The sequence below is a fragment of the Manis javanica genome, chromosome 1 (genome assembly GCF_040802235.1).
Source record: "Manis javanica isolate MJ-LG chromosome 1, MJ_LKY, whole genome shotgun sequence".
Classification (NCBI taxonomy): domain Eukaryota; kingdom Metazoa; phylum Chordata; class Mammalia; order Pholidota; family Manidae; genus Manis; species Manis javanica.
The window spans coordinates 1,039,488-1,183,666 of NC_133156.1; the positions used below are offsets into that span (position 1 = coordinate 1,039,488).

Sequence of the window (144,179 nt, forward strand, 5' to 3'; positions counted from 1 at the left end):
GTCTATGGGATGAGAGTGGGGAGGAGAGGAGTGGTAATGTTTGACACGAGAGTTATGGAGACAGTATGGAAAGTTGGCTAACTTTACTGCTGTGGGGGTTGTGAGTATGGCTTGGTAGGAGCCCTGCCATTTGGGGGTTGGGGGTTATGTTTTTTATGAGGAGAGGTGATAAAAACTCTGTCGCCTATGTGATAGGTGTTCATGGAATGCTGCACTGGGGCAGGAGTGAGAAAGTTGGCATGAGAGCAAAGGAGGTTTCTTATAAGTTGGAGAAGAGGTGTCATGTAGGCGGGGGGCAGTTGAGGGGGGCTGGAAGGATTCCTGGAGGAAGACTGGCCTTATGTATAGGAGCTGGAAGGGAGATAGGAGGGTGGGTTTTTTTGGTAAGCTACATAATCTCAAGAGTGCGAGAGGAAGGAGGTGAATCCAGTCTAGGTGAAGTTCGAGGGATAGTTTGGTGAGTATACTCTTTAGAGTCCTGTTCTTTCTTTCTACTTTTCCTGAGGATTGGGGGTGATATGGGATGTGGAAATGCCAGGGAATGCCAAGTGATTGGACTAGGGGTTGGGTAATTTCAGAAACGAATTCTGGGCTATTATCTGATTCTATGAATGTGGGAATGCCGCAACGACGGATGATGTCACTGAGGAGGAGTTTGGAGGCAGTAGAGGCTTTCTTGCTGGTAGTGGGGAAGGCTTCAACCCAGCCGGTAAATGTGTCTACTAGGACTAGGAGGTATTTGTGTTTTCTATCGAGGGCATGTGAGTAAAATCAATTTGCCAATCGGGGCCTGGCAGATGCCCTCAGGCTTGTTGGGAGGGAAAAGTGGGTTTGTGAGATGAGGTACTAGGACTGGTTTTTAGCAAACTTCACATGATGAGGCGAGATGCTGTAGGAATTTGATATTGTTCGGTGAGAGGGGGATGAAAGGTTTCACGTACTGCTGAAGCATGTGTGCGTCTGCATGAAATAGTTTATGTAAGTAGGTAAAAAGGGATTGAGGCATAGGGATTGAAGAGGGGTATTTTGGGGAGTGGTGAAGAGGAGTTTTGCTGCTGTTAGGGTTGCCTTTTTTGTTGCTTCATCAGCTTGGTTATTACCCAGAGATGGTGGATTGGTCTGTTTGGTGTGCTTTGCAATGGACTAGGCCTATAGCCTTTGGGAGCTGTGATGCTTTGAGAAGTGTGGTGATGTGAGGGTGGTTTGTGATTGAGGTCCCTTTTGTGGTAAGGAGGCCCCTCTCTTTCCAGATGGCTGCATGGGAGAGAAAAATGTGGAAGTCATACTTGGAGTCAGTGTAGATTGTAAGAGAAGAATTACTGGCAGGAGTAAAGGCTCTAGTTATAGCAATACGTTTGGCTTACTGGTTAGTGGTGTTGGAAGGAAGGGTTTGGGCCTCAGTAACTTCAGTGAGAGATACTACTGCATATCCTGCAATGCGGGTATGGTTATGGATAAAAGAGCTCCCGTCCGTGAACCAGGTATAATGGGCTTGAGGGAGGGCTCCCTCCTGCAGATGTGCGGGGTGAGGGACTCACTTGCTTAGGTGTTACATACAAGAATGGGGAGTGTAAGGGGATGGGTGTTGTGCAGATAGAAGGTTGGCTAGATTGTGAGGGGGGAAGGTTGCAAAGGTAAGAGAGGGATCTTCAATGAGGGATGTTTGAAGGGTTAGGATTCGGCAGGGGGGTAGCGTTTGAAATCCTCTGTAAGTGAGAAGTTCTATGAGGTGGTGTGGGGAACACATATGCGTGAAATCATTTGGTACTTGTCTTTCTCTGCCAGGCTTATTTCACTGAGCATAATGCCCTCTACCTCCATGCATGTTGTTGCAAATGGTACAATTTGTTTTATTCTTATGGCTGAATAATATTACATTGTGTATATGTACCACATCTTCTTTATCCATTCATCTACTGATGGACACTTAGGTTGCTTCCATTTCTTGGCTATTGTAAATAGTGCTGCGATAAACATAGGGGTGCATGTGTGTTTTTCAATCTGGGCTGCTGTTATTCTTAGGGTAAATTCCTAGAAGTGCAATTCCTGGGTCTAATGCTATTTCTATTTTGAGCTTTTTGAGGAACCTCCATTGTGCTTTCCACAATGGTTGAACTAATTTACATTCCCACCAACAGTGTAGGAGGGTTCCCCTTTCTTCACAACCTCGCCAACATGTGTTGTTGTTTGTCTTTTGGATGGTAGCGATCCTTACTTGTGTGAGGTGATATCTCTTTGTGCTTTAAATTTGCATTTCTCTGATGACTAGCAATGTGGAGCATCTTTTCATGTGTCTGTTAGCCATCTGAATTTCTTCTTTGGAGAACTGTCTGTTCAGCTCCTGTGCCCATTTTTTAATTGGATTATTTACTTTTTTGTTGAGGTGCATGAGCTCTTTATATATTTTGGATGTCAACCCTTTATCGGATCTGTCATTTATGAATATATTCTCCCATACTGTAGGCTGCCTATTTGTTCTGTTGATGGTGTCCTTTGCTGTACAGAAGCTTTTCAGTTTGATGTAGTCCCACTTGTTCATTTTTGCTTTTGTTTCCCTTGCCCAGGGAGATAAGTTCATGAAGAAGTCACTCATGTTTATGTCCAAGAGATTTTTGCCTATGATTTTTCCTAAGAGTTTTATGGTTTCATGACTTACATTCAGGTCTGATCCATTTCGAATTTACTTTTGTGTATGGGGTTAGACAATGGTCCGGTTTCATTCTCTTACATGTAGCTGTCCAGTTTTGCCAGCACCATCTGTTGAAGAGGCTGTCATTTCCCCATTGTATGTCCATGACGAACAGGAGCATTCTTATTCAAGTATCTTGGTGTACACATTGTGTGTTTTGTTGGGTATATATTGAGGTGTACAATTACTGGGTTCTAGATTGTGATTAACTTCAGCTCTGGTGGATACTGTCAAACTATTTGAAAATATACTCCCCTCAGCAGTGTATGACAGACAGTTTACTTTGCTTCACATCCTGGCTACCATTTAATATTGTCGGACTTGAAATTTTTGGTCAATATGATAAGTATGTAATGGTATTTTATTGGGGCTTATATTTTCATGGGCATCTTATTATATGTTATTGGTCATTTAGATTTCTGGTTTCTTGTAAAAGGCCAATTTATATCTTTTCCCACTTTTTTATTGGATTGTTTTGCATTTCTTACATTGATCTGTAGTTTTTATGTAGTCTGTATTTGTGCCCTTTGTTGGTTACATTGTGTGTGGAAAATATGTTGTTATTCTTTGGCTAGCATTTCTGCTTTTATAATAGTGACTTTGGAAGAACAAAAGTTACTCGTTTTAATGTGGCCCAGTTTATCAGTCTTTTGCAGTATGATTAGTACTCTTTTGTGTTTAGCAGTCTTTCCCCATTCCAACGTTAGTGAATTTAATCCTCTTATGATTTTCTGGAAACACATTATTTTGCTTTTCATTTTTAGGTTTTACCTGACTAGAATTGATTTCACATCTGCTGGGAAGTAGGAGCGGCAATATATTGTCATTGATGTATATGTAGAAAATGCAGCCTCACACTGATAGTTGATGGCAGAAGGAATTTTAATACCCTTTTGAGATAATTGTAGATACCCTTATTTGATACCATGTTAAAATTTGTCTAGTGGTAGGTTCTTAATGGTTTGTTGTAATGCCAGATCCAAAACCACATCTGTGAACTTTGTGTACTTTGTTAAATTTAAATGCATTTGTCTCTCCTCTACTGGGTGTCTTCTACCCATGCATTATTTTGCAACATCATTTATCAGTCCTTTGGAAAATACCGGTTCACTGAATGATGCAGCTCTTTCAAATACTGAAACAGTGCATTGTATTACATTAAAAAAACACATTGAACTAATCAGGAAAGTTGTTACCATCTGCGAACAAATCCATGGCTGCAGAGACAAGTTTTCCAAAATTCTAATTTTTGTTTGAAACTTTACCTTCTATCATTAGCAACAAATACTCTCATTTGCTTTCCTTGAAGTTCTTTTTTGAGAAAATGTCTGTGAAAGACCCAAGTCTGAATAACCATAGTTTATCAGTTCTTTCTAGTAAAAATGGTATTCTGTGAAAGCAGCTAGTTCAGTTCACAATTCAAATATTGCATAAGTGATTTTCCTGGAGACAATAACAGTATTTTGGTGTGCAGCAGAAATGCTTTATGTCCTTTCCATTTCATTACATAGAAATTAAAAATGTACTAAAAAAGACATTTTTAGGGCTGAAGATTTAACAAAATTAATAATTTTTACTGCATTAAAGACATTTTCTTTTTTATTAAGGTATCATTTCTATACACTCTTATGAAGGTTTCACATGAAAAACAATGTGGTTGCTACACTCACCCATTTTATCGAGTCCCCCCACACCCCATTGAAGTCGCTGTCCATCAGTGTAGTAAGATGCCACAGAGTCACTACTTGTCTTCTCTGTGCTACACTGAAAGACATTTTCTTTATTGTAGATAAAAACCCATAACAGATCAATTCTTAACAATTTTTTAAGTGAACAGTGTGGTGTTGTATTACAGACCTATAGATCTTTTTCATCTTGCATGACTGAAGTTTTATGCCCATTGAGCAACTCTCCCATTTCCCTTTGCCCTTAACCACCTAGCAGCAACTGAAATTCTGCTTTTTGCTACTATGATCTTGACTACTTTAGATACCTCATATAAGTAGGATCATACAGTATTTATTGTTCTGTGACTGATTTCACTCAGTCTCAGGGCTCATCCATGTTTTGGTATATGACTGGGTTTCTTTCTTAATGACTGAATAATATTCCATCATATGTATAATCCACATTTTCATTATACATTTGTCTGTTGATGGACATTTGGGTGGTTTTTACCTCTTGGCTACTATAAATAATGCTGCAGTGAACTTGGGAGTGCAAATACCTCTTTGAGATACTGATTTCATCTCTTATGAATGAATACCCAGAAGTGGGATTGCTGGATTGTATGGTAGTTCTATTTTTAATTTTTTGAGTAGCTTCCACTCTATTTTCTGTAGTGGCTGCACCATCCATTTCACATTCCCACCAACAGTTCACAAGGATTCCAATGTCTGCACATCTTTCCCAATGCCTTTTTTTTAAGAATTGAATTTTTACAGCAGTTTTGGGTTCACAGAAAAATTGAGAGGAAGGTACAGAAATTTCTCATTTACTCCTTGCCCCCAACACATGTATAGCTTGCTCCATTATCAACATTCAGTACATTAGAATTGTGAACCTACATTGACACATTATAATCATCCAAAGTTCATAGTTTACCTTTTACTTCACTGTTGATGTACATTCTGTGGGTTTGGACACATGCCTAATGATGTGCATCCATCATTATAGTATAGGAGTATTTTCACTGCCCTAAAAACCCTCTGTGTTCCACCTATTTATCCGTTCTCCTACCTCCACCTCCTGGCAACCACTCATCTTTTTACTGTCTCCATAGTTTTGCCTCAGCCACAATGCCATGTAGTTGGAAATATAAAATATGTAGCCTTTTCAGGTTGGCTTTTTTCACTTAGTAATGTGCGTTTGAGATTTCTCCGTGTCTTTTCATGACTTGATAGCTCATGTCTGTTTGGTGCTGAATAATATTGCATTGTGTGGATGTACCAGTTTGTTTATCTAATCACCTACTGAAGGACTTGTTGGTTATTTTCAAATTTTGGAAGTTATGTATGAAGCCTCTTTAAAGATCGGTGTGCAGGTTTTTCTGTAGACAGAAGTTTTCACCTCCTTTGGGTAAATACCAAGAAGTGGGATTGCCACATCCTAAAGTAGAGTATGTTTAGTTTAAGAAACCACCAAAATGTTTTCCAATGTGGCTATACCACTTTCATTCCCTCTAGCAATAATTGAGAGTTCCTGTTGCACCACATCCTCACCAGCATTTGGTGTTCACAGTGTTCCAGTTTTGGCCATTCTACTAAGTGTATAGTGGTATCTCCTTGTTTTAATTTACATTTCCCTAATGACATGTGGAGCATCTTTTCATATGCTTATTTTCCATGTGTGTATTGATGAGGTGTCGAGGGCTTTGTCCATTTTTAAATTGGTTTGGCTTATTGTTGAGTTTTAAGGTTTCCTTTTATATTTTGAGGAACAGTCCTTTACTATGTGTCATTACTGCTTTTATAAAAAAATTTTATAATGGCCATCCTTGAAATGTAAAGTGATAAGTTATTGTGGTTTTGATTTGCATTTCTTTGATGTGGTGATGAACATCTTTTCTTATACCTATTGGCCATTAGTATGTCTTTGGATAAATGTTTAGTCAAATCCTTTGCCAAATTTTTAATGTTTTTTTCTTGCTATTGAGTTGTAGATGTTCCTCATAAAATTGGATATCAACACCTGATCAGATGTATAGTTTGCAAATATTTTCTTCCATTCCATAGGTTGCCTTTTCATTCTGTTGCTGTGCACACAATTTTTAGTTTGATGTCCCACTTGTCTGTTTTTGCTTTTGTTGCATCTGCTTTTGGTGTCATAACCAAGAAGTCAGTGACTAGACAAGCGTCGTGAACCTTTCTCCTTGTGCTTTTTTCCTAGGCATACAGTTTCAGGTCTTATGTTGATGTATTTAATCCATTTTGAGTTGATTTTTGTGTATGACTTAAGTGTCCAATTTCATTCTTTTGCATGTGGCTGTCCATAATGCTCTTGAACCTCTCTAGTGATTTTTTCAGTTCAGTTATTAACATTCTTTAGCTCCAAAATATGTCTCATTCTTTTGTGTGTGTGTGTGTGTGTGTGTGTGTGTGTGTGTGTGTGTGTGTGTGTGGATAGTCCTTTTGTTGAAATTCTCATTTTGTTCATGTATCATTTTTCTTAACTTGTTGAGCATCTTTATGATGATTAATTAAAATTCTTTATCGGATCATTCATATACCTCTATCTTTAGACTCAGTTTCTTCAGACTTATTTCGTTCCTTTTATTGGACTGTTTCCCCTGTTTCTATTATGTTCCTTGTAATTTTTTGTTGGTATCATTGCATTTGAAAAAACACTCCTCTCTTCAGTCTTTACGTACTGGCTGAGTACAGAGAAAGGCCTTTACTAGTCAGCCTGGCTGTAGATTGTGGGGGCTTCCCCAACCTTTTCTCTGGGTCTGTCTTCTCTGTACCTGTATATGTAGATTCCAAATCAGAGGAATTTTCCAGTTTTTTCTTCCTGCCCTAGAGGCTTCTACTCTCTTGCATCTTCTGTACCATGGGTCCTGTGAAGTAGCACACTACCCAGCTCTTTTTTGTTACTAGATGGCCCCCAGATAGCTAGAGTATGCCAGGTACTAGTAGCGCCCTATGTCAGGGTAGATAAGAAACCAGCCCCACAGGCAGTCCCACAGAAAACTGAAATGTTGGACACCGCCACCAGTCTTCCCTTTCTCCCAGGAGGGAGAAGTTGCTGAGCTGTATTGGTCTGTTTGTTGTCCCGTGGGTTCTCTGGATCTGTAGTTAACCACCCAGCTCCTTTTTTAGTTCTCAGTAGGCCCCAGGCACCTAGCGTGTGCCAGTTCTTGTCTGTGCTCTGAGAAGTGGAGAAAGAAGCTAGTCCCTCAGGCAGGCCCCGCACTCACCTCCCCTCCCTGCCAAGTTAGAATGTTAGATGTAAAGTACATTCTTGTTTTCCTCCCCAGGAGAATTTCAGAGGCCAGTTTTCTTCCAGTTGTGTGGTGCTGTGCTGGGAGGAGGGACTATGGTGAAAGGGTGTCATGAACTTTCCTACTATCTTTGATGCAGCTGGTTTAGTAGCACCTGGGGTGCAGGAGCCTCTTAACTGATTTCTGAGTTCTCATAAAGGGAATTGGGATGGGTATTGTTGAACAGGTGTTTCTGAGGAAGGAAGGAAGACCTGGGGCTTCCTGTTCTGCCATCTTGCTGATGTCACTTCCATCAAGGACATTCTTAAGTGAAGTTGGCTTTTTTTGTGAATGGTCATGAAAAATAAAATGAAACAGTTTGCATCATACCTGAGACTGGCTTTATTCTCTGATTTCTTTATCACAATGAATCAATGAAACAGTTTGGTGCTACTGCCCTGATACATTCTAAGGTGCCTGGAGTCCTGACTTCCTTTGTTTTTGAACAATTAGTGTAAATGTAAATACAGGAAAAAAGGAAAATGAAGTCTTGGTATTATGGATACAGTTTTGACCTCACAGAACTCCGGGAACTGTCTCTGGATCAGGAAGTTTGTGAAGCACACTGAACTACAGTTTTTCTAAGTTCCTTAAAAAGAATAGTGAATGAATATTGAATTTTATCAAGTGTGTTTATGCATCTATGAAACTGTCATGTAATTTTAAAAACTCTGTTTAATGTGATGAATTAATTAGAACAAATATTTGGGATAAACCTGCATTAGTGTTGATGTATTTTTCCATTTATATATTATTATTTTTCCATTTATATATTCTCTCTCTATACTTAATACTACATGTTTAAATACCACAAAACACTATTATTATTATTGAAGTTAATATTCACTTAGAATTATCCATGTACTTGCCAGTTTTTTCCTCATCATTTCTTGCTGCAACTGTAAGGTTCTATCTGGGATCATTTTTATGCTGTCTAAAGAATCTCCATAAGCATTTATTCTATTGTGAAGTTCAGTCTTTACCTTCCCTTAGAATTGTGTTTTTTGGGTACAGAATTTTAGGTTGGCAAATATTTCATTTTAGCACCTTGAATGCATCTTTAATAATCTCTGGCATTGTGTTCTTTTTGAGAAGTCATGTTGATAATATTGTCTTTTTTTTCCTTAGGTGCTTAAATGATTTTGTCTTTTTCTTACCTTAGATAAGACAAGTTTTACAGTGACATGTCCAGATATGGATCTCACTTCAGTTCTGGAAAACTGAATTCTAATTATTGGCTTCTAATTTCTTCAGATACTGCTTTTGCCCTGTTTTCTCTCTTCTTTCTAGAATTCCATTTAAGTATACCTCTTCACTGTATCCTGTATATCTTTCTTTACTTTACTTACTCTAATGAGGAAGTATTAAAAAATACAAGTATTTTTTTTCAGATTTTCAGTTTTTGTTTTTAATCTTTATTATTGAAAAGAATTTCCAAACATATGAGCAAGTAGGATGGTATATCCCCCATGAAACCATCAACCAGCTTTAATAGTTATCAACTGCTTGTTTCATCTGTAACCCCATCACCCATTTTCCCATTCTACTGAGGTAAATATTTCATCTGAATGTATTTTAGCATCTGTCTTTTAAAGATAAAGAGTCTATAAAACATTCTAATTGACTCATAAATGTAAATTTTAAAAATACTTGCTTGAAACAGGATCCAAGTATGGATCCATACATTGTGATTGATACATCCCTTAAGCCTTTTTTACCCTAAAGATTCCCCACTATCTTCTATTTTTCCTTGCAATGTATTTGTTGAAGAGATTGGGTTATTGTCCCGTAGAGTTTCCCATAGTCTGAATTTGGGTTCATGCCTTTTTTAAAAAAAGACAACTTCACAGGTGGGTGGTGTGTTCATTCATTAGGATCAGGAGGCACTAATGTCAGATTGTCTCTTATGATGTGAACAGCCATTGCTAGATGCCTGTGTGGATTCTTCAATTTTTAGGGATTTAAAATGATGATGTTCTAGTTCTAGCATTTTTTATTAGCTCAAATACTTCAATACAGAGACATTTCTTATCAACTGTTGGTTCATATATGAAAGGCAGAGTAAGTACTTGCTTTTTATTTACCAGTTTTCAAAATAATCAATTGATTCACTAGTGTCCTTCAGTTCTGACCAGTTAGGATTTGTTTTATTATGGATTTAACATATATATTTCCAGATATTTTTAGTTGATATGACTTGCTCCTTAAAGAAATCTGTGGTAGTATTGAAATTAATAAATATTATTTCTGGTTTATTCTAGTTTGCATTTATGCCGTGTCCTGAGTGAAAATAAAAGCCATGATTGTTCATCCTATAGAGGTAAGTCTTTCAAAAGTATCAAAGCTGTTACGTTTGGCTTGGCCAAAATTAATAAATATTGTTTTCCATTAAATTGTTGTAAACTAAAACAAAGCTATAAGATAGTTCACACTATATAAAGCTTTTATATGAATATATTACAGTTAGGATTAAAACTGTAGGACTATAAATCTCTATATGGATGTCAAATAGTCATAATGATATTGCTTGACTTTATAATTATGACATGGAATATTTAGCTACATTTCAACAGTTGTTAGCTGTAGTAAAAATTATATAAACTAGCTATCAGTCATAAACAGAAGAGAAAAGCTAGCATGGAAAGAAAAATTGTTTTGATATTGTTTGCGCTAGGAAATTTCCAGAAACTAAGGTTCAGTGTTTTTACTAAAGCTGGTTATGTTTAGGTGGTATCTGGGGATCTTGTTAAAGGCAGTTGTCATGGAAAACGTTAAAAGCAAAGGAATTATATACGCACATCACAAATACGGTTTATTAAGTAAAATGTTATGTAATTAACTAGGATGTGAAGTTTAATTTTAAAGGACTTTACTATTTAACACTCATTAATTTAAAATTAGGCCTTTAAGAAATTTAGATTTAGAAAAGGAGGGGCAAAAACAAAACAATTATGTCCATTATGTTTAAAGAATTTTCCTGTGTAGCTTTCATTTTGGGTGGGAACCATGACATTTTTTCAATCTGGAAAAAATGATTTGTAACAAATATTCTATTTTAAAGAAAAATTATTGGATAAAATTAATTTTATTTAAATTATGCTTTTGTGAATAGATGATTAAGAATAGAAAATATTTCTATAAAAATGTTCACTTTAATCAAAATATTACCTTGATGAAATATATGAGAGTATATACTTTTTAAAGAATATTTGAATTTTTTAATGGAAAGCATTCGAATGGGAAGAATTCAAACAAATGAATGAGCCATTTTTTCCCTGTCATTTGAGTAAGATCTGTTGTAAGATTTAACATTTGTAAGCGCACATTCCCAAAGTTATTTTCCAGTTCCTCCTGCTTATAAAATTGTAAGATCGTTCATAATGTTTCTGAGGTTGATAAAATGCCATCTTTTTGAATAAATCAGTTCACTGCCAGAAGTATAAGAACGTAAAAAAAGACTCTTTTGTAAAAGCACTAGGATACTTAATTTTTTTCATTCCTGTATTTGATACAAGTGTGTGACTTCTTGGTTAACTTTGATCTTGTTTACAATTGAAATCTTAAGTGGATAAAATAAGAACTCTCAGAAGAACTATGCATAATATAACCTAGAGGATTACTCTTTTAGTTTTAAATGGGACTGGGTGGATCTCCTATCAGATCTAACTATCATATTATTGTTACTTTTTGCATGTTTGTTACGATTCACATATGAAATGAAAAGTAGTTGAGTGCGGCCTCATTGGCTGGATTGCCAGTGCTCTCTTGCTGGCCCTTGTCGGCCTTCAACACGTTACAGCTCTGGCTGATTGCTCCACCAATCAAGCTTTGGTCTGAGGGCCCCAGTTGGTAGTCCATGCTGGAAATTGTATGTCATTTCTTCTGAATTTCTTTTGTTCTATCTCGGGGATTGAGTTTGGATAGGGTTCTCTCTACCCTTTCCCTTTCTGCTCCTCTCAATTGATTTCATTTCATTTCAGGCAGGCAGTTTACCTTGCACACACTACTTCCCTTGTTCATTTATACATCCCTCTTCCCCAGTAAAATAACATTGTAATGATGGCTGATAAACCAGGGTAATCCTAGTGATATTCAACATAACAAAGAACTGTTATCTTCAATATTCAAATCCCACAAAGCACTTGTAAGAATGTCTAAAAGTTTTTTTTACTTGTGGCTATTCTTAAAACTGCTTTTCCTGAAATGTGACCATTAAGATAAAATCTTCTGTTCATTTTTTTGTGTATAAGGGCTTTAAATTTTCCACTCCATTGTAAATGCAAAGTTTTTCAACTTTAGTGTAGATTTTTTCAGGATTTTGTGGAGCTAGCCATCGTACTCTCCAGGTACCATTTACTATTTCTATGGACAAAATACAGTAGGAGAGGGAGAGGATTAAAGATGGCGGCGTGAGAGGAGAGACAGAGGCTTCCTCCTAAAACTGGATATAACAAGAAAATATAGTTGGCGCAACTAATCCTGAGAGAGCAACAAGAAAGAGGCCGACGCCAGACTGCATACACCTGGAGAAAAGAACAGACCTCACCGAACGGGGAAACATACTAGAGTTGTGGCTTGGCAGGACCCGAGCCCCTCCCTCATCCCAGCTCACCGGCAGGAGGAAGAGAAACGGAGCAGGGAGGGAGTGAAAGGCTTGTGACTGCTGAATACATAGCTCCAGAGATCTGCTCTGGGAGCACAAACCTACATTTCATGGTGTTTTCATCATACTCTTCTGATTATGGGGTTGTAAAGCTGGGACAGGTGGAGTACCTGGGGAGACAGGGATTCCGGCTGCCTGTGGAAAGTAGGGATCCATATTCGGCTGCTCTGGCACAAAAGCATATCTCTGTGCTTGGCCCACTGGTTCAGGCAGCGGAGACAGGCACAGCAGCCGGGAAGCCGGGAACAGCTCTTTCCTCCACCCAGGCAGCAATACCACTCCCCTGCGACCCCTGACATTGCTTCAGTGCTGAGCAGATCCAGAATAGAGCTTCTGGATGCTAGAGGGCGCCATCTACAAATATGCAATGCCAAAGAAACCTCTTCCATAGTAAAATTACTAATACAACTCCTGAGAAAGATTTAAATGATATGGACCTCGTGACTCTTCCTGAAAGGGAGTTCAAAATAAAAATCATCAACATGCTAATGGAGGTAAAGAAAGATATCCAAGAACTCAGAAATGAATTCAGGTCAGAGATCCAATCGTTGAAGACAACGATGGAGGCTATTAAAAGCAGGGTGGATACAGTGGCGGAGACGATAAATGAAATAGAAACTAGACAAGAGGAATACAAAGAAGCTGAGGCACAGAAAGGAAAAAGGATCTCTAAAAATGAAAGAATATTGTGAGAAATATATGACAAAACTAAATGGAACAATATTCGCATTATAGGGATGCCAGAAGAAGAAGAGAGGGAGTAAGAGTTTAAATGTGTCTTCGAGGAGGTAGTTGCTGAAAACTTCCCCAGTCGGGGGAAGGAGATAGTCTCTCAGGCCATGGAGATCCACAGATCTCCCAACACAAGGGACCCAAGGAAGACAACAACAAGACACATAGTAATTAAAATGGGAAAGGTCAAGGATAAGGACAGACTGTTAAAAGCAGCCAGAGATAGAAATAAGATCTCATACAAAGGAAGCCCATCAGGCTAACATCAGACTTCTCACAGAAACCTTACTGGCCAGAAGGGAGTGGCATGATGTACTTAATGACATGAAGCATCAGGGCCTGGAACCAAAATTATTTTTTCCAGCAAGAATATCATTTAAATTTGAAGAAGAGATTAAACAATTTCAAGATAAGCAAAAGCTGAGAGAATTTACCTCCCACAATCCATCTCTACAGTCTATTTTGGAGGGACTGCTACAGATGGAAGTGTTCCTAAGGTTGAACAGCTGTCACCAGAGGTAATAAAACCACAGTAAAGAAAGTAGAACAGCTAATTATGAAGCAAAAGCACAATTAAATTAACTATCCCGAAAGTCAATCAAGGGATAGACAAAGAATTCAGAATATGATACCTAATATAGAAAGAATGGAGGAGGAAGAAAAAGGAGGAGAAACAGAAAAGAACCTTTAGATTGTGTTTGTAACAGCATACTTAGTGAGTTAAGTTAGACTCTTAGATAGTAAGGAAATTAAGACTGAACTTTGGTAACCACGATCCAAAGCCTGCAATGGCGATAAGTACATATCTATTGATAATCACCCTAAATGTAAATGGACTGAATGCACCAATCAAAAGACATACAGTCACTGAATGGATAAAAAAAAAACAAGACCCATCTACATGCTGCTTACAAGAGACTCACCTCAAACCCAAAGACATGCACAGACTAAAAGTAAAGGGATGGAAAAAGATATTTCATGCAAACAACAGGGATAAAAAAGCAGCTGTTGCAGTACTAGTATCAGACAAAGTAGATTTCAAAACAAAGAAAGTAACGAGATAAAGAAGGACAGTGCATAATGATAAAGGGGTCAGTCCTACAGGAGGATATATAACCATTATAAATATATATGCACAAATACAGAGGAGCACCAGCATATGTGAAACAAATACTAACAGAACTAAATGAGGAAATAGAATGCATTTGTTTTAGGAGACTTCAACACACCATTCACTCCAAAGGACAGATCTACCAGACAAAATAAGTAAGGACACAGAGGCACTGAACAACACACTAGAACAGATGGACCTAATAGACACTTATAGAACTCTACATCCAAAAGCAACAGGATGCACATTCTTCTGAAGAACACATGGAACGTTCTCCAGAATAGACCACATACTACGCCACAAAAAGAGCCTCAGTAAATTCAAAAAGATTGAAATTCTACCAAGCAACATTTCAGACCACAAAAGTATAAAACGAGAACTAAATTGCACAAAGAAAGAAAAAAGGCCCACAAACACATGGAGGTTTAAAAACATGCTCCTAAATAATCAATGGATCAACGACCAAATTAAAATAGAGATCAAGCAATATATGGAAACAAATGACAACAACACAAAGCCCCAACTTCTGCAGGACGCAGTGAAAGCAGTCTTAAGAGGAAAGTATATAACACTCCAGGCATATTTAAAGAAGGAAGAACAAACCCAAATGAATAGTCTAATCTCACAATTATCAAAATAGGAAAGAAAGAACAAATAAGGGCTAAATTCAGCAGAAAGAGGGACATAATAAAAATCAGAAAAGAAATAAATAAAATTGAGAAGAATAAAACAATAGAAAAAAATCAATGAAACTCAGAGCTGTTACCTTGAGAAAATAAACAAAACAAATAAGCCTGTAGCCATACTTCTTAAGAGAAAAAGAGAATCAACAAACATCAACAGAATTGGAAATGAGAAAGGAAACATCACGATGGACCTAACAGAAATACAAAGAATTATTAGAGACTACTATGAAAACCTATATGCTAACAAGCTGGAAAACCTAGAAGAAATGGATAACTTCCTATAAAAATACAACCTTTCAAGACTGACGAAGAAAGAAACACAAAATCTAAACAAACTACCAGCAAAGAAATTGAAGTGGTAATCAAAAAACTACCCAAGAACAAAACCCCGGGCCAGAAGGATTTACCTCAGAATTTTATCAGACATACAGAGAAGATATAATATGCATTCTCCTTAAAGTTTTCCAAAAAATAGAACAGGAGAAAATACTCCCTACCTCAATGTATGAAGCCAACATCACCCTAATACCAAAACCAGGCAAAGACCCCACCAAAAAAAGAAAATTACAGACAAATATCCCTGATGAACTTAGATGCAAAAATACTCAATAAAATATTAGCATAGTGAATTCAAAAATACATCCAAAGTATCATACACCATGAAGAAGTGGGATTCATCCCAGGATGCAAGGATGGTACAACATTTAAAAATCCATGAACATCATCCACCACATCAATAAAAGGAAGGACAAAAACCTTATGATCATCTCCATAGATTCTGAGAAAGCACTTGGCAAAATTCAACATCCATTCATGATAAAAACTCTTAACACAATGGGTATAGAGGGCAAGTACTTCAACATAATAAAGGCCATATATGATAAACCAACTGCCAACATCATACTGAACAGTGAGAAGCTGAAAGCTTTTCCTCTGAGATCCGGAACAAGACAGGGATGCCCACTCTCCCCACTGGTATTCAACATAGTACTGGAGGTCCTAGCCACGGGAATTAGACAAAACAAAAGAAATACAAGGAATCCAAATTGGTAAAGAAGAAGCTAAACTGTCACTACTTGCAGATGCCATGATATTGTACATAAAAAAACCCTAAAGACTCCACTCCAAAACTAGTAGAACAGTATTGCTCAGAATACAGCAAAGTTGAAGGAAACAAAATTAACACACAGAAATCTGTGGCTTTCATATACACTAACAATGGACTAATATAGAAAGAGTAATCAGGAAAACAATTCCATTCACAATTGCATCAAAAAGAATAAAATACTTAGGAATAAACCTAACCAAGGAAGTGAAAGACCTATACCCTGAAAACTATAAGACACTCTTAAGAGAAATTATAGAGGACACTAACAAATGGAAACTCATCCCATGCTCTTGGCTAGGAAGAATTAATATCGTCAAAATGGCCATCCTGCCCAAAGCAGTCTACAGATTCAATGCAATCCCTATCAAATTACCAATGGCATTCTTCAACAAACTGGAACAAATAGTTCAAAAATTCATATGGAACCACCAAAGACCCTGAATATCCAAAGCAATCCTGAGAGGGAAGAATAAAGTGGGGGGGATCTCACTCCCCAACTTCAAGCTCTACTGCAAAGCCACAGTAATCAAGACACTTTGGTACTGGCACAAGAACAGAGCCACAGACCAGTGGAACAGATTAGAGACTCCAGACATTAAACCAAACATATATGGTCAATTAATATATGATAAAGGAGCCATGGACATACAATGGGGAAATGACAGTCTCTTCAACAGATGGTGCTGGCAAAACTGGAGAGCTACATGTAAGAGAATGAAACTGAATCATTGTCTAACCCCATATACAAAAGTAAATTCAAAATGGATCAAAGACCTGAATGTAAATGATGAAACCTTAAAACTCTTAGAAAAAAACAGGCAAGAAACTCTGAGACATAAACATGAGACACTTCTTCATGAACACTTCTCCCTGGGCAAGGGAAACGAAAGCAAAAATGAACAAGTGGGACTGTATCAAGCTGAAAAGCTTCTGTCCAGCAAAGTTCACCATCAATAGAACAAAAAGGTACCCTACAGTATGGGAGAATATATTCATAAATGACAGATCCGATAAAGGGTTGACATCCAATATATATAAAGAGCTCACACACCTCAACAAACCAAAAGCAAATAATCCAATTAAAAACAGTCAGAGGAGCTGAGCAGACATTTCTACAAACAATAAATTCAGATGGCCAACAGACACATGAAAAGATCCTCCACATCGCTAGTCATCAGAGAAATGCAAATTAAAACCACAATGAGATATCACCTCACATCAGTAAGGATGGCCACCATCCAAAAGACAAACAACAACACATGGTGGGGAGGTTGTGGCGAAAGGGGAACCCTCCTATACTGTTGTGGGAAATGTAAATTAGTTCAACCATTGTGGAACGGAGTACAGATGTTCCTCATAAAGCTTAAAATATAAATACCATTTGACCCAGGAATTCCACTTCTTGGAATTTACCCTAAAAATACAGCAGCCCAGTTTGAAAAAGACAGATGCACCCCTATGTTTATCGCAGCAGTATTTACAATAGCCAAGAAAAGGAAGCAACCTAAGTGTCCCTAAGTGTCCATCAGTAGAGGAATGGATGAAGAAGACGTGGTACATATACACAATGGAATATTATTCAGCCATAAGAAGAAAACATATCCCGCCATTTGCAACAACATGGATGGAGCTAGAGGGTGTTATGCTCAGTGAAATAAGCCAGGCAGAGAAAAACAAGTACCAAATGATTTCACTCATATGTGGAGTATAAGATTAAAGAAAAACTGAAGGAACAAAAGAGCAGCAGAATCACAGAACCCAAGAATGGACTAACTGTTACCAAAGGGAAAGGGACTGTGGAGGATGGATGGGAAGGGAGGGATAAGGGCTGAGAAAATGAAAGGGGGCCTCACAATTAGTACATATAGTGTGTGGGGGCGTCATAGGGAGGGATGTGCAACACAGAGAAGACTAGTAGTGATTCTGCAGCATCTTACTACGCTGATGGACCCTGACTGTAATGGGGTTTGTGAGGGGGACTAGGTGAAGGGGGGAGTCTAGTAAACATAATGTTCTTCATTTAATTGTAGATTAATGATAACAAAATGAATAAGAAAAATTACTATAGTATATCCACTGATAAAAAATACAGTAGGACTTCCTAACCAGTTAAATGGGCATTTAAAGAATATGTGAGTTGGGGACTGTTTTTGCTTCTTTGTGGATCACGTTGTGATTGTTTTTATGTCCTTTACTGTCAGCAAAATGACCTGGGCTCTTTGTTCTCTGTTTTATAGTCTCCTGTGATTAAGATTAGAATTCCCTCAGCCTCTATCAGCTTATATTCTTATGGAAATTTAGTTTGATATTCAGCTGTTTTGTCCTAAGAGTGATTGCTTTTATTAAAAATCTTAGTTATCTGGGTAACTTTACATGAGTATTATTTGCTGTAAAAGCATTTTATTGATGGAAATTCAAAGCATTAAATTAACCTCATATTCCTACCATGCTAACAAGTTAGTTTTTATATAGTTTATTTTAAGCATAATTAAGGCATATTTGTGAAAAAGGTGGGTTTATTTAATAATGAATTCTTCATAAGGAGTTGGGACAGTTGGGCTATAGTACATTAACAAATAATTTGAGGACAAATTTATTTGATTGTAGAATACTATTTTCATTGTTTAAAGGGGGATTGATATGAGTCTTGATTTCTATTATATTCTCTTTTTGTGACTAGTAAAACCAAGAGAGAAGATTTTAAATATTTAGTTTTTTATTTGCTGTTTTGCCCTGAAAACTTTTTGATTCCTTTTAAAAGGGGATTATAATTTGACTTTATTTTACATAAATGTTTTTTGAGCTGCCTGTTTTCCTACTTAAGAAAGGAAGCAAGTAAAGTTTTTATTGTATGAAACTAAATAAAATGATAGCTGGAAGGAGTTGTTTACCTAACCAATAACAATCCGCCCTGCCCCACACACCCAAAAAAGAGATTCTTCCTCCTAGAAAGGGGACTACTTGCTAATTTTAATAGTGAATGATAGTACTTGTGGTTGACAGTTCTCATAGAGTTGCTGTTTTATGTATGTAATTATTTTAGTTTGAATTCTGATGGAAATAGAGGGCAAAAAAGATTGATATTTGGGGAGAAGTTTCTCTGACCTTAGGATATCTGTAAAAGTTGATTTTATATTTACTGCTATTCCTTGCCTATTGTCAGTGTAGCCCTGAGATTGAATTGACTATAATCTGAATATATTTAGAAAAATCTGTGAAATCTGATGATGAGAGGAATGGCTAATTTAGTTTATATTCACATGGTGGAGTTCTATTCAGTCTTCTTCTTATTCAGCCATAAGAAGAAAACAAATCCTACCATTTGCAACAACATGGATGGAGCTAGAGGGTATTATGCTCAGTGAAATAAGCCAGGCGGAGAAAGACAAGTACCAAATGATTTCACTCATATGAGGAGTATAAGAACAAAGAAAAATTGAAGGAACAAAACAGCAGCAGAATGACAGAACCCAAGAATGGACTAACAGTTACCAAAGGGAAAGGGACTGGGGCAGATGGGTGGGAAGGGAGGGATAAGTGCAGGGAAAAAGAAAGGGGAGACTTTGGTGATTTTGGAGACTTTTGTACCTAGAGAAAATGCTTTTAAAACTGTTAGTGGGGTAATTAGAATACCAAATGATGTGCCTTGTGAATCCAAATATATAAAATATGTTGAAATAAAGGAAAAGATGGGGAGGGAATGCTCAAGCAGTAGTTATGTTATAGTAGTATAGTCAAGGTTCGCTTTTTTTCTCTTTTAGTATTTTGTTTTGTGAAAATAAAAGGAAAAAAATCTAGAGAAAAGTATTAGAAGTATATTTTTCATACCATTGTTTGTGTTTATAATAATTCTTAGAAGTAGAAAATACATAGATCTAACACTCAAGGGTCTACATTTCATGTTCAAGAGTCTGTGTTCTCACATTATTTCTATTATGTTCTACAGATTTCCAGCAAGCTCTTTATGAGTTATCATGCCATGTAGTTAATGGAAATCTCAAGCATGAACATGCATCTAATGTTCTTAACGACATTAGTGTAAGTTGTGTGTGTGTGTTCTTTTTTGATACAAATATCCCTGTAGTGTATAAATTGGCATTTCATTTTATTCAGAATTATAGTGAGGTAGGGCGGGGACATGGGACAAGCATCATAATTAACTTTTCCTACCTATGATGAAAAATTCTGAGATATAAACAGTATAGTAAGAACAGGAGGAACCCCATCTTAAGGCTAAGATTCCATTTTAAAAAGCAGCGAGTTGAAGAAGTAAGATTGCTAACATATTCTCTGGTAATGAGACAGTAGCCCAACAGCCTATCTTAAGGCAGGGCAGGCAGTCTTAACTGATATGTCCCTACTACTTGAGGGTAACCCTATCTTGGAGAAGAACTGGACAAATAAATTCCTTGTGTTGGGTTTATTAAGCAGAATTATCTGGAGGACTGATAAGAAAGGAAAAGAGACATGGTGTCTCTCACCAGAGATAAGCACCTTGAGACCACAAGTCAAGCCTATGCCCAACAACCCCCCTCTGCCGTTTGCCCCATTCTTGAAAGCCTTAAAAGGCAGAATCCCCAAACTTTCAGTGTGCCTTCTCTCTGAGGTCGTCTGCACCTTCTCTAAGTGTGTACTTTCAGATAAAGCTTTCTCACTGCTCAGATTATTGCGGTCTTCATTCTGTCTCCGATTTACTCCTAATAAGTAGGAAGGGGCTGCTAAGAGATCAGATTTGGGCCTGCATGTTTCCATCCCATTGCCTGGGTGACATGGACGGAACTGCCGCTGTGCGATCTGTTCTTAGTAGCCTGCCGGAAAATCTCCTTTCTTTGGGAAGTTCTCAGAACATAATCTTACTCCATTCTGTTCTTGGCTCCCCCAAATCCTGGAGTCATAGGGGCTAGTCCCCGTGCTGTGCAGATCCATGTGGACGCAAGATGCCAGGTGACTCTGGCTTCAGGAGTTGGCAAGGGAATCTGTCCTAGGCCAAGAAATTTCCCTCTTTCCCTTGCACTTTCCTGTTCTCTGGTGCCTGCAAGGCAGCTGCCATTCCCTGCTGCTGTTGCTTTAATGGATTCCTTCCTTACCTACACTGGGCTGACCTGTTGGAGAATTCTCTCTCACCCAGAATTAAGAAGGCTTCCCCCATCCAGGTTGAGGTTTCTCCTAGTTCTTCACCTAGCTGCCCAGCAACAACAGTAGTGAATGTTTTAAGGTAATAGTGATAAGTCATTGTTGCTAGGCAGAAACACATTTTAATCTTTTGTCTGGTTGTGAGTAAAATGGAAAATGTTAGGTAAGCTGGGAGAGCAAAAAAAAAAAAAGCCAGCATTTTACTGAAGTCAAGGTATACTCAATTAAAAGTGCTACTATAAAAAATAATTTGGCTAGAATATGTTTTTCTCCCAATATAGCATCTCCAGGTATTTTCTTTCGTTTGTGGTTATGTTTAGAAGTTAAATGTATTTTTTAAATTGAGGATTCAGTGATTTTGAATTGAGGTTGTATAGAGGACCTTCACTTGATACCAATTTTCATGTTTTTGCCATTTATTTTAGAAAATATTAACTAGATTTTCCCCCCTAACCTTTAAGTGGTTATTCTGTTTCACTCTTTTATTTTTTAGAGTATTTAAGTTAACTTCAGACCAGATACTGGTCATTGTGGTTTGATATTTAAATGGAAAGATGAATTGTCAAATTGTAGTCATGTTTATTGTAAACCAGTAGTTAAGTTTCAGTTTTTACAAGTGGTGTATTACTCTATTAGGCTGTATTTTCAACTGACATAAATAAAATTATCTGCCCAGTTGAGAACAACTTTCATAACTATTACTGAGGTAGGACCTGGCACTTCTTGATGTCAACATGCATTTTACCCTGTGTTGCTTTAAGCTTCTGTGGCATTTTCGTGCTAGCGTAGGTCATCTCCTTTATATTTTTGTGTTTTTCCGAGGATGGTTCTAAGGAACTTCTGTGTTTAGCTGTTGTGATTTTTTCCCCTCACATTGAGATGTATTTGAGCAGTAGAGGTTCAATATGCATTTCTCTTTTATTGCTAAATTTTCTATATGAGAAAGCAACATTAGTTCATGTTGGAGTAGTCTTTCAACTGTGAGTTTTCCATGTTTGAAAACTCGTGTCTTGCTCTATTAATTTCCGGTCTTCAGGTATCCTGAGTACTTGCATTCAAGTAGACATAGCCAAAGTTCATAGCCATTTAAGAAATTTGAGGCTAAAATCTGGTTGACAGTTAAGGTTATATCATTCCATTAATTGGGCATTGGTGTAGGGTTTAGTGTATTTATGGAATTTGATTATAATACTTTTCTCATTTATTGAAAATGAACAGTCCAAATGAACTTAATGTTTATAAAAAGTATTTTATTGAAGTATAGTTGACATATTAGTTCTAGATGTATGACAGTGATTCCACATTTATGTACATTACGAAATGCTCACCATGACAAGTGCAGTTACCATCTGTCACCATAAAATGTGTGTTTTGTTCTTCCTTAGCTCACCCTTCCTTTCAGTCCTTCCTGATACATATTCTTCTGCAGCTGGATTGTCTTTGTCATGGCCTTCTCATAGTACTGAATCGCACGGGCCTGCTTCTTAGCCACAGGAGCATATCCTGTGTGTCTCTTACAGATGCCAGGTTTTGCTTTAGAATTACATTTCTTTCCTTTAGTCTCTGAAAATAGGCTAGTTTTAGGGTTACTACAGTGCCAGCAAACTAACTGCAATAACTGAATTATGTCCTTCCTAATGAAAAATCGCTCTAAAATGGGGCATGGGAGTGGGAAGTTAGGAGACAGATCTAGTAAAAATGTTGAAGTTTTCGTCCAGAAATGAGGGGAGATTTTTGGGTGTGTTTCTCCAAAGGCTTACAACTGTTAGAGCATAAGAAAAATAAAGATAGATTTTTTATAATTGTCTTCGGAGAATCTTGAATTAGGGAACACCAGCTTGTGATTGTTCTTATATTTTTTAGATTTCTGTTCTGATACTACTATGATTTTTGCATAGGTCAGTGATGGGCACAATATTTGAAATTTTGGATGAGAAATAAACCTTTTTAACAGTTTTTCTTTAGGTAGGTGGGAGGTACTGCAAATTCCAGTGGTTTCTAACATGAAAATTCATTGGAAAAATTTCAATCAGTTGTGCTCTTTAATATTTCCTGGTGTTTATTTTATTTAGGTTTCTATTTTTTATCAAGTTATTTAATGATAGAAATTCAAACATTTTTTTCCAGCTGTTGTCTCTTTATTTTCTCTATATTATGAAACATGAAGAATTTTATTCCATGTCAACACAGCGGTGTTGGGGTTTTGTTATTCTGAAACCATAGTACTTGCTGGTGTGCTATTGTAGTGTTTTATTATGAATAATTATATTTTTAAAATTAGGAATTTCATGAGGATATGCCTTCCATTCTTGCTGATGTATTCTGCATATTAGGTAGGTATTAAACCTTTATTTCACCTGTAAAAAGTGTTGTTTATTAAATTAATGTACTATGTTAAAATGTTTTCTTCCAAAGTAAGTATTTTACAATGTACAAATGTTTTTATAAATCTAGAATATATATCTTTTCACTCTATAGAGACTATAGTATTTTAAGTCAAATGTGAGTACGATCATTGTTTATAAACTAGTGCTAGTTTTAGTTTATAATTCAGTTTTCAGAATGTATCTTTATATAAAATGAAGCTAAATTAAGCCATTTCAAATAAGAAGGCTAAGTTTTCTGAAGTTAGCTACATTGGCCAGGATATTGCGAAATGGCACTGTCCAGGAAGGGAAAATGGAGAAGGGCAAAGAAAACATGGGTATATTTCATGATAAATCCCCTTCTCTCAATTCTCACGGATGGCGGTAGAAACTAAACTGAAGCAAAGCGGTGGTAGGATGTCTGGGGAGAGCCCTACAATACTTAGAGGACCACTTTTAATACATCCCTAATATCAGTGCTGCTTTCTATAGCACATTCTAAAGTATGAGTTGACTTTAAAATAATAGTATGTAATTAGCTAAAGTAATAATCCTAAAATCATCTTTGTAATCTTGCTGATTCTAGTTGAAATTTTTGATGCTTGGCATTTGGAGCTAATTGTTTTATTTCTTTCATACTTCAGAAAATTATTCGACAAATAGGTCAGTTTTTTTATTGAAGTATTGTTGATATGCAATCTTTATTGGTTTCAGATATACAACAAGGAGGTCTCAGCTTTTAAAAAAGATTTCAGTAGGAAGAAAATAAAAATCTTGAATATATTTTTGTTTGCTGACTAGAATTATAACTCAAAATAGGATATTAAAAATATATTTTAATACTGTCTTTTCATAGAACTGATGGCCAGGTAGCTTGAATAGTAGTACATGGTACATGGTAACAAGGTGGCCAAGGTCAAGAGTTTTGAACTTCCTGAGTAATAGGATCTTTAATGTCAGAAGAGATCTTTGTTGTCACCCAGTTCAACTTAACACTCAAGAAAGGAATTTCTTCTTTAGTATCTGTGACATGTGGTCATTTAAACTTTGCTTTAATATTTCCATTTTTGAAAACAGTGGGGTTTTTTTTTGAAGCTTTGTTGCTTTTCCAGTGCCATAGCACGCAGCTTCTGTGTAATCTACTTACCATTTTATGGGTTTACCTTTTTATGGGTATGCCATTGGTCACAGGGTCAGTCTCCAGTATAAGGAGAAATTAATTCTAAGCATTCATATGCATATGGAGGACAGCTCATGCTTACCATAGTTTCAGATTTTTTTTCCAAATGAGCATTTCAAAATTAGCTAGTTTTAAAGAAAATTAAGTATCTTAGTTTAGTGTTGGAGAGAGTCTAGCAAAATATGTCAAACTTTCATCTTTTTTTTCCTCCACTGTAGATACTGAGACAAATTGTTTAGAAGAAAAAAGCAAGAGTGACTATTTTACACAATTGGTATTAGCATGTTTGGTAAGTTTTAAAAAACGCTTTCTACATTTTCCATTGAACACTTGTAATTACAGTAAACACGTTAATGGAGGAGGATGTTGACATCTAGTTGACTATTCATTTTAAGGTGAGATTGGGGTTTTGAAATGGAATGATTTGTAAAATTAGACATACTAATTATTTCTATGAGGTAGGCATGCTACCATATCATTTATCTATACGTATAAAACCTTAGGTGGTATTCCTGACCTAATAAATTCCTGAGAGAAAGGTAAACATCTATCAAGTGAGTAGAAATGATGTGGACAGCTTTTAAACTGAGCAATTTTTCCTAAATGATTAGGTAAGGAGAAAAGAAATGAAGGTAGTTTAAAAATAATAAATTCTAGAACTTGTCATAATCATTGTCTAATAAACCATTTTGTGTTTATACATTTACAATCAAGGAGAAATGCCATTACTCAGACCTGGAAGAATGTCCTTGTCTTTGCTGTGCTAGAATTTGACCAAAGTGCTGTATTATCTTAAAATACAGTTGACAGATTCAATTTTAATCAGAATTTCATGGTTTGTTTTTGTTATTTGTAGGCCGTGTACAGCATGAATTTAATTTTTTAGTGAGTGTTTTTTTAAAGAGCTATGTCACATTTTTCAATATTTGCAGTCTTCATTTTTTTTCATTTGAAGTTCTAAGCTTTTTTATTGTTAAAAATTGATACGTTTTTGTGTTATTTTAGTATTTGGGAAAAGCTGTTTTGAATATATTGAAATATACTCAATATAAATAAATATATTATATATTTTAAATATTGTGGTTGTGTAGTTGGAATGCTAAGGAATAAATGGCCTTTAATATTTTTTAATGCAGTATTTAGTTTCAGACACAGTTCTAAAGGAACGCCTGGATCCAGAAACCTTGGAATCATTAGGGCTTACCGAACAATCACAGCAGTTCAATCAAAAGTCAGTTAAAATCAAGACAAAACTCTTGTAAGTACACGTACCTTTCTGTTGCAGACACCTGAGTGTGTTTTGTTAGCTCTCGTTTTGAATACTAGAAGTTTCTAAAGGCAGTTGAAGGTTTTTTATGTTGCTCTTACCATGTGTCTCCTATTTTTTCCTTTTAAAAGTAGCCTGTAATTACTGAGTCAGCATTGAACGTGGCCTGTGTGAAACTAGTATAAATTTTTTCCCATATTAGAAGTTGAAATAGTGTTCAGTGCTTTAAAATAATTTACAACTGGCTATATTCTAGGGTATATCCTGAGTGATGGAAATAGTGGTTTGTTGTTGCTCCTTGGGATTAGCAATATCTATTCTTTGTGTTACTGATTTTCCCTGTGTAATTGTCTCTTTGAACTATTGTTATCATTCTATCCTAAAAGATAAACAAAGGTAAATTTTTCAACAATTCTTAGTATTGTTATCTGAGAGAGATAAGAATATTCAATGAAAAGAGTACAGTACTCTTAATTAAGCTTGCTAATTGAAATTAATTTTATCCCCTGTATGATGTTTATCTAATTTCAGTTGTAAGCAGCAAAAATTCAATTTGTTAAGAGAAGAGAATGAAGGTTATGCGAAGCTGATTGCTGAATTGGGGCAAGATTTATCTGGCAATATTACTAGTGACTTAATCGTAGAAAATATCAAATCTTTAATAGGTAAGACATGCATAGTATGTTAATAAGAAAAGAGTTTTTTAGTTATTGGAGGATATACATAAAGACAAAATGAGTGCATTCCCTATAGTTTTTTTTAAATTAAGAAATGAGAGCATGTGTTTTTAAACTTGTTCTTTTAAGATTTTATCAGTAATAAAAAATTTAAGTTGATGATGACAAATCTTTTTGTCACTGTTACCTGTGTGTTTGTATTAGTTTCTGGTTTCTCTGGTATTTCTCTTCAACTTTTAAGTATTTCTCAATAATTTTATAGAGAGCAGAAAATAAAGTAAGCAGTTGAAACACAAATAAAGTCTTCGCTGAACTCCTGAAATGCAGAGATGTTTAGTTTTTGTGAACTTGCTTTACAAAATATCTTTACCAGGGACATTGAACACACCTTATTTTATGTTTACAGCAGCCTGTTAAAGTAAGTGCAGCAGGTGGTATAAAAGTGTAACAGGAAAGTTATTTTTATATGAGAATTTTTAAAAATGAATCTTTAGCATTATTCTTTTTATTTGCATTGAGTATATAGAGGAAATAGTTGGCTTCTATAAAAAGGAGGAATGAATGGTAGAAAAATAGGTAGTCCTGATTTTTCAAAAAGGAAAGAATTGTCGCTCTTAATGGTTAGGTATTGTGCTAACTTAGGGAAGATTATCTAACACCTAGATGTCTTAGGTTTTGAGACCTTTTGGAGAAGTTGTATTTCCTGCTTCTCTAGTTATATATATATATATATATATATATATATATATATATATATATATATTTTCTCTTTAGATATTTTTTATTCATTTAGTTATTATTCTACAGTTACATGAAGAACATTATGTTTACTAGACTCCCAACTTCACCTAGTCCCCCCCACAAACCACATTACAGTCACTGTCCACCAGCGTAGTAAGATGCTGTAGAATCATTACTTGTCTTCTCTGTGTTTCACATCCCTGCCCATGCCCCCTGGCATTATACATGCTAATCGTAAGGCCCCTTTTCTTTTCCCCTGCCCTTATGCCACCCTTCCCACCCATCCTCCCCAGTCCCTTTCCCTTTGGTAACTGTTAGTCCATTCTTGGGTTCTATCATTCTGCTGCTCTTTTGTTCCTTCAGTTTCTCTTTGTTCTTATACTCCACATATGAGTGAAATCATTTGATACTTGTCTTTCTCCACCTGGCTTATGTCACTGAGAATAATACCCTCTAGCTCCGTCGATGTTGTTGCAAATGGTAGGATTTGTTTTCTTCTTATGGCTGAATAGTGTTCCATTGTGTATATGTACCACATCTTCTTTATCCATTCATCTACTGATGGACACTTAGGTTGCTTCCTTTTCTTGGCTATTGTAAATACTGCTGCAATAAACATAGGGGTGCATCTGTCTTTTTCAAACTGGGCTGCAGTATTCTTAGGGTAAATTCCAAGAAGTGGAATTCCTGGGTCAAATGCTATTTCTATTTTTAGCTTTTTGAGGAACCTCCGTACTGCTTTCCACAATGGTTGAACTAATTTACATCCCCACCAACAGTGTAGGAGGGTTCCCCTTTTGCCACAACCTCGCCAACATGTGTTGTTGTTTGTCTTTTGGATGGTGGTGATCCTTACTGGTGTGAGGTGAAATCTCATTGTGGTTTTAATTTGCATTTCTCTGATGACTAGTGATGTGGAGTATCTTTTCATGTGTCTGCTGGCTATCTGAATTTCTTGTTTAGAGAACTGTCTGTTCAGCTCCTCTGCCCATTTTTTAATTGGATTATTTGCTTTTGGTTTGTTGAGGTGTGTGAGCTCTTTATATATTTTGGATGCCAACCCTTTATCGGATCTGTCATTTATAAATATATTCTCCCATACTGTAGGTTACCTTTTTGTTCTATTGATGGTGTCCTTTGCTGTACAGAAGGTTTTCAGCTTGATACAGTCCCACTTGTTCATTTTTGCTTTTGTTTCCCTTGCCCAGGGAGATATGTTCATGAAGAAGTCACTCGTGTTTATGTCCGAGAGATTTTTGCCTATTATTTTTTCTAAGAGTTTTATGGTTTCATGACTTACATTCAGGTCTTTGATGCATTTCGAATTTACTTTTGTGTATGGGGTTAGACAATGATCCAGTTTCATTCTCTTACATGTACCTGTCCCGTTTTGCCAGCACCATCTGTTGAAGAGATTGTCATTTCCCCATTGTATTTCCATGGCTCCTTTATCTTATATTAATTGACCATATATGTTTGGGTTAATGTCTGGAGTCTCAATTCTGTGCCACTGGTCTGTGGCTCTGTTCTTGTGCCAGTACCAAACTGTCTTGATTACTGTGGCTTTGTAGTAGAGCTTGAAGTTGGGGAGCATGATCCTCCCCACTTTATTCTTCCCTCTCAGGATTGCTTTGGATATTCGGGGTCTTTGGTGCTTCCATATGAATTTTTGTACTATTTGTTCCAGTTCATTGAAGAATGTCGTTGGTAATATGACAGGGATCGCATCAAATCTGTAGATTGCTTTGGGCAGGATGGCCATTTTGACGATATTAATTCTTCCTAGCCAAGAGCATGGGATGAGTTTCCATTTGTTAGTGTCCTCTTTAATTTCTCTTAAGAGTGTCATAGTTTCCAGGGTATAGGTCTTTCACTTCCTTGGTTAGGTTTATTCCTAAGTATTTTATTCTTTTTAATGCAATTGTGAATGGAATTGTTTTCCTGATTCCTCTTTCTATTAGTTCTTTGTTAGTGTATAGGAAAGCCACAGATTTCTGTGTGTTAATTTTGTATCCTTAAGTTTTGCTGTATTCTGATATCAGTTCTAGTAGTTTTGGAGTGTATTCCTTAGGGTTTTTTTATGTACAATATCATGTCATCTGCAAATAGTGACCGTTTGACTTATTCTTTGCCAATTTGGATTCTTTGTATTTCTTTTGTTTAGTCTAATTGCCGTGGCTAGGACCTCCAGTACTATGTTGAATAACAGTGGGGAGAGTGGGCAACCCTGTCTGTTCCCAATCTCAGAGGATAAGCTTTCAGCTTCTCACTGTTCAGTATGATATTGGCTGTGGGTTTATCATATATGGCCTTTATTATGTTGGGATACTTGCCCTCTATACCCATTTTGTTGAGAGTTCTTTTCATGAATGGATGTTGAATTTTGTCAAATGCTTTTTCAGCATGTATGGAGATCCTCATGTGATTTTTGTCCTGTTTCTTCATGTGGTTAATGATGTTGATGGATTTTCAGATGTTGTACCATCCCTGCATCCCTGGGATGAATCCCACTTGGTCATGGTGTATGATCCTTTGGATGAATTTTTGAATTCGGTTTGTTAATATTTTATCGAGTATTTTTGCATGTAAGTTCATCAGGAATATTTGTCTGCAATTTTCTTTTTTTGGTGGGGTCTTTGCCTGGTTTTGGTATTAGGGTGATGTTGGCTTCATAGAATGAGTTTGGGAGTATTTTCTCCTGTTCTATTTTTGGAAAACCTTAAGGAGAATGGGTATTATGTCTTCTCTGTATGTCTGATAAAATTAGGAGGTAAATCCATCTGGCCCGGGGGTTTTGCTCTTGGGTAGTTTTTTTGATTTCCGCTTCAGTTTTGTTGCTGGTAATTGGTTTGTTTAGATTTTGTGTTTCTTTCTTGGTCAGTCTTGGAAGGTTGTATTTTTATAGGAAGTTGTCCATTTCTTCTAGGTTTTCCAGCTTATTAGCATATAGGTTTTCATAGTAGTCTCTAATAATTCTTTGTATTTCTGTGGGGTTCGTTGTGATGTTTGCTTTCTCGTTTCTGATTCTGTTGATGTGTGTTGATTCTCTTTTTCTCTTAATAAGTATGGCTACAGGCTTATCTGTGTTATTTTCTCAAAGAATCAGTTCTTGGTTTCATTGATTTTTTCTATAGTTTTATTCTTCTCAATTTTATTTATTTCTTCTTTGATCTTTATTATGTCCCTCCTTCTGCTGACTTTAGGCCTCATTTGTTCTTTTTTTTCCAAGTTTGATAATTGTGATGTTAGACTATTCATTTGGGTTTGTTCTTCCTTCTTTAAATATGCCTGGAGTGCTATATACTTTCCTCTTAAGACTGCTTTCACTGTGTCCCACAGGAGTTGGGGCTTTGTGTTGTTGTTTTCATTTGTTTCCATATATTGCTTTATCTCTATTTTAATTTGGTCATTGATCCATTGATTGTTTAGGAGCATGTTGTTAAGCCTCCATGTGTTTGTGGGCCTTTGTGCTTTCTTTGTGCAATTTAGTTCTCGTTTTTTACTTTTATGGTGTGAAATGTTGCTTGGTAGAATTTCAATATTTTGGAACTTACTGAGGTTCTTTTTGTGGCCTAGTATGTGGTCTATTCTGAAGAACCGTGTGCACTTGAGAAGAATGTGTATCCTGTTGACTTTGGATGTAGAGTTCTATAGATGTCTGTTAGGTCCATCTGTTCTAGTGTGTTGTACAGTGCCTCTGTGTCCCTACTTATTTTCTGTCTGGCGCATCTGTTCTTTGTAGTAAATTGTATGTCGAAGTCTCCTAAAATGAATGCATTGCATTCTATTTCCTCCGTTAGTTCTGTTAGTATTTGTTTCACATATGCTGGTGCTCTTGTGTTCGGTGCATATATATTTGTAATGGTTATATCCTCTTGTTGGACTGACCCCTTTATCATTATGTAATGTCCTTATTTATCTCTTGTTACTTTCAATGGTTTGAAGTCTATTTTGTCTGGTACTAGTACGGCAACACCTGCTTTTTTCTCCCTGTTGTTTGCATGAAATATCTTTTTCCATTCCTTGACTTTTAGTCTCTGCATGTCTTTGGGTTTGAGGTGAGTCTCTTGTAAGCAGCATATAGATGGGTCTTGTTTTTTTATCCATTCAGTGACTCTATGTCTTTTGAATGGTGCATTCTGTCCATTTACCTTTAGGGTGACTATTGATAGGTATGTACCTATTGCCATTGCAGGCTTTAGATTCATGGTTACTACAGGTTCAAGGTTAATTTCCTTACTATCTAAGAGTGTAAGTTAACTCACTTAGTATGGTTTTACAGTCACAACCTAAATGTTCTTTTCTGTTTCTCCTCCTTTTTCTTCCTCCATTCTTTATATATTAGGTATCATATTCTGTACTTTTTGTCTATCCTTTGATTGACTTTGGAGATAGTTAATTTAATTTTGCATTTGCTTAGTAATTAGCTGTTCTAATTTCTTTACTGTGGTGTTATTACCTCTGGTGACAGCTATTCAACCTTAGGAACACTTCCATCTATAGCAGTCCCTCGAAAATAGACCGCAGAAATGGTTTGTGGGAGGTAAATTCTCTCAGCTTTTGCTTATCTTGAAATTGTTTAATCCCTCCAAATTTAAATGATAATCTTTCCAGATAAAGTAATCTTGGTTCCAGGCCCTTCTGCTTCATGGCATTAAATACATCATTCCACTTCCTTCTGGCCTGTAAGTTTTCTGCTGAGAAGTCTGATGTTAGCCTGGTGGGCTTTCCTTTGTCTATGATCTTATTTCTGTCTCTGGCTGCTTTTAACAATTTTTCCTTATCCTTGATCTTTTCCATTTTAATTACTATGTGACCTGGTGTTGTCTTCCTTGGGTCCCTTATGTTGTGAGATCTGTGGATCTCCATGGTCTGAGAGACTATCTCCTTCCCCCGACTGGGGAAGTTTTCAGCAACTACCTCCTCAAAGTCACTTTCCATCCCTTTCTGTCTCTCTTCTTCTTCTGGTGTCCCTATAATGGGAATATTGTTCCATTTGGATTGGTCTCACAGTTCTCTCTATATCTTTCATTCTAAGAGATCCTTTTTTTCTCTCTCTGTGCCTCAGCTTCTCTGTATTCCTCTTCCCTAGTTTCTATTTCACTTATTGTCTCCTCCACCATATCCAACCTGCTTTTAATACCCTCCATCGTGCTCTTCAACGATTGGATCTCCATCCTGAATTCATTCCTGAGTTCTTGAATATCTTTCTGTATCTCCATTAGCATGTTGATGATTTTTATTTTGAAGTCCCCTTTGGGAAGAGTCACGAGGTCCATATCATTGAAATCTTTCTCGGGAGTTGTATTAGTAATTTTACTCTGGACCTGGTTTCATTGGTGTTTCATATTTGTACATGGCGCCCTCTAGTGTCCAGAAGCTCTGTTCTGGAGCTGCTCATCCCCTGAAGCAATGTTGGTGGTCGCAGTGGAGCGGTATTGGTGACGAGGGGGGAGGGAAGAGCGGTGCCTGCGGGGAGGGAAGGGCTGTACCCCACTTCCCAGCTGCTGTGCCTGTCTCCACTGCCTGAACTAGTGAACCAAGCACACAGGTATAAGCTTTTGTCCCAGAGTAGCCAGATATGGATCCCTGCTTTCCACAAGCAGCCAGAAACCCAGTCTTCCCAGGAACTCCACCTTCCCAGCTTTCCAACCCCCATTCAGTGAGGTCTGCTCTTTTCTCCAGGTGTATGCAGTCTGGCGCCGTCCTCTTTCCTGTTGCTGTCTCAGGATTTGTTGTGCCAACTGTATTTTCTTGTTGTATCCAGTTTTAGGAGGAAGCCTCTGTCTCTCCTCTCATGCCACCATCTTTAGTCCTCTCTGGTTATATTTTAAGAGATGTTTATGCTCAACTTACTTCTTTGTTGGGATCTGGGGCTATGTCCCTTCCCCCACGTCTGAACGCAGCATGGGAAAGCACAAGCTTGAGAGCAACCGGTGCAGTCCTTGGAAGTTATCTGCTCACAAAAACTTATCTTGTCCTTGAAGATGAGCCAAGACTCCTCACTCTGAAAATAGGGAGACCTTGAGGATGTGTGAAAACACCTCCCTGCCAGCGCCACCTAAGGTCCAATTATCTCCTGACCCACCCCTTACTTGCTACTTGTATAAATTGAGCCTGTAAACAATAAACTTCGCCAGCTTGATCAGACATCCTGTCTTGCTGGTCATTCTTTGTGTCTCTTGCTTGTCTCATTTCTGCAGGCGTCTCCGGCACACTCCACATTCGTCCCGCGGGCTGGGACACTTCTTTCCCTGTTTTTTAAATTTATGTATGACTAAGAGTGGGGAGTATCCTGATCCTTACACAGTTCTTCCAATGTTATACTGAGTAGGAACTCAGATAAAACTATGTTTAACTACAGTCATCTTTAGTAAAGATCATGTTTTTAGCTTATGCTTTTGGTATAGAAGGTAAGATGCTTTTAGTTTAAAATTTCTACTTTCTTTGAAGTAAGTTTAGTTTTGGCAGCTGATTTACTCTCTCTGCTACTTCCTCCTGTTTCCACACCAAGACTTGTATTCCCCTAGGCCTGCAGGGCTCTTCCTTACCTGTGTGGCAGTGGCATGTTTAAAAAATCCTCCAGTAGGGTTTCTTTTTCTCTTTCTAGGGTAGGCTGTACCTTTTTCCTGCAGCATTTTGTTCTAGCTTGAGATGCCTGTCAGTACTGCTTTCCTATAGGTTTGTCTTTCCTTATGGCCTGCTATGCACTTTCCTAAGATGGTGTTTCCCACATAAGAATTTTGTGCTGTGTAAGTACCTACCTGGTTTTTTGGTTTTTTTTTTCACTTTGTTTGCCTATATCTTGTCATCTCATCTGGCCTTGTTTCTTCTAGTCTTTGTCCTTGTGAATTTATACCTTTTTATTTTGGTTCCTTGTTATTTTGGCAACATTTGAAAGCGGGGTTTTCCTGAAGGTGTGTTTTTATCTAACTGGGAAAATGGATGCTACTTACTTTTTTTTGAACTTTGCCCTCAGAGAACTGATTATGTTATTGTCTCCGAAGAACAGTGTGGGAATCACAAGTGCAAGCTCACGACATAATGGATATTCCATGAATATGAACAGTTAGATTTTATGGGCTAAACTTCTAGTATCAAGCATACTACGACACACACAAATGTCACCTCCTGGGTGTAGCCTTCCCTGCCATCTCCCCCAGGCCTGCCTCGTGTTCACTATTCTTCTGAGCACTTACCACCATATAACATGCAATGCATTTTATTCTCCAACCCCACTGGAATGTAGGCTCCATGAGGACATGGATTTTTGTTTGTTTGGTTTAGTATCTCTAACCTCAGTGCCTGATATATAGGTGCTGGATAAATACTTGTTGAAAAATGACTGCAATTTTCCCCCTTTCTTGTACAGTTTGTAGTGATTCTTACCTTCCTTCCCCTGACATTGTGGTGGGGGAACAGGATGGTACTTAGTGTGATCAGGAGCATCCTTATTTATTACCCTTTAACTAAAGGGTAGTTACTTGTTCCCTACAAGATTCTAGTTTATCAAAATGTTTATATCCTAAATATAAAACAGTTTCTAGCCTGCCGATAGCCTGGGGTTGTTTACTGCATGAAAAAGCAAGGAAGCAGAACTTTTATGAGCCTGCATGTGGTTGTGTTTTCAAACCCGACACTAAATTTGAAAAACTTGTCAAATAGGAGTGGATAGGATAGTGATCATTAAGTTCTTGAGCTGTCATGATAGATCCCACACAAACCATCCCTGCATCAAGATGGCAGAAAACATCTACAATAAATTAGAGATGAGGATATTAGAGTTGGACTCCTTTGATTGCTGAACTAAACCATAAGCACTTTACTCTTCTGAATGCCCTTCGAAAGAAAGTAGTGGCTAGGTATTCTTCTAAGTTAGTGGTCAGCAAACTTTTTTCTGTTAAGAGTGAGATAGTAAATTTTTTTTTGTTTTGTCGGCCACGTGGTTTTTGTTGGAACTACTCAACATTGCCATTGTAGTATGAAGGAAGCCACAGGCTGTATCTAAATAAATGATTGTTTCTGTGTTCCAGTACAACTTTATTTACAAAATCTGAATGGATTTGAGCCATAGGCTGTATGTAGTGTGCTAATCTCTGCTCTAAATCAAAAGTGCTGAGTAACATTATTTATGGACCTAGCTTACTTGAGTTTAGTTTTAAAGAATGAAAATGCTTCTCTCTGGTTTTGGGTGTAGTGGCTCATGATCTCTTTGGCCTAGGCTCTAGACCTGTCCCACTCACCCTCAATCAGAGACCTCTTCATCAAATTTCAGGACCTTCTCATTTGTTGCCTGGTGTCCAAGGTTGTAGCTTTGGCTGGAGGTAGGGTGAGAGTCTCTGCCTCTTGGGTCTCACAGGTTAAATGTGGTTGCTTGTCAAATGACCACAAAAACATTAAACACAAAATAAAAACCCAAGCCAAATGATTTTATTCTTGGACAGATTATGGGACATTTAACCCCCTTGACTATGTTATCTCGAGTATGCTTAATATTTTGTATTGGGTCCAGTCTGAATATAAGGGCCCTTCAGCCTAGAAACATCTTACTGTGTTAGCTGTCTGCTGTCCTTTTGAAAGGGAAGCCAGTTGACTGCCTCCTCTGCTTAACTTTTTGCTTTATTGAAGTTTCTTTACTGTATACTAGTTATGAAGAAGTTGTTTTTCTCTACTATGAAAAGAAGATAGCAATTGGTGTTCTCATCACTAGTTTTTTTATAATTATACTTTCATTTTGTTTTGTTTTTTTTGCAAGGTTCATTTTTCTGCATCTTGGTTCCTTGGTTCTTGCCTTGATCCTATGTGCAGTTTTTTGCAAATACTATTTCTTAGCAATAGTCTAATATAGGTTTTTATTTGCCTGTTTTAGTCCACTAGAGCTACTGTAACGAAGTACTACAGACTGGGTGGCTTTATAAGCAACAGAAAGGTATGTTTCACAGTTCTTGAGGCAGGAAACCCAAGATTGGGTGCCAACATCTTTGGTTCTTGCCTTGATCCTATGTGCTGTTTTTTGCAAATACTATTTCTTAGAAATAGTCTAATATAGGTCTTTATTTGCCTGTTTTAGTCCATTGGGGCTACTGTAACAAAGTACCACAGACTGGGTGGCTTTATAAACAACAGAAACGTGTGTTTCACAGTTCTTGAGGCAGGAATCCCAAGATTGGGCACCAGCATCTTTGATTCTTGCCTTGATCCTATGTGCAGGGTTTTGCAAATACTATTTCTTAGAAATAGTCTAACACAGGCTTTTATTTGCCTGTTTTAGTCTATTAGGGCTACTGTAACAAAGTACCACAGACTGGGTGGCTTTATAAACAACAAAAAGCTATGTTTCACAGTTCTTGAGGCAAGAAACCCAAGATTGGGCACCAGCATGTTTGGGTTCTGATGAAAGCCCTCTTCTGGGTTGCAGGCTGCTGACTTCTTGCTGTATCCTCATATGGTGGGAGGGGCAAGGGAGCTCTTTTTTTAAAGGGCATTGCCCTCATTTATGAAGGCTCCATTCTCATGACCTAATCATCCCCTCCACCCCACCCCATCCTCGCTATAGGTCCCACCTTCTGATACCATCATATTGGGCATTAGAAATTCTACACAGGAATTTTTTTGGGGGGGAGGTGGAGGACAAACATTCAGACCATAGTATAGCCTATTTCTAAAGTGAATTCTAGATGCCAGATCATGTTGTTTTATTCAAAATAAGTTTTTTTCTGTATTGGAAGGTCTGTTATATCAGACACATGGTTACTGGAGCTATCATATTGTTTGACATTATGGGCTAGGCATCTCAATCATGTTTACAATATTACATTGGGTTTTTTTTTCCTGTTAAGAATCTCAATTTGGCTTTTTCCTAAAACAACCATTGTCAGTTTAATTATATTTTTGCCTCTAGTTAAAATCACTTGCTCTGTACACTGGCTGTCTTGTCCATGTTTGAGGAAACTCCAGTTACGTTTCAGTGTATTTTTTCAAAGATCTATCACCCAAAAGGTGTGAAGTCCTCAAGATTTGAGAAGGCATTTTATTAATCTCTGTATCACAAGCATCTGGTATATAGTAGGTATTTATGTTTATTGAAATGAAGGAATTTCACCATTACAGATTCACTATTTCTATATTTTCCCGCTTGTTCCCTTCTGATATGGTTCCTTTGTCTGTTCCTCAAAAGTCATAAAGATATTATATGTGCTTATAAATATTCCTTAATGTAGCTGGTGAAAGAGGTAGGGAGCTAAGCTTATGTTCTCGCGTAAGGTCACATGACTACTGATGGTTAGGGTGGACAAGAGCCTTCTAAGATGCTTGAGCACAAGAGTGCCGATGTTCTGCCACGGCTGCCATTAGAAAAAAATTACTTTGGACATTCAAGATTACTGATTGTTACTAGAGTCCCATTGTATATGAAATAGCTTAGCTGTTACTTAGCAAATCTGTAAGGTTTTAAAAAGCATTTTAAAAATCTTTGGTTTGGTCTTACGTAGCAAAGGTCACTCCAATTTATTGGTCTAACTGATGGCATTTGAGACATTTAATAGTAAATTCATTAGCCAGTTCTTCTTTTTGAAAGATGCAAGGTTGATACCTGTTATAAATAGAAGTGCATATACTGCCTCTTCTAGATTACTGCCTTAAATTGCACCTAGAAAGAAGTTAGTAGATAGTTGACAGTGCAGGTCATTGATAGAAGTCTCAGTAGAGTAACACTGCTTCATAAAACATGTCAGTGGTTCATATTATAGGAAACTAAAAATGTAAACTTTAATGTGAATGAAACAACATTTCCATGTAACATGTTGCTGTTGTAGTTCTTATATACACGTTTTGTATATGTAGCTTAATGGGTAATTAATTATAAGCCAGCCATTTTTTTCAAAATTATATTCAGTGTATCTTTTGTCCTTTCTGTTAGAGTATTATTCATTTTATATAATGATTGAATCTTTACATTTAGTAAAGGTAGGAGTAGTTATAAGGTTGGAGAATTTGCTAGATCTTCCTTTGATAATGTTTATTGTCAATGTTACTAGCAGTTTGGAGGCATTTTTCCCATCTTTATTCAGGCATAATTGACATATAATAAACTGTCCAAATTAAAGAGCATCTTGAGTTTTAACATATGTATACACCTGTGAAAACCTCACTGCAACTTAGATAATGCTTGTTTCTATTACCTCCTCCCCCACCCCCCAATTTCCTCCTTTTTTATTTCATTCCCCTTCACTGCCTCGCCAGGCAACCACTGACCTGCTTTCTGACTCTATAGACCAGGTTGCATTTTCTAGAATTCTTTTATAAATGGAATCATATAGCGAATGTTCTATTTTGTCTTGCTTATTTCATTCAGCATCATTATTTTGCGATTCATGCATGTTGTATATATTAACAGTTCTTTCCTTGTTATTCCTGAGTGGTGTTCCACTGTATATACTACAAATATACTGTACCACAATTTCTTTACCCATTCATATGTTGATGGACATTTGAGTGTGTCCTATTGTATAGAGCTGCTAGGAATATTTGTGTACAAGTCTTTGTGTGGACATAGATATTTACTTCCCTTGGGAAAATACCTAGGATTGAAGTGGCTGGGTCATATGGGAGGTGTAATTTGACTTTTAAGGAAACTCCTGGTTTTACAAAGTAGTTGTACCATTTCATATTTTATATTTCTTCTAGTAGCATTTAAAAATTCTAATTGCTATTTTGGAGTCACTTTTACATTTATTTTACTTTTTCAGTTGTTATTTGAGAGCCATACTTTTTGGGGTTACAGGGAGGGGCTAAAATATTTAGACATTTTCCTCCCAGAACTTTAAGTAAATATCTTTTTGGAGAATTTGTAAAAATTGGAACTCTTTTCAGTAAGACATCATCAATGTGTTAGTTCATTTTTTCCTTAGTATGTGAAATGGGAAAAAAATGTGTTCTTAACTTCAGATTTCATAAAAAGAGGAAAGAAATACTTATAGTATTTGAAGAATTTGGTTTTCTAAGTAATTGCCAAGATAGTGTGAATCAGACATGAGTTTTATAGCATTTAGTATAGTTGCAGATTTAATAGGAGTAACTCTGGAAATCTTATAAAATAGGTTATGTAAGAATTTTCTTTGAAAAATCCCCAAAGTCATCTGTTAGGTACAGTGTTTGACATAATGCCTCTCCCTAAGTTCAGCGCAGTTCCATTTTCTGCTGCATTAGCCAGTGTTTATTTGCTTGCCACCGTGAAGTGGTTAGCTTGTGTGTACGGGTTGAGTCTAATGAAAAAATATGTAATTTAAAACACTAGAATTCTATTTGGCTTAATGCATAAGACATGTGGGAACTGATATAAATGGCATAGCAGATTAACATCTCATGCTGACTTTGGGTCATAAGTATACATTTTATTGAGAGGAATGGTGGGTAGAATTGCCTGTATCATTTAATTAAATGTTTATTTCTATCATTTTCTTTGCTGTGTGTAAATGGTTGTATTCTCATAAATTAAATGCGTATATGATGTCACTGCACTATAATATAATATGGCAGCAGCTGAATGCAAATAGAGGTAATAATTTACTAAGAGTAGGGTGGCTGATAGGCAGGTTTATTAAATATGTGTCCATTGGCCCTTTTGAGCTTACCTTAAGGGATTAGCATGGATAAGTAGCCGTCTGCACTTATTCAGTGCTTCTTTCCTCCTGCTCTACCTTATTTTTTTCTTTCTCTCTTGCTTATCTTTATAAATGCTGCCCAAAACCATAAGTATAAATCAGTGGTACAATTATTTTCTGTAGCTTTGTTGTGTATGTAAAATAAACTAAAAAATGATTCTAACAGTATGTTCTGCGTTCATGAATCTGAGCTTTTAACTGTTTGTAAACATTCAAAGTACTTCTATATAAAACATTAAAAAATCTCCTTTAGTTGCTTAACTTGTAAAATGCATTGTTTGATTTTCATATTTTGCTAAGAGTTAACAATGTTTATCTCTTTCACTAGCGAGAGTAACTGATGAGACAGTGTGGCAAAGAGGAAAGTTTACTTGACTTAGTGTTGCAGATCCTGAGCTTCAGCTGTATCACTAACCCACTTTGTAATGCTGGGAAAGTCACATTTCTTATATGTAAAATGTGGGGAATGGACTTGATGACCTTGAAAATTATGAAGATATTCTTCTGGGGAAGGGGAAGCAAATTTATAAAGGAAGTTGTTTTTAGAAACATTTTTATCTTGTAATGTAGGTTGTCCCATAAAGTTAATGGCTTCAGTAGAAATGATGTATAATCACTTTTGAATTTGTGTGTATCTCATCTCTTGCAGGATGCTTTAATCTGGATCCCAGTAGAGTTTTGGATGTCATTTTAGAAGTGTTTGAATGCAGGCCAGAACACGATGAATTCTTTATATCTTTATTAGAATCTTATATGAGTATGTGTGAACCGCAAACACTGTGTCATATACTTGGATCCAAGTTCAAGTTTTATCAGGTAATAAAAAAATGTGTATATGTGTATCTCTATATATCAATGGAGAAAGAGGGGGAGGTTAATTTCATCATTTTATATGTACAGTTTAATTTGATTTTGTTTGTAAATGATTGGCTCCAGCTCAGCCATTCAAGCAGAGGAGAGAAGATAAATGGATAGGTAACAAAGCAAGATGATCAGTGCTATATTAGTAGGGTGAATGGTTTGATGTGAAAGCCTAGAGGAAAGCATAATAAATATTTGCCTTTCAAGAGATGGAATCGGGGAGGACCTTAGAGATACGACCTTTTTTTCACCTGGTTCTTGGAGGATGAGTAGAAGTTTTTTGAGAGTTGTCCATGCAGGCGTAACAAGTACTGTGAGAGTGAGGACATGACAGTATGAATGTATGCAACAGATTGAAGAAATGGTACATAATCTGATGTGGCTGGATTGTAAGATGGGAAAAGAAGGGACCAGAAGTGAAGTTGGAAAGTTAGGTGCACTTTAGATTGTCAAGGTCCCTTGATATCTGTGCTGATTTAGAATTTTACTGAATAGATAGTACCCATCACAGTGACCTTTGGAATTTTTTATGGATGTGAATAAATTCTTAAGGCATATCGTAGCATAAATTTTCATTTAAAACACTATAGTAATTATCTAACAAATCTATGCTTTGGATTATTTCTGTTTCAATCCATTTTTCATATTATTACTATTACATTCTAAAATAGATGTAATTGACACACTGCACAAAAACCTCTGCCTGCAGAATGAAATTCAAACTTCCAAACATGGTAGAAAGGCTCCTCACAATCTAGCCCCATTCTTTCCTTCTATCCTCATCTTTAGTGATTTCATTTTCTTAAACCTAATATTCTCATCATAAGAAATTCCTAGCCATTTCCTGCATTTAGGTAAAGACAGTGCTACGTATAAACCTTTGTTTACATGCAGTTCTTTATAACTAGAAAAGTGTTCTTCCCCAACCATCTCACCTGTCTTTTCATCTTGTGAACTCCTATTTATTCTTTAAAATCAAGTGCTTCTTGTTCTGTAATTTCTTCACTGACACTTCACCCATGCAGAATTAGTCACTTTTTAATCTCTGTTCTCATAAAACTTGGCACAGAATTCTGGTACTTATCAGGTTATATTAGAATAAAACATATCTACATCCTTTGCAAGATTGTAAGCCACGTAGGACAAGGTCTGTGTTTTACTAATTTTTCTGAATTAATTTACTACTTAGCCTAGAGTACATGCTCACTAATTGTAAATGAGTGATCTATGTTTTAGGAAGATAACTGTTGATAGCATGGAGGATTTTAACATAATAAGGCCTCCATTGTCCTGTTGGTATAGCTTTCCTAATTTGTTTTCCTGCCTGGGGTACTTAGCTAGTCAAGAAATACTGATTTATTGAGTGTTTGTGATAATGGTGTTGCTTTGCTAGGCACTGAGGATACCCTGGTGAAGAGTGTGTATTCCTGTTCTCTGAAGGTCAAGTTTAGGATAATAATACAGTTTTTTAAGGATTTTCAAATGATAATATCCCCTACTGCCTTTGCTTATCTTTGATTTCCCATTTTTTGGGATGTTGCAGAAGAGAAGTCAGATGAGAACTTGAAAGCGTATACCGTTTTGATACCAAACAAGACTCATGGCAGGGTTTTCAGGCAAGAGCACTTTATCTTTGTTCAAGAATTGATGATAGCAGCTGTCCCCTGTTTCACCAGCAGCCAGGGAGGCCACTGTGCAAGTGTTAGTACAGGCAAAGAGAACTTAAAGTATTTAATCACATTTTAAGAGGCACTGTGGTTGTTTTGGGTTTGAGAACATGAAGCCAACTGCTGACATGACAGGGTAGCTGAAATTCAACTTGAGCATGCATGACTAGAGTATAGGTTAGGGCTTTGGAAATTGTAGGTCTTGGACCATATTGCAGTGAATAATGATAATCCACTGCATAACATCAAGTATTGCGAGTTTTAGAACTGAAATTTTTATATGAAAATATTCCTCATAATGGTAACACTTTTTGGGCTGAATTAAAATATCCCTGGGGGTCTTGACAATGTTGGAATAATCCTTTTTTTCAAAAATAGAATCTCTTTTTCTTATATGAGAAATGCCCAACCAAAAAATATTTGATTTTGAAATAACCTATTATTAGAAAGAATAACCCTCAAATTATAACACCATTCCCTTGTTTCTATTGCCCAAGTGATCTTGTTGTGACAGTCTGCAGTCTTAAGGACCCTTGAGGTTAAGGGAAGAAAAGTGTTTGTGTTAGAAGTTTTATAGTGTGGGAGGTAAAGGAAGGAAAGTCATAAAATCAGGAACTGCTAAGAATTAGGAGAAGTGCAAGTTGCAGCGCTCCAAAATCTTGAGACTACAGACTATCTACTGTTAAAAGAACATATGGGATGTGAACAGTTCCCAGGAATGTGTTGTTTTAAATTGTATGATTTTTCTCAAACTATTTAAATTCAGTTAGACAATGTCCATCATATCACAGATAAGTTTTCACAGATGCTTAGGGTGCCTAACTGGTTTTCTTGGTTTCACTGGAGATGGCTGGTAATTGTAGGTCTGCTTTGGATATGTAACTGTATTCTTATTATGTTAATGTGTGTGTGCAATTTAATTAGTAGTTTAAAACCTATACATGCTCAGGTTACTCTACAAGAAGATATGTCAAAGAAATAACCAATCTTCCCATGTTTTCTTCCGTCTGCTACTTCTATAGCTTTTCTTCTTCCTTCCTAATTACAACCCTTAAATCGAATTCGTGCCTCATATTGAATTTACCGAGTATCATAATTCTTCCAAGTGGTAAAGATACCTCAAGACAAATGCTGGGCATAAAACCCACAGGGCATAAATCTGCAAAGAAGTAAAAAGCTAACCTTTTCAAACAATAATGCTTCTCTCTCACTTACCAACTTTACATTTCCCTATATGGCCCCGGAAGATGACTGGCTAGCCAGAGACGGGTAAGATTCCTCAAGGGAGGAACAACCTAAGACAGGCACAGTCGCAGGGGGACCATCAGGTGAGAAATTGGGGATCAACAGAGGTGAAGCTTAGAACCTCACCCCCCCTGCTTTGAGAGAAATCTTCTGCATCCGTGGATGTTTTGTTGCCCTTGTCTAGCTTGGATTAGATACTTAGGCTATAGGCACACACCTGATCATCTACATTTGCTCTCTTACAGCACTAAACTATGTTTTCTACCTTTATCTTGCATCTACCTACCACTTCAGCATTTTATTAAAAATAAAAATAATAATGATAATAATAATTATAATAAGGGAGAAATGTGGGATTCACATATAAATCAAGTATAAAAATCAAACAAATATTCATATCTGACCTGATTGTTTGTAGTTCATAATGCATGATCAAAACTGAAAGTTTCTGTGGTGACTGCCCATGTACTGTTCACCATGTAAGAACTTATTCACTATGTAAGAATTTGTTCACCATGTAAGAACTTGTTCACTGTGCTTCAGAAGATCGGAGACTGATGAGAATTAGGCTTGGGGTGGATTAATGATTGTGCATTGTGTCCCCTGTACAGAATTTTATTGTTGTTACCTGTTAACAACCATTTTATCAATAAATATGAGAGATGCCCTCTCAAAAAAAAAATCAGGAACTGCTTAGGGGCTACACCCCTGGGAATTGGTTCCTGGACATGTATGGTCACCCTGTTTATCGGTCCCTTAATTTACTCCTCCCTCCCCTCTTCCTATCACTACCTGAAAATGTTCACTCCTCCTGTCTACAGCCCATATTTTCACCAGTTGGGAATTATTTGGATTGGCAGGCTTCTTCCCACTCCCCCCCATTGCTAAAACTTTTTGGCAAAGCTAATTATTTTGCTGTGAAGTCAGTGAGAGTGATTTTATTCTGGTTTCAACCTCCTCATACTGGATGTTTTGACTTGGAAAGATAGTAGGGGATATAAGCAGTTTTAGAGCACACGACCATTTTGGAAAATTGGGCAGGCACATTTGATTGATTTTCCTAACAGGGATTACTACAGTAGAGGGTTTCAGGACAACATGAGGGTCAACACAAAGGACAGGAGGAAGGAAGGAGTACTAGAAGGTGTGAGGGTACCCCAGGACTCTTAGGCTGGAGTTGTCTTGCCATCAGAAAGAAGAGCAAGATGATCACTCTCACCCGTATCACAGCCCCTTCATTCCTGGATTCAAGACAAAATAATAATAATAATAGTGGTGCCATGGTTAGGCAGTATTATAGCTGAAATTCATTCATTTAAGAAATAATGATTGAGCACCTCTTGTGTGCTAGGCAATGTTTCAGGTGCTGGGGTGAACAAATAGAAATCCTTGCCTTCATGATCCTCACATTCAAAGGAAGTTACATTGTATGTCAGAAGATGATCATTGTGATGGGGCAAACATAGAGTAGCATAAGGAAGATTGGGAGTGTTGGGAGTGGTAGGTTGCAATTTTGAGTAGAATGGAGAGAGTGGACCTTGTTAAAAAGGTAAGATTTCAGCAAAGATACAAAAGATGTGAGGGTGTAAATGTGCAGAAAATCTGGGGAAGAACCTTCAGGTTAAGAGAACTGCCAGTGCAAAGGCCTTAAGGTGTGAGCATGCCTGATGTGTTGAAGAATAGCAAGAAGACTAATGTGGGTGTGTCAGGGTGATTGAATGGCAGAGCGGTGGGGATGAGGTCTAACACGAGGGGCCACATTACACAGAGCCTAGTGCACGGTTTTTAACTTTGATGCTGGATGAAGCCAGTGGAGGATTTTGAGTAGGAGAGTGATATGCTCTGACTTTGTGTTTTCATTTTATTTCTCTTTTTCTTTTCCACTTTATTATGAACAGTTTCAAACATATAGGGAAGAGCGAATAGTGAAATAAATACCCATAGCCCATCACTTAGAAGCAAGTTTATAAACATGTTGGTATACTTTTTTGGAAATAATTATTTGTATTGCTGATATCATGAACATTTACTCCTACATATGTTAGTGTGTGCTTTTTAAAAGGTCATTTTTCTGTGTACCATGATACCAATTTCATATCTAACTAGATTGCCATCGTTATAGTGAACTCAGACCACATTCATATTTCCCAAATTATCCCTGAAATTTTATAGCTGGTTCATTCAAGTGATAATCCAAAGACCAAACATTACATTTGATTGTTAGGATTCATCAGTCTCTTTTAGTTTAGAATAGTGCCCACCTTACCATTAATGGCATTGACTTCTTGAAGAGACCATTCCCATAGAAGACTCTGCCTTTTGGATTTATCTAATTACTTTTTCATGATTGGTTTAATTTGTTCTTTGTCCCCTGTCTTTTATATTTGGAGTTAGGTCTAAAGTCTTGACTGTGTTCAGGTGAAATATTTTATCTCAGAAATATTTCATAGGTTGTACTATATATTTCATATAACATAATGTCTAATATCTGTCTGACTTTTAACATTCCAGAATACTGGTGACAGTCTAATATCTCCATTATACAATAATATTTCCGTCCTTGCCGATAGCAAGTAATCTGTAGTTTGTCACTTTGGTACCATGTGAATATCCAGTTTTTCATCAACCTTACATTAAGTGTCTTAGAATAGATGGATGATCCTTTCCTGAATCAGTTATTTCCTTAGCAGTTCCAAATTTTTCATTCACTAATTTTATCATGCCCCCTACATTTATTAGCTGTCATTCTTCTATAAAGAAGAGTTGTCCCTTATAAACTTGGGTTGTTTGGTTACCCTGAAATGAAGTTCCTATGAAAGCCAGGGAAAATGCTTTACTTTTTCCCCCATTAGTTACTAGCTGGCAGAGTGAGGAGCCTCTTTAGTAGCCACCTCTAATGGTGATATGAGTGGTGAGTGTGTGAGAAAGAGACAAAAGAGACAAAAAGACAGAGTGCATTTGCGTGTTGGCTTAGGTTTTCAAAGAATCAATATGGTTATGGTAGCAGTAGAAGTTGACGAGATCCTGAACATAATTTGAAGGTAGAGTCAGTAGTATTTGCTAATGGATTAGATACAGAATGTGAGAAAGTAGAGTTAAGGACTATCTTAACATTTTTTTTGGACTGACCATTTAAAAAGGTGATGTTGTCATCATTGGGATAGGGTAAATTTTAGGTGGAATGGGTTTGGAGTGTTGAGAATAGGAGTTAGGAATTTAGTTTTGGACATGTTAAGTTTGAGGTTGTGTTAGATATCCAAGTGCAGATGTTGAGTAAATAATTGGATATATGGATCTGGTGTCCAAGAGAACAGAATGGGCTAGTGATAGAATATTGATGTCAAAGGCATGTAGATATTTAAAGTGGTGATACTGTATAAACTCAACAAGGGTTCAATATGGAGAGACAAGAGGAGAGAATCAACAGCTGAGCCTTGGGGTACGCCAATGTTAAGGGGCCTGGGAGAAGAGGAGGAACCAGCAAAGCAGGTATAGCAGGAACATATAAAGTAAGAGGAAAACAGAATGTAGCATCTTTTTGTAAGCTATATAGAAGAAGGAATGATGAACTCTGTTAAATGCCTCTGGGCGGTCATTTGAGATGACTAAAAATTGATCATTGGATTTATCAGCAGAGAGGTCTAAAGTAGCCAATTTGGTAGAGTTAGGGTGGCGTTAAGAGAGAATGGGGAGAGTGAAATTAGAGACAGAATAGACAACTATATAAAGGAGTTTCTACCAAGAGGGACAGACAAATGAGGTGGTAGCTGGCAGGAGAATGTGAGCTTGAGGGTTTTTTTGAATATGGGAAAGAGAACATATGTATGCTAATGGGAACGACTGAGTGGAGAGGAGGAAACCTGGAGATGTAGGAGAGAGGAGAGAATTATTGGAATAGTGTTTTGAGTAAGATGGACTGGAGTCTATGGCATAAGTGGATGTGTTGGCTTTAAATACGACCATAGAGAGTTCATCTGTAATAATCGGTAGAAAGGCAGCATATGTAGGTACAATTTTTGGTAGGAGGGTAGATATGGTGGTGAAAGTTTATAGCAGTCCTGTTAATTGCTCCCGTTTTCTTGCTGAAATAGGAAGCAGGGTCAGCCTCTGACAGAGAGGATGAAAGAGGAGATATGGAGGTTAGGAAAGAGGGTAGGAAATAGTTGTGTAGGGCAATGAATGGACAAGAGAAAATAGAATATGATTGGCCAGCAGCATTAAGGACCCACTTGAGGGTGGGTACTTGAAATCAGCATATTGGAGGGGTTGTAGCTATTGGTAATTTTAAAGTTTAGGATATGGAGCTAATGGCTGAAATAGTGTAGAGGAGAAGGTCTTTGGAAGAGAGGAATTCAAGGAACTGAGAAGGCAGCTCGATGGAAGGATCACTTACGTATATATGAAAATCTCCAAAAATTAAGAAATGAATAGAGTTAAGACAGTGACAGTGAAGGCCATTGCTAAATGAAGGATAGTGACCAGGGGTCCACAGATAGCAGCAATAGGACAGCACTGAAAATGGCATAGTAGGGACGTCCAGAGCTCTGTCCCTCCATAAAAGCAACCAGTGAATTGGCAAAAACTCTCAGTCAACTTTTACAGAACTCTGGAATTTAGCAAAAACCTTGAAGCGACCAAGAAAAGGCTTGGTGAAGAAAGAAGATGCTGGTCTGGGGTAAGAGAGCACTGTGGTGTCTTAAATTGCTTGCCTACTATCGCTCACACCCAGATTGGTGGTGTCTGTGAGACGATAGAAGCCCACATTCCTAGTGCAGATTGCTAATGCCAGAGGATACAAAGAATTGTTCTCAAAGAGCTGTGGGTTGTGACCTGTCTGGCTGCTTCCTGAAGGACTGGTGCAAGGGCCTGTCTTTGTTTCACCAGACTGGCGCTATCCCCAGGGCTGGGGTAGTTTTGACAAAAGTATTTAAAAGCACAACTATTGGCTTTAGCAGCCTGGAGCAAGAGACAACAATCAAATAAGCAATAGAGAGACTTGAAAGCCTAGAAAGGAAGGAGTTGGATAAGGAGATACGTGGGAGAATAAGGATTTTTAAAACGCTCTTTCATATACCAGGGAATTGCAGGAAAAATGGCCACGTACATGCTCAGAACTGAATGCGGGCTCAGAAAAGAGCTGAGAAGACCCCTAAGCCTTTTCCTCTGGCTGACCTTCAGGCTCTGCACAAGCGGGAAGTGAAAACTAAGGCAGAGTTGCAAATGACCTGGCCGAGTGTTGAGGAGGCCCTAACAATACAGCCAGTGTGCAAAGACCAGAGGAGTATTTTTTTTTCTCTTTTTTCTTTCTTTTTGTTTTGGCTTCAGGCCTTTAAGAAAATTCAAAGCTAACAACACAGATTTAAGTAGCCACACAAGACAATAATACAGACTTTACAAAGTGAGTTTAGAAAAGTCACTAAAAAAGCAAGCAACAATAACCCATAATAAGCAGCATCAACAAACCCCTCAGAGAGGCGGCAGGATCTGATTTTAAGAGTTGTCACATGATCCTCAAAACGTCTGGTTTTCATGAAGAAATGAGGTATGCAAAGCAAAGCATGGCTCATTCACAAGGAAAAATAAATTAGTAGAAACTGTCCCTGAGGAAGCCCAGGTGATGGACCTACTAGGTCAATTAAACTAACATTTCTAAATACGCTTATGATCTATAGGAAACCATGCGCAAGGAACTAAAGCAAACCAGGAAAGCACTGTCTCACCAGGTAGAGAATATCAATAAAGAAATAGAAATCATAAAAAAGGAACCAAATAAATTCTGCAGTCAAAAAGTATAACTGAAGTGAAAAATTAACTAGAGGGGCACAAGAGCAGAGGGGGGGAGGCTGAGGAAACAATCAGCCAACTTGATGAGTCAATTGAAGTAGATCAGGCTGAGGAGCTGAAATAGAAAAGAATGAAGGAAAATGACAGAGCCTAAGAGACCTATAGGACACCATCAACTGTACCAATATGGGCATTACCGCGTCCCAAAAGCTGAGGACAGGGAAAGGGACAGAAAAAATAATGGTTGAAAACTTCCCGAATTTGAAGAAAGAGATGAATGTGCACATCTAAGACTTTCCATTAATACCAAGCAGGATAAACTCAAAGGATATCTGCACTGAGACCCATTTTAGTCAAATCATCAAAAGACAGAGAATCTGGAAAGCAGCAAAACAGGTGACCCATTGCATAGAAGAGATTGTCATAAGATGAACAGCTGATTTCTCTTCAGAAGGCAGTGGGATGGTGTATATAAAATGCTAAAATAATAAAACTGACAACCAGGAATTCTATACTGAACATGATTGCCCTTCAACAATGAGAGATTATGAGCTGGACTAGTAGACCTGCCCTTCAAGAATGCTAAAGGGAGTCCTTCAGACTGAAATGAAAGGACACTAGGTAGTAACTTGAAGCCATATCAAGAAATAAAAAGAACCCTGGTAAAGGTAACTGCATAGGTAAATATAAAACCAATATTACTGTATCTTTTAGTTGTAGGCCTTCCTTTTTTCCTATATGATTTAAAAGACAAAGGCATTAAACAGTAATTATAAATGTAATTGGCACACATTGTGTAACACTGGAGGGATAGAGATATATACGTGCTTTCTGTATACTATTACATTGAGTTTTTATATAGTATTAAAACTAAGTTGGTATTAATTCAAACTATGTTATTACAAGTTTAAAATGTTAATTGTAATATCCCAGGTAACCAATAAGAAAATAACTAAAAAACACACAGAAAAGGAAAGGAGAAGGGAACTAAATGGTACATTCTAAAAAAAACAAGCACAAAAGAAAGCAATACTAGAGGAAATGAGGGACAAAAAATAATGTAAGACATGGAAAACGAATAGCAAAATGGCAGAAAGCCTTCCTTGTCAGTACAGTTGACCCTTAAACAACATGGGTTTGAACTGTTCAGGTGCACTTACATGGGGAATTTTTCCAATAAATATATTGGGAAATGTTTTTGAGATTTGTGACAATTTGAAAAAAAACATTTTATTGTAATAATACAGTATATAATACATATAACAGAAAATATGTTAATCAGCTGTTCATGTTAATGGTAAGGCTTCTTGTCAGTAGGCTATTAGTAGTTATGTTTTTGGGGAGTCAGAAGTTATGTGTGGATTTTCAACTGTGTGGAGGTCATCACCCCTAACCTAGCCATCCTGCATTGTTCAAGGGTAAACTATAACACTTTAAATGTAAATGGATTAAACTTTGTAATAAAAAAGACACAGTTCGATAGAATGTATAAGAAAGCATGATCCAACTTTATGCTATCTGTAAGACTCACTTTAAATACAAAGATACAAATATGTTGAAAGTGAAAGTGTGGGCATTGGTATCCCATGCAAATAACATCCAGGAGAGACCTGGGTAGCTCTTTGAATATCAGGCAAAATAGACTTCACTCTATAAACCAATTAGAATTGACAGGCATATATAGAACACTCTACCTAACAATAGATGACACATTATTCTTAACTGCACATATAACATTCTCCAGGGAAGACCCTTGGATGGCAAAGTAAGTCTAAGTACATTTGTACAAAACATATTATTTGACTATGATGGAATAAAACTAGTTAACAGCAGTAGTGATTGATAAGAAATCCAAAGCTGGGTGGGTTTTAGTGAGGGTGCAGGGGAAAAAAATAGACTGAAAACAACTATTAAAAGCAAACATGATTCGTACTTCACCTCCAGGCCTAGTAGTGTGGGGCCTGGGGAAAATAGCCACCAGGTTACAGTGGGAGTGGTGTTCCTAGAGAGTGCTAGGCTCTGTTCAGGCATGAAGGTGGAGGGGACATTTAGAGGACAGGTTCAGATATAGGGGGTTTTGCTGAGGACGAGTCATGAAGTCAAGAGGATTCCATGGAAGTTTCTTGAGAATGTGGAAAAGTGGAATGGACAGGACAGAATAAGGATTGTGCAGGGCAGTATCAGGAGCAGAGTATGGAAGCTGACGTATGGCTGGGAGTTGGGGGCTTGTGGTGACTCATTTAAATAAAGATAATGGAAATAATGAGAATAATACCTGGTGGATTCAGGTCAGGTAGTGAGGTTTTGTGGGTTTGCTCTGAAATCCTGACTACCATTTGTTTTTATGGGAACATGTTTTGATACTAAGTAACCATGTACAAAAGTTTAGAATTAAACTCTTAAGTTGATGACATCTCTTATCTGTCTTAAAAATTAGAGTAGAAAAATGCCTTTTTTTATGATAAACCTATTTGCTTTTTTAGGTTCATATGGTATGTGCAAAACACCTATCACAGTTGTGGGGGAAGCCTTACAAAGATCTCATTTTCAGTTTTGAGAAGCAAAACAGTATATTGTTACTGTTTGCTTTTTATTTTCTTTTGGCCATTTAGTAATTGCCAGTTGTCCTCACTTCACTCTTCCATTCATCTGACCACAAGCAGTTTAAAAATTAGGGAAAGGTCTTCCTGACAGCATCAGATATCCTTGTTTCTATGCAGGGTCTGCAGGGCTGGCCTAGAATTGACCATTTTTATTTTAAAATGTTGGTTTATCCATGTGTAATATGTATAGAGACCTGTTTTGAAGGGGTAATCTGCTAATTTACATAGCACAAAACCAAGAAATAAAAGAATAGGGAGAAAAAAATTAAAGCAGACACAGAAAGTGCTGCACTTACCAATTTGTCCGTCTATCTGCATCTCCACTGAGAACACCTAAAAAAGCCAGGTAAGAAAACACAAAAACAGAAACCCAAACTAAATATTATGCAGTATAAAGTGTTACTCTATTCAATTTCCAGATTTTATTAAACTATTAGCATGCATTGTATAGTGTATCCATTTTGAAATCTTTCCTCATGCTCTTTAGAAGATGTTCTAATATGAAAAGGGATGTTGAGATAAGTATCTTTGTCCTGCATTCAGATGTTATGTATGATCAGGAAGAAGAATGAAGCTTATTGTTAACCTAGAGTTATTTAGTCTCTTTGCTCTTAATTATTGGTAGGTAAAGGATATGATTTTAATTGTATTTTGTGCACTAAGGAGAAACTTTTCTTCTGTTCTTCAAGGAACTAAATGGAGAGACCCCTTCATCTTTATACAGAGCTGCAGCAGTACTTCTACAATTTAATATTATTGATTTAGATGATCTTTATGTACATGTAAGTCAATAGGCTGCTAACAATATTTAGTTGTCCATCCCAGGGGTGCGGGGAGGAGTAGACAGCCTTTATAGCACTCCAAGGTTGGTCCTAGGCTTTCACGTCTTAATTTTTGAAGCCTTAATGCTTCATTGCTTTGTGTTTACTTTATAAAGGGAATGAATTTAATGCTTTGTCAAACTGTGGAAATCAGATACTTTAATCATCCTTGCAGGATTCAAAGTTGGATATGACATTCTCAGTTGTCATCAAGGCATATCTCATGGGGGAGAAGCCAAATTCTAAACAGTGTGGATTTAGACTTCTCTATTATACCTAAATAACAGGAAATGTGGGATTACCTAGATACTTGTTCCTTTTCCCCAAAATGTTAATTTTAGGCATTTAGGATGAATTTCCGGATCCAGGATCTAGAAGAGTATGTATGAGATTGTGATTAATGACCTCTAGTTTAGCAACAATTTAGCCTGTCAGTTTAAATAAAACTAAGTTTGTAGTATACCAATTACTGTTTTATTAGGTTGTGTGCTAGGATATCTGTGAACTTAAACTTGTCCAAAGCTGACATAACCTTCACTGCTTTTGCAGTCACTTTCCAACTTTCTTGATTATCATGTACTGTGGTTTACAGAGTTGACTACAACTTGGTCTTTCCCTTGGAGGCAGTCATAGTCTAGCAAGGGAGAAACATTTTGCATTATATAGTAAGTACTCTGCTGGAGGTATTCACAGAGTGCTGTTGGGTCTTAGGATAGATAGTGACTCTCTATGTTGGAAGGCTTTTCCAGACTAGTGATGTTGAACTGGGATCTTGATAGATGTGTAGGTGTTGGCTAAGCTTACAAGGTAGGAAGCTTTGTAAGTAAAATGAACTGGGTATAGAGGTGGAGGTTTGAAACGGCCTTATCATCACCTCAGGGGAACATCAGGAAGCTCAAAGTCATTGGACCCTGGGCTGGTATGTACGGGAAATGAAGATGGAGAAATGGATTGGGGCTGAACTGTGTTCACTTCATAATAAACATGTGTTCACTAGCAAGATGTGGCGTGGCAGTTGTAACTTTATATGCACCCAGTAATACATTCCCAAAATAGACAAAACTAGAAAAAGAAATTTAAGAAGCTTAAAGTTCATCCATTGTAATGAGAAATTTTAGAGAGAAATGGCAGTACTCTATATAAAAGATGGGGACCATATAAAAGATGGGGACCTACAGAAGATATATAGGAAAACAATAAAAATAGAGGGCAAAAAGAATAAGCAGTGGAGAGCATAATGAATGACAAAAGTTTAACTCCTTGTACCAGTCTATAGTGACTTGTCTTCCACCCCCTCTTAGCTACTGAATTATTAGATTATGCATTTCTTGGGGCGGGTACACTTTTATAGCTCACTATAGTGCCTATCAGAAACTACTAAATAATGGATTGTTTTCTGTGTTTTTCTTTGTGTCTGGGTTACTTTATGAAATGTCTACATTAACCATCTTCCATGCATACAAGATGGCTGTCTTTGAGATACTCAGTCCTTTTTCATGTTGGAGGGTCAGCTATACACAATAGTAATAAACTAGAAACTAGTTTGTGACTTAAGTCATATAGTTGTCTAGGAAATGACAACTAAGATGTCAAATTGTTTATAATTTTTCTACTTTAGATTTTTCATTTAGAGGAATCAAATTTATGCTGTTATGTAATTCAGTAGCTCACCTCTCCCAAATTGTATCTCTATGTAGTACTTTATTTAATTTGGAGTTTGTCCTTTAGAGGGGTAATCTGATATTTTTAATGGAACAGGTATACATTTATTGGGTAAACCAAGTTCAGTGGTAAGCATCACTGTTATAGTATTGTGTTAACATGAAACTTTGAACTGCTACAAGATGTTAAAAGGTATACAAAATTTAAGCTCTTAATTAGATTATAAAATTATAATGGAGAGAAACTTATTTAGAAGGGATATCATGGCCATGAATAAGCTTGACTTTGTTATTTTCAGTTTTATTGAGTGTAGTGTTTGCTTTTTATGTGCAAATAGTATTAGCTGTTATATGAAATTTTAATGAACCATTTTTAGCTTCTTCCAGCTGATAATTGCATTATGGCTGAACACAAACGAGAAATTGTGGAAGCTAAGCAAATTGTTAGAAAACTTACAATGGTTGTATTGTCTTCCAAAAAAATGGATGAGCGAGACAAAGAAAAGGAAAAAGAAGAGGAGAAAGTAGAGAAGGTATGTGGTTCATTCTAGTAAAATCAACATTGTCTTCTGGATTTAGAATTATTTAATTAGTTAATCAACAATTTATTAATTTTGATTATGCTGAAGAAAGGTGGTTTGATTTCTTACATACATTTCAAAATGAGTTCTAAGTAAAATCACAAATGTATTTGTGACTTTTATTTGTGCTCTGTCTCTGAAGTCCCAAGGGGTTCTCAAAGGTGAATGAGTTCTAGTTTGCTGTGGCACAGAACATTAAGTACAGTGTAGTATATAATCCTTAGTCTAAAAACTGTCACACTGTGTCTGCTAAATGAAAAAACAGATTCTGTTTTTTTTTCAGTTGGTAAAAAACTTGATTGTAGTTTCTGGAAAATACCATTGCATTTACCATGAATGGCAGCCATAGTTGACATACATTGTTGTATTATTTAGCTCAATTTTTTAAAAATAAAGAAATTAGGATTTATTGGTGTCTGGTCTGTATTCTTACTGTAATTGTTTATTTTTAGCCACCTGACAACCAAAAACTTGGTTTGTTGGAAGCCTTGTTAAAGATTGGTGATTGGCCGCATGCCCAGAACATTATGGATCAGATGCCTCCATACTATGCAGCTTCACATAAGCTAATAGCCCTTGCTATTTGCAGGCTTATTCACATAACTATTGAGCCGCTCTACCGAAGGTATGTTAGTATATGCTTTAGTACTCATTGAGGTAGAATTAGTTTAGGACTATAAAAAAATCTGCATGTTTATCGTGTCTCTTCAAACCAAACATATATTTTAGTATGTTTTATCAGAAGATACAAATTAATCACAGTGTATCAGTTTGATATGTGTTAATTAGTGACTTGTCTCCTAACGTCTATATCAGGTGTTACAGAGTGTGTGCTGCAGTGTAGTCTAAAAAGTATAGGTTAGACTTCTAGGTTGAGTTTGTTCCATTGAGAGTGAAAACTCCATTCTTCTGTTCTTTACTTTTCCTCCTATCTGAGGGGCAGAGAATTCTAAGGTTTTTACTTAGTGTATTTTCCTCTATCCTGCGTTGAGTGGCTCTGAGTGAGGCCTTTGCCTCTCTGCTTGCCTTATCTTTCCTGACATTTAGGCTGCTGTTGGGGAAATTGCTAGTGCAGCCTCCCTCATCATCCCTAGTTACTGTGTCGACCAGTCCTCTAGTCCTCAGCCTACTTGCAGGATACTTAGGAGCAGTATTGGCAGAAGCTCTGGCTTCCGCCCCAGAGAGCAGAGCCTGCCTCAAAAGCCCCAGCCTTGTGACTTGTGGGTAGCGGCTGGCTGCTGCCTTCAGTGCCACCTGGGCTGTGGACCATGAAGGCTTCTTCTCAGAGAGTGACCCCTGTGACTCCACAGCAGGTGAGAACTCTGGGCATGCTGTGCTTTTTAGTGTGACACACTCTTTCCTTATGCTGCTCACCTTCCCTCCCACCACCTACCTCATACTCCGTCTAGCTAGTGGAACACAGATTGAGAAATGTTTATTGACTTAAGTCAGTGTTGTTTTATCCATATTTTTCTGTTTCATCTTCCAGTGTCTCTGACATCCATCCCTTGTTCCCCATGCCCATATTCAAATTCCTGATACTGGCCAAGTTTAACTAAAAACAAATTCATATGATGTGTGTTAAGTGTTACTTGAAATTTGCATTTTTCTAATTTCCTTTTCTTAGGCTCTAAATTTAAAGCATTCTCCTCTGAGTTCTTGATTTTTTTTCAAATGAGTATTGGTTTTGTATTTTCTACTAGTTAAATTATCTGGTAGAATAAAGTTAGGCACAGTTGAAATATAGAAAGCAAATATGAGCAAGAAAGGTTTTACTTACTGATTAATATGACTGTATTAATTTAAAATGGGCAATTCAATAGTATTAATAAGAATTTTACTTCCTTTTATAGAGTTGGCATTCCTAAAGGTGCTAAAGGCTCACCTGTTAATGCTTTGCAAACTAAGAGAGCACCAAAACAAGCAGAGAGCTTTGAAGACTTTGAGGAGAGATGTCTTCAGTATGTTCTGTTACCTTGGTCCTCATCTTTCTCATGATCCCATTTTATTCACGAAAGTGGTGCGCATTGGCAAATCATTTATGAAGGAGGTTAGTAAGAGTCTTTTTTTCCAAGCAGAAAACTAAGTTGTGGAGTGAACATGTTCTGAGCTTATTTCTGTTTTTATTTCTCTTGAAATTAAAAGAACATGAACTTAAGAAAAAAAGGTTGATGGTTAAAGTTTTGGGGAAAGTCCATTGTATCCTCTCTCTCTCTCTCTCTCTCTCTCTCTCTCTCTCTCTCTCTCTCTCTCTCTCTCTCTCTATATATATATATATATATATGTATATATATATATATATATGTATATATATATATGTATGTATGTATGTATGTATAGACATATATAGATACATAAAACTTGAATTTAGCTTGATTATTAGTTGTCACCCACATAGGAAAATATGCTTTGGAACAAGTGATTGCTTTTGAATCACCTTATAATTAGTGGTTGACTCAGTGTTCTTTCCTCTTGCTTTTCTTCTGCTCAGTTATTTTCTTAGCTGCAATTTTTAATCATTGCCATGATTTGTATGAAATCCAAACTGTTGAGGAGGACCCATTCCTTAGTTTTTATAGTAAGCTTTTCATTGAAATAAAGTACACAAGTCATAATTGTACAACTCAGTGGCTTCTTCCAAACAGAATACCCATGTGCCCCCCACCCAGATTAAGAAATACAACAGTACCGGTGCACCAGAGTTTTCCTTGTACTCCTTGTGGTCGCTACTCTATGAGTAACCATTTGTGCTGCTTTATTTTAAATCATCTTTGAGTTATTATTGACATACAGTAAACTTCACTCATCTTAAGTGTATAATTTGATGAGTTTTAACAGATGTGCACACGTTGTGTGTTCACCACCACAATGATGACATTAAATATTTTCATCACCCCAGGAAGTTCCCTCTTGTCAATTCCTTCCCCTTCATTTCTGGTTCCTGGCAACCACTGGTAGGCTTTCTGTCACTATAGTCTTGCTTTTTCTAGAACTTCATGTAAATGGAGTTCTATAGAGCATATTCTTTTCTGTCTAGTTTCTTCCACTTTGATGCTTTTGAGATTCGTCCGAGTTGTTGCACAGGTCAGTAGTTCCTCAATTACTGAGTAATATTTCATTATATAGACATACGAGAGTTTATCCATTGACCAGTTGAGAGGCATTTGGGTTGTTTCTAGTTGGGGGCTATTATAAGTAAAGCTGTTGTGAATATTCTTATACAAGTCTTTGGGGGTTGAAGGCACATTTTTTCCCCAGGAATGGGATTGCTGGGCCATACAGATAAGTGTATATTTAACTTTTTGCCAAACTATTCCAAGATGTGTGTATCATTTTGTATACCTGGAAGCAATGTATATGACTTCCAGTTGCTTCACATACTCATCAACACTTGGTATTTTCAGTCTTTTTAAACTTTAGTCACTCTAATGGGTGTGTAGTGGTATCTGTTGTGCTTTTAATTTATGTTTCCCTGGTGATCCATAATGTTGAACATTTTTCATGTCCTTCTTTGCCATTTGCAATCATCCATATTGAAATGTCCATTTAAATCTGCAACCCATTTTTAGCTGGGTTGTCTTCTATTATTACTTTTCACTTTGATTTGCCTTTTTATTTTATGAACTTTTGAAAAGCAAAAACTTTTAATTTTGATTAATTCCAAGTTAGCAGTACTTTTATGGTTTGCTTTTTGTATTCTAAGAAATCTTCGTGTAATCCAAAGTCTTAAAGCTGAAAAGGATACATAATTTCTTTTCTGTTGTAAAACAAGGCAGCCAAAAGACTGGAAATTGTTACCAGCACAATAGCAGTTTTCTCCAGTGTTTGGTAATTGCATGTCATTTTGATTTATATGTGTGTGTGTGTGTATATATATATATATATATATATATATATATATATTAATTTTGGTATCATTAATATACACTTACATGAGCAACATTGTGGTTACTAGACTCCCCCCATTATCAAGTCCCCACCACATACCCCATTATAGTCACTGTCCATAGCATAGTAAGGTGCTATAGACTCACTAACTCTCTGTGCTATACTGCCTTTGCAATACCCCACCACTACATTATGTGTGCTAATCGTAATGCCCCTTATCCTTCCCTTCCCACCCATCCTCCCCAGTCCCTTTCCCTTTGGTAACTGTTAGTCCATTCTTGGGTTCTGTGAGTCTGCTGCTGTTGTCTTCCTTCAGTTTTTGCTTTGTTCTTATACTCCACAGATGAGTGAAATCATTCAATACTTGTCTTTCTCCACCTGGCTTATTTCACTGAGCATAATACCCTCTAGCTCCGTCCATGTTAATTTTGATTTTTGATAATAGTAACTGCCTAGAAAATTTAACAGCTGTTGTATATCAATCCTTTGGCTACTGAAATATTTGATCTACCATTTAATATTTAGCTGGTCAAATTTTTTAATTTATTTATTTTTTATTTTATTTTGGAATCATTAATCTACAATTACATGAAGAACATTATGTTTACTGGCTCCCCACTTCACCAAGTTCCCCCCTAAACCCCATTACAGTCACCGTCATCAGCATAGTAAGATGCTGTAGAGTCATTAATTGTCTTCCCTGGGCTGCACATCCCTTCCCATGCTTCCCCCCACATTATGCATGCTAATCAGAATGGCCCCTTTCTTTCCCCCCTCTTATCCCTCCCTTGCCACCCATCCTCCCAAGGCCCTTTCCCTTTGGTAACTGTTAGTCCATTATTGGGTTCTGTGATTCTGCTGCTGTTTTGTTCCTTCAGTTTTTTCTTTGTTCTTATACTCATACATGAGTGAAATCATTTGGTACTTGTCTTTTCCACCTGGATTATGTCACTGAGCATAATACCCTCTAGCTCCATCCATGTTGTTGCAAATGGTAGGATTTGTTTTCTTATGGCTGAATACTATTCCATTGTGTATATGTACCACATCTTTATCCATTCATCTACTGATGGACACATGGGGTGCTTCCATTTCTTGGCAATTGTAAACAGTGCTGTGATAAACATAGGGGTGCATCCGTCTTTTTCAAACTGGGCTGCTGCATTCATATGGTAAATTACTAGAAGTGGAATTCCTGGGTCAAATGGTATTTCTATTTTGAGCTTTTTGAGGAACCTCCATTCTGTTTTCCACTCTAATTGAACTAATTTACTTTCCCACCAGCAGTGTAAGAGGGTTCCCCTTTCTCCACAACCTCGCCAACATTTGTTTTTGTTTGTCTTTCGGATGGTGGTGATCCTTACTGGTGTGAGGTGATATCTCATTGTGGTTTTAATTTGCATTTCTCTGATGATTAGCAATGTGGAGCATCTTTTCCTGTGCCTGTTGGCCATCTGGATTTCTTCTTTAGAGAACTGTCTGTTCAGCTCCTCTGCCCATTTTTTAATTGGATTATTTGCTTTTTGTTTGTTGAGGCATGTGAGCTCTTTATATATTTTGGATGTCAATCCCTTATTGGATCTGTCATTTATGAATATGTTCTCCCATACTGTAGGATGCCTTTTTGTTCTATTGATGGTGTCCTTTGCTGTACAGAAGCTTTTTAGCTTGATATAGTCCCACTTGTTCATTTTTGCCTTTGTTTCCCTTGCGCGGGGAGATATGTTCATGAAGAAGTCACTCATGTTTATGTCCCAGAGATTTTTGCCTATTTTTTTTCTAAGAGTTTTATGGTTTCATGACTTATATTCAGGTCTTTGATCCATTTGGAGTTTACTTTTGTGTATGGGGTTAGACAGTGATCCAGTTTCATCCTCTTATATGTAGCTGTCCAGTTCTGCCAGCACCATCTGTTGAAGAGACTGTCATTTCCCCATTGCATGTCCATGGCTCCTTTATTGAATATTAATTGGCCGTATATGCTTGGGTTAATGTCTGGAGTCTCTATTCTCTTCCATTGGTCTGTGGCTCTGTTCTTGTGCCAGTACCAACTTGTCTTGTTTACTGTGGCTTTGTAGTAGAGCTTGAAGTTGGGAGTGAGATCCCCCCCACTTTATTCTTCCTTTGCAGGATTGCATTGGCTATTCGGGGTCCTTGACGGTTCCATATGAATTTTTGAACTATTTGTTCCAGTTCATTGAAGAATGTTGTTGGTAATTTGATAGGGATTGCACCGAATATGTATATTGCTTTGAGCAGGATGGCCATTTTGACGATATTAATTCTTCCTAGCCAGGAGCATGGGATGAGATTCCATTTCTTAGTGACCTCTTTAATTTCTCTAAAGAGTGTCTTATAGTTTTCAGGGTATAGGTCTTTCACTTCCTTGGTTAGGTTTATTCCTAGGTATTTTATTCTTTTTGATGCTATTGTGAATGGTATTGTTTTCCTGATTTCTCTTTCTATTAGTTCACTGTTAGTGTATAGGAAAGCTACAGATTTCTGTGTGTTAATTTTGTATCGTGCAACTTTGCTGAATTTCGATATTAGTTCTTGTAGTTTTGCCGTGGATTCTTTTGGGTTTTTTATGTACAATATCATGTCATCTGCAAATAGTGACAGTTTGACTTCTTCTTTACCAATCTGGTTTCCTTGTATTTCTTTGTTTTGTCTGATTGCCGTGGCTAGGACCTGCAGTACCAGGTTGAATAACAGTGGGGAGAGTGGGCATCCCTGTCTTGTTCCTGATCTCAGAGGAGGTTTTAGCCTCTCGCTGTTCAGTATGATGTTAGCTGTGGGTTTATCATATATGGCCTTTATTATCTTGAGGTACTTGCCCTCTATGCCCATTTTGTTGAGAGTTTTGTCATGAATGGATGTTGAATTTTGTCGAATGCGTTTTCAGCATCTATGGAGATGATCATGTGGTTTTTGTCCTTCTTTTTGTTGATGTGGTGGATGATGTTGATGGATTTTCGAATGTTGTACCATCCTTGCATCCCTGGGATGAATCCCACTTGGTCATGGTGTATGATCCTCTTGATGTATTTTTGAATTCGGTTTGCTAATATTTTGTTGAGTATTTTTGCATCTACGTTCAGCATGGATATTGGTCTGTAGTTTTCTTTTTTGGTGGGGTCTTTGCCTGGTTTTGGTATTAGGGTGATGTTGGGTTCGTAGAATGAGTTGGGGAGTATTCCCTCCTCTTCTTTTTTTTGGAAAACTTAAAGGAGAATGGGTGTTATGTGTTCTCTGTATGTCTGATAAAATTCTGAGGTAAATCCATCTGGAGTGGGGTTTTTTTTCTTGGGTAGTTTTTGATTACCACTTCAATTTCGTTGCTGGTAATTGGTCTGTTTAGTTTTTTTGCTTCTTTCTGGGTCAGTCTTGGAAGGTTGTATTTTTCTAGGAAGTTATCCATTTCCCCTAGGTTTTCCAGCTTGTTAGCATATTGGTTTTCACAGTATTCTCTAATAATTCTTTGTATTTCTGTGGGATCTGTCGTGATTTTTCCTTTCTCGTTTCTGATTCTGTTGATGTTTGTTGACTCTCTTTTTCTCTTAATAAGTCTGGCTAGAGGCTTATCTATTTTGTTTATTTTCTCGAAAAACCAGCTCTTGGTTTCATTGATTTTTGCTATTGTTTTACCCTTCTCAATTTTATTTATTTCTTCTCTGATCTTCATTATGTCCCTCCCTTCTGCTGACCTTCGGCCTCATTTGTTCTTCTTTTTCCAATTTTGATAATTGTGACATTAGACTATTCACTTGGGATTGTTCTTCCTTCTTTAAATATGCCTGGATTGCTATATACTTTCCTCTTAGGTCTGACTGCTTTTGCTGCATCCCACAGAAGATAGGGCTTTGTGTTATTGTTGTCATTTGTTTCCATATATTGCTGGATCTGCATTTTAATTTGGTCCTTGATCCATTGATTATTTAGGAGCATGTTGTTAAGCCTCCATGTGTTTGTGAAACTTTTTGCTTTCTTTGTACAATTTATTTCTAGTTTTATACCTTTGTGGTCTGAGAAGTTGGCTGGTAGGATTTCAATCTTTGGAATTTACTGAGGTTCTTTTTGTGGCCTAGTATGTGGTCTATTCTGGAGAATGTTCCATGTGCACTTGAGAAGAATGTGTATCCTGTTGCTTTTGGATGTAGAGTTCTATAGATGTCTATTAGGTCCATCTGTTCTAGCGTGTTGTTCACTGCCTCTGTGTCCTTACTTATTTTCTGTCTGGTGGATCTGGCTTTTGGAGTGAGTGGTGTGTTAAAGTCTCCCATAATGAATGCATTGCATTCTATTTCCTCCTTTAATTCTGTTAGTATTTGTTTCACATATATTGGTGCTCCTGTATTGGGTGCATATATGTTTATAATGGTTATATCCTCTTGTTGGATTGAGCCATTTATCATTATTTAATGTCCTTCTTTATCTCTTGTTACTTTCTTTATTTTGAAGTCTATTTTGTCTCATACTAGTATTGCAACACCTGCTTTTTTCTCTCTGTTGTTTGCATGAAAAATCTTCCTCCATCCCTTGACTTTTAATCTGTGCATGTCTTTGGGTTTGAGGTGAGTCTCTTGTAAGCAGCATATAGATGGGTCTTGCTTTTTATCCATTCTATTACTCTGTGTCTTTTGATTGGTGCATTCAGTCCATTTACATTAGGGTGATTATTGAAAGATATGTACTTACTGCCATTGCAGGCTTTAGATTCGTGGTTACCAAAGGTTCAAGGTTAGCTTGTTTATTACCTTACTGTCTGACCTCACTCGCTTATTGAGCTGTTATAAACACAGTCTGGTGATTATTTCTTTCCCTTCCTTTTCCTCCTTGCCCATTCTTCATATGTTGGGTGTTTTGTTCTGTGTTATTTTTAGGAGTACTCCCATCTAGAGCAGTCCCTCTAAGATACCCTGTAGAGGTGGTTTGTGGGAGGCAAATTCCCTCAACTTTTGCTTGTCTGGGAATTGTTTAATCCCTCCTTCATATTTAAATGATAATCGTGCTGGATACAGTATCCTTGGTTCAAGGCCCTTCTGTTTCATTGCATTAAATATATCATGCCATTCTCTTCTGGCCTGAAAGGTTTCTGTTGAGAAGTCTGATGATAGCCTGATGGGTTTTCCTTTGTAGGTGACCTTTTTACTCTCTCTGGCTGCCTTTAATACTCTGTCCCTGTCCTTGATCTTTGCCATTTTAATTATTATGTGTCTTGGTGTTGTCATCTTTGGATCCCGTCTTTTGGAAGTTCTGTGTGCCTCCGTAGTCTGAGCAACTATTTCCTCCCCCAGTTTGGGGAAGTTCTCAGCAATTATTTCTTCAAAGACACTTTCTATCCCTTTTTCTCTCTCTTCTTCCTCTGGTACCCCTATAATGCAGATATTGTTCCTTTTGGATTGGTCACACAGTTCTCTTAATATTGTTTCCTTCCTGGAGATCCTTTTTTCTCTCTCTGCATCAGCTTCTATGTGTTCCTGTTCTCTGGTTTCTATTCCATCAATGGCCTCTTGCAACTTATCCATTCTGCTTATAAATCCTTCCAGAGTTTGCATCACTTTGGTAATCTCCCTCTGGACATCTGTAATCTCCCTTCGGACTTCATCCCTTAGCTCTTGCATATTTCTCTGCAGCTCTGTCAGCATGTTTATGATTTTTATTTTGAATTCTTTTTCAGGGAGTCTTGTTAGGTCTGCCTCTGCAGATCCTTTCTCAGGTGTAACTATCTTGGACTGGACCAGAAGTTTTTGCCTTTTCAGTGTGATAGCAATGGCTGTAGGCAGGTTGCGGGTGTGTCAGCTGGGAGAAGAAAGTCCTTTCCTGCTTGCTGGATGCCTTGCCCTTCTCCGCTGCCTGTGACGGTTACCTGCACTCCTGGAACAGCCACCGGGTTAATCCCCTAAGCTGCTGTGGGCAGGGTGTTCGTCAGAGCAGTGTGGGGCCCTGCAGGGAGTGGCAGGCACTCCAGGTGCGCTCCTCCGTGCTAGTGGCGGCCCTGCCAGTCAGCTGTGTGACAGCATCAGCTTTGGGTCTGGCCATGGTGGCTGTGTGCTGGGCTAGGATTCTGGTCAGCTGCTGGGAGCACACCTGCTCCCTCTGGCTCTGCTGCAGGTGCGCGTGGGGCTCTTCCACGCAGGCTTCTACCGGGCTCTGGCTTCACTGCCGCCGGTGTGCGCGAGCCGTGCCCGGGCTGTTCGGTCGTGCCGCTGCGGGCTAGCAAAAGCCTCTCCTGTGGCACACGGATCTGCTCTCGGTTCCTTCCAGCGCTGCTGTCCCTGGTGCATGCTGCCACTCTTCTGCCACTGGGCCTGTGTTTCGGGGTCCACGCCAGTTGGAGGAATGACTGGCAGGCTGCTTATTGCGGTGAGGGGCTTCAGAGCTGCCCTGCCTCCGTTTAGGGCTCCTATGTTTCCCCACTATTCCAAGCTGCCGGAACAAACTCGTCCAGCTATGGGGTCCCTGTCTCTTTAAGACTTGCAGAAAGCACTCGCTTTTCTTTTGTCTCAGAGACGCCGGTTGCGGGGACCTGCCCCCAGGTTTTTCTTTTCCGCTTCTCTAATATCCAGCACACCATGCACCTTGTGTCTGTGTTCCAGGTGCGGATTTCTAGAGCTGGTTGTTTAGCAGTCCTGGGCTTTCACTCCCTCCCTGTTCCGACTCCTTTCTTCCTGCCGGGTTTTGGGATGGGGGAGCGTTTGGGTCCCGCCTGGCGGCGGCTTGTATCTTACCCCCTTTGTGTGATGCGGAGTTCTCGCAGATGTAGATGAATCCTGGCTGTTGTACTGCATCCACTGGTGTCTCTTTTAGGAATAGTTGTATTTATTGTATTTTTATAAATATATATGTTTTGGGGAGGAGGGACTCACGCCGCCATCTTCCCGTGATGTAGGATGCCTTTTTGTTCTGCTGATGGTGTCCTTTGCCATACAGAAGCTTTTTAGTTTGATGTAGTCTCACTTGTTCATTTTTACTTTTGTTTTCCTTGCCCAAGGAAATGTATCCAGAAAAGAATTGCTCATGCTAATGCTCAAGAGACTTTTGCCTATGTTTTCTTCTGAGAGCCTTATGATTTCATATCTTACATTGAGGTCTCCAATCCATTTTGAGTTTACTTTTGTGAATGGAGTTGCACAGTTTCATTCTCTTGCATGTAGCTGTCCAGTTTTCACAACACCAATTACTTGAAGAGACTGTCATTTCCCTAGTGTATATTCATGGTTCCTTATCATATATTAATTGGCCATATATGCAAGGGTTTATTTCTGGGATTTTTATTCTGTTCCACTGATCTGTGGGTCTGTTCTTGTGTCAGTATGATACTGTTTTGATTACTGTAACTTTGTAGTATAGCTTGGTGTCAGAGAGCATAATCCCCCAGCTTTGTTTTTCTCAGGATTGCTTTGGCTATTTGGAGTTCTTTGTGGTTCCATATGAACTTTAGACGGTTTTAGTTTGTTGCTGGTGTTTTTTAGGGATTGCATTGTATGTGTAGATTGCTTTGGGCAGGATGGCCATTTTGACAATATTAATTCTTTCTACCCATGAACATGGGATAGATTTCCATTTATTGGTGTCTTCTTTAATTTCTCTCATAAGTATCTTGTAATTTTCAGAGTATAGATGTCTTTCACCTCCTTGAGTAGTTTTATTTTTAGATATTTTATTCTTTTTCATGCAATTGTAAACGGAGTTGTTTTCCTGACTTCTCTTTCTGCTAGTTCGTTGTTAGTATATAGGAATGTGACAGATTTCTGTGTACTGATTTTGTATCATGTAACACTGCTGAATCCAATTATTCTAATAGTTTTTTGGTGGAGTCTTTAGGGTTTTATATATATTATCATGTCATCTGCAAACAGTGACAGTTTTACTTCTTCCTTACAATTTGGATACCTTTTATCTATCTTGTCTGATTGCTATGTCTCTTATATTGTGAGTACTTATATTGTGAATACTTCCAGTACTATGTTGAATAAAAGTGGTGAGAGTTTTTGTCATCCTTGTCTTGTTCTTGATCTTAAAGGAGCTTTTCTTCATCGAGTTTGATGTTATCTGTGGGTTTGTTGTATATGGACTTTTTTATGTTGAGGTATGTTCCCTCTGTACCCATTTTTTTGAGAGTTTTTGTCATGAATGGATGTTGTTTTGTTAAATGCTTTCTTAGCGTCTATTGAGATGATCATACAGTTTTTATCTTTCCTTTTGTTTATGTGGAGTATCACAATATTTACAAATATTGTGGCATCCCTGCAATAAATCTCAACTTGGTCATGATGCATGATGTTTGATGTATTTTTGAATTTGGTTTGCTAATATTCAGGATATTTGCATCTATGTTCATCAAGGATATTGGTCTAAAATTTTCTTTGTTTGTAGTGTCTTTGGTTTTGGTATTAGAGTCAAGCTGGCCTCATAGAATGACTTGGGAAGTATTCTGTCTTATACCTTTTGCAATGCTTTAAGAAGGATGGGTATGAGCTCTTCTTTAAATGTTTGGTAGAATTCAACTGTGAAGTCATCTGGGCCTGGACTTTTGTTTGGTGGGGATGTTTTGATTACCAGTTTATTTTTTTAATGGTTATTGGTCTGTTTAGATTTTCTGTTTCATCCTGGGTCAGTCTTGGAAGGTTATACTTTTCTAGGACTTTTCCATTTCTTTCAGGTTTTACAATTTATTGTCATATAATTTTTCATAGAGTCCTCTAATAGTTATTTGTATTTCTGTGTTGTCAGTTATAATTTCTTTTTCATTTCTGATATTTTTTTTGTTTTCTCTTTTTATCTTGATAAGTCTGGCTAGGGTGTCTTTCTGCATTGTTTATTTTCTCAATGAATCAACTCTTGGTTTCATTGATTTTTCTTTCTATTGTTTTACTCTACTTATTTCTGCTCTGACCTTTATAATGTCCCTCCTACTACTAACTTTGGGTTTCATTTGTTCTTTTTCTAGTTACTTTTGTTATGAGTTTAGACTGTTTATTTGGAATTTTCTTGTTTTTTGAGGTAGGCTGGTATTGCTAATTACTTCCCTCTTAGAACCGCTTTTGTTCCATCCCACATATTTTGAACTGTTGTGTTTCTGTTTTCATTTGTCTCCATGTATTGTTTGATTTCCTCTTTGATTTGTTCATTGCTCCATTGATGAGTAGAAGTGTGTTGTTTAGCCTCCATGACTTTGTGGGGTTTTATTGGTGTTCTTGTAATTGATTTCTAGTTTCATAGCATTGTGATCTGAAGAGGTGCTTGATACAGTTTCAGTTTTTTTAGTTTATTGAGGCTCTTTTTGTGTCCTAATATGTGGTGCATTCTGGAGAATGTTCCATGAGCACTTGAGAAAAATGTGTATCCTGATGCTTTTAAATGGAACGTTCTGTGTATATCTGTTAAGTCCATCTGATGTGTCATTCAGTGCCTCTGCTTACCTATTCTGTCTGGATGATCTGTCCATTGATTTAAGGGGTGTTAAATCCCCTAATGAGATTGTATTTCTGCCTGTTTCCCCCTTTAGTTCTGTTAGTATTTGTTTTCAATATTTAGGTGCTCCTTTATTAGGTGCATAGATATTTACAATTGTTATATCCTCTTTGTGTACTGATGCCTTTATCTTTATGTTATATTCTTTTTTGTCTGTTGTTATTTCTTTGTTTTGAAGTCTGTCTTGTCTAATATAAGTACTGTTAATCCTGCTTTTTTCTCCCTTTTATTTGTACCTAGTATCTTTTTCCATCCATTCCTTTTCAGTCTGTGTATGTTGTTAGGTCTAAAATGAGTCTCTTGTCAGTATTGAATAGTTGGGTCTTGTTTCTTTATCCATTCTGCCACTGTCTGTCTTTTGATTGGTATGTTGAGTCCATTTACATTTAAGGTAATTATTGATAGGTATGTACTTATTGCCATTTTATTAATTGTTTTCTGGTTGTTTTTGTAGTTCCTCTCTGTTTCTTTCTTCCTCTCTTATACCATTCTCTTTGATTGTTTTCTTCAGTGTTATGCTTGGATTTCTCTTTTTGTTTCTTCATTCTTTTGTGTGTTTGTATTATGGGCTTTAGGTTTGTGGTTACTATAATGTTCATAGTTTCCTAAGTGTATAATAGTCTATAGTAAGTTGATGGTCTAACACATCTAAAAGTACTACTTTTTTATTCTTCTTCCTCCATACTTTATGTATTTGATGACATAATCTACATGTTTTGTGTATCCTGTGACTGATTTTGTATATAGTTGATTTTACTGCTTTTTTTAAAACTTCATACTTGCTTAGTAAGTAATTGGTTTACTGCCTTTACTGTATGTTTATTTTCACTGATGAATATATTTGGGCTTAAGGACATTTGTCTACAGAAGACCCTTTAGCATATACTATGAGGCCATGTTAGGGGTGTGAATTCTTTTACCTTTTGTTTATCTGGGAAACTTTTAATCTCTCCTTCAGTTCTGAATGATAACCTTGCTGGGTAGAGGATTCTTGGTTGTAGGTTCTTCCCTTACAATACATTAAATAGTTTATGCTACTCCCTTCTGGCCTGTAAAGTTTCTGCAGAAAAATCTGCTGATAGCCTGTGGAGTTTCCCTTATAGGTAGCTGTCTGCCTCTCTCTTGCTGCTTTTAAGATTTTCTCTTTATCTTTAATCTTTGTCATATCTTAATGCTTTCCTGGGTTTCCTTTTGTTAGGGGCTCTATGTGCTTCCAGGAACCTGGGTGTCTATTTCCTTTCCTGGATTGGGGATGTTTTCCACTGTTACTTCTTGTAAGAGACTTTCTACTCCTTTGTCTCTCACCTCTCCTGCTGGGACGCCTATTATGTGAATATTGTTTTGTTTTGAGTTGTCACACAGCTATATTAGCATTTCCTCATTTTTAGAGATTGTTTTTTTCTCTCTGGTCCTCAGCTTCATTGTTTTCCTCTTCTCTAATATCCATCTCATTGATCATCTCCTGTACTTCCAGCAGTCTATTATTCATGCCTTCCATTATATTTTTCATTTCAGTTATTGCATTCTTCAGCTCTGAGTAGCTGTTTTTCAAATCTTGTAATTGTTGAAGTCTTCTCTGAGAGTGTCAGTACTTTTCTGTAGATCAAGCATCTTTATGACAATTACTTTGACATCTTCAAGAAGATTGATAATCTCCATTTCATTTAGCCCTCTTTGTGGTGTCTTATCCTGTACTTTTGTTTGGACCATATTCCTCTGCCTCCTCATTTTGTCAGGGTTTCTGTGTTTCTTCCTTTGTATTAGATGGATCTGCTATGCTTCCTGGTCTAGAAAGTAATGGCTTTATGGAGAAGGTGTCCTGTGGTGCCCAGAAGCTCAAGACTCTTTGCTCTCACCCATGCCTTGTTCAACTTTGTGGTGGACCTGCAGTTGCTGTTGGTGGGCTGTGGGCAGGACCACCTTTCTGCCTATCTGCTGGCAGTAGCTGATCTCTGTCAGCAGAGGCTGATAGGTGCCTCTGTGGGCCCTTTGAGTGCTATGAAGCACTTCTGCTTGGATCATTGTGGGAAGGCTTCCCTCTGCTTGCCAGGCAGCAATGGTGGTTGCTGTTGGGTTAGTGGGGTGGTGTGCAGGAGATTGTGACATGGGGCTGAGCTGCCAGCAAGGGAGATGGAGTGTTTGGAGCTGGCTCTGACAGGTGCCTCACCTATTGAGCTGAGAGAGGGCCAGGAAAGCTGGGGAGGCCTCCCTCTGCCTGCCAGGCAGCAAAGTCTAATGGCTGCTAGGCCAAGCTGGCCAAGCAGGCAGGTGGGTGTGCAGGGAAATACATAGGGGCTGAGCTGCCAGTGAAGGAGATGGAGCCTTTAGAGCTGGTTTCCCAGATCATTTGGGCTGAAGGAGGAATGGGGAAGCATCATCCATCCACCTGCCCTTTCTCCTCCAAAGAGAGCTCCCTCCGACCTCTGTCTGTCTGGTACACTTCCCACTGCTGGTTAATCTTTCAGACTGCTGCCTCTGTGTTGGGTCCCAGGAAGACTGAGGGAGCATTCCTGTCCTCCACGAGTGCCTGGAATCTCAGCCTCTCAGAGTGTTCCAATGCTCCCTGGTGCTGAGCCCCACTAATCACCAAAACCCAGTGCAATGTGGACTCGTGTTCTCTGGGGCCAGGTGTGCAGAGCTCCTGAGTGCTTGCTTATCCCCTCTTCCTCCTGTTTGTGGGCTGGGGGAAGGGTTTCGGTCCTGACCAATCCTGGCCCTGCCACTTTACCCTTCTCTGTGTAGTCTTCTCTTCACCAGATGTAGGTGGCCTGATCTGCATGCAGTCTTCAGGTCATTTTCAGGGTTAGTTGTGTTTGCTGGAGGTGCTTCCTTGGTGGGCCTGTGGGAAGTTTCCACTTTGCCTTCCTACTCCCTGTTTTCCATCCAATATCAAATTATGTATGTTTTTAAAAAGTAGCTTATGTATTTAACACCAGATATTATTTAAATGAATAGTCTTCCAGCCTGAAGTTATTTGTAGTCATTTCTCTCTCTGTGTGTGTATTCCTTAAATTGGAGGTGCATAGTTGTAGGGAAGGCCCCCCCACTTTCTCTAGTGTTCTGAGGACAGCTGTCTGCTGCTTCACCCCAAATACATCTGGCCTTGTATGGAGCCAGATATGTCTGACCTTGAGAAACCTGAAAACACAGCATGTTGTACCCGTGAAGGAGCTAGATAAGGGCCCTGAAGGCCAGGCACCTGGCCATGAAGGCCACATGCATACACGTCTTCAGTACTTCTGTAACCATGACTTAGCACTGTAGCATATAAGAGGTACAGCTTTATGCAGAATAAAGTGGTCTCTTTGAGCACCCTCCATGACAACTCCCGCTGCCACCTTTGCTCTTTGCGTTGCTCCAAAACCTCAAATGCAACACCTGGACTCCGACAATAGTATAGGGCTTTCTAATAGTATGCTGATCCTCAAACCTTAGCATGTATCAGAATCGGCTGGAGGTCTTCTTTTTTAAAAAATTGTTATGAATGTATTATTGATGCACACTCTTATGAAGGTTTCACATGAAAAAACAATGTGGTTACTACATTTACCCATATTATCAAGCCCCCCACCCATACCCCAATGTAGTCACTGTCCGTCAGTGTAGTAAGATGCCACAGATTCACTATTTGCCTTCTCTGTGCTACACTGTTTTCCCCATGATCCCCCACACCATGGGTACTAAACATAATGCCCCTCCATCCCCTTCTCCCTCCCTCCCCACCCGCCTTCCCACACCCCTCCCCTTTGGTAACCACTAGTCCCTTATTGGAGCCTCTGAGTCTGCTGCTATTTTGTTCCTTCAGTTTTGCTTCATTGTTATACTCCACAAATGAGGGAAATCACTTGGCACTTGTCTTTCTCTGCCTGGCTTATTTTGCTGAACATAATATACTTGGAGGTCTTCTTAAAACACATTTTTGGGCTATTATTTCTTCAAAGACACCTTCTATCCCTTTTTCTCTCTCTTCTTCTTCTGGTACCCCTATAATGCGGGTATTGTTCCTTTTGGATTGGTCACACAGTTCTCTTAATATTGTTTCATTCCTTGAGATCCTTTTATCTCTCTCTGCATCAGCTTCTATGCGTTCCTGTTCTCTGGTTTCTGTTCCATCAATGGCCTCTTGCATCTTATCCATTCTGCTAATAAATGCTTCCAGAGATTGTTTCATTTATGTAGTCTCCTTCTGGACATCATCCCTTACCTCTTGCATATTTCTCTGCAGCTCCATCAGCATGGTTATGAGCTTTATTTTTAATTATTTTTCAGGGAGATTGGTTAGGTCTATCTGCTTCTCAGGATTTGCCTCTGTGATCTTGGTCTGTATCAAATTCTTCTGCCTTTTCATGGCGATAGAGGTATTTGTGGGGAGCTGGCACGTGTGTTGGCTAACAGAAAGTCCCTTCTTGCTGGTTTGTGGCCTTCCTCTCCTGGGAGAACAGCGACCCCTAGTGGCGTGTGCTGGGGAGCTGCGAGCAGCCGGGGTATCTAATTCTTGCCAAGCTGCTGTGGAGCTCTGCAGTTGCTGTGGTCGTGGCCAGACTCAGGCTGCCTCTCCAATATGGCGGAGCTGCGTCCAAGGGATAACGGGCGGGAGGCTGTTTATCGTTGTTAGGGGCCTCTGAGCTGCGCTGCCGCCCAGGGGGTTAGGGCGCCCAGAATTCCCTGGGATTCCCAGCTTCTGGGCTAAGTTTCCTGGGATGCTTCCGTCCAGCTGTGGGGGCCCTGTCCCTTTAAAACTTTCAAAAAGCACTCGCTTTTCTTTGTCCCAGGTGGGCAGGCTGCAGGGACCCACTCACACGTCTTATTGTCCTGTTTCCCTAGTGTCCAGCACACCACGCACTGTGTGTCTGTGCTCTGGTGCGGATGGCTAGGGCTGTGTGTTTAGCAGTCCTGGGCTCCCTCTCCCTCCCTGCTCCGACTCCTCTCCTCCCACCTGGAGCTGGGGTGAGGGGCGCTTGGGTCCCACTGGGACCTGGCTTGTATCTTAACCCCCTTCGCGAGGCACTCGGTTCTCACAGGTGTGAATGTAGTCTGTCTGTTGTCCTGTGTCTTCGGGTCTCTCTTTTAGGAATAATTGAATTTGTTGTATTTTCAAAAATATATATGATTTTGGGGGAGATTTCCGCTGTTCTACTCACACCACCATCTTGGTTCTCCCCTCTTGATTTATTTTTTCTTCATCATTGTTATAATTAATGTTTGATAAATATGTTTCTTAGCTGCTCTTCTAGATGGTTTTATTGTGCTTTCTTTATTTTTCTTTTAAATTTTCCTACATATGAAATACAGAGAATTGACATACAGACTTTAGAAGCTCATATAAATATCTAGTAGGGAATTAGGACGGCTTAGAACTAAGAAAATGTTTTATTTCTATGGAGAACACTGTGTAGCTTTATTAGGTTTCTTCACATTGTTGTATACTAGGAAAGGAGTAGCTTAACTGCCTTTATATCCAACATAATATACTGTAAACCTAGTTCTTCAAATTATGACCTACCCTTATTTCTGCCTCCCAACATATACTCCCTATGCCGTCAGAATTATCTGCCCTCCCCACCCCCAACCAAACAGAAGAAAGCAACAACCTAGTTTGTTTACTGCCAGGTCACTCCTTCATAACCTGATGCCTTATTTGCTGAGCAGGATATATGTTGATTTAGTAATTGTTGCTGTGAAAGGGCCTATATCTTTTTAACCTGCCAGTTAAAAAAATAAAGTGTCTTTTCCCATCAGGGTAATACAGCAGTCTCTAAATGAGTGTATGTGAAGATCTTGCGCAGAGGTTTGACTTCCCAGTAGTAACACCTGTTAAATTATTCACGCATGAAAACATACATGCACAAAATTCCCTTATTTGCTAAGGAGATAAGCTTGTTAGGTGCATTATCAGCTTTTCCCCCTCCCTGACTTGGTATTTAGCTCAATCCTTCCCTGAAATCAATTGTTCTTGAGTATCAGTGCTTCAGTAGTCTTGTTGGCCTTTGCACAATCCTCTGACCTCCCACCTGCCTATATACACAAGTGTTACTACTTCATTGAGAATGACCAGTCAGCATTGTCAGACGAGGCACTTCTGGCTGTCATGCAAATCACTGGTAATAATAATGACCATGTCTTTTTGGTTCAGTCTATTGAAGTTAGGCAGTGGTTTTGTCTTTTTTTCAGCAGTGTTATTAGTATTTTTGGCTTATTTCTCAGTGATGGCTAAGTATTGGTGAATTAAAACATAGCTTTAAATTTCTTAGGGTTTAATTTTTTTTAATTGTTGCCTTAGTGTTAGGTTTTATTCTGTAGAGGCAAAACTAGAACATCTAGATGGGAAAATGCAGATGCATCCCAACTAAATTATATTGGCTGTGGTTTTAGGATGCTTTCGTTTGTGATAATGAGGTTGAGAAAATAATTGGCTTATAAAATTGACATTTAAAATTCATGTATGTCCCAAATTATTTGGAGGTTAGAAATATAGATGGAGTCTAAAAATGTTCATTGGTAGTGCTGGCTATTTAAAATCTATATGTGTATAAAAAGTAAGAAAATAATTCACAACCATGTGCAAATTATTTTTTTTCAAAATGGAAACTAAATTGTGACAGCATAATCTTAACCTTTTTGCATTTTGTTTATATAGTTTTTTTAATTTTTAGTTTCAGTCTGATGGAGGCAAACAAGAAGATAAAGAGAAAACGGTAAGACTAGAAAAATCCAATGTGTCAATGTTTGTATGGGTGCAACATACTGCAGATTTTCCTGTGAGCCCAGCTTTTGTCCCTTGTGAATAATAATTTTATACATTTCTTACTGAATATAGCTTTTGGCATATAATACGGTTATCTTTAAGAGTGATGGCCTCCTGTTCTTGAGGATTACCATGGTGAGAAAGGAAGAGGGATAAAAATCCCTTGTTCTCTTCCTACCCCTTTCCTTCCCTCACCTCATTTGGTCTGTTAGATGGAGAGACATAACGAACCACTGTGAAAAGGACAGTGATAGTGTGGGAAAGTAGATATGGCAGTTTTTCCAAGGCTGACATAAATTTATTTGGGGAGGGTGGATTAATATGGACCTCTTACTGAAATAATTTTTCCTCCCTTCTTCTTAGGAAGTTATCCTTAGCTGTTTGCTTAGCATTGCTGACCAGGTACTACTTCCATCTCTTTCGTTGATGGACTGCAATGCTTGTATTTCTGAGGAACTGTGGGGATTGTTTAAAACATTTCCATATCAGCATAGGTAAATACATAATATTTTTGTATTTTTAACTACTATTCTAGTGCATTAACCACTAAGTATTTAACTTTTCCTAATTCTTCATCTCATCATTTTTTAAGATATCATCTGTATGGCCAATGGAAGAATGAAACTTATAACGGTCACCCACTTTTAGTAAAAGTTAAAGCTCAAACAATAGACAGAGCCAAATATATCATGAAGTAAGTCTTAATTTATTTTTCTTCATGTTAATCTAAAGTATATCTGAATCTATTTTACTTCCTTTCAGTCAGTTTGTGTTGTGAGCCTCAATTCTGAGGGAGCCCAGGAGTATTTGCTAATGGTATAACTGATTGTATGGATACTGCAGGTAAAATGACTATCAATTTTTGTGGTATTTTGATTACCAAGTTTTTGTAGTTGTCATGTTTGCATAGTTATAAAATCTAATAAAAATCCTCTTTAATGCATCATAGGATGAGTTTTTTTAAAGGACAGCATACTGTGGCCATTGCTCAGTTTACAAAATACATTTAGTGGTTGGTACAAGATAGTCAAGGTTCTACAAATTTTCCTCTGCTAAAGTTATAGTGATTTCCTTTTTTTGGAAGGTCTAATGGAATTATGTAGCACTGTTTCCACAGGGAGTCAACTTTTGAAAGTTTTCTGTTTTTTTCATTTGTGTGCTTTATTTTCATGTCATTAAAAACTTACTAGTGATTTTATTCTACTTCCTGGTAAACTGAGAAGTTTAATTGAAAAATTATATACTTCAGATTATTTTGGTTTAAGATATTAAACACACTGCTGTATTCCCAGTGTTTTCAGCAAGGCTGTTTATTGTCTTTTCTTTCACATTTGTGGTATGGCTATTCTCATTAAAAGTAGCGCTTGCTGTAGTTTAACTAGATTTAACAGTATGCAGTGATACTATCTTTGTTTGCCCAATTGCGTTGTCTTTGGTCACCGTCTGTGGGGGAAACATGTATGCACAGTCATAATCTGGTTTAATAGGTGCTGTTGTACAGTATGTATAGACTTAGAGGAAAGAAAAGAGAGTGAATCATCTGATCCTGTGGAAATGGGGAGAGCATGAAAGGAGATGATATATTAGAACTGATCCTTCTGAAAGAGTTCCAGTCTTAAGAATTTATCAAATAGAGGTTCTATCTTAACAACAGCAGCTAATATTTATGGAGCCACTACTGTATGTGCCAGGCATTAGATTAAGTGCTTTATATGGATTACTTAATAATATATCTAATATTATTAAATCTCTTAAATTTGTCTTTTCCATTCCTTGCCATTGACTTAGTTATTTTATTTGGAGTATTACAGCACCTTGTATTACTCTCTTTGTTCAAACCCTGCAGGTTATATGTCAGACTTTGTGGCATGGTGTTGTAAAGGAACCTCCATGACCTGTCCCTTCCTATTTCCAACCTCATTTCCCACCAGTTCTGCCTCCAGTTATAGTGAGGCCACTTATGTTTCCCTGAAATGTGCTATGATCTCCTTTTCATTTGCATGTATTTTTTGTTTCTTGTGTACAGATTTTCCCTTACCTCTGTTTCCTTTCTCCATTTTGGTGACCTCATCCTCAGAGGGTGGGCCTCCAGTGGCACCTCCTCTGTGAAGCCCTCTGTTTGCACAAACCACCAAGCACAGTTGATTCTTTATTTGTGCCACCACTGTCCCAAATGCATATAGTGGTATCATACCCCTTGATATATTATGATTACTTTTCTTTTTTAAATCTTCTAATTGTTTGAATAGTTTATCCATTCACATGGTTTGATTTTCAGTAAGTATAAACAGGTAGACAGTAAAATGTCTCTCAGCCTATTGCCTGTCCACTTAGTTCTCTCAAGGAAAAAAAAGTAGTCACTGTTTATTTTCTTACTGATCCTTCCAGAAATTTTTATTTATGTGAAAGTGAATACAAATATATTATTCCCCCTTTTATAGTATTGACAGCACACAGTAAGTACTGTTCTATAATTTGCTATATTTAAGAATATAATAATTTTTAAATGGTTTTAAATCTGTCTCCCCAGCTGGACTGAAGTTAAGAGAGGATCTATTATTCGTCCTTGTATCCCTAATGCTTAGCACTTTGCTTCTCATAGAAGACATTAATATGAATGAATGAAGGGACTGACTAATTAATTAACTAAAATATTTATCACAGAAGAATATGTGCAGAATTCTTTAATACACTTGAATTTTTGTTGTATTTTTAAGCTGTAACTGTTTCACCAGGCTTGAACAATGTGATTTTAGTATTGATTGAACCTTATGTTGAGAATAGAATGTATTAATGTATTACTTCTAGAATTTTATAAGTTTTTGATTACTCTTTAAGACATGAATTTGCTGTAGGGAATCCAGTAATTCATTCCATAAATTCTCATTGATTGTGTTCCATATACCAGACACCATGATAGATTGAGGAGAGGACATGATCAAGAAAGTATTCCTTTTATTTTTGTTCCCCCCCCCCCGCAGGGTGGTGGAGGTAGAAAGGAATGTGATAAAAAAAAAAAGTATGGAGAGCGAAGGTTAGCTTTTTCAGGTAGTGAGGCCACCTGAAATAGTAGGGTTAAAAGTAAGGACAGGTGGTATTAAGTTTGAAGGTAGAACAGAGAGTATCGCCAAAGTTTAAAACTTGATGGGTCTCTCTTTACCATGGCAAAAAAGAAACTGGGCCATGGAGAATGGGAAAGAGAAGCACTTGATGAAATAATTTTGATTGATGGGTCAGTATTGTCATAAGAAACTTCTTAAGGTATATCAAGTTTGCCACTTCCAGAATGGTCACAATCCTTGAACTATCAACTGAATTGATTATTTGCTTCATTATATTTTCCGTCTAGAAAGCTTCTTGTCACATGTATGCTTTTTAAGTTTCTAGATTTATTATGTAATAATCTCACCAGAAGAGTTGAAGGTGCTGTATAATAATTGTTTTGAATTCTAAGTACTTCATAGGTATGAATTTCCAGAATGTTAGTAAAAGAATACTGAACAGAGGAAAAATTAAACAGGAAGAAAAGGAGTAAAATTTATTTTTCAAAAGTTGTTTACTTTGAATATAAATACCAGAGAATTTCCTGTATCAAGGAGTGCAGCTTTAGCTATGACTCTTTTGGGGTCACTGAGACAGATGGCACAAGGTAGTTCATTGCATTATACCAAATTTGATATCTTAATCCCTAAGGTGATAAATGAGCCTTTCTAAATCTAAAGTAATGATTCTCTATAAGAAGAGTTGTATGTACTTGTAGGGCACATTAAGAGTTTTAATGCTTATTATTATTACTATATAAGGAAGTGTACACATTATAAATATTAAGCATTAGTACAAAATCTTAATATCCCCTGGGAGAATGCCTAATTAAAATAGCCCAAGTCCTGCAGTGAAGTATATGATGAATGTGGGAAAGAATACTTGGGAAAGAATTTTTTTTTCATGATGTAACACAGTTATCAGCATTATAGGGAAAATTATGTAAGATGATCCCTGCCACCTTTTTCTCCCCTTGTAGGCGTCTAACCAAGGAAAACGTGAAGCCTTCTGGAAGACAAATTGGAAAGTTGAGCCACAGCAATCCAACCATTTTGTTTGATTATGTACGTTTTGAGGTTAACATTATTTTAAGGGACCTTTCTGTTTGTTATCTTTAAATCAGCACAGGTGTAAATGAAATAATGTAGTTTTTAAAATGTGTGGTAGTCTTGGAGTGGAACCTTTAGCAAATGGTTATTTCAGAAACGAAACTTAATATGCAATATATTTAATACATTGATATATTTTTCTAGTAATATGTAACAATGCTACTGTTTTAAACACTCTGTCATTTTGATTTATTGAAACATAGTAAAGAGATGGATTAGTTGTTGATTTAGTTATTAGAAACATCTGAATAACATTTCATTGTGATTCAGATATAACACTTTCATATTTAGAGATCTCTAAAACATTTAGCATGAAAGTAGCCTCTGTAATTCCAAAATTCAAGTTTAGATGCCCTGGAATTATTTGCTAATTGGAAAATACAGCCTAACAAAGTATTTTCTAAGTAAATGGTAGAATAGTAGGTTGTATATAAATACAAAATGGAAGGAAACAAATTTTAAGCATTATTTCTTTAGAAAAATAAAAAGTGTAGCCATTATTTAGATAGCACCAAGTTCTCGTTTAATTAGTTAACGCCATCTATTCTTTGTTGCTGTCTTCCAGATCTTGTCACAAATACAAAAGTATGATAACTTAATAACACCTGTAGTAGATTCATTGAAATATCTCACTTCGTTGAATTATGATGTCTTGGCCTGTATCCTTTTGAGTGAAGTGATGCATACATTTCATGTTTCATAGGTGTTAATGGTGAACATTTTATTTTCATTCTGAGTTCCTTTAGAAACCATTTGCATATGATTCTGTTGGCTGATCTGAAGGTTGGCCAGTCGTGAGTGAGTGGGTGACTGGGTGAGTGGGTGAGTGGGTGAGTGAGTGAGTGAGTGAGTGAGTGAGTGAGTGAGTGAGTGAGTGAGTGAGTGCATTATATAGAGAGACACGGTGTTAAGTTTACTATAAACATCTTGAAATAGGTGGCATCTGCCTTGCTTGCTGAGAGATGGAAAAGAAGCTCAAAAAGAAAAGTTGGTACTACAGTGTGTGTATTTTTAAATAATTCGTAATAACTTGAAGCTTAGTTTTTCCCAAGATGCAGCATTTGTTGTTGTTTTAAGAGTCTTTGTTAGAGAAATAGTGACTAAAAATTATTTCTTAATGTATGAAAGATTGTATCATTGAAGCTCTAGCTAATCCAGAAAAGGAGAAAATGAAACACGATGATGCAACCATCTCAAGCTGGCTTCAGAGTAAGTATTTTTACTTTTCCGAGGATGAAATTTTCATCTGTCGTGACTACCATTCGATGTATTTTATTACCTGTACTAAGGACCTACTTGTCAAGAGCTCTTTAGAACATCTAGCCACTTGATTTCTACTGAATGTCCAAGTCCTTGGCTGTGTAAGGAGGTTTATATGTTATGTACTTCCCAACTCAAGAGGCTGGTATTGGCTGTGGTAGTATTTGGATAAGCATTGGTAGGGGGAGAAGAAAATTCCCTTCTGGTCTGTTATTTTAGAGGAATTAATCTTAAAGGAATGATTATCTTTACCATCCTGAAGTTCCATTCATCTTAAAAGAAATAAAAAATTTCTCTTGCTTAACAAAAGACCTAGTCTTGTTTTATATATATTTTATTTCTTGTACCTTAGCAGCTAGTTCACTTTTCTTTCAACCTACTGTGTCTGATAGCTGAATCTTGCAATAGATCCTCATTGCCCTTTAGAATCTGAAGTCTGTAGAAGTCATACAAGTAAGTTCTTTCAGAGTTGGGTCCTTACTCACTGTACTAGCCTCGTCTTTTGCCTCTTCCCTAATATTCTAGGTTCCATTAATACTGAACTACTTGCACTTTGCGTGCCCTTCTGCACGTGTTATTCCCTCTACTTGGGATACTCTTCTGTGCCCACTCATCTCCTCCACCACATCTCTACTTGCTCATTTGATTTCAGTTTAGAGGTCAGTTTCCTTGGAACTCTCCCTGTTAATGCTCCCACCAGAAGTCAGTATTAGGTGTCCCTCTTCTGTACTCCCATGGAATCTTTTATTTGTCATAGTGATTTCAGTTTACTTTTCTGTGTCCCTCACTAGACTGTAGAATCCTTGAGGGTAGGACCTAGGTTTGTTCATTATTTAGGTGCTCAGCAAACACTTGTTGCAAGGCTGTGGATTACTTGACTTGACTCAGATCTCCTCCTCTTGTCTTGACTGGGGTTTTCTCACTGTTCAGTGATGATGGACTGTTGGCTAAAATTGGTCTTTGCTTCTTGCTCTGGCAATGCTTCACCTGTTTGCTTGCCTCTCCACAGCTAGTAGCATGTTCCCAGATAAAAAGATTTTTGTGTGTGTATGACTCAAACGTTTGAGAGGTGGGTGTTTTGTTGATCATTCAGCTCTATGGAGCGATCTGCAAGATTTTGTAGTGGCCTATCATAAGCCCTGGAATCAGGCCAGATAGGTTTGAATCACTTTTCCATCCCATACCAACTGTGTGACCATGAACAAGTTACCCAAATTTTCCTCACTGATAGGTTTGTACCAACCTGAGATGATTATTGCAAAGATTAAATGAGATAATTAACAAAGGGCTTAGTACAGTGCTTGGCATATGTATGTATGTTCAATAAATATTAGCTATTATTATAAAATTCCATTCAATGGCATTAGCAATACAGTTATTCCAGCCTCATTTTGTTTTAGAAATTGAGTTAGCTGAAGAAATCACACACTTTGTATTGTGTTTTTTTGTTTTATGAACTGTTTTTAAAAAGCCCTATTTTTTAATTTCATATAGGTCTGGCTAGTTTCTGTGGTGCGGTTTTTCATAAATACCCAATTGATCTTGCTGGTCTTCTTCAATATGTGGCTAATCAGCTAAAGGCGGGCAAAAGGTATTCTTAGCAAATTATATGTAAATGAAATTAAGTAATTTGAGTTCTTCTGGTGGTATTACTGGGATATTGAGATTGCTATTATCCTGAAAATGTATTTGTTACAGTCTTATTAGAATAGTTGCTCACTTATATTGAATTCTGTAACTAAAACTTTAATTTAATACATAAACTTTTTTTTTACAGAAAGAAATGTAATATTTGGCTACATATGTGATTAAAAATACTAACTTATTTTGACTACCTGTTAGGCTTTTGAATAAATAGTATAGTGTATTGTAAATCCTCTTAAGACAAAACATATTGTACTATTGATTATTGCTACTGGGCAGTAATTGACCTTTACATTAAGCATTTGGTTAAGGACATGTTTATTTTGCAGGTATGGTAACTTTAAGACACTATTAATTATTGACCTTGAACTTTAGAGATATGTAAAGCTTACATACCTTCTGGACAGTGTCCTATTTTCTTTGTAAATGCTGAGGTGTAATATTTTATTCTGGACCAATACCAGTGCTTAAAGTTTGCATTAGTATGTAAGGGAATTAAACCTCATCAGCAGTAGACTGACTAGAATCAAGGAACTGAAAATTGTTTCCAAAAGCTTTCTGGTAGAAAATGAAAAAATTTATAAAGCTATCTGGTGTTCCAAAGAAGTATTACCTAAGTAATTCTTGACAGATTATTATTTTGGTTTAGGGAAAAACCTTTAAAAAAAAGTACTATTTAGATTCAGGATTTTATCAGCATGTCATTCATACTGTGCCCATCTAGTGATCATTCCTATATACTCTATTTACTCTTTGTAGGCCAGGAGAACATGTTATTTGTAAGTCTGTAACTCGGTACTGTGAGTATAGCTTTTGTGACCATCTAATTAAAAGATAGTTTAAAGAAGAATTAAAATATTTCATTGGTACTTGTTACATTCTAATTTGCATGAGGGCCCTCTTGTTTTCAAAAATCATGTTAAGGGAAGTCAAGTCAAGTTGCAAGAGAAAACAATAAGAATCTTAGAAAATTCTTCCTTTGTCTATTTAAACTTGCATCTTGGGTATGTGTAGCTTTCCCTTTGGAAAGACATCTATATTGGTTTTGTAGGAAAGAATGTTTTCATTTTATCTTCATTACTTAACTAATTAAAGATCTTGGAAGTTATAAGGTGTTATATCTGTTGAAAGTCCTAAGCTTTGGGAATTAAAATGCATAATTGTCAATACAGTAATGGATGTGGTTAAGGCTGACCACCAAACTTCCAGCTTAGGCTCAAATACCACAACTTGATACTTTTGTTTCCTTCCTTTTTTCCTTTCTCCTCTCCTTCCCTCCCTCCATTCTTTCCAAGTGTGTGATTATTTAGAGTTGGCTGTAACCAACAAAAGAATACATATTGGCCATCCTGTATTGGAGGATTAAAAAATGCTATGAGACATTACTGGGTCAACTGATAAAAATGAAATAGGAACTGTAGGTTAGATAAAAGTATTGTGTCAGTGTTAGATTTACTAAGTTGGTAACTATGTTGTGGTTATATAAGAGAATACCTGTGTTCTTAGGAAACACATTCTTAGGAATTTTAGGGGTAGAATGTACCCCTATGTGATGTTGCTAAGTAAGTAAGGTATTCGCAGGTGGTTCAAAAAATTGTGTGTGTGTGTGTATAGAGAGAGGGAGGAAGAGAGAACAAAAAATGATAAAAGTAAAAGTGTTAATAGGTGAAATTGGGGTAAAGGGTGTATCAGTATGCTTTGCACTGTTATTATCTTTACATCTTATCTGTAAGTTTGAAATTAGTTCCAAGTAAAAAGTTGAGCATAAACACATTACATGCCCCAAGTATTTTTCAGTGTAGTTCTAGGAGTGCAGTTTTTCCTTAAAAACTGCTTCAGCCCCTCACCCCTATATTTGTGTGCAAAAATTTAGGGATTTTCAGTATGTTAATCACAATATATTCTTACTTTTATGTTTGAAGTTTCAACTATAAACTGTTTCTTATTTTTCTAAATAGTTTTGACCTGCTTATATTGAAAGAAGTGGTACAGAAAATGGCAGGAATAGAAATTACAGAGGAAATGACAATGGAGCAACTAGAGGCCTTGACTGGTGGAGAGCAGCTAAAAGCTGAGGTGAGAGTTTCTATTTTTGTTTATTGACTTTTTAAATTCAAAGTGTGTGCATATTCTCACAGTGAAGAATCCAAATACGCAAGTATAGAAAACCAGACAAAACCATAGTACCCTTCTCTCATAGCCACCCCCACCTCCCCTTAAAAATTGAGGTAAACTGGTTGTTTTAATTTTTTTTAAAGCTGAAGCAAAGTATAAAAGACAGTAATAGATATGTAAGAGAAATAAATACCAGCTTCTGTGGTCCTTGATTTCTTAACTGGCATAAATCTGAACATAGTTATTCTGTTGTTGAATCTGCTCCACTTGGAATAAAGAATATTCCTTTTCCTTTGTAAGGGACTGCAAGGTATAAAATGGAGAATATGCAGAAGTTTTAATTCAGTTATCAGTTATCTTTCAGCCACTGACTATAATCAGTAACACTGTCACTGAAATAAATTTGTGAAGAAAGGGAAGGAATGTTGCAAGTATATGAGTTCTTAATCTTCCTGAACTGAATTGTAACTGAACGTTTTCTTTTTTCTGTCTTCAAACCAGATGGCCTGTGTTATGTACTGTATGCTGGTAAATTTTGTCTTCTTTTGTGCAGGGTGGCTATTTTGGCCAGATCAGAAACACTAAAAAATCCTCCCAGAGACTGAAGGATGCACTATTGGACCACGACCTTGCTCTTCCTCTGTATTTGCTTATGGCTCAGCAGAGAAATGGGGTCAACTTTCAGGAAGGTGGAGAGAAACATTTGAAACCTGTGGGAAAGCTCTATGATCAGGCAAGTTAAAGTGGCTTTTGTATTTATGTGGATTTTTAAAAATCCTAATACGGGAAAATATGGAATGTTATATAATTTGAAAAATGCCATTTTGCACATCATATGAATGTGAAGCAGATCTAATGTAAAATAGATATTTTGAAATATAGGGGCTATTTGTGCAAATTATGTTTAAGAGATGGCCCTTGGATAAGGTTTATATATATATATATATATATATATATATATATATATATATATATATATATATAATCACACATATATATATATCACACACACACATATATATATATATATCACACACATATATATATATGTATGTATGTATGTATGTATGTATAAGGTTTTCAGTCAAGCAGATAACTTCAAGTTGTTTGCTTTCATATCTTACCTGATTTCTGGAAATCTGTCATTTCAATCACAACAAAGTAGATGTGATCCTAATAAAATATAGTTCTGCATACTAAGCACCAAAACCTATGATTAGCCTACAAGGTGTTTTTTTTATCACCGACAGTATTCCAAGAGAAAAAAAGATCCACATGTATTTTATAACGTTTTCATCTATCAAGGACAGTAGAATTGACTTCTGTATACATAAAATTGTTGTATGTGATTTAGGTAAATATATTCTGCTACTAAAAGTGGTCAAGAATAGTTTGGAACTTGAGATCTTGTTGACTGTTAAAGCCTTAGATTAGTCAACTTTTCGGGGCCTTGGTGTTTATTTTCTTTGTAATTTGATTATGTTTGTAGATTGTCTCTAAAGTTCTTTCAAGTTGGAAACTTTGAATTTGTGCTTGTTAACCAAAATACTGTTAAAATGACATATCTTAATCGTTTTGGAAAATGTTTACTTTGGTTTTGTAAAAACCAGTAGCATTTGTCTTTTGTCTTTTTTTAAATTTAGTGTCATGATGCCCTGATGCAATTTGGTGGGTTTTTAGCAACTCATCTAAGCACAGAAGATTACATAAAGCGAGTGCCTTCAATTGATGTGCTCTGTAATGAATTTCATACACCCTACGATGCAGCATTTTGCCTGTCTAGGCCAATGTATGCACAGCACATTTCGGTAAGATAAATACTCTCTGCTGCCATTCAGGAATGACTCCAAATTATTTCTTACCTGTTTTATTTGTAAATGCATTTTAGCCTGACATAGATGTAGATCGTGTCTCTTGGAGTTACTCTTTGTTAATACTCAGCTCTGAGCAGTATACAATGAGAATGCCCCTTAAAGAAAATAAGCCTTACTTTTTGTGTGATTTTACTGTTGCTGCATCACCAGTTGATCAGGTTGATGTCTTATGGACCCTCTAGAACTATAGCTCTCAAACATTAGTGTACATGAAAATTACCAGGGAAGCATCTTAAAAACTCAATCCCATGTTCCCAAATTGTAATTTAGTAACTTGAATAGTACCCGGGGGAATTTGTTTGTTTGCTGTTTGTTTTTTTAACAAGCACTAGATCATTCTAACTCAGGTAAATGTGGTACATTATTGAGAAACACTCCAGTTGAATGCAGAGCCCTGTTCCTTCACTGATAATATCCTGTCAGATAACTGACTTGTTGATATGCAGAGTGCTTTGAAAGTCATAAAGACAGATGGACAGAAAGGCATAACCACCGCAAGTACTCTAAAATCTCTTGCAACCTCAGTGGCGTAATCCCTGGGAAAGGTGTATTCCTGGTTCTTGTTTTATTTATCTTCATCTAAATGAAATAACAACAGAAGTAAACTAGAGCCTTCCTAGCAGGATAGCCCAGTAATGACTGTATTGAAATTCAAGTAAGGATGTGGGCGCAAGGAGACAGCCTGCCCTCTCCTCTGCTCCTCTATGCCGCCTGCATGCTTTCCTGCAAAGCAGTGACCACTAATGGTGAGTCACTCTTCCTTTTGCCTTGGGCCGCGGTCAGTGCTCATGTGGAAACTGTGATACTTCCCCACTCTGACTGGAGCCCCAGCGGACTCTTCACTTTTGTACAGGCTTGGATTCTTCCCCTTCTGTTTTATTTGTTGTTTTAAAGTCTGTAACTGTATGGTTTGGGGAAAGATCTCGGTCTTTTCTCTTAAACTAGGATTCCATGTTTGTTCCCAGTAGGAATACAGGGCTGTGCGGTAGAAGTGTGGGGAAAAAAGGCACTGAGAAATTCTGGGTTCTCATTGATGAGGCGATCAGCTGTTGGCTATTAGTATTTACATATCCACTGCTGCAGTCTCACACTTCCCTTTAAGAATGAACTAAATGCTAATTGATTTAATTATCACTTTAGCATTGTGCAGCAATTCTGTGCTATACTCTTTAGGGGAAGGGGATAAGGCCTCTTCTTCCTCTTAGAATTTCTCAATCCGAAAAATGGTATGCTCTCTTTGCATAGTTATACCCTGTGTTGTTGCTCCCCCCTTCCCCCAAGTAGATCAGTTTCAGCTATACAACAAGGGACCTGATTGCTTGAAGGAGTGAGGTTGGAGGATTGCTTCATCGCAGGAATTCTGCCCTGCCCTGCGCTATTCTGAGAAGTGAACACACTAATCTGTGATAGTGAACACTTTGGCTGCCTGAGGTTGGCTGAACTTTTCCAGGTCAAAAAATGGAGCCAGTCATTCATACCAGTAGCTACCTTTTCTGTAGCCTGTGTAAAATACTGTGTCTTTGTCATTTAAGAATGACAAAAATCTAAACAATAAATGGCATTTGCCTGTCAGGGTTGAGGAGGAAAACAACTATACAGAGGTGGCTATATAGCTAAGTCAGAGATAAGTCTGTTCCCCATTGGCTATATTCTGTCTTCTGGAAAGGGAGTTCTTGGCAACCTTGGCTGCACTTTGGAGGAGTATCCAACCTCCTGGGGATCCTTGCTTTTGCTTCTTGAGTGAAAGCCTGTCTTGTAAAGCCTTTGATGAGAGAATGCGTATTGGAGGACTGCAAAGTCCCTTCCATAAATTGACTACCGATTTCTCCCCTGAAAACAATTCAGCTGACCAAACACTGCTCAGAATATTGGGCCAGGAAGAGCTTTCTGAATAGTAATTAGAAGTACGGCAATAATTGTGGGTATCAGTTCTATTCCATAGATCTAGTGTCCCAGTGCCTTGAGCTGTAGAGCTGTTATGCCTCTCCACTTGACTGAAGATGTGAGCCTGAAGAGGGAGTTAAACTGACTTTAGACAAATACTCATCATAGGTAAATATGAAGCATAGCTATCTTTTCTGATCAAAACTGTTGTTGTTTTTTTAACAAGATAGGGACTAGGGGAGTACCTAGTAACAAGTCACAGACTTAGAAGAGGATTGGGGAGATGGGCTATCCTATAACCCTCTCATTCCTATAACCTAATTTTCATCTATAATTATTGAGACTCACCTTGCAATGTGGGTCTGAAAAAAAGGCTCTCCCCCAGTTCATATTCTAGATCTTGTCTAAGTCAGGTAGCTAAGTTATCTTGTGCAGGTTGTTTCAACCCTATACTATGTTTTATTAGAACCTTAGATGATATCATTCTGCTCACATAGATTCATTATTATTTACTCTTGATAGTACCCACCCTCAAATTTTTAAACCCTTTCTTATCCCAGCTGCTCTGCCCTTAGGTCTCTGTTATAATTGGGACCTCTCTCTTGTAAGTAATGTTCTTCATAGCTTTGTCACCTGTGTAGTCTCAGTAGTTAGCATCAGTGTGCTTTCTAAAATGCGGTAGGAGGAGATAAATCTTCTCACTTCCAGAATAATTTTAAGATTCTCAGAGCCTGCTTGAGATACCCTCTGGAACCCAAAGCACTTGGTATTTCTTCAGTCTAGTGAACCTGGGGTATAGACATACTTAGGAGGGAAGGCAGCTGGACTGTGGGGAGTCAAGACTGTTCTGCCTTGATGGAAACTGGAAGTGGATCCTTTGACCTCTGACCTGCTAGTTCTGTTTAGCCCAAACAATGAATGATTTAAGTGTTTTTCTAACATAAAGAAGAAACTCTTTTTGGGTCTCCTCCTAGGTTCATATTCAGGATTATGCCTAACCCAAACAAACAAACAAACAAAATATATATATATATAATACAACTCTACTTTGTATTATTTTCTTTTTTGCATTTGGCATACACTCCGTAGTGTCCCATTCTTTACCCCTCCCACCCTGCTCTGGTACTAACAGGTTCTTTCCTTGTACAATTAAGAGCATGCCCCTCCCCCATCACACACACCCTCAAATTAGGGTAAACCAGTCAGGCCACAAAATAAAAACCCACCATAGTGTCAGTTCCCACACTCTTTAAACTCTGATAGACCACAGCCATTCACAGGAAATCGTGTTTAGCTTTGCAGTCTAGTGACCAGTTGGTTCCAGTTTGCCAGGGACTTCCTAGTATTAACACTAAAGCCTTGCATCCCTGGAAACCTCTTAGTCACTGGAAAAACTGGGCAGTTGGTCACCCTACTTATCAGTCTTATGATAATTTTTTCATAACCTTTCTTAGCATTGATCCAGCTTCATCAAGAAATTGTAACAGGCAATATGGGTATGTGTGGTGACAACACATTCTGTCCAGATTGGCTGTTGTTAGTTCCATTCTGCCTCTTCGTTAGTGTTAAGACCCGCTGCTTGGTTCCCTTGACTATCTCAGAAGCAGGAGTGGAAACCCTGTATGTTTAATCTTTGTGCAGCAGTAAGAGAGAGTATGGTTGGGGGAAACGGCAAGGGGCACACATACCTATCCCCTTACTGAACAGGTTAGATTCAGTAAGAATTTCCTGAAAAGCTCCCAATGAGCACCCAGGACCAAAGATTAGAGCAGTTTCCAGGGATGATTTATTTTAAAATCAATGTTGGTAAGGAAGTAGAATTCCTACAGCTGTTTAGATTGGTCATCTTTTGACTCTTGAAAAGGGAACATAGGTTTTTATACTATGAAAGTCACTGCTATAAAAATGTGTGTGTGTGTGTGTTTATCTTTAGTCAAAGTATGATGAACTTAAAACAGAAAAGGGAAGTAAACAGCAGCATAACGTTCATAAGTACATTACATCATGTGAAATGGTGATGGCTCCTGTCCATGAAGCAGTGGTCTCCTTACATGTTTCCGAGGTCTGGGATGACATCAGCCCTCAATTTTATGCCACATTCTGGTCATTGACAATGTACGACCTTGCAGTTCCACATACCAGCTACGAACGGGAAGTCAATAAACTTAAAGTCCAGATGAAAGCCATTGATGGCAATCAGGAAATGGTAGGTTTTTGTTCTAGTAGCTCAAGTGTAATAACTTCATGGTATTAGTTCAGCATTTCCCATAGTTTAAACTTGTACTAACAAGCTATGATCTTGTTGCTATCTATGTTCCTAAGTGGGTTTAGTGGTGACCTCTCACTGGGTAGGAGCATGGGTATGGATGAGTACTTGGAAGTTAGCATCAGTCAAAAGTTTTTGAGTTAGCTTTTCTACTGAGGGCTGGGCTAGCAACTTTTACATGGTCTGTGTGATCATTTTACAATTGCAATTGCAAGAGCAATAGGAATTCCTAAAAGGAGAACTCTTTCGGAGAAGACTTTACTGAAGAGGTAAGTTTTGAGCTGCATGGGCCTTGAAGGTAAATTAGGTTTGGAAATTTGGAGGCAGACTGGCCACTCTAGAGCTCCAGCAAAGGTGCAAAGTAGTCTAAGGTTTAAGGAGACCACTTCTACTGTAGTGAATTGGCTTAGGGATAATTTGAATAGAGTCAGATTATGTAGAGCAATGAAAGTTAGAAGAGAAGGCTTGATAAAATTGAGAGCTATTTTAAATTCCTGAGCAGGGAAATAGTAATGGTAAAAATGATACTTTAGAAAGATTACTTGTGACAGCAGCATAAAGGATGCATTTAGTCAGGAAAAGGACTAGCATTAGGCTGGAAACCAGCAAAGTGGCTTTTTGGGTAATTCATTGTGAGAATGTAGACTGGTGGAGGTATATTGGGAATGCACAAGACTTGTAAGCAATTGGGATTTTGGAATGAATAAGAAGGAAGAGTCAAAGGTGATTCCATGCCTTAGACTAAAAGTACCAGTGTTGGGAAGATAGCCTGTTTTGATGGTGTATGAGGACTGGATGACTTTGTCTTAGATTTGTTGAATGGAGGTAAACATCCGTAAATATCCCTGGTGACATAATATATCAGCATTTATCTCTTTTTTTAATTAAAAGAAAGGGAGGTAATGTGCCTGTACTTAGAGAAGTATCTAACTTATGCTTTGTAGCCTCCAAATAAAAAGAAAAAAGAGAAGGAGCGCTGTACTGCCCTTCAGGACAAGCATCTTGAAGAAGAAAAAAAACAGATGGAACATGTACAGCGAGTTCTACAGAGACTGAAACTGGAAAAGGACAACTGGCTTTTAGCGAGTAAGTTAGAATGGTTACATTCCTGCTGCTGCTGAATTACGAAAGCAAACCTTTATAATTCTGGAGGTGTTGAAGTGTATTCTGTTTTTATGTCAACTCAGTGTTCACTATCCCAATTTTTGATTACTCATAATTCAGAGTCGACTTCACATGTTCACTAAGTGAACCGATTTAGCTTGCTGGTGAAATTAACTTACAACTACAATATTGGCAGCTTATCATTCAACTTTTCTGTATAAAATCACACTTCTGGAGAAATTACAGGTAGAAAAATATCCGCAGAGTGAAAACAAGTCTCATCCCAGGCATGACCTTTGGTTGCAAACTATAAATAGTTTGTGGTTCTATAGCATTCTCTACGCTAAAATTAATATGTTGTTATTATGTTTAGTGGCTTTGAGGCACTTGAGGACGAAATTTACCACTTAATATATTCTTTCCTTATTTTTAGAATCTACCAAAAATGAGACCATCACAAAATTTCTACAGCTTTGTGTATTTCCTCGATGTATTTTTTTCAGCAATTGATGCTGTTTACTGTGCTCGTTTTGTTGAACTGGTGCATCAACAGAAAACTCCAAATTTTTCCACACTTCTTTGCTATGATCATGTAAGTTCTTTTTATTGCAACCTTTAAAAAAAGTCTCACACAAAGATAGCTGAACATTATAATCTATAGAGGTATTACTGTGTGTCTGGTTAAAAGCATGAGCCCAAGGGCCAAGTGCCTGAACTTGAATCCTAACTCTGCCACTTTCTAGATACATGATCTCTGGCAAGTTTTTAGCCTCTTTGTGCCTCAATTTTCTTATCTGTAAAGTGGGATAATAATACCTGCTTCATAAGATTCTTGTGAGAATCAAATGAATCACTATACACAAAAGTACTTTGAATAGTGCCTCTAGTTAATCTTTTAACATTTGGGTTTATATGTTTGTCATAATAGGTAGAACTCTCTTCTCCACTCTTAACTTTACCCTCAAAATACACCTTTGCACCTACATAAAAGCAGGGATGCTTTTCAGTATGATCACATTCACAATTTTTTGCATCTGGCTTTTTCTTTATAATAAATTACTGCATTTTCATGGTTTAAAAATGTACTATATGTTACAGCATGTCAGCTGCCTATTTCTGTTTTCTATTAGCCTTTTCTCTCCTTACTGTTCCTTTAACCCCAGGTAGTATCTGTGTCTAAGTCTCTGTTAAAGCAGTGAATGATGTAATAATAATGGTAGTTTTTTTATTCTGTCATTGTTAATCAGCTTTTTAAATAAAAATTTTGTTGTCATTGCTTTATTAATGTGCTGTTCCCTCACAAAAGCCAAAATATTTAAAGGTCTCAGAAATTGTGAGTATAAAAGGGGACAATACATTGTGACTAAAACTTATCTCTTAATTTATTATGGTTTGCTATAGCATGATCTTTTAGTATTTTGAACTAATTTTGACCTTGATTTATTTTTATTTTTCAAATATTTTTTCTTGTAGGTTTTCTCTGACATAATTTACACAGTCGCAAGCTATACTGAAAATGAAGCTTGTCGGTATGGGAGATTTCTTTGCTGCATGTTAGAAACTGTGACCAGGTGGCACAGTGATAGAGCCACATATGAAAAGGTAGGACTAATAAATAGCCACTTCTAGTAATTGCTAGGTTGTTCAGTTTTTAAAGGAAACTGAGTTTAAGACTCAGCTGTAAAACAGTGTTTAAAATTTAAGTACAATTTGTTCATTATTAAAAAGTGCTATTTTAAAAAATCCTACCTTATGTTGACATTCCAAAATTAATATCATTGACTAAGCTGAACCATCCTATGGAAACTACCTGTCATTCAAATATTCATCACGTTTTCACATGGAATCATTAATCTAGTCTACGTAAGTTTCAGCTTCTGCTATTTAGAGGGAGGGAACGTTTCTTTGAAAAGTAAACCTTTTTTCCCCTTAGGAATGTGGAAATTATCCAGGATTCCTCACTATATTACGGGCAACTGGATTTGATGGAGGAAATAAAGCTGATCAATTAGACTATGAAAATTTTCGTCATGTTGTACATAAATGGCATTACAAATTAACCAAGGTAAAAAAAAGAATTTCTCAAAGGTGTTTTTTACTTCTCCATACTTAGACTTTTATAATGACAGATCTTAAAATGTTTGTTGTAGGCATTGGTTCATTGCCTTGAAACAGGCGAATATACTCACATCAGGAATATCTTGATTGTGCTCACAAAAATACTTCCTTGGTACCCAGAAGTATTGAATCTGGGTCAGGTTTTGGAAAGAAGAGTACATAAAATCTGCCAAGAAGAAAAAGAGAAGAGGCCAGATCTATATGCATTGGCTATGGGGTAACACAGTTATACTTTAATGTGATTTATGAGACTAGATGACAGAAGGATTCTGAAGACTTTAAAATGTTTTACAGTGTTGAAGTTTATCTTCTGCCTTACCTCAGGAAATTATGGGAGATTATGCATTCGTGTTCCCACAGGCTGATGAGAGTTGTCACTTCCGATTATCAGCTTCCGGTCTATACTGGATGATAGTTTCAAAAGTCACATCCAATATATCTTGGTTTGAAGGAAATGTCATTTCATCATCAGTTAATCAGCTCATCGATAGCAAAAAAAAAAAAAAAAAAAAGCATCTTCACTTAAGGATTAGTTTACATTGAAAATTTTTTTTAGGAGAGGCTTTTATTGAGAGATACAGTGAGAGGACAGAGCTCTGCCAGGAGGGGACCAGAGAGCCTGGGGTGGTGCTTGTCTAGGGGATTTATAGGCAGTTGAGGATTTTGGGAAACTGATAAAGGGCTTAGGGGTGTGGACTTGTTAAAAGTGGTCTTAGGATGTTTGTCCTTGATGAGACATTAAGTCTCTTTTAGCATGCTAAAGTGAATCTTACACATGATTGCAAATGATTAGCATAATAAAAACAGGCTATTTTCCTTTATCTGGGGAATATGAACTGATCTCACAGAAGAATGACTCTAGAGCTTAATGTTTAACACAGAGCTTTGGTAGGGGGTTTCCTTGTATGTAGTTACATTGCTCTGAGTGTAAATATCCTGCCTTGCCTTTTTCCGGAGGCCCTCACCCTACTCTGACTACACCCATGGTCCCTGTCTCATTTCCCCCTCTACAGATAGAGACCCTAGCTGCTGCTAGGAAAAGGGGGCAATGACCACTCTGGCTGCTTCATGCTGAGAAGGGGTGCAGTAAAGGGTGCAGTTAGGTCCCCATCACTGGTCAGTCGAGAGGGCCTCAGAATATGGGCACTTCTATTCTGGGTTCCATTTCTATTACTATTTGCAGTTTTATGGCTTCTCCAAAGCTATCCTGGACAAGCCCCCAAAGATGGTGCTGGGGTTCTTGTTCGCAGAGTCGAAGAACGAACTTAGCAAGCACCCAAGGTAGAGCCAGGGAGAGGCTTTTTATTGAGAGATACAGTGAGAGGACAGAGCTCCTGGCTCATGCCAGGAGGGGAGAAGAGCCCTGAAATTTTTATTTTTAAGGAAGCATCTAGGGCTCCTATAAAGACCTTCAATAACACTGAAAATTAGTATTTTTTATTTTCTGGAACCAAGTAGCAGAGTGAATAACTTGATAATTTTATTCTTTTAAACCCCATGTTTGTATTTTTTTATTTGTATTTGTATATTTAAACCCTTTGTGTGACTTCCAGCTACTCAGGGCAGTTGAAAAGTAGAAAGTCATACATGATAACTGAAAATGAGTTTCATCACAAAGACCCCTCTCCAAGGACTGCAGTTGCCAGTCTACAAAATGGGCCTGGTGGTGGGCCTTCCCCATCATCGACAGGAAGTGCATCTAAATCTGATGAAAGCAGTAATGATGAGACTGGTATGCTTATTTATAGAAATTTATAAGTAACACATTTTGTTTCAACAAACTGAAATGTTTTATGTCACGTGACAAGTAAAATGAAAGCTTAGTATTACTTTTTATTCCCTAAGTAGGAGTATGTAACTATCAAAAAGTAATCAGCCCTTTATTTCCTTCTAATTAATCTGTAATCATTTTGCTGTGAAATCATGGTTTATTTACATTTAGGGGGTGGTCAAATAAATCCTTACCTTTATTTCAGATAAATCAAGGGAGAGATCTCAGTGTGGTGTGAAAGCTGTTAATAAAGCTTTTAGCGCTACACCAAAAGGAAATTCAAGCAATGGAAATAGTGGCTCTAACAGGTAGGAACACTGTGGTATATGTCAAAATTCTGAATTCTTTTTATTTTATTTTATTGAAGTGTCATTGATATACAAAATTCTGAATTCTTACATGATGAACCTCATTAGACATGAATGAAAGTTAGTTGAATGCTGTGAAACGAAAGTCATTTATGTTGGGCTTTGAAATTTTGTATGTACCCTTGTTTTGGTTATGTGCTTACCATCCTCATTATGTTTTGTATAAGCTGAGACTGACTCTGTTTCCCCTGCTGGGGTATGCAGGGGAAGGTAGGTGATGAAGTCAAGAAACATTTTAGGATTGAGTGTTTGCTGTAGACAGTCTGGGTAAGGATTATTTACGTAAGAGAAGCCTATGCTGATTTAGACCAGCAAGTGATTCATCCAGTCAGGTAATCCAGTTCCTGATAGTAGCACCTTCAGTTGACTTGTGGGACAATTTTTGGTTATGTTCATTTGTAATCTCCCAAGGTTATGAACATATGCAAGAAAAGGGCCTGACATCACTTAAATCATGCTTTTTAATCTGCTCTTCATGAATTTGGTTATTTATTACTTACTGGATAAAGAAGTACATTTTCATTTAAAGTTGTTCTTTAGTTTTCAAAGGGCTACTCTTACACAATTTTTGAAGCCACTAAGAAACCTTTGTTTATGATATAAAACATTCCATGGAGTGTATTTTATGACCATTTGTCCTAAAATCTCATATTTGCATTCCTAAGCAGCAAAGCTGTTAAAGAAAATGACAAGGAGAAAGGGAAAGAGAAAGAAAAAGAAAAAGAGAAAAAAGAAAAGACTCCAGCTACGAGTCCAGAGGCCAGGGTACTTGGTAAAGATGGTAAAGGAAAACCGAAGGAAGCACGGCCAAATAAAGATGAAAAAGCAAGAGAAACGAAGGAAAGAACACCTAAGTCTGGCAAAGAGAAAGAAAAATTCAAGAAAGAAGAAAAAGCTAAAGATGAGAAATTCAAGACCACCGTCCCCAATGTAGAATCAAAATCTGCTCAAGAAAAGGAAAGAGAGAAGGAGCCATCCAGAGAAAGAGATATAGTAAAGGAAATGAAATCAAAGGAAAATGCTAAAGGAGGAGAAAAAGCACCCGTTTCTGGGTCCTTAAAGTCACCTGTTCCCCGATCAGTCATTGCAGAGCCTGAAAGGGGCAAGTTTACCTTTCTTTATATTTGTTTAACTTTGCATGTTGTAATGCATGGTTGTTTTCAATTTCCTTGTTTTGGCAAGTTATCTAGGGACTTTACTGGGGGAAGTAATACTTAATTACCTAAAAGTTGGTGGGGTTTTTTTTCTAAGTATTTGGAAAAAGTGGAAATATACCTTATTGTCACTATTTCTTTTGCCCAACAGAACAAAAACGCCGCAAAATTGATACACACCATTCTCCATCATATTCCTCGACAGTAAAGGTTAGTATAGCCTGAGGAAGGCAGCGTCCATGTTAGGCTCACCTGTTTGGAATACGTGTCCTGACTTCCTTCAAGTCTTGTGCCAAGTATTCACTGGAGCCACTGGAGGTTTTATGTTGCATTAGAAAATGAAATTTTTATGTATTGGTGGACTGATATTTTTTCCTATAGAGTATTTTTATTATAAAAATATTAAAACTTCAAGGACCTAGCACTAATTTTGTAGCATTTCAAAGTGCAAGAGAAATTTTACCCAGAAGTGCCTCACTGCTTTAAGCAGTCATTTTTGGGGTGCAATGGTACCTACAAGCAAATGAGTCTTTTCAGCAGAATGAAGCATATTTTTCAGCATAAATATTGAAGACTTTATAGCACTGAAGACTTCCTGGATGATACAGGATAAACAAGATACCTCTGAATTCATCAAGCTTCTTGATGAGCATCAGACCGATGTGTGCCTTCTTAGAAGGAGTCTTGAAAGGAGTTCCATTTTAAAGTCTCCTTGGTGATCAGTTCTCCTGTAGTTGTGTATATTCAGTGAGCATGCAGCTTCTGTTGTATCTTCCCTTGGAGGTTTGTTTATACCCATTGGTTTCCCAACAAGTTGAACCTTGCATTACGATAAAAGCAGATGTGGCATCCAGTCCTACCACCCAGCAGAGAAATCCCAGGCATTCAACTGCAGCACAAAATCGCAGGTGTAGACTTCTTGAAGACTCGGGGTAGCCATTCCTTGCTCCATATTTAATTTTAATTCTAAAGTCATCTAATTTCATGGAATATTTGAATTTCCATTATGTTGAACTTTTAAAACTGTAAGTTAACTAATTCTTTGTCAAGAGCACTGAGGTGGAATACTCCAATTAGTTTCTTTTTTTAGGTGCTTTTTTTTGTGGGAGGTATGAGACTCACCATCAGAGTCACTTTGCAAAAAAAGTGATTACTTTCTTATAGAATACCTTTTTCTTTTCTTGTTAATGTAATGCCACTCATTTTTCTGGCAAGGATAAAAAATGTGTATGGTGGAGTCACAATTGAAGTAAAATTTGAAGCCTCCCGATTACAAACTATGAAAATGTAAGATAATGTTGTTCTTCCACAGTGACCTCCACTATTTTAAACTTTTTGTGCAGAAAAATGTTTTGCTTTCTTAAATCTCTTAATATTACTTATAACTTAAGTACAGTATTATGAAAAATGTGGCACTGACATTTATTTTTGAATTCTGAGCAGAGGGAAGATTTCTGTTACATTGAGTGGATACAATTTTTTTTTCAACATTACAGTTCCATTACATGGTCTTGCTTTTGATTTTTATTGTTGATATTTGTATAATAATGACATCATAAGAGTTATCCTTGCAAGAAGTAGCTGGTTTATTTCCAGGTTACAGCCATATTTCCCAAAGTTCCTCTGGGTTCTGAGAACTATGCCAGCTCACCTGTCATCTCCATTCATTTTCTGCAGGACAGTCTCATCGAACTCAAGAAGTCTTCAGCAAAGGTTTGAGCCTTTTAAAATCATCACGCCTAAGTAAAACAAAAAATTATTTACTTCATTTATTTAGTAGATGACCCTCGCCCTAGTAAGTGTTCAGTAAGCTAATAGAATAACCTTTAAAAATACCTATTACAAACAATGGATGACAGTGGCCTCTTTTACTGAGATTGTTATCAACTGTGTGTGATGTGGGGACATATCTATAATCTCTCCTTACTTGCTGTGTTATGCATTATCCTATTATGCTTCAAAATCTGGAAATAAGTTTAACATTTGGGGAATGGGTTGGTGGTTTGTTTTGGGGAGTTGATTTTGTTTTTAGACAACACAAGAGACCAAAAAATAAATCTGATGCATTCACATAACTTTCTAAAACGTGAGCCCATCTCAATCCGTAAAAGTCTTATATTATTGCCTCTGCCAAGCTACCTTTTTGTCAGTTGTATAATATCAAGAAATATGGTTAATGTAAACCAACCTTTCTCCAGGAGGGGAATACTCAACTTGATGGTTGTGTTTACATGTCAGTATTAAGTCCTGCCTATTATTCTGCTTTCTTGAGTATTCTGCTACTAAGAATAATGTGCAGTTTGTGTATCTTATTACGAGTTCATTTTATTGTAGTTGAATTGTCCATTGTTCATGTTATTTTGTCTTTATGATAAAGCTTGTACCCTCTTTTCACTCTGCTTTTCTACTTTGCCTCCTTTTATATCTGCTAAGTATGATTTCTTACTGGTGGACCAATGCAAAATGAAATTTTGAAACAAAATCAGTTGACATTACTGCTTTTAGCTCTGTAGCTTTATAATGAAATATCAGTGGCAAATGAGGACTAATTTTTAACACTTTAGCCAATGTGCCTGTGCTCTGAACTCATAGCACTGTTTTTAGATTGTCCTGTATTAATCAAGACTATCAGCTGTACTGCGAATGCTTTCTTTTAAAGTAACTTTTTATTGGCTAAATTAAATATGTATTGCAATATAGTAGGTTTTCATAACCAGATTGTCTGTGTTAGTCTTAACCATCAGTGGCTTGTGTGGGCTATTTAAAATTCATGGATTAACAATGTTACCTTGTGAGTGTTTATTTCCTGAAACATACTTTGAAGCAGTTTGAAACCTGCTGTTACAGGTGACTGGAATTTCTGATCATTGATGAATATTATAGTTTCTTATATTTGTGAAAATATTTTGAAAATAAAACGTATGTGAGATGAACATACGTTATCTCATCTCATGCTATAACAGCGCTGTGAGGTAGATAGATAGAGCAGGTGGTAGCATCTTTCTCGATAAACTGACTAAAGTTCTTGATCCTTTCTCAGTGGCATATAAGTTGTTAGTGCCAAATCTTGGACTAAAATTAAGGTTCCTCAAATGTTCCCACCACAATGAAAAAATGTTGCAACAAAAATTGTAGCTCCTTGATTCTTAGCACCTGCTTCAACAGTAGTTGAAAGGGTTCCTAGCTGCTTTAGTGTGTTCATCTTGTTTAAATTACAGTGATTCAAGTCAGTCTGTCCTCCCCCTTTTAAAAAAGATGGTGATTTTTGTGGGCATTTTAAATTCAGTAGATTTATTCCACATTAAGTCAGAAAAATTAGAAAATGGCATATGAATATGCTTCTAACAATTGTGACTCAACCACTTTTCAGGTCCTTAGTGCTTAGTATATAGTACGCTGACAATATGGTTAGGTGATCAGTAAATATTTGAAATGAACTCTTAATGCCTTTGGCCTTTGGTCAAACATCCAGTGTTTACTGGTCTGCATAGGAGTTGATGTTGCATTTTCATGTGTCTAGGAAAATTTAATAGCATATGAATGTCTTTAAAAAATTTTGCGGGGCTTTGATCTCTAAAATCGATGCTCTATATAAAGTCACTGTTTCCTGGGGTAGCTCTAACTTTTTAGAGGATTTGAAAGACGTGTGTCTATTTTTTCATGTTACCTTGTCACTCAGACATATAAAATTGTTTCCCTCCTTTGTTTAACCTTTTAGTTATGTTTTGTCCCTGGGATCCTCTTTTTTATTAAATTATTTACTATTTTCACCTTCTAATCAGTGGTAAAAGTAACATGGACTTGTCCTTTCAAGTAAGATTAAAGGGAGAAAAGCCTAAGTCTAATTTAGTATCTAAATCTCTTCTCTCAGTTCACCTTTTACCCCCCAAATTCCAGCTGGCGTATTTCCACTTTTGGTCAGTTGTGTTTTCACCTAGCTATTCCAGCAGCTATACTGATGAAGAAAGTGTGAGAAAAGCTTGTTAACTTTAATCAGGCTGCTCTGTAATTTTTTTATTAAGGCATTATTGATATACATTCTTATGAAGGTTTCACATGAAAAACAGTGTGATTACTACATTCACCCATATTATTGAGTCCCCTCCATGCCCCACGAAGTCACTGTCCATCAGTGTAGTAAGATGCCACAGGCTGCTAAGAGGGCAACCATAACCCACCTTAAAAACAAATTCAACTTTGAATTCTGAGCCCATCTTTATACATTGTAGCCTAAGTAAAAGCAATGTTCTCTTAAACAGATTTTGAATTATCAAATTGTTTTTTGGACCTAATGATCCCAATGCCGAAACTAAAAGCAAATCAGAAACAAAACCCAACAATGCTACATGCAGATCACTTTAACAAATCAATGATTTTATTTTGCAAACTTGTATTGAGTACTCACTGTGTGTACAAGGCACTGGGAAGTGTGTAAAGGTAGAAAAGACATACTAGCTCCCCTATCATATGGAAACTATGTATGGACAAAAACAAAAGCCATGAAATTGATAGGAAATAATCTGTCACAAAAAAGGTTATATGAAATAATACAAGAGTTCACCGGAAATTGAATTGAAGGATGGTTGAAGTGTTAATGGCTTTTGAGCTGTCTTTAGTCTTTGGAGATTAAGATAAAAGGGATCACCTGAGAACTGCTGGGAAGGACAGGGTGTTAGGAAGCAGTGGTAGTCACAACACGAATACATTGGATTGCTTCACAGTAGGACATAATTGTGCAAAGATTGTGAAGAACTTGGAATGTCCATGCTAAGTTGTATGCATTTATTCTGTATGCAGTGAGAGATGATATGTTTTTGTAGAAAAGGGTATTGTGATCCAAACTGTTCTTAAAGGTTAGAAAGAAGAAATAGAATTGGGTACATTTCTAAACTAAGAATTTCTAGGTTTCTCAATTCCTTGCAATACAGAATTCAAGTTAGACACAGTTAAAAACTTCATTCTTGTGGAGGCTGTGTGTGCATGTGCCTGCTCATTTGTAATAAAAAAAATTTTTTTTTAATCAAGAGAATTGGGCAATACTTCCTTTGGGGAAATCTTTTGAGTATTGCAGTAATATATTATTTCCTTTGTCAGTTTCATAAGTAATATTAAGACATGAATAAGCATTACAGTTATAAAATCTTGAGTGTCATTTAGGGCATTATACGCAGCAGGAGTACCTTTCGGACAAGCACTTTGATGATTGTTTCTCATTCTCTTGCTCTTTGTTATTAATAAACATTTTGTCTATTTCATTTGATCAACAACTTTTCCACAATGAAATTTTAAAGAATCTACTTCTGCATTGCTATGGCAGTATTTCTGAGCCAACTGAAATTGGAAATATTTGATGGTGTTAAAAAATGTGTTTCTTTTAATTTTCAGACTGATGGTTGTCTCTTTTCACATATTCCTTTGAATATCAAAGGATTTCCTCATGTAAAAATACTTGACTTTTGCCTCACCTTTCTTTTCATTCCTAAGGTGTATCTAGAACTGTGTAGTTATGTAATGAGTTCTAGTCCGTATTCTGCTGACTAATACATATGTCTTAAAAAGCTTGTAGCACAGTTATAAATGCCATAAGGTTAGACATCTGATAACTTCCTTCATATTTTCTTTTATAATGGATTTCCATATTAACAGCTTGCATAAGTAAGGTCATCTTTTTAATTATTTAAAGTTAGCGTATCTTTGATCTTTGTCTGTTTTTATTGCCTCTGGGCCTTTTGGCAGAGAAAGAATAGGCAGAGAACATTATTTCATCATTTTTCAGTCTTTTTGAGTTGTTTCATCATTCGCAGATGACTATGTGGTTTTCTGGGCTATTTAGAACCAATAGTTAGACAAATTTCGTAGTCAGTTGTGATTATTTGATGTAAATTGGAGCACTTTCTGAAGTAAAGAATGTACAGCCTTTACATTTGTAAAAATAATTTAGGATAATCTATGCATGGTGTATGCTGAGGCAGAAAAGACCAGTAAACTTACAGCTTGGTTTTATTTTTATACTTCTGTCCACTGTCATCGATTGCCTATCAGTGGATGGTAAAACTATTCAAAATTTCTATGATTGTGTAGAGGCTTGTATTTTTTTCACAGTAGAGAAAGTCTAGTTACTATTTACCATATACGGACTCTTGTAACGGTAGTTACAGGTCTTCATAAGAGAGCTGTATAAGGAACTGGAGCTATTTACTAATTTACAAATTTACTAATGAGTCTCAGTTGAGGCAAGAATTCACTGATTGGGTTTAAATTATCATTTTTATACGGCCAGGAATTGAAGTCTTTGCATAATTTGTGTCCTGCTGTTTTTATTTAATCTCTCATAATCCAGACTGCTGACCAGTTTTGACTTTGGGTCTAACTACCAATTGTCTTTCATTAAATAAACAATCAAGCAAATGATGCCAATACTGGCAAACTAATAATCTTTAGTAATATTGCCTTAATTTAACAGCTCTACATTAATCATGCTCCACCACTGTCCAAGAGTAAGGAGAGAGAAATGGACAAGAAAGATTTGGACAAGTCAAGGGAAAGATCCAGAGAAAGAGAGAAAAAAGATGAAAAGGACAGGAAAGAGCGGAAAAGGGTTTGTAATTTTTTTAAAACTAGTTTGGAAAGCTATTATATACAGTAGCATGTTTTGTTGCCTTTTTAAAAGTACTAGTTTGTTGCATGGCAGTCTGATAACTGGTATTTTCATCTTAAAGTGTGAATCTTCTACAGTAATAAGGATCTTCAGCCTAATAATTTCTGCCAGCTCTGCTTGTCTTTCATGTCATTTTACCAAGTATGTGAAACTATGGCAAATACTCTCCAGTGCTAGTTAGCTATGCCCTTCTTGTGTAAGAGTAATATTTTAATAAAACAAAAGCATAAACTCTTGATCAATGTAGTTCATGATTCTTGGTTCTAGGATCACTCAAACAATGACCGTCAAGTGCCACCAGACTTAACCAAGAGACAAAAAGAGGAAAATGGAATAAGTAGGTAGACTTATTAATACTTTCAAAGCAGTCATCACCCTCAATTAGAAGAAGCTTTCATGATTCTTTTTTATAATTTTAGTGGGGGTTCCAAAGCGCAAAAGTGAAAGTCCATGTGAGTCTCCTTATCCAAATGAGAAAGACAAGGGAAAAAATGTCAAAATCTTCAGGCAAAGAAAAAAGCGGCGATTCATTTAAATCTGAAAAGATGGATAAAATCTCCTTTGGCAAAAAGGTAAATTAGGGAAACAAAGGAACAATATGGTTTTTCTTAGAAAGCCAACTCTGAAAAGTTAGCAAATACTGAGGGTTTTTTATAGTCACAAATAGTCTGTTAATTATTTGGAGGTGGGAAGAGGAGGCTTTGAGGGAGGGCAGGTTTTTGGGGAACTAGAGCCAGTTCAGTCCCAAATTACTGGGAAGGTAGAATTGGTTTACTTGTAAAATTCCTTTCCTCTCCATTCCACTCCCACCTACTTCTCTGTTCATGGTTCAGCCTTTCTTTCTGTGTTCTCTTTTTTCTCTGCCAACAGTGCTTTTAGTTTCTCTTCATTCATGAGATTAAAAGATGGTCAGATGTATTCTCCCTGATCCTTACATTGTCATAAAGTCTTTATCAACCGTGGTTTTTAAACATATTTCTATAACATTTTCTCCTGATAAACTTGTTTGCAAACTTTTTTTCATTTTCAAATTAGGTAGTGTGCATTTTCTTAGATACTAGTGGATGATATTCAAAACATATCTCATGCATTTGTCATAAAGTAATAATTTAGTAATAAGCAAGTCATTAGGAAAGTTTAAAGTGTTTATTAAGCATTATTATGGTATATATTAAAAATGTATTCCATATATTAATAGTTCTTAAATGGGAGTCTGCTCCTTTTAATAAGTATTTTTTCAATTGAGGTAAAATTCACGTAACATAAAATTAATTATTTTAAAGTGTAGAATTCAGTGACATTTAGTATATTTATAATGTTATGCAATCATCTCTAGTTCCAAAATATTTTCGTCACTCCAAAGGGAGACCCCATACCCATTAAGCAATAATTCTCCATTTCTCCCTCCCATTAGCCCCTGGCAACTACTAATCTGCTTTCTGTCTCTATGAATTTACCAATTTTGAATATTTCGTATAAATGGAATTGTATAATAATGTAGTCTGACTTCTTTCACTAGGTATAATGTATTGGGAATTCTTCCATTGTGTAGCATGTATTAGTACTGCATTTCTTTTTCATGGCTGAATAATATTCCCTAGTATGAAGTACAACATTTGTTTATCCTAAGTTGATGGACTTCTGTGTTGTTTTCCACCTTTTGGCCATTGTGAATAGTGCTGCTATGAACATTTGTGTGCTGCTGTGAAGTATTTGTTTGAATGCCTGTTTTCAGTTCTTTTGTGTGTATACCTAGAAGTGGAATTTCTAAGTAACATGGTAATGTTATGTTTAACTTTTTGAGGAATTGCCAAACTTCCACAGTGGCTACACAGTTTACATTTCTGCAAGCAATGTGTGAGGGTGCCAATTTCTCTACATCCTTGCCAACACTTGTTATTTTCTGTTTTTGTTCTGCTTTTTATTATATCGATCTTCCTGGGCTTAAAGTGGTATCTAATGGTTTTGATTTGCATTTCCTTAATGGCTAATGATGTTGAGAATCTTTTCATGTGCTTGTTGGCCATTTGTATGCCTTCTTTGGAGAAGTCTATTCAGATGCCTTGGCCATTTTTTAATTGGGTTGTCTTTTTGTTGCTCAGTCATAAGAATTCCTTATGTAGTCTGGGTACTAGATCATTATGAGATACATGATTTGCAAATGTTTTTCTCCCATTCTGTAGGTGCCTTTTCACTTTCTTGATAGTGTTCTTTGATGCATCAAAGTTTGCACTTTTGATGAAGTCCAATGTTTTCTTTTGTTGCTTGTGCTTCTTGTGCTTTTGGTGTCATATTTATTAAGTAAGTTTTTGAAGAAAAATTTGTGACTGGTGGGTGATGAAAAAAGGATTTTGAGCTGTTTTTTTTATAATTGGTTTTCCCTTCCCGAACTAATTCCGCCATTCCTTATAGGAGTCTAGGCATGATAAAGAAAAGATAGAAAGGAAAGAGAAACGGGACAGTTCAGGAGGAAGGGAAGAGGAGAAACAATATCCTTTTCATCTTATTGATGTTTTTAATCAGTAGAATGGAAAGCTTTGATACTGGTCATGTTTAGAATTGTACCCTTAGAGTATATGACCCAATTGCTGAAAGCCTTATTAGCTTTTATGTGGTCTCTCCAGTTAACCGTCTCAAATACATGAAATACGGAAGTGGGACACTTGATTACTTTTTAACTTCTGTGGTGACTGAGGTTGTTTTATGCCACTAAGGGATTTAGATTCCCTCTGGCTGCATTAGCACTGAGAGGAAGAAAAGGAACGAAGTCCCTTAGGCTTAGGGCATGGGGAATAGAAGGGCAGGATGATGGGGCAGATGAGCAGAGCTGGTAGAGTGTAGAGTTGGAGGCCACCAGGCTGGTCAGAGCCAATTAGGCCTGCAGGCTGAGGGACTGAACTAAAAGATGAGATGCTGTTCTCTTTTTTTTTTTCTTTCCCAAATTGTTTTCTCTCAATTTGTCATCTACTCGTAAGTCCTCCGACAAGCACAGAAAATGAAGACTTTGAGTCAAGGTGAGTGTTCTCTCACCTTCTTTTCATTTAAAGATAGAAATATAAAATAAAGGTCTGAGAATGTTGAAGAAACTAGATCCATTTTGCCATATATAACTAGAATTTTTCATGTAAATACAATGACCAGGTGTTTGGGTATAGATGCAAAAGAAGATTCACAGTTATTTTTAAGCTGTTTTCATTTTCAGCTTGCAGATTAGCCACACTTTTTTTTTGCATCAAGATGTATTTAAGAACACCTGCTTTACTTCTCCACTCATTCCCATCATCTCTAGATAATTTATTGCCTTTTTAAATTACCTATATAGCCTTGTAGGTGGGGGTAGTATCTGCATTTATAGGTAAAGAAACTGAGACAGAGACTAAGTTGAAGAGGGTTACAGAGATATTAGCTGACAGAGCCAGAACTCAAACGTAGGTCTTCTTGCCCTTTAACTGTTCTGTGTTCTTCATTTTGCTTTTTCATGAAGATGTTATGCAGAGATTTTTAAGTTTTTGTGCCTCTTTTTCTATCACTGCCCATGTGTTTTGTAAAGTCTAAAAATGTGGTCCATGCTTTTCATTCTGGAATTTTGAATAGGCGGCTTTGTTGTCGAGGTAGTTATGTCTTATGAAATTTAAAAAGCGTTTTAGCCATCTTAAGTAAATTGTGTGTGAGCAATAGTCCACTCTATCTTAGTTCAGAACCTAATTTAGTGTTCTTTGAGCACTCAGATCATCATCTGAACGGTTATTATTTGGTGATGCCTTAGGATTATGGAGGTATGTAGGATGATTTCCCCTCTTCTTTTAATGGTTGGAGATGGCTGTATTTGAAGTTGTTGACTTTTTTTGTACCCCATTTTCTTGCTTCCATATTAGCTGTCACCACTGAATGACATCAAGTATGCTTGCTGTCTGTACCCTCCCCCTAATATTATCTGCTGCTTCTAATCTTTTACAAAACCAGGTAGGTAACCAAGGCTGTTTGCAGTTGCTTAAATTAGGAGTGAGAACTGTCTGAGAGCCCATTCTGTGTAAGAGCACGTGAGCATTAGGGGTTGCTTTTTGTCGTATTTATTTTAGCTGCCAAAGCAGGGTTCTGAAGCTGCCAGATAGGAAGCTTCCTGACAGGCGGTGTGCTTTTCCTGCTCTGTTACTCTGTGCTTGTTAGCTGGATACTGGAGGAGGGTGAACGAGAGTTAAGACAGAGCATTCGGACTTCAGTAGGTTCTTTTTTAAATTAGAGAGATTGAAAAAGATATATTAATTGCCCATTCTTCAATTCTACCCATCCCCTGCCCCAACAACTTTGCTTTCTTCTCTAGTTAACTATAAACTCTTAATCTTTCTTCTTTTTTAATTTAAATTTTAGTTTTTATTAATTTTGATCCACTGCTTTGATTTTTTTTTCATACTTCAATTATGTGTATTTGTTACCTTCTCTAATAAGATTATGCTGTAGTTGTCCATGTATGGGCTTCATATACTACAGTCACCATTCTGTGTTCCTGCCCAGGTATCACTTAAAAAATGATTTTCTTATTTATTTCTTTTTCTCCTCTTGCTCCCTTGTTCCCCCTCCCTCATCTCCTCCTCTTCATCAGCTCCAAAGTTCTGTCCTCTTTTGCTAGAGCCATGCCAGAGCTGGTGCTTACAGAGTATAGCATTTCACAAGCAAGGACAAAAGTGGTTACTTGTAAAATGCAAATTGGTTTTACTGAGATTGCTAATAAGCGATTCTCTCTCAGATTACAAAACTAGTAGTCTGGTACCAAGTCAGGCCATCCATTCTAAAATGTCTGCATACCTATTTCTGCCAAAATGGTGCCATTTGGTGGAGTGCTAAATTCAGACAGATCTGAGTTTGAATTTGGTTTCCAACACTTGCTACCTATCTGTTTCCACCTTTCTCTCTACCTGTTTCCTCATTTCCAAAATAAGGGGATAGTAGTTTCCATGAGGATTTTGGGGGGATTCAGAGTGATAATGTTTATGAAGTACTTAGCTATCAAATGGCCAATCTTCTTTTTTTATTACTTACCTTAACCTTTCTTTTAGTTTGCCTTTTTGCTTTTTACTTTCACATGGCCTCTGTATTAAAGAAACAGGAAAACCTCCCTCTTAAATCTTCATTAAGAATGGCCCAACCATTGTCACTGAGAACTTTCACTGTGATTTTATACATTGCTCTTCGCTCACTGCCTAATTGGTGTATGAAGGTTATGCTGTAGATTTCTTGGGATTTCTTATTTGCGTGGTCCATGGATTTGTGCTTTACTTGTCTATATAATGTCTCAGGACTAAAGGCATGAGAAGACTGGCCTGGGTGTTGGATATTAGGTTAGTGGTCTTGTAGTCAAGCTTCTAAGTTCAGATAACCTTTAAAGGTACATTGAGCTTGATGTTAATCCTGTTAAATTTCTTGTTGACAACTATGTCCTATACTTTCTTCTTGAGTATACTTTTAATTTGTGAGGTTCTTCTTGATTTTTTTCCTTTTTCTGGCTGTTCTGGTTGCCTCCTATTGGATACATTCTAGGGGTGGTCAGGTCTGTCTGTTGTTCTTCCTTTTATTTTCTTAGAGTTCTCAGCATTCCTGATTGGCACCTTTACTTAAACTCAGGCTACTTGAAATAGCTGCTCTGTTTTTATTTTATGTTACATTATACAGAAAGAAGAGCTGCTGCATACGACACATTCTCATGATTCAAAGATATCATTAATACTAAGATTCATTGTTGATTTCTAGAACTGTTTTTGGGGAAGGGTGAGTAGGAAAATAACACTGATTTGCAAGTATTACCCTGGTTTCAGAAACATTAATATTAGAGGTATGGAAATACACTGAGAGGAATAAGTGGCTCTAGACTAAGATTAATTCCTTCCAAACTCTTCTGTATTCTTTTCCTATCTCATAATTTTTACTTGCAAAGTCCTTTATGCTTGCTTATCCTCTGTATCTTTACTATTACTTATTATTGCTAAAGTCCAAATTCATCTTACATATCCTTGATATAGTCCCTTGAACACTATTAGCTGCTTTGCCTTTAACCTTTTCTCATAGTTTCATCTTTTTTTTATTTTGGTATCATTAATCTACAATAACAGAAAGAACATTATGTTTACTAGGTTCCCCCCTTCACCAAGTCCCCCCCCCACATACCCCTGCACAGTCACTGTCCATCTGCATAGTAAGATGCCATAAAATCACTACTTGTCTTCTCTGTGTTGCACAGCCCTCCCCGTGCCCCCCACGCACTATACATGCTAATCGTAATGCCCTCTTTTTCCCCACCCTTATCCCTCCCTTCCCACCCATCGTCCCCAGTACCTTTCCCTTTGGTAACTATTAGTCCATTCTTGGGTTCTGTGATTCTGCTGCTGTTTTGTTCCTTCAGTTTTCCTTTGTTCTTATACTCCACATATGAGTGAAGTCATTTGGTACTTGTCCTTCTGCACCTGGCTTATTTCACTGAGCATAATACCCTCTAGCTCCATCCATGTTGTTGCGAATGGTAGGATCTGTTTTTTCCTTACGGGTGCATAATATTCCATTGTGTATATGTACCACATCTTTATCCATTCATCTACTGATGGACGTTTAGGTAGCTTCCATACCTTGGCTATTGTAAACGGTGCAGCGATAAACCTAGGGGTGCATCTGTCTTTTTCAAACTGGAGTGTTGCATTCTTAGGGTAAATTCCTGGAAGTGGAATTCCTGGGTCAAATGGTACTTCTATTTTGAGCATTCTGAGGAACCTCCATACTGCTTTCCACAATGGTTGAACTAGTTTACATTCCCACCAGCAGTGTAGGAGGGTTCCCCTTTCACCACCACCTTGCCAGCATTTGTTGTTGTTTGTCTTTTCAATGATGGCGATCCTTACTGGTGTGAGGTGATATCTCATTGTGGTTTTAATTTGCATTTCTCTGATGATTAGCGATGTGTAGCATCTTTTCATGTGCCTGTTGGCCATCTGGATTTCTTCTTGAGAGAAATGTCTATTCAGGTCCTCTTCCTATTTTTTAATTGGATTATTTGCTTTTTGTTTGTTGAGGCGTGTGAGCCCTTTATATATTTTGGATGTCAATCCTTTATCGGATCTGTCATTTATGAATATGTTCTCCCATACAGTAGGATACCTTTTTGTTCTATTGATAGTGTCCTTTGCTGCAAAGAAGCTTTTTAGCTTGATATAGTCCCACTTGTTCATTTTTGCCTTTGGTTTCCCTTGCCTGGGGAGATATGTTCATGAAGAAGTCACTCATGTTTATGTCCATGAGATTTTTGCCTATGTTTTTTTCTAAGAGTTTTATGGTTTCATGACTTACATTCAGGTCTTTGATCCATTTGGAGTTTACTTTTGTGTATGGAGTTAGACAGTGATCCAGTTTCATTCTCTTACATGTAGCTGTCCAGGTTTGCCAGCATCATCTGTTGAAGAGACTGTCATTTCCCCATTGTATGTCCATGGCTCCTTTATCGTATATTAGTTGGCCATATATGTTGGGGTTAATGTCTGGAGTCTCTATTCTGTTCCACTGGTCTGTGGCTCTGTTCTTGTGCCAATACCAAATTGTCTTGATTACTGTGGCTTTGTAGTAGAGCTTGAAGTTGGGGAGCAAGATTCCCCCAACTTCATTCTTCCTTCTCAGGACTGCTTTGGCTATTCGGGGTCTTTGACGGTTCCATATGAATTTTTGAACTATGTGTTCTGGTTCATTGAAGAATGCTGTTGGTAATTTGATAGGGATTGCATCGAATCTGTATATTGCTTTGGGCAGGATGGCCATTTTGACGATATTAATTCTTCCTAGCGAGGAGCATGGGATGAGTTTCCATTTGTTAGTGACCTCTTTAACTTCTCTTAAGAGTGAGTGTCTTGTAGTTTTCAGGGGTGGTCATAGTTTAATCTTTTAAAATTCTGCCTATTGAAGTTTTCCTGATAGAACCATCCCTTAGCTTCTTAGTTTTACTTTGATGTGTGTGGTTTTCAATTCATGGGTCCTTTTGTGAAGTAGGTGCTGTGCTAAACTGAGACTTGCTCACAGACTTTGAGAAGCTCGGTCTTCTTGGACTTTGATTCTTACTTTCAAAGAACATAAGCAACTAGCTCTAACCTTTCCATCTGTGTTTATAATATGCTACATTCCTATTCTAATCCTTCATTCCAGTGAGGGCTAATACTTTTTGCAGGTCCATCTTTCACCTCTGGTTTCGTATGTGTCCTAATTCTCTCACCCTTTAAAACCAAGGTTGAAAATTCTCAGACCTTGGGCAGAATGTGGCTTGTTAGGTGTACCTTTTTGATCTCACACAATATTTACCATTTTGTAAATTGGTTGCCTTTAAAAAAGGAAGAGTTGACAAAATCCAAGTATCAGTTTCTCTTGAAGAACTGGAAAATCTGGCAACATCGTGTCCTGAATTCTTCATAGCAACGGTCAGCTAGACCCACCTAGGTACTTGTACCCCTCATATAGAGTGAGTCTTTATTCTTTATAGTTTACCTCAGTCTGTCCCCATCCAGCTCACTTCATTTGTTTCCATTATGAACTGGCTCCTGTAAACAACTGATTTGTAATTCCAGTTCTGAGACTTTTTTCTTCAGCCCGTACTTGGAAACTGCCCTACTAAATGCTCGAAGGTGGCTTATTTTAGGAACGTTTTGCCATTTCAAGGCATAGCCCTAGATGCTGGTAATATGTATTGGAGTAGGGAGTGTTCAGTTAAGTTTCTTTGTCAGTAGTTCCCCATTGCTTACGTGTGTGTGTGTGTGTGTGTGTGTGTGTGTGTGTGTGTGTGTCAGCTTGCCTACAGAGTCCTAGCCACTGATTCCTGTGTATATACAAGTGTGTCATATGACCCTCTCCTTAGATTGTGATCTTGTTGAAGGCAGTTACATCATCACTTCCTTCCAATCAAACAGTCAAGTATTTTTCATTATTACTTGCTGTGTTTCGGATACTCTGTTAACTTTAAAAGAGACACGTACATCTCTTGGGGATTGATGAGAAATAGCATGCTTTTTTTGTTTTGTTTTTGCCCTCAAAAGAAGATTCAATTTATTTACAGCATTTGATAGTATACTGTATGAGGATAAATTGCTTTCTGTGCTGCAACATATTTTTTGAGAGTAGGTTTATTATGCTTGCATTTGGTTCTGTGTGTAGTAATCATTAAATGTGTGTGAAAGTTTCATTAGGAGATTGAAATGATAGACAGAAACTATTTTTCTCTTCATTTTATCATCCTTTATACTCTTTAAAGTACTTGGTGTGAGTTCTGTGCACTGGTATTCATGGACACCAAATAGTTGGAGAGAACGAGGATTTTTCTGTTTCTGTTCTTCCACTTAAGGTAGACCAAATATTTGCTACGGTGTGCTGTGCTGTTTTTTATCTAGACATGGGCGTGAGCATTTAAAAGGCTCCCCGGCCACATTTACCTCCAAGTGGCACTATCCCTACACATGCATTTATCCGGAGTATGCTAAGATTCAGTTCGTTTTAACTGTGTTATATGTTACCTACATGGAATATCTCAGGGACTGTGTTTGCCATGATAAGAATTTCTAGATAGTGGTATATAGGTAAATGAAGGAATAATGAGGAATTAGGAGGGTTTTCCCTGTCTTTTTACTAGAACTTCTTTCTTCATTTTTTTAATTGTCACCTTCACCCATATATGTCTTTCTACTCGGGGTGGTATGTGTGTATGTGTGAGAAGTAGGATCATGAAACCCTGACAGCTTCAGACACTCGTGCAAATGAAGGGAACTAAATTCGGGGATACTTCCTTTGAGGTGAAGACACTGAACCAAAAATAATGAATTTGGTGGGCTTGTAGTTTATGGCTTCTCTAAAAAAAAATCTGTTGCCATCACGAGGGCTCTTTTATGAGGAATCTGAGAACTATTGAAACATTTATTAGGACCTTGTTGGTGAATGTGATCATCAAATTAGAAAGTATATGTGTGTGTTTATGAGGTATACCTCTGATAAGAAGGCTGGTTTTATATTTGCTTTTCTTCTTGGTGTTGATCACCAGTCTAGCTGCTCTTTTCTCCAGAACACCGTAACTTTTCAAACTTGCTTCTTGATGTCACCACTCTATAACATCATTTGAAATCAGCTGTCTCAACTCTGAGAAGGTGCTATTTGAGGGCATTTCATGCAATAGTTTCCTGATGCCCTGACAAAGGAGGAGGGCATGGTGGAATATAGGGAAATGACTTTACTAGTATAATAAATAGGGCCTATGTCTGGCCAAAAAATAGGGCAGGGGGTGGGGGAAGCCCAAGGATGCCCAGAGAATTCCCAGTAGAAAGTGATGTTTACAGATATAATATTGTCTTCGCAGAGTGGAAAGCCTGCTTTTTTGGAATGTGTCCTGCAGACATGGTATTTCCAAGGCAGTTTATAGCCCTGGTAGAATAGAAGTGTCTAGGATGGAGGACACCGAGCTCTGAACTGAAACCCTTTGAGAAACATCAACAGGCCTAGGTGTGAAAAAGAGAGGTCTCTGTGATCTCTTGCATTTAGAGCCTTTTTCTTATTTACAATGGTTAAAGTAGTGCATATTTTTAAAAAAATAGTTCATTAAAAGAAAAACCTTGGAAGAATGTTCCCGGCAATGTGGTATAAATTCATTCTTAATGGGAAGAAAATACTACTCTGCTGGAGGACAGAGTCCTGAAGGCTGAGTTTGGCACTGTTCAATCACTGTGTGACTTTCTTCTTAATGGCAGTTCTTTCTGAAGTTCACTGCCTTTGAGTGCACTTTTCAAGTTTGTTATCCCAACACTTCAGCATTATTTTATAAATATGCTCTGGACACTGCTGAGAGGCTGACCTCCCATATCTTCTTCCCACTTGCTCTTGTGCTTGCTGATTTGTCATTCCAGGGCAGGGACAGACCCCTAAGCTGAAGGTCTCCCAGAGGAGGATGCCAAAGCTCCATGCGTCACTCTCAGAACGTTCTCTCCCCTAACTAAGAGCTTCTGGTGCTGTCCATTTAATCGGAGTCTGCTTTTAGTCAGAAGATGAATGCACACCACCATCCTCTTGACAAGACATTCCAAAGCCACTGATTTTCAAAATATTGTTTTCACCTCCAGGCAGTTTCTTGCAGCAAGGTCCCTGTGTATACAATTTTTACTCAAGATTCAACGTCCAGAAGCAGCATCTAATGAAAATTTCACTGTTTTAGTTATCCTTTCTCAGAAAGGACAGGAAATCACCTCCTGGAACCAATTCTTTAATGTTGTAGATAGGCGGTATTTGTGTGTGAACTCCTATAAGCTTGACAATATTGGGATGATTATATTGCTTGAGGATTTTGGAATCATGTTAAAATTTTAATTTCAGTTCCTGGGAAAAATCATCTTCGTGTATTTTAACAGGAACAACAGTTTTATCCTTTGATATGCCCTCAAATATGTCATCAAAACTATCATTGATGTAATTCTATTGTGACGTCTTGATCATTGAAAATCGATTTATTATTCTACTTATGGCCCTATATGTCTACTGATAACATGATACTCTTTATTAGAACATTGACTTCTTGGGGGGTAATTTTAAAAATTTGAGATAAAATTTACTTTAAAAGTGGTTTTTAGTATAATCACTATGTTGTAACAGTCACCAGTAATTCTAGAGCATTTCCATCACCCCAAAAAGAGACCCCAATTCTCCCCTTGCCCCAGCCCCTGGAACAAATAATGTACTTTCTGTCTTCATGACTTTGCCTGTTTCAGATATTTCATAAAAATGAAATAATGAAATATGCGGCCTTTTGTGTGTGGCTTCTGTTATTTAGCATCATGTTTTCAGGGTTCATCCATGTTGCGGCATGTATCAGAACCTCATTTCTTTTTATAACTGAATGATGCTCCACTGTATGAATGTGTACCACATTTTGTTTATCTGTCATAAATGATGGACATGAACAATGGATTTTAGGTATTAAAATTGTAAGTTCAACTTTAGTGTATCTACAACTGCAATTGGTAATGTCAAGATTATACTTGGTATAAACAGAATGCTGTATAGAAACAGCATGTAAATTATTTGTCAGCATATCATGCATATGATTTCTAAGGCCCTTCTAGCTCTGGTTTTATGAAATATTTGAATGTAGTATTTTGTCAATAAAGTTTAAAGCATTAAGCATTAGTTTAAAATTTGAGAACAATGTTAGGCAGATATGAAGCTATTTGCCACATGTTGTAATGATCATGTTGTGAATTTATTTCAATGTGCAGTATTTGAAAAATGTCAGTACATAAAAGTAAATGACTATAATTTAGTAATTAAGCAAGATATTTTTAAAGCAATTTTTATAATTTAGCAGACACTGCATCTTAATATAAGTCACTGTTAAAATTGTGTCCTTGTGAAAAATGAAATGTCATTTTTTTGTTGTTGATCATGTAAAATTAATTCCTTTTCATTGCTGTGTGTTCTGTTTACTTTTGACAAGCTTTTACTTGCCCCTGTGGAATGTTTTACTTCTATTTCATTTTTCCCTCCTTTTTCTCTTCTGATCCCTCCCTCTTATAGCCAAAATATTCACTGGTTTTTTTTTAGAAGTCGTCATAGTGTGCCCTGTCTTTAATGGTTTCTAAGAGTAGATGATCAAAAATACACAGATATTTTTCATCATCATTGAGAGACTTTATTCAAGCCTTTGTTACTGACAGAACTCACCGATTTCTTTCTTAAATCTATCTTCCTTTCTTCCTCTCCCCTCCTCTCCTTCCCTCCTGCTTTCCCTCTTCCCCGTCTATCTCCCCCCTTCCCCTCCTCTCTCCCTCCCTTCTTCCTTGCCTTTCTCCCCTTTTCCTTTTTTGTCTGTCAATGTAATCACCTTATTTCTTTCAGATGAGATTGGAATGGAATTGTTCAGCTGCGTCAAGAAATTATTTTTCCTGAGTAGATTGCCAAGAATTGTGAATGAAGAGGTCCGGTCCATTTGCATCTACTTAAATTATTCAGTTATCTGCTTTATTGCTCCGTGCTGAAAACATGGACGTTGAGTTGTGCATTAAAGTTTTTAACTTTTTGCTTAGTTTCTACATGTTTATTTCCAGTAAATGACTGAAAGTGTTAACTATTACATACTTTTAGCACAATGTGCTGCATACAGTTCCCAAAAAGCAAATAAGGTTACATGTGTACAGAATTTCACTTTAGGTTAACTAAGCATTGCCTGGGTTTAGTTGGGGTTTTTCTTTGTTTATTTCAGTCTGAAATGCTTCCTTTCCATTGTTTGAAACAAAATGAACAATATTGAACCATTTTGAATTTACCTCATTTTAAAACTCAGTTTAAATTTATTATTTGGCCTATTGTTAATATTGGTCACTAAAAACAAAGTGAGAGCAGTCTTACGCAATGCTTAGGAATCATTTTATATAGAATGTATAAAACATTAAAACCTGTTGAAAAAAAAGAAGGAGGTACCAGCACTCACTTGTCTTTGGCCATTTTTTCTTGTAATTATGTTAGACAAATTGGTGGGAGGGGGGATCAAAAGTTAATTGTGTTTAATTCTACAGCTAGAGAAGCTTTGTATTGCTGAACTTTGATCTGGGAAAGTTTCACAGTGACATATTTAAAAGAAATTTTTTTTTATCAACTGAGTTCTACCAGTGTAACCTTTTTTCTAAATAAACAACAGTTTTCTCAAGTGATTGTATATCATTGTGTATATTGTTTCTTTTTCACAATAACTTGGCAAAGATAATTCAGTAAGGTTCCTAGCCCTTTCTTCCCATTTCTTTCTTAGTCCATGGGCTACGATGTTTTCAAATGACATACCTAATATGAAAAAGTCTCTATTTGTTCACCTCTGCACGCACGCTGAAATCATGCCTAGAATTGGCCACTTACTCTTCAGTTTCTTAAAACCAATGACATCTATGTAAATTAAACTTTTTAAGAGAATGAAAATAAAGTCCATAATTCAAAGGATTGGGAAATGATGAGCATATATTAGAACTGGCAAAGGGATAAAAATCTTGATGCCCTTTTTCAGGTAATAGTAATTTGCAAAACTTAATGAGCACAATGCTTCTGAGAGCGCGATCCACTTGGTGACCGCTGAGCGCCCATGATGCGCCGGCATAAAAAGAAATGATACATCATCAAAATGATTTTGACATAGAGAAAATAACTGTGGTTCACCTCAAAATCATTTTCCCGAAATATAACAAGGAGGAGCTTTCCAGCTGTGTTGGATTCACATTATAAAGATAACATGATTGTGAGTTTGAACTAGAAAGCTCACTACTACTTAGTATCAGTATCTCTTCTCTGTCCCCCAAAACATTGAACATAGGTATTCTTTGCTCGTGCCCGTGCTAGAAATGCATTGAGGATGGAAAACACTAACTCTATATTTAACTGTACAAGAATAATTTTATGTCAGAAATCTGTATTTGTGTACTGAGCTATTTTTAAGCATCTACTCTGTTCTAGGCACTAAGGAGTATTAGGACCTAACTTCTGTACCTGGGGTGCTTCCAATCTAGCTTGAGAAATAAGGACCAAATGAATGCTACTGGGGGGTCAGTCATCTTTTTCTGTAAAGGGCCAGATACAGTAAATATTTGAGGCTTTGCAGGCTATGTGGTCCCTGTGCAAGTCTTCAGCTCTGCCATTATTGTGTGAAAGCTGTCATAAGTGATATGTAAGTGAATGAGCATGACTGAGTTCAGTAAAACTATTTACAAAAACCTGCTGTAGAGAATCCTGTAGAATATTTATTCAAAAAAACATCTGAGTGCCTCTTAAACACTCCAGAGGTGCATCCTTGAGCAAAACAAAGTTCTGCCCTCATGGAACTTATGTTCTAGTCACTGGAGGCAAACACCAACTATTTAATATTAGGGGGAGGGAGGTCCTGTGAGGAGTAATAGGCCTGCGTAAGGAAGTTGGATGAGGCAGGGCTTACTGCTGTACAATACAGAGTGATCATGTGGAGTCACTGTGCAAAAGCAGGGTATTTTGAGGCAGTTAATCACAGTATGAGAATTTTATTACTAAGTAATGTGAGTAGGAGCTATCCCTAATCCCTTACCCATCTTTGAACCTTTTACATGAAAATCATGTAATACGCAGGATTTTTCTCTCAGGACAGGCTCTGAGCTCTAGTGGCTTTTGTCTAAGATGGCCGTTTTCTAGAAAGGAGTTCTTCAAGCTCCGAAGTGGATGTGGAAGATATCTATGGACCACTAGAAACTGAATGCAAGTTTGTGGTGTGTGCAGTTTCCTGGGTCTATAACTTGCACCCAATTCTCAAGAAGATCTAACATGTCAAGTTTTTCTGGATTTTGTTCCAAAGAGCTCTCAAATCTTTATATAAACTATGAACCTTTCTTGGAGGCTCGTAAGAAGGAAGACAGCCGTGCATCTATCTACCTTGTTTTAAATGGTAAGGGCAAATATTACCACATCTTGCCTTATTAAATGATCTACAAGTGATTTGAAATTTATTGTTGAAAAGTCACTGGGCCATGGTGTAGGGCCATTTTGTATTTCAAGGAAGCACCTTAGCCAAGTATGGGTGGAAATTGTAGTAGCCTTATTTTTTTCCAATAATTGTGTCATTCTTTTATTTCTACCCTGCCATGTTCCAAAAAGGATCTGTTAAAAAACATAAGCTATGGTATTTAAGAAGTAAATGAGAAAATCTGATTTCTGGGTGGAATTAATACCCCAGATGAGTTTAATACCCCCAAAATATCACATACACATTGGCCATGAATCAGCTCTGAGAAATGTGGCAGGCCACACAGAGAAGGTAATGTAGTTACAGGAATTAGAGTGTCAAATAAAAAGCCAGTCATAGTGAACATTTTCTGGCAGTGGGACCTGAAACAACTTTGCTTTCTCATAAAGAAGCAACCCTGTCTTTTTTTAAATGTATGTTTGTATATATTTATTTGTATTTTTTTATTGAAGTGTAGTTGACAGGCAATATTATATTGGTTCCAAGTGTACAACATAGTGATTTGACAGTTATATATACATTATTAAATCCTCATCCCAACTATTGTAATTGCTGTCTGCCCTGTCTATTCAGTAAATGATAAACGGATGTAATGGTCCTGAATGTCAGCCAATGGCCAGAACTTCAACTACTCGTAAGGAATAATGACACCAAAATAAAGCGGTCCAGGCACCTAGGTATATGATGATTTGGTTCAGTCAGGAAAATTTTTTCATATTTTGGACAAAGTTCCTAGTCTGTGGCTTATGATAGCCTTACTTATATATTTTAAGGTATCATTGACATACACTTATGAAGGTTTCACATGAAAAACAATGTGGTTACTACATTCACCCATATTATCATATCCCCCCCATACCCCAATGCAGTCACTGTCCATCAGTGTAGTAAGATGCCACAGTGTCACTATTTGCCTTCTTTGTGCTACACTGTCTTTCTCATGATCCCCCCACACCATGTGTGCCAATCATAATACCCCTCAATCCCCTTCTCCTTCCCTCCCTGCCCACCCTCCCCACCCCTCCCCTTTGGTAACCGCCAATCCCTTCTTGGAGTTTGTGAGTCTGCTGCTGTTTTGTTCCTTCAGATTTGCTGTGTTGTTATACTCCACAAATGAGGGAAATCATTGGGTACTTGTCTTTCTTCACCTGGCTTATTTCACTGAGCATAATACCCTCTAGTTCCGTCCATTTTGTTGCAAATGGTAGGATTTGTTTTCTTCTTATGGCTGAAGAGAATTCCATTGTGTATATGTTCTGCCTCTTCTTTATCCATCCATCTATTGATGGACACTTAGGTTGCTTCCATATCTTGGCTACTGGAAGTAGTGTAAACAGGGGTGCAGATGTCTTTTGGAATCTGATAACTTGTTTTCTTTGGGTACATTCCTAGGAGTGGAATTCCTGGGTCAAATGGTTTGGGATTGATGGGCTTAATACATAATTCAAGTAATGCAGAAATCAAATGTGTAAGGACACATGGCTTGTTTGGTTTTCCTACACACTCTGTTATTGTGTAATCAAGGACTGAGTGATGAGAATCAAAGCAGTTCTCATGGCTCGGAGCCACCTTCACACAGTTTTGGTATCCTTGAGAAGCATCGCATCCTTGGGCTAGACTCAAGGCTGGAGAATGATGTTTGAGTTCATTGTATGTTCATTTACTCAATAAATATGAGGAGCACCTTTTCGGCTTTGCTCTTGAGCTCTTACGCCTTGAGTCCCCTGGCTGATCCTTTCAGGTCTTCAGTATCTCATTGCATCTCCTCCCTTATCTGCGGGTCATAGGCGGGAAGGGGACTGACAAGTGGCGCCCGAACAGGGACGGTTGAAACTCAGAACAGGGCCCATTGAAACTCAGAACGGCGACATTTGAAACCCAGAGTGGGGATGCTCCACTCGGGCGACCCTTGAAAAGCAGAGCGAGCAGGCTCCAAAGACCGTGGATCTGATAAGACTCCCGGGAAATCGCATGTAGGGATAGGATTGAGACGTCAGGGACACTATAATGGGCCAAACTGAAACCAAAACATCTAAACTGGAGGATCATTTAAAATTGCTCCATGCCCTCCTAAAGACATCAGGAGTGACAACTTCTAAAAGAGATTTTGCTCAGCTTTATAAATATATTAAGAAACATTGTTATTGGTTGCCACCACAGGGAACCCTCAAACAGACTGGGCTAATGTTACGAGAGATTTTTAAAAAGGTTCACAGACAGGGAAACATTATCCCTGTGCCTCTTTGGGTGGATCAGTAGTTCTTTAATAAAGAAAAACTGGCGTCCTTACACACATCAGTTTAAGAACAGCTTCAGCTAGATAGATTAGAATTTCCCACGAGCCCATGGAATTCCCCTGTATTTGTTATAAAAAAGAAGTCAGGAAATTGGAGACTCTTACATGACTTAAAACACATTAATGCAATTCTTAAACCTATGGGACCTTTACAACAAAGCATCCCTCCTCTGACTATGATTCCAAAAGACTGTAACATGGTTATAATTGGTCTTAAAGATTGTTTTTTTAATTCCTTTTGCCATAACACAGGGGAAAATTTGCTTTTACTGAACCTTCTTTAAATTTACAGGCCCTTTCAGAAAGATTTCAGTGGAAAGGGCTTCCTCAAGGAATGCTAAAAAACCCCATACTTTGCCAAAATTATGTGCATAGGACTCTTCAGCCTATATGTAGGAAATGGCCATCAGCTTATATATTCATAATATGGATGATATTCTCATAACTCTACATAAACATCTATCTCTTACTACTATTCTCAATGAGACTGAAGTTGAATTAAAACAATGGGGCTTATAAATAGCTCCTGATAAAATACAAATACAATACCGAATGAATTACCTGGGGAATAGAATTCAAAAAAATTCAATAATCCCTCAGAAAATTCAGATAAGGACATCTCGTCTTAAAACTTTAAGTGATTTTCAAAGATTATTAAGAGATATCAATTGGATCCAACCGTTATTAAATATTCCTACTTATAAACTGCAACATCTCTTCAATACTTTGCAAAGACCCTCAGATCTTAATAGTCCTAGAGACTTAACCTTAAAAGCTGAAGAACTCAAGGAGGTAGCACAACACATTCCAAAAGCTCAATTATTAAAAATTGACTTACACAAACCTTTACTCTTACTAATTTACCTTGCTCCCCATTCAAAGCAGTCCTCTTAGGCCTGCGCCACTTTCTCCTGTATAATGTAAATAGAGCCTGTAATCAAGCTGAACCCTCAGACCAACATGTAAATAGCTCTATTCTATTAATTCCTTTCCTTAGAGGCAGTCGTCCTAGAGCTAAGCATTTCCTTGTCTGCAGCCCCAGGGAAGCGATACAAGCCTGTGACTCAGATCAAGACTCAAGCGGTGAAAAGTCACACAGTCCCTGCACTTATCAGACAGGCAGGGGCCTCTCAAGGAATGACTAAAGCTTGGGCAGAAAAACTAGGAAAGCTAACTGGGAGCAATTCGATCCCTAAACTCTAAAAAAGAAGTGTCTTATCTTCTGCACACTAACCTGGCCTCAATACAAACACTCTGATTAGAGAGGCTTGGCCCCTGAAAGAAGTATCCAATATAATGTTATGCAGCTAAATATATTTTGCCACAAGGAAAGAAAATAGTCAAAAGTCCCATGAACTACTACAATATAAAACTAGTTTTCTAAATTCTTTTAGTGAAAATCTATTCTACTTATTAAGTCATCATTATCTTTGAAAATTGAGAAGTCTTAAACTAGACTCCCTGAGATAAAAGAAATTTATCTTTTACAATACAGCCTAGCTTTAAGTAACTTCTGCTAGAATTGTACTTGTATTTCATTTCCAGCCTCCTGGACACACACAGTCCCTATCAGTTCAGAGCCTTCATCAGCCCTTTTAGTCGGGGGCCATCTAAACCTTAAACCAGTTATGTAAACTGCTCACCCTTAGAAGGTATTCTTGAACACTGAACTACTTTTAATCAAGAAAGTAAGAAGAAAGAAGTCAATTGAATATTAGTAACTCAAATCTTTGTATCAGTTTATATATATACTTTTAAATGAAAAGTGTTGCTAACTGTAGTCATTACATCTCAGTCTGTATGTTTGTGTGTCTACGTATGTAAATAAAAATGTTTTCTACCTCCAGATAGTACTAATAAAAATTGGTTTAAAAACAAGCGCTTCTGAAAATTGGGCATTCTAAAACTTCCAGAAAACCTAATAAAAATATTAAGCATTAATGCTAATTTAAGTTTAATTGAAAAGGACATGTCCTTATAGTTATCAGCTGCCAAGGTTTAAAGTCATTTAAGTTGATATTACCTGTTAAATATTTCAAGAAGACGCTTAAAGAAAAGCTTGACTTTGTCTAATGTTTAGTGAAAGTTTTATAAGTAGTCTGCATGGTTGCTAAAAATAAGTAAACAGCGTAGAAAATGAACATCTTAATAATAATACTGTATTAATGTGTAACAGTGTATATATCTGCAAACAGCCTGAGAATTTTTGTGGTAAGCAAAATTCTTAAAGCTTGCTAAGTTATATAGACATATTTTATGCTTAATGAGAAATCGTGCTATAAGTCACATTTCCAAAAATTATAAAATATGTTCATAAATGTATCAATCTGAAGAATGCTGGTGTAACAGTTTACAATGGCCTATTTTTCAGTGTTCACTGATGGTTAAAGTACCAAATAGTTTTAAGTTCTAATGAAAACTATTTAAATAATAAGGAAAACATTTCTGTATGCTAAAGAATGTATGTTTTAATAAGAGAAGGTATAAAGAATAGAAATGCATTGTGTTGAAAAAGAAGATAACTGTTCAAAAGTACAGCTGTTTGTTCAAAAAAGAAAGCCCTAAATGTAAGAAGAAAGTTGTAAAAGGTTTGTAAAAAATTGATATAGTCATGCTATGTGAAATTGAGGCAAATAAATCTTGATATCAAGTACACAGCAAAACTAGAACTTTTGTTTGTTAAAAGAACAAAAGTTTATTACTCTACCTTTAATGTTAAAAGATTGTAAAAAGTTTTCTGATTGTTTATTAAAACAGTTTCTTATGCTTAAAATCTCAATGAATTGTCTGAGTACTTAAGAAATGAAATCTTAATATTAAAAGGACCGTAAGCTTGTTAGGGTCCATGCTCCCGAGGCTTCCCCAGAGAACAAACTACACAGGCATAGAGATGTAAATTCAAGCAAAGTCTTTATTCAGCTAGCTAGCTGAGGTCCAAGTCAGCCCGATGCAGCGGGTCTCAACAAGGACCCCGAGCACTCAAAGCCAAGGGTTTATATAGCATTTTCAAAACACTTAACTCATAGTAATTTTCTACAGCTGCACATTATTCTTGCAAGACATACATCCTGGGGTTAGGCAGGAGCAAGATAAGACCACTCCTCAATTGTCAGGGAGGTTCTGCACGATAAGCTTGGTATGTAGGATTAGCTGACCAAGGTTAGCTGACTAAAGGCCACAGCTGCCCACCATCTGGTGTTCATGATTAGCTTGTTTTTCAAGGCCTTACCTAGTTCCAGTTTTTCTAAGTCACATACTCAGAAAATGGCTTCTAGGCCTTTAAGATGGCTATGCTTATGCTAACCTATTTCTATTCTTACAAGCTAAGTGTTAACAACTGTGTAACCTGTATTTGCTTTTAAGCCTTCTTATTATCATTCTGGTTAAATAACAAGTGGTATTTAATAACTGTAATTCTATTTAGGCAATGTCTTAAAAACTTTTGACAGCTTCCCAACACCAAATTTAAAAAAGTTCTTTACCTCTAGTTAACTCTGATATTTTCCAGAGGGTCCCTGGAACATGTCAGAGGAATTTCTTCTCATCAAAGAAAATATTTGATTAATTTGGCTTATTTACCTGATATTTACTTACCTGGAAAGCACTGTCAAAAAGAATAGTGCTAAACTTTATTACTGAATGTTTTATGTTACAGAAAATATCACTCTTCCCCATAAGATGCTTACTCCTGATGCCCAATTAAATTTACCTGTTAGCACTACTATAATTACTGACTGTGTATGTCTTAATTCTACTCATGTACCCTCTTACTGTAATTCTACAATCAGTGTAAAATGGTCTTCTGGATATAGACTTCCAAATGGTTGGGTATTTTTTGTGTAATGACAAAACTTATCAAGGCCTTTCTTCACACTATCGAGGTGTTTGTGGTGTGAGACACATTCTTCCTGCTCTAATAGACCGTCCTGGATATAAGTGCAAGAGACTTCTCCGAGCTCTGCCATCTGATTGTGATGACAACTTGAAACTTTCAGATCCTGCCGCTGCTGCAGTTGCAGCTGCATTCCTCCTGCTGGTTCCTGGACTTGTCATAGGAATGCAGAAAGATATCCAAGCTGCCTGTGCATACAGTAAAACAACAAATCTGACTGCTTCTATATTATCTGAACTCAACCAAGAACTAGGAGAAGTACAAGTTGCAGTACTTCAGAATCGTGCTACTATAGACTATCTATTGTTAAAAGAACATATGAGATGTGAACAGTTTCCAAGAATGTGTTGTTTCAATTTGTCTGATTTTTCTCAAATTATTCAAAATCAATTAGATGATATCCATCATATCATCAATAAATTCTCACAAATGCCTGAGTTATCTAACTAGTTTTCTTGGTTTCATTAGACATGGCTGGTAGTTGTAAGTCTGCTTTCGTTTTGTATCTGTATTCCTGTTCTGTTACTGTGTGTATGCAAGTTAGTACTTTGTTAAACCTATACATGCTTACGTTACTCTACAAAAAATCATGTCAAAGAAATAATCAATCTTCTCATATTATCTTCTATCTGCTACTTCTATAGCTTTTTTTCTTCCTTTCAAAATACAGCTATTTTCTAGAATTCATGTCTTATACTTAAAATCGCTGTGCCTCATAATCCTTTAAAGCAAGTGCTAGACATAAGCCATGGGGTATAAATCTGTAAAGAAGTGGAAAACTAACCTTTTCAAAGAATATTGCTTCTCTCTCACTTACCAACTTTACATCTCCGTGTATGGCCCTGGAAGATGGCTGGTTAGCCAGAGACAGGTAAGATACCTCAAGGGAAGAACAACCTAAGACAGGCACAGTTGCAGGGAGGCCATCAGGTGAGAAATTGGGGGCCAACAGTGAGGCTTAGAACCTCACTACCCCCAGTTTTGAGAGAAATCTGTGCCCGTGGATGTTTTGTTGCCCTTGCCTGGCTCAGATCAAAACGCAGTCTTGCGTTTGAGCAGGTATAGACCTGCTCACCTGCACCTACCTTCTAATTGCACTACATTTATTTTCTATCTTTACTCTCTTTTACGTAAATTCAAAACATAGACTTTTATTTTATACTGTAGAACATAGAAAACTACACTGTCAAAAAAAAAACCTTCCATTAGAAATTGTCTACTTAATATACTCCAATGTCTATGTATTACTTAAAAGAAAAAGTGGATATGTGGGATTGATGTGGTTAATACATAATTCAGTGAATGCAGAAATCAAATGTATAAGGACACATGACTTGATTGGTTTTCCTACACACTCTGTTGATGTATAATCAAGGACTGAGTGATGAGAACCAAAGCAGTTCTCATGGCTCAGAGCCACCTTCACACAGTTTTGGTATCCTTGAGAAGCATCGTGTCCTTGGGCTAGACTCAAGGCCAGAGAATGATGTTTGAGTTCATTGTAAGTTCATTTACTCAATAAATATAAGTGCCTTTTCGGCATTGCTCTTGAGCTGTTATGCCTTGAGTCCCCTGGCTGGCCCTTTCAGGTCTTCGATATCTCATTGCATCTCCTCTCTTACCTGCATGTCAGAGGCAGGAAGGGGACCAACAAGTGGTATTTCTATTTTTAGTCTTTCAAGGAACCTCCATATTGCTTTCCACAATGGTTGAACTAGTTTACATTCCCACCAGCTGTGAAGAAGGGTTCCCCTTTCTCTGCATCCTCACCATCATTGGTTGTTCCTAGTCTTTTTGATGTTGGCCATCTTAACTGGTGTGAGGTGATATCTCATTGTGGTTTGAAGTTGCATTTCCCTGACAATTAGTGATGTGGAGCATCTTTTCATGTGCCTGTTGGCCATCTGAATTTCTCCTTTGAAGAAGTTCAATTGTTCATTTTTTATTTTGTTTCCCTTGCCCAAGGAGATGTGTTCAGGAAAAAGTTGTTCATGTTTATATTCAAAAGATTTTGGCCTCTGTTTTCTTCTAGGAGTTTTATGGTTTCATGACTTACATTCAGGTCTTTGATCCATTTTGAGTTTACTTTTGTGTATGAGGTTAGACAATAATCCAGTTTCATTCTCTTACAGATAGCCTTACTTTTTATAAGCATGTTTGTAAAGATCAGAAAACTCATGTGACCATTGTTTGGTTTCCATGATACAAGTAACATAAGATGTCATAAGTTTAAAAGCTGTGCCCAGCTTTTCATTTTTTTTCCCCATTTTTACAGATACTGATCTCTAAGCCTGCCTCTTAATAGCATGAAGCTTATAATATTATAGCTGCTTAATTTTCTATCTTACTGCTTATCAGAAGCATTGTCTAAATGTTTAATTTTCTTAATTGAACTAACATTTCTAGAGATACTGTCAGGGCCAAAGAAATTTTATTGGGTCTGGAAAAAAAAAAAAAGAGGAACTGCTTAAAATATGCTGATTTATGCTACTTTGTACCGATTTTGTTGTATTTATAGACAAATTAACATGATAATTAAGAATGACAATAGGCGCGATGTTGGAAGTAGTAACTAAAGGAAGTGTGGCAACCTGAGAAGATAAACGTTAATGTTACCGTAATTGCTTTTTGTTTCTGATTTTGAAGTACTGTTTTAAGCTCTAATGACTATTTGTACAAAAAAGGTCAGGTTAACAAAGCTTAATTTCTTTGATGTGTTGTTAAATGGAGGTATTTAATGGAGAAAGAAGGAGAGGAGATTTTGAGCACAGGGCACATAAACTTGAGAAATGCATCATTGCAAATCAGAAGTAGCCTTCATTTCAGGAATAGGAGTTAGGAAATGACTTGGTACTTAACCTCTAGCTTAGTCTGACCTCTAGTTTTTTTCGTATTGCAGCTAAGTGTCCTTGGATTTGAGTGTCAGACTGATAAAGAGATACTAAATCCTTATACCCACAAAATATTAACCAGAATATCATTGTATTATATTCAAGGCTTTCATGATCCTAATTTCATGTAGTATGTAGTGGTACTTATCTCCTAGGTTACGTATACCATCATTATCAAATAACATTTATCAGTTGTAATTAGGTATGCCACTGCTAAGTACTATTACGTAGACACCTTTTGTGAATTGATCCAAGATGTCAGTAATACAAAAGATCATACAAGATACAGGCAGGAAATTAAATATAAAATGAATGAGGTGTTCATAGCATATCTGCAGTCCAGTTACATTTTAAGATGATGGTGAGTACTCAAGGTCAGAATGACCTCAAACTAGGTATGATTTGGGAAGTCTTGTTCTTAACAGGTTGATCTGGGAAGTCTCAAGGGTTTGGATGTTCAGGAAGCCAATCTATTTCTACTCAGACCTAGAGGGTGTAGGTCTTTTGGGTCTGGTATTGTTAAGGGTGTTAAGTTATTTTTCCTCAGTTCTTGTCCCCACCACAACAAAGGACTGAAGGGCAGAGAAACAGTAGTGAAGTGAAGTGCACTAAAAGTTTTATTTAAATATACTCTAAGGGAGAAGCGGGCCAGAGTCAAGATAGACAAGGACAGGTTTACTTGAATAAAGCAAGAGAGGAAGGAATAACAGGGAGGAAAGGGAAGCTCACTGAACTGCTGCTCAGCATAGAGCATAATCCCTTGCCAACTCCTAAAGCCAGGACACTTGGTGTCGTGTCTGCTCGAGTATGCACACCATGAGAACTAAGTCCCTACCACCCCAGGATTTGGGGGAGCAGCAAGTACTAGATGGAGTGAGGTTATGTTCTGAGAACTTCCTAAAGGCAAAGGAAGATTTTCAGGCAGGCTGCTGAGGAGCATGATCGTATAGCTGCAGCTCTGTCTGGGTCACCCAGGGGATGGGGATTTAGAAGCCCAAATCAGAGCTCTCAGTAGCCCCTCTCTACTTATCTGAAGCAGGACAGAGAGAGTGACATGCTTGAAGAAAGGTGAGTGTGGACAACCTCAGAGAGGAGGCGCACTTAAGGGTGTATAGTTTGGGGTTTTATAGGGCTTTTTTTGGGTAAGGGTCAGCATAAGGCATGATGTGCACAGGTGATTTATAATTCCTTTGAAATTTTGTTTTAAGACTAGGGTTATGTAGGTGACTGTTTGGGACTTCAGCATTCTTTGTCCACATGGGTTTGTTTACACTTCAGAGGTCTGTCTCCTGCCCTGGTTACAAAGTTGCTTGACTAGGGGCTGAAGGAAGAGGAAAAAAACAGCATATAGGTTAAGTTAAAGAAGGTGGGCCATTTTTGCAGACTAAGTAGATTTTACAATGCATGATCTAATTGACACAATGGAAACACAGGCTCTGCTTGGATACTTTATCTGGGGAATATCTGGACATTCTAAGTTACTCCTGGCCTTTGGAACTTCAACTAATTAACTCGTTAACTCTGTGAGTCCTTTGTGGCTCTCTGGTTTTATCTGGTTAACGCTTTGAGTCCCTTTTAGTGAGCTTTACTGGCCTATTCTCTCTCAACCTGCCCATATCTATTTTTCTGCCTAGTAGTAACCCTAAGTTGGCACTGAGGGAGAGAGAATGTTGAACTTGGAATTTAGACTCATTTTGGTATAGTGCAGAATCCTTGAAGCCAACTTGTTATACTAGCCCAGGACCGGTCATATTTGAGAGGCAAAGGCTCTTTATCTCAGTTCAGACACTGTTCCATGCTGCCTCAACGTGTTTTCCTTTTTCAGTTTTTTTTTTTCATGACTAGACCTGACATCACCAATCTTTTTACTGCGTTAATCAGTGCTAATCACATTTTCCATGTCTTTATAGTTAAGTGAAAAGTTATTGCCTCTATGTCAAGATGACTTTCCTTGTCTGTTTACTCTGAGTGAGAATGAGCACTTGTATTTCCTCACCTGGTCTTCACAAGGCCATTTTGTTGATGAATTAAATCTAACACTACATGCAAAGCACATAAAGAGGACCTAATACATGAAATGTACTCAATAAGTTAGAAATTGTTATTAGTGGTAGTGTTTATACCAGTACTTTGTACACTGGGAATCATCAGAATCAGAATTACTTGTGAAACTTTAGCCGACCCCCACCTCCAAATATACTGAGTCAGATTCACTTAGTGTGGAATATTTTTAAAAGTAGCCTCTTGATGTATTTTTTAATTCAGTTTGCTAATATTTTGTTAAGTATTTTTGCATCTGTGTTCATCAGGGATATTAGTCTGTAATTTTCTTTTTTGTGGTGTCTTTGCCTGGTTTTGGTATTAGAGTGATGCTGTCCTCATAGAATGAGTTTGGAAGTATTCCCTCCTCTTCTACTTTTTGGAAAACTTTAAGGAGAATGTGTATTATGTGTTCTCTAAATGTCTGATAAATTTCAGTGGTAAATCCATCTGGCCTGGGTGTTTTGTTCTTGGGTAGTTTTTTGATTACCGATTCAATTTCACTGCTGGTAATTTGTTTAGATTTTCTGTTTCTTCCTGGGTCAGTCAGTCTTGGAAGGTTGTATTTTGTAGAAAGTTGTCCATTTCTTCCAGGTTATCCAGTTTGTTAGCATATAGATTTTCATAGTATTCTCTAATATTTTATTTTTTTAATCAACCTCATTGAGGTATACTTATGTTGCATTTATTTTTATTTTTTTATTTGGAAACAATTAGAGATTCACAGGAAATGTCAAAAATAATAGGAGAGGTCTATGTACCATTCTCCCAGTTTCCCTCAATGGTTACATCTTACATAACTATGGTACTGTATCAAAACCAGGTAACTGACATTAGAGAATATGTGTGTTTAGTTCTGTGCCGTTTTGTCACATGTGTGGATTTGAGTAACCACTGTCACAATTAAGATACGGAACTATCATGTCACCACAAAGATCTCCCTTGTGCCATGCCTTTATAGTTACATTTACCCCTCCCCTCCCCACCATCCCTAATCCATCAGAACCACTAATCTGTTTTCCATCACTGCAATTTTGCCACACTGAGAATGTTGTATAAATGCAATCATGTAGCATGTAAATTTTTTTGACCCTATAAGATCGACTTTTTGTCCAGTTTGCATTATGCTCCTGAAATACATGTATTTTCTATATTTCATGCCTTTATTTCTGATTAGCATTCCATGGAATGGATGTCCCCCAGTTTATTTAACCATTCACATTGTCTGGGACATTTTGGTGGTTTGCTGTTTTTCACTATTAAAAATAGAAACTGCTGTGTACAGGTTTTTTCTTAGGCATAACTTTCCACTTCTCTGGAATAAATGCTCAGGAGCATGATTGCTGAGTTGTGTGGCAGCTGTATGTTTAGTTTTATAAGAAGATTCCAAACTACTATCATCCATTTTACATTCCTACCGTTAATTTTTGAGCGATCCATTTGTTCCATATCCTTGCCAACATGTGGTAGTGTCACTTTTTTATTTCAGCTGTTCTAATAGGTATGTATTTATAATTCATTGTGGCCTTAATTTGCATTTCTTTGATGCCTAGTGATGTTGAAAAATATTTTTTAAGAATTTATTGAAGTGAAATTCATGCAAATAAACTAATCATTTTAGTTGACAAATGAGTGGCATTTAACACATACACAAATTTGTGAAACCTCTATCTAATTCCAAAAAATTTTCATCACTCTGAAGTAAACTTTTTACCCCTTACACGGTTTCTCCTCAGTCCTCCCTCCCACTAGCCCCTGGCAACCACAAATTCTGTCTCTATGGATTTATCAGTTCCAGGTATTTCATATAAGTGAACTCAGATAATATGTAGCCTTTTTGTCTGACTTCTTTCACTCAGCATAATGTTTCACTTATAATCATCCATGTTTTAGCAGATAGCAGTACTTCATTCTTTTTTTGCAGCCAAATAATATTCCATTGTCTATGTATATGCCAAAATTTATTTGCCCATTTATCCATTATTGGACACGTGGGCTGTTATGACCTTTTTGCTATTGTGAATAGTGTTCCTGTGAATGTGCATGTACATGTACTTATCTGAGCACCTGTTTTCAGTTCTTCGGGGTATATTCCTAGAAGTGCTTTTTTTTTTTTTAACTGAACACATTCCCATCCATGCTTAAATGGAACAGCACAAAGCTGAAGCCTATGGACTTGAAGTGCTATTAAACAGAGCCCAAGTACAGCAGGCAGCTTGTAATTGGGTGTGAAACCTTAAAGGCAAGGAAACCACAGAAAGGCTGAGTCTCATCTGTCCAAATTCTTGGCTGAATGTTGTTACAGGAGCACATGGGAAACTCCCCAGGGGACCAGACTAAAAACCTAAGTGAATGGTCATAAGTGAGACAGGGACCATGTGCTTATAGTAGGGTGAGGGCCTCCGGAAAAAGCAAGGCAAGCGAGATATTTACAGTCAAAGCAATGTAACAATATACAGTCCCTATCAAAACTCTATGTTTAGCATTATGCAAAGTCAAGGCCACACTAATTATCTAGGGTAAAGATACTAGACTAGGAATATAGACATCTTCAGTGAGATCAGTTAAAGGTCAGAAGGCCAAGAGCAACTTGGCCTGGAATGTTTGAGTGTTCCACAAGGGTATCTCAGAATAACCTGTGACTTCACTGTAAACAGCCCTAGCAAACAGACAACAACCTAGCCCACCTTGAGGGCAGGGCAGGTGGTACAAGTCTACAGCCTAAGCCCTCAATTCCCAAAGAGGTTTCTGCAGAAGTCTGATGATAGCCTGATGGGTTTTCCTTTGTATGTCATCTTTTTTCTCTCTCCAGCTGCTTTTAATAGTCTGTCCTTATCCTTGATCTTTGCCATTTTAATTATTATATGTCTTTGTGTTGTCTTCCTTGGGTCCCTTGTATTGGGAGATCTATGCATCTCCATGGCCTGAGAGACTATCTCCTTCCCCAGACTGGGGAAATTTTCAGCAATTACATCCTCAAAGATACTTTATATCCCTTTTTCTCTCTCTTCCTCTGGTACCCTTATAATGTGAATATTGTTCCATTTGGATTGGTCACACAGCTCTCTCAATATTCTTTTATTCCTAGAGATCCTTTTTTCTCTCTGTGCCTCAGCTTCTGTGTATTCCTATTCTCCAATTTCTATTGCATTTACCCTCTATTCTACTACATCTAATCTGCTTTTAAATCCCTCCATTGTATGTTTCATTTCAGATATGGAATTTCTCAATGATTTATCTCTGTCCTAAATTCATCCCTGAGTCCTTGAATATTTTTCTGTACCTCCATGAGCATGTTTATGATTTTTAGTTTGAACTCTCTTTCTGGAAGATTGATGAGTTCAGTTTCACTTGGCCCTTTTTCTCATGTTTGTGGGATTTTGGTCTGAACCAGGTTTTTTTGATGTTTCATATTTGTATGTGGCGCCCTCTAGTGCCCAGAAGCTCTACTCTCTGGAGCTGCTCAGTCCCTGGAGTGATGTTGGGTGTTGCAGGGGAGCAGCACCCAAGGAAGACAACACAAAGCCTGTGGGGAGGAAAGAGCTGTTTCCTACTTCTCAGCTGCTGTGCCTGTCTCCACTGCCAGAACCTGTGCACTGAGCACACAGGTGTAAGCCTCTGTGCTTTGTGTTTGTAGCTGCCTCTGGTGGGGCCTCCCTTTGGCTGGCCTGACACCAGAGCAGGGACTGCTGGTTTGCAAGCCAGTGCCCGCAGGCCAGGAGGAAGGTGCAGCAGGCTGCATATCATGACAGGCGGGCCTCAGAGCTGAGTAGCCAGCCAGGGGGATGGAGCACCTGAAGCTCCTGAAAGTTCCCAATCTGCTGGGCAGAGTGTGCCTGGACAATTTTGTCCACCTCTTCTTTCTCCTGAGCAGCAAGCTCTGTGCAATACTTGTCCCTTTAGCCACCCTCTTGCTGTTAGGAAGTCTCTTAGACTGCCTGCCTTTATTCCTGCAGCCAGATGTGGATCCCTGTCTTCCACAAATGTATGGAATCTCAGTCTCTCCAAGTATTCCACCTGTCTTAGTTTTCCAAAGCCATTAATTTCCAGGACACCATGCAATGTAGGCTTGTGCTCCCAAAGCAGATCTCCAGGGCTGGGTGTTCAGCATTCCTAGGCTTCCAACCTCTCCCCACTCTGTTTCTCTTCCTCCTGATGGTGAGCTGGGGTGGGGGAAGGGCTTGGGTCCCACTGGATCAAAGCTTTGGTACATTACCCTGTTTCCTGAGGTCTGCTCTTTTCTCCAGGTGTATGCAGTCTGGTGCAGCCTGGTTTCCTGTTGCTCTTTTAGAACTAGTTGTATTAACTGTATTTTCATATTATGTGTGGTTTTGGGAGGAATTCTCTGTCTCACCTCTCACACGGCCTCTCTGTTTGAGAGCTCATTTATTAAATCCACACAGGGCAGCTTCCTGGGGGCACAAAACATGGTAGAGAAGGTTGGAGGTGGATTGTATGGTCAAATGGAAGATATCAGAATGGTAACCACTGCCTGACTGGGCTTCATGGAAATGACACAGCCCAAGAGATCCACATTCTCCTCTTTGCTGCTAAGTTACATCTTTGAGAAGGCTCACTCTTCTCACGCCTATGCCTACATATGTGAGCATGTAAGTATGTGTGTGTACATACCTACTGTGTGTATTCTGTGAGATGTTCAATAGCTGCCAGTGAAAGAAGTGGATCAGTGGAACAGAATAAGAAGCCTAGAAACAGACACCATCATAAATCAATGCATAATAATTGAAGGTGTCAAACAAAAGTTAAGGAGAAACTATTATTTCTTCCAATTCACAACTGTAGCCCCATTATCCAATAAGGTTATAGCCTGACCTCACACTTCACCTATGTAAATTCCAGATGAATTAATTAAATGTAAATAAGAAAACAAGAGACCCAGAAAACAAAGCAATATAAGTGTAATTTAGGAGGCAAGGCCTTTTAAAGACAGAAACCATAAAAGAAAATAGGTTTGAATGTATAAAAATCAAACTTCTATATGCCAACAAAATAGAAAGATAATGATAAGTTAAGAAATTTGTATCATATGACAAAGGGTTAACTTATAAAGTGTTCACAAATCAATAAAGAAGGTAAATATTCCAACAGAATTAAAAAGAGGGGCAAAAGACAAGGGTAAGCAATTTCCAATTGGCTAAAAATAGCCAATAAAGAAAATGAAGGTGGTTCAAATTCACTGATAAGAAAAAATGAAAATTAAACAAAATTACCATGCAATTAAAATAATTTTCCATTGTTTTCCTATCATTGATGAATAATAAAAGTAAAGATAATACCCAGTGTTGACCTGGGCATGAGAAAATAAGCACTTTTAAATACAGCTGGTGGGAGAATAAATTGGTATAATCTTTCTGGAGGGTGATTTGGCAATAGGTTTCAAAAGTAGTTAATATGCATGCTCTTTAGCTGAGTTGTTCTAGTCAAAGGAACTGATTCTAAGGAAATAATCAGATGTATTATTTGTAAGGAAACTCCTACAATATTAGTTTATAATGTTGAAAAATTAGAAACTATCTTAATGTTTTAACAATATGGAATTGGTTAACTAGTTGTGATCCATCCATAAATGAATCACAGTATATGCATATGTTGGAATACTATTCAGCCATTAAAAATTATGTTATCGAAGAATGACATGGAAAAATGTCCATGATATATCACTAAGTGCAAAAGCATGAAATGGATCTGTGTGTATTGAATGATAGCATTTTATTACTCATAGAAAGACAGGAAGGAAACTAATTAAAATGTTAATGAGTGTTATTTCTGGGTGGTGAGTTTGTAGATGATTTCAACATTCACATTTTTTCAGATTTTTATTTCCAATTATTTGCATTAAGGAAGCAATAGCTAGGAAAAAAATTAAAAATCACAATTACAGCATAAACTCTTTTGGTTTGTTCTTTTGTTTATGAAGGCATCTGAATGAGGATAAATAGTTTGTATTAGGTTGTCATCTGGGCCAGCTCCTCCAGTTAGCCCTATGCCAAGTCTCCCTAAGCAATAGCAGGAGCAGATCACACTGTGGTAGTGTAATTGGAAAAACTGCTGGGAAACTTGCCTTACTCCATCCTGCAGCACAAAGACAAGTGCTTTCTCTGACATTTGATTGTCAACCTCCAGTGGTCACTGAATGTCACTGTGGTTCCAGAAAAATGAGTGAAGATAAGACTTCTTTGGTCTCGGTAATGACTGTGGAGACTGGGGCAGGAAAAATGAATAGGCAAAGCAGCCCCAGAATTCCCTAGAGGCCTTCCCAATGCCTACAGCCCCCATTTCTACTAACAATACATTCAGGCTGATAAATGAGAAATGAGAACAAAGTGAGTCAATGCTTCTCAGCCTCTAAGACTTTCTGAGTCCTGTGGTGAGAACCAAAAGCCCCAGGTTGTGATCCTGGTTCTGCCAGACTGTTGCCAGATTCCTTCAATAGACAAATGGGGAAGGTGAGCGTGGAGATGGAGGACAGAGTCAGAAGGCAGAAAGGGGTTACCCAATAGGCAGACTAAGCACCTACTTGGGGCACTAGCAAAGCGAAGGGGCCAACCAATGATGCTCTTCTTGGAAGCAGAGGCTCTTCAGGAACCATCTCCCTACCATGGCTGTGCAGTACAGGGGCTGGCACGGAGCAGGTGCTCAGAAAAGTTGGCTTGGCATCCCTACTACCTCTTGAACCTGGATTATGTGCCCCTCCTTAATGATGCCATAGAACTTGTGATTACTTCTATCCTAACACTTAAGGTCCCAAATTACAATGGTCCATTTACATGTCAGTTGGATGCTTGAGGCTAGAGACTGTGTGCTTTGATATGATCCTCAGCACTTAGTGCAAAAGAGAAGAGATTTTCATAATCCCCCCACCCCTGCTCTCCACAATTCCCCATCCACCTGATGGAGTGGATCATGGTAATTAGAAAATCTAGAAAATCTTTTTTCCCCCAAATGGGCTGAGTTGCATGTGGAGAAGCTGGAATTGGGTTAGGGGCAGGCATGAGAGGTCTAGGAGGAGAGGGGCTTAGTGAGGCTGGGCAGCTCTAAGTGGCTGAAGGAAAAAAATATCCTTCATGGTTGGAGAGAGCCTGAAACGAGGAGCCATGTCAAGAGGGAGCTGGTGAGCTGTGTATGATGTAAATGTTTCCTCTGTCTCCCCTTTGAAACCTTCAGTATAATCATCAATGCTTTACCGGAAGTTTTTCTTTTGAGGTGTGTGTGAAGAAGCACCAAGATTGGTGGGCAAAAACAGACGCTGCCCCGTGGGGAACAGCTAATCTGTGGGCTACATTAGTCCAGCTCACATATTTCTCAGTACCATGCTCTTCTCAGGAAAGCTGATTTGTTTTACTTATGTAGGCCTGCCATAACTGGCTGCCCTGATATCTGAGAGCCTCAGAGGTCAAATGTGATGGTGTAAAGTCAACCCCAAGTGAACCCAGAACAAGTGGCTACCTCTGTGGTACTGATCCCCCCAACTCTCTGTCTTTTTTTTTCTTACCTTTCTAATGAGGTATAATTGACATAACGTTATATTATTTTCAGGTGTACAGTGTAATGATTCCATGTTTGTATATACTGCACAATAATGACCATAAGAAGCCCAGTTAATATCCATCACCTTACAGCTACAAATTTTTTTCTCATGATGAGACCTTTCAATATCTACTCTCCTAACTACTTTCAAATATTCAGAGCAGTTTTATTAATTATAATCACCATGCTGTATATTATATCCCCATGACTTACTCATTTTATAATGAAATTTGTACATTTTGACCCCTTTCACCCATTTTGCCTATCTCCAACCCATCACCTGGATATCAGAGAAGACTTATGACATGTGTCTCAGCACCATTTCCCCGGGGTCTGGAGAGGGAAAAGCATTTCTGCATTAGCTCCAAATCTTCCAGTCGGGACTGACTACATAATTTGTGGGACCCAGTGCCAAGGCCCCTTGTTCTGGTTAGGTCAGAGGAAGGACTCAGAAGTGTTACTGATTCTATCTTTTTTCCTCCATAGGTCCTCTTTTTCCTATTCCAAAGGAGCTAGGGAAAGGTGCAAGCACTCCCCAGCACCATCTGTACTCCCTTGGGGTCATGGTATTACTATATTAAGGGATGAACAATGCGGTCTCTCACTCTCACTCTTTCTCATGTCTGTGACTTTGCCTATACTGCTATCTTCCTTCCTGCAGTTTGTGGCTTTGGCTGAGTGATGGCTGGTGGTGTAAAAAATGACATGCTATCCTAGAACCTGTACTGGAGACAGCTCTTCTTCCCAGGAGTGGTTTTGAGTATGCAAACAGCAAAATAAGGATGGTCTTGACTTTCTGTCTGTGGCAGAGACTGCAGGTTGATTACCACAATATGTTCTTTCCTTCTTCCTAGGAATGTGGTGCATGCTTATACCTTCTTCCATCCCTTGTTCAGTAGGCTTAGCTGTTTGACGAAGTTCTCCACAGTGGAATGGGAATGGAAATGATGTGTGCCACTTCCAGGCCTTGAGAGAACAAACTAGCCTTCCCCATAGTGCAACCCATGGCGACCTAACTTTAACCAAACATATAACATCCATGATTTAAGGCATAGAGGGGCAGCCCCATGAGAGGAAACCAGATCCTTAAGTGACCATGGATCAGAGTTGCTTTGCTTACCTTGACTTACGCCCTTACATTACAAATATTATGAGAGAGGCCGACCTAAAAAAATAAATCCCTGTATTGTTAGTACTGTTATAGCAGCTCTTCATGTTGCCTGAAAACACTGTAAATGTGCTCTATATGGACTCGTACCAGAGCTCTAAATTCAAATTAGTACCATTTTGCTGCAGTTAACTCTTGTGCAGGTGAATACAGGCCTCATTATACCTATAGAGATTGAGTTGTTCCCATGGTGGGAATGTCTGCACAGATGCAGCCATCATGCCATATGTCTTTCTGGAGTGGAAGGTGACCAGGCCAATATTAGAGGTCACATTGAACTTGGAGTCATGGGTGCTGTCTGCCTGTTGTAAGCCCAACTGGCTCACACCAGGACTGAATCCATAAAGACCTTTGCCTTATTAACAATAAGCAGGAGCTAATTGAGTTAATGATCCCAGGAGAAAAAAAAGCCTGAGCTTTAAGGTATTCCTTGCAACAGAATAGTGAAACAAAACTTTTACAATTCTAATAAAAGATCCTAGGCATGGAAGAGAAAAGTCACATTTTCATCATTCTAACTTCAATCTATGGTTACTAAAGATTGTATTCTGTGGGAAATTTCACTTGAATGGTTTATTAGAGCTTCAGATTTTCTTGAGCAAAGAAAAATGGTGTTGTCAAAGAGTTGCCAAACCTCAAAGACACTTGATACAAGATATTCTGAATCTTCATGGTATAGAAAAGCTATCCTTTTTTAAAGGTGGCTAGAGATGGAATCTTTTGTCTTCCTAGAAAACCATGGAAGGCCTTTGCTGATTTCATGAAAGCAGCATTGTGGGCTTAAAAACATTAGCTGTGTCACCTCCTCGAAGACACTGAGAAATGTGCAACCTTTAAACATGAAGGAAAAAAAGTGTGAAATATTTTAGCCAGAAGTTTAAAGGGTGATGATAAGAAACAAATTCTTTAGCAAGTAAGATTTACTCCTCTTTATAATTGGAGGGATAAGAGGCTAAACTGCACAAAGAACTAAGCTCATGTAAGAATTAAATATTTATTTGCCTTCCAAAGGAGATTGAGGCAATAAATCACAAATATTTCTTTGAAAAAAGTCTTTAAAAATAACTTTTGATCTCTTTCAAGGGGAAAAATTCAACCACCTGGTTAGCACCAGGCAGTATTAGTAGTTGATTGTGATACTGATATCCTAGTTTGTGATACTGGTCCTGAGAATGAATGCTGTTCTTTCACATATGGAGCAACCAGCATTTGCATGCTGTGAACTTTTGGTCATTTCACATCTGCAGAGCCTAGAGAAGCAGTGTTTTCCATTTGTAGGTAGGTGTGTCTCAGCTTGGCTTTGTAACCAGCCACCCCAAAACTTAGTGGCTTAAAGCTGTAATCATTTCACTTGCTCACAGTTCTGTTGGTCAGTGATTTGGGCTGAGCAGTCATTTTGCTGGTCCTACCTGGAGTCACTTATGCATTGAAATAGAAGAGAACGGTAAAGCCAAATACAGAATGGTTTCATGCTTCCCTCCTACCTCATTGTGTCATGGAAGGGTCTGCCATTGGAAAAAGCTGTCTCTAAACTTGGTGTTAGTGTGGGCATGCTCAACAGTTGAATAATGCCTTTGAGTGGCAGGGAATGAATGGGAAAAGTGAGAAAGAAATGAAAAACTGGTAGAAAAAAATCCTGTATGAGAAACCAGGAAGCATTTCAACTCAGCTTTGCCTTGACAGTTGTCAAATGTCAGATAGATTTGAATTATGACAACACGGTCTGCATTAGACAGCATACCGCTCTGCTCTTGTGCTCTGTCAAATACATACGTAATGGTGGTTGGTCAGTTACCCTTGGCCTGCTCTACAATGGGAAGCTCAAACTTCTTAGCAAAATGTTGATATCCTTTATAATTTGACCTTTACTTTCTAAACTTAGCATGTGCCTTCCCTTCCCCAGGACCCACTTTGTGTTCTGAAACCATCACATGTGCCATGTGTTACAGATGGCAAAAAGAGATTGACTAGAGATGGACATGAGTTGATATGTGTCTACCTTCTGGAAGTGAAAGTACTGGTGGTTGGTTGGTTAATCTTGACAAAAATGATTCCTCTTCCCACATTCTTTACTCCTGACAAACTGCTCCTCCTGGCGTATGTGTTCTTGTGCTTTCCTGCTTTGGTTATTTGTTCTTCTATATCTGCTTCTAACTAGAATGTCCTAAAACTCCCTCTCCCTCCTTAAACACCCAAAGCAGTTTATCTGGATAATTTTATGGTTTGTACCAGAGTTTCTTATACATGTATCTTATATACTCTGTTTGCCTGGAATCTCTTTCATGTCCAGGCTTTTGTCTAAATCATCTTTGTATGCATCTTATTACAGTGTTTAGATCAATGCCCTTCATCATGTTAGTGCTTAAATATTTGTCAAATGAATGTACTCTGCTCCTGAAATACAGTATAACATTTATCTCAATTGTTGTGGAAGGGTTTTTTTTAAAAGACAGCTTTATTGAGGTATAATTGACATATGAAAAAACTGCACATGTTTAATGCATACAGTTGATGAGTTTGGGCCTATGCATATGCCCATGATACTATCACTATAATAAAGGTAATAAAACAGATCAATTGCCTCCTAAAGTTTCCTTACATCTCCATCATTTTTGTTGTGATAGGACGACTTAATGTGAGATCTACCCTCTTAACAAAATTGTCAGTACACAATATTGTGTTGTTAACTATAGGTACTGTGTTGTATAGCAGATTTCTAGAACTTAATCACCTTATGTAAATGAAACATTATACCCATTGACCAATCACACCCCCACTTCCCTCCCCATAGCCCTTTAAAACCACCATTCTATTCTCTGCTTCTACGAGTTTGACTATCTTAGATTCCTCAAACAAATGGAGTCAAACAGTATTTGTTCTGCAGAGACTGGCTTATTTCACTTAGTGTAATGTCCCCAAGTTTCAGCCATGTTGTCACAAATGGTAGGATTCTTGCATTTTTTAGGCTGAATAATGTTCCATTTTATGTATATACCACCTTTTCTTTATCCAGTGATCTGTTGACATTTGGTTTGTTTCTATATCTTGGCTATTGTGAATAGTGGTAGAGTTTGTTTGTGTGACTGCATGGGTTAGGGAATAGCCCTGAGAAAGTGTAGTGTAACTGATTAGGCAGATGGAGTGGAAAAGGAAAAAGGGGAGGAAACATTGTAATGCAAACTGACACAGCTACAATGAAAAGCTTACATTGAAAAGCTACAATGAAAAAAATTACATTAAGCAGATACCAAATAACAAGGCATTAACTTCACTACCACTGTGTTAGGCACTGTGAAGAATTTCTAGGAAGAAGACACTATTCTTGACTACAATGAACTTACCATCTGGTTTGCTGACAAAGCTTTATATCCATGAAGCTATATAAAACAGATGGAGATTATAGTACAAATTTGAGTTACTAAAATCCTATTCCAGATAGTGAATTTTCAGCTATTTCTTTCTGCAATATGCTATTGTATCTCTAAGGCTATTGCACAAGTTTTCGAGCAATGTTGGTGACAGTTCACCTCAAATTAAATATAGCCATTAACTTAAATTTAGGAGGAGGGAGAAATTAACAAAATCGTAATTTTTGAAAAAACAAACCATGAACAATGGCAGGCTGTTGTGAATATGAAAAGACTGGGTGAGTTGAAACTTGTTCCTACTAGGTTTTATGTGATTGATACTGTTTTGTATGACTGGATAGCATTTTTAATTTTCAAAGCTCTTGGAAGCAATTTGACATGATTTGAATATATTGTGTGTGTGTGTGTGTGATGTAGTGGTCCATGGTGATAAATGTTTAGCAATTATCCAAGGCAGCTGGTGGACCCTGATTTCTGGTACTTAACAAATTTCTGTGTTGTTAATACTTCCACCATGGCCAATTTTTAAACCACCAGTTGAGCATCACTGAATGTGGAGTTGGGATGAGAACTGTACCATTAGCTCTCAAAAGCCCCTAGAAGCAGGCTCCAGCATGCCACTGGTTGAAGGCTCGTGGTGAGAAGGGAGGCAGAACGAGGGGTGAGGGTGGGCAGGGTTATACAAGCAAAAGAGCTGTTTTAAAAACTCAAAGGGTAGGGTGGAGCCAGGATGGCGGCATGTGCAAAGCGGCGGAAATCTCCTCCCAAAACCACATATATCTATGAAAATATAACAAAGACAACTCTCCCTAAAATGGAGACCAGAGGACACAGGACAACATCCAGACCACATCCACACCTGCGAGACCCAGCACCTCGCGAAGGGGGTAAGATACAAGCACCGGCCCAGCGGGACCTGAGCGCCCCTACCCCCGGCTCTCGGCGGGTGTAAAGAAACGGGAGTGGTTTTTTGTTTTGTTTTTTGGCGAGTGCTTTTTGAAAGCCTTAAAGGGACAGGGACTCCCAATACTAGGGAAACAGGGCAGCAAGATCGGTGAGCGGGTGCCTGAGACCCACACCTGAAGACAAAGAAAATCGCGCGTTTTCCCCTTTTTTTTGGCGAGTGCTTTATGGAAGCCTTAAAGGGACAGGGACCCCAATACTAGGGAAACAGGGCAGCAAGACTGGTGAGCGGGTGCCTGAGACCGGCGCCTGAGGACAAAGAAAATCACGCATTTTTCCCTTTTTTTGTTTTTTAAATTATTTATTTTTTTAATTTAATTTAATTTTTTAATTTAATTTCTCTTTCATTGTTGCTGTTGTTGTTTTGGTTTGGAGAGTGCATTTTGGAAGTCTTAAAGGGGCAGGACAGGACACTTAGCCCAGAGGCAGTGAATCTGGGGATCTCTGGGAACTCTAACCCCTAGGCAACAGGGAGCACAGAGGCCCATTACAGAGATAAACAGCCTCCCGGCTGCTCCCCCTCCAATGGGGCTCCACCATTTTGGAGGAGCAGCCCCAGCCAGGCCACGCCCACAGCAACAGCGGAGATAAACTCCATAGCAAACGGGCAGGTAGCAGAAACCCTGTCTATGCACAGCTGCCAAGCATAAGCCACTAGAGGTCGCTTTTCTCCCAGGAGAGGAAGGCCACAAACCAAGAAGGAAAGCTCTTCCAGCGGTCACTCGTACCAGCTCTGCAAACTATCTCTTTCACCATGAACAGGCAAAACTACAGGCACACGAAGATCACAGAGACAACACCTG

At 37.6% G+C, this 144,179-nt stretch overlaps 1 protein-coding gene across 1 annotated transcript; it reads left to right on the forward strand.

Annotated features, from left to right (window-relative positions):
* Window positions 1-619: 619 nt before the first annotated feature.
* Window positions 620-117,377, forward strand: LOC140848447 (THO complex subunit 2-like). The gene is given in 40 exon segments (XM_073232012.1): window positions 620-735; window positions 9,929-9,987; window positions 19,914-20,005; window positions 23,382-23,433; window positions 24,865-24,935; window positions 25,783-25,904; window positions 26,445-26,578; window positions 40,643-40,809; window positions 52,843-52,935; window positions 55,013-55,168; window positions 55,669-55,841; window positions 57,070-57,157; window positions 57,159-57,266; window positions 65,219-65,437; window positions 75,235-75,276; window positions 75,690-75,820; window positions 75,919-76,020; window positions 79,348-79,432; window positions 80,043-80,136; window positions 80,606-80,686; window positions 82,232-82,328; window positions 84,340-84,457; window positions 85,050-85,229; window positions 86,140-86,304; window positions 90,188-90,460; window positions 91,465-91,606; window positions 92,058-92,119; window positions 92,121-92,216; window positions 93,098-93,226; window positions 93,558-93,689; window positions 93,775-93,959; window positions 95,296-95,474; window positions 95,719-95,821; window positions 96,547-96,983; window positions 97,187-97,245; window positions 98,632-98,748; window positions 103,499-103,633; window positions 103,961-104,030; window positions 104,113-104,265; window positions 116,579-117,377. Coding segments are annotated over 39 exon segments (4,980 nt in total). The 3' UTR covers window positions 104,229-104,265; window positions 116,579-117,377.
* The last annotated feature ends 26,802 nt before the right edge of the window (window positions 117,378-144,179 follow it).